Source organism: Plecotus auritus, assembly GCF_963455305.1.
Source record: "Plecotus auritus genome assembly, chromosome: 9".
Taxonomy (NCBI): Eukaryota; Metazoa; Chordata; class Mammalia; order Chiroptera; family Vespertilionidae; genus Plecotus; species Plecotus auritus.
In genome coordinates, this window is record NC_137783.1 from 6,139,043 (window position 1) to 6,274,809 (window position 135,767).

At 58.4% G+C, this 135,767-nt stretch overlaps 9 protein-coding genes across 14 annotated transcripts; 5 read left to right on the plus strand and 4 right to left on the minus strand.

The window, feature by feature from the left end:
* The first annotated feature begins 214 nt into the window (after window positions 1-214).
* ADGRA1 (adhesion G protein-coupled receptor A1) lies at window positions 215-21,978 on the plus strand. The gene is made up of 7 exons (XM_080688423.1): window positions 215-488; window positions 1,157-1,364; window positions 6,345-6,472; window positions 7,449-7,572; window positions 12,619-12,764; window positions 18,152-18,250; window positions 19,307-21,978. Exons 2-7 carry the CDS (start codon window positions 1,362-1,364, stop codon window positions 20,526-20,528), a joined length of 1,722 nt encoding a protein of 573 aa, XP_080544549.1. The 5' UTR covers window positions 215-488; window positions 1,157-1,361; the 3' UTR covers window positions 20,529-21,978.
* Window positions 21,979-27,236: 5,258 nt separating this feature from the next.
* KNDC1 (kinase non-catalytic C-lobe domain containing 1) lies at window positions 27,237-58,717 on the plus strand. 4 transcript variants are annotated; one of them, XM_080641111.1, is made up of 31 exons: window positions 27,237-27,635; window positions 33,730-33,928; window positions 34,443-34,501; window positions 36,635-36,781; window positions 37,231-37,348; window positions 38,477-39,138; window positions 40,011-40,125; window positions 40,828-40,899; window positions 41,005-41,066; window positions 41,449-41,607; window positions 42,994-43,071; window positions 43,568-43,661; window positions 44,194-44,356; window positions 44,428-45,080; window positions 45,351-45,495; window positions 45,907-46,004; window positions 46,532-46,938; window positions 48,780-48,809; window positions 49,258-49,351; window positions 49,441-49,538; window positions 49,748-49,968; window positions 51,352-51,465; window positions 52,187-52,334; window positions 52,413-52,592; window positions 53,123-53,329; window positions 53,946-54,028; window positions 54,254-54,404; window positions 54,841-54,963; window positions 55,069-55,128; window positions 55,882-56,039; window positions 56,865-58,717. In XM_080641111.1, exons 1-31 carry the CDS (start codon window positions 27,534-27,536, stop codon window positions 57,094-57,096), a joined length of 5,232 nt encoding a protein of 1,743 aa, XP_080497237.1. In that variant the 5' UTR covers window positions 27,237-27,533; the 3' UTR covers window positions 57,097-58,717. The 4 variants fall into 4 exon arrangements, with proteins under 4 accessions (XP_080497237.1, XP_080497238.1, XP_080497239.1 ...); XM_080641112.1 differs by having other exon boundaries at window positions 44,443-45,080; XM_080641113.1 differs by lacking the exons at window positions 51,352-51,465; window positions 52,187-52,334; window positions 52,413-52,592; ... (5 more) ...; window positions 55,882-56,039; window positions 56,865-58,717 and adding an exon at window positions 50,781-51,334.
* A 4,420-nt stretch (window positions 58,718-63,137) lies between these two features.
* Window positions 63,138-64,295, plus strand: UTF1 (undifferentiated embryonic cell transcription factor 1; the record flags this gene model as incomplete). Its single annotated transcript, XM_080688445.1, has 2 exons — window positions 63,138-63,693; window positions 63,817-64,295. 2 exons carry the CDS (start codon window positions 63,138-63,140, stop codon window positions 64,293-64,295), a joined length of 1,035 nt encoding a protein of 344 aa, XP_080544571.1.
* Window positions 64,296-69,602: 5,307 nt separating this feature from the next.
* Window positions 69,603-72,299, plus strand: VENTX (VENT homeobox; the record flags this gene model as incomplete). Its single annotated transcript, XM_080687857.1, has 3 exons — window positions 69,603-69,840; window positions 71,663-71,823; window positions 71,919-72,299. The coding sequence occupies 3 exons, from the start codon at window positions 69,603-69,605 to the stop codon at window positions 72,297-72,299; spliced, it is 780 nt and encodes a 259-aa protein (XP_080543983.1).
* Window positions 72,300-85,257: 12,958 nt separating this feature from the next.
* On the minus strand, window positions 85,258-90,868 carry LOC308234182 (sperm flagellar protein 1-like; the record flags this gene model as incomplete). Its single annotated transcript, XM_080641573.1, has 7 exons — window positions 85,258-85,477; window positions 87,623-87,725; window positions 87,817-87,904; window positions 88,326-88,392; window positions 88,704-88,854; window positions 90,099-90,210; window positions 90,730-90,868. The coding sequence occupies 7 exons, from the start codon at window positions 90,866-90,868 to the stop codon at window positions 85,382-85,384; spliced, it is 756 nt and encodes a 251-aa protein (XP_080497699.1). The 3' UTR covers window positions 85,258-85,381.
* A 250-nt stretch (window positions 90,869-91,118) lies between these two features.
* ADAM8 (ADAM metallopeptidase domain 8) lies at window positions 91,119-103,254 on the minus strand. Its single transcript, XM_080640560.1, has 24 exons — window positions 102,942-103,254; window positions 101,995-102,098; window positions 100,894-100,970; window positions 100,700-100,778; window positions 100,542-100,618; window positions 100,043-100,226; window positions 99,724-99,786; window positions 99,581-99,649; window positions 99,167-99,336; window positions 98,973-99,054; window positions 98,130-98,278; window positions 97,843-98,020; window positions 97,491-97,580; window positions 97,161-97,350; window positions 96,996-97,077; window positions 96,583-96,742; window positions 96,052-96,129; window positions 95,615-95,699; window positions 94,982-95,096; window positions 94,300-94,495; window positions 93,793-93,858; window positions 93,549-93,599; window positions 92,157-92,234; window positions 91,119-91,761 (listed from the first exon to the last, which is right to left on the minus strand). Exons 1-24 carry the CDS (start codon window positions 102,985-102,987, stop codon window positions 91,714-91,716), a joined length of 2,517 nt encoding a protein of 838 aa, XP_080496686.1. The 5' UTR covers window positions 102,988-103,254; the 3' UTR covers window positions 91,119-91,713.
* Window positions 103,255-105,474: 2,220 nt separating this feature from the next.
* Window positions 105,475-123,925, minus strand: TUBGCP2 (tubulin gamma complex component 2). Of its 3 annotated transcripts, XM_080688377.1 has the most exons (19): window positions 123,817-123,837; window positions 123,681-123,737; window positions 120,244-120,426; window positions 119,111-119,239; window positions 118,231-118,407; window positions 116,969-117,128; window positions 115,925-116,132; window positions 115,521-115,720; window positions 114,980-115,169; window positions 113,925-114,070; window positions 112,291-112,471; window positions 111,632-111,812; window positions 110,030-110,202; window positions 109,689-109,817; window positions 109,174-109,294; window positions 108,426-108,569; window positions 107,680-107,808; window positions 106,244-106,407; window positions 105,475-105,718 (listed from the first exon to the last, which is right to left on the minus strand). In XM_080688377.1, exons 3-19 carry the CDS (start codon window positions 120,391-120,393, stop codon window positions 105,583-105,585), a joined length of 2,718 nt encoding a protein of 905 aa, XP_080544503.1. In that variant the 5' UTR covers window positions 120,394-120,426; window positions 123,681-123,737; window positions 123,817-123,837; the 3' UTR covers window positions 105,475-105,582. The 3 variants fall into 3 exon arrangements, with proteins under 3 accessions (XP_080544503.1, XP_080544502.1, XP_080544504.1); XM_080688376.1 differs by lacking the exon at window positions 123,681-123,737 and having other exon boundaries at window positions 123,800-123,925; XM_080688378.1 differs by lacking the exon at window positions 123,681-123,737 and having other exon boundaries at window positions 119,111-119,208; window positions 123,800-123,849.
* Window positions 123,368-126,880, plus strand: LOC308258119 (zinc finger protein 511-like). Its single transcript, XM_080688379.1, has 6 exons — window positions 123,368-124,097; window positions 124,297-124,370; window positions 124,878-125,079; window positions 125,227-125,351; window positions 125,771-125,902; window positions 126,611-126,880. The coding sequence occupies exons 1-6, from the start codon at window positions 123,945-123,947 to the stop codon at window positions 126,687-126,689; spliced, it is 765 nt and encodes a 254-aa protein (XP_080544505.1). The 5' UTR covers window positions 123,368-123,944; the 3' UTR covers window positions 126,690-126,880.
* A 2,803-nt stretch (window positions 126,881-129,683) lies between these two features.
* LOC308233923 (homeobox protein MSX-3-like) lies at window positions 129,684-131,386 on the minus strand. The gene is made up of 2 exons (XM_080640913.1): window positions 131,077-131,386; window positions 129,684-130,451 (listed from the first exon to the last, which is right to left on the minus strand). The coding sequence occupies exons 1-2, from the start codon at window positions 131,288-131,290 to the stop codon at window positions 130,039-130,041; spliced, it is 627 nt and encodes a 208-aa protein (XP_080497039.1). The 5' UTR covers window positions 131,291-131,386; the 3' UTR covers window positions 129,684-130,038.
* Between the last annotated feature and the right edge of the window lie 4,381 nt (window positions 131,387-135,767).

Here is a 135,767-nt window from a genome sequence, read left to right on the forward strand (position 1 = left end):
TTCAGGAAGGCGTTTTCAGGTGAGTTGTCCGACTCCGCTGGGAGCGAAGGCAAAGCCTGGCCGGTTGTCTCTTTAAATCGGCTCTGCAGTGTGATGGGCATGGGAAGAACCATTCCCAGCCTGCGGCAGGGAGCTGGCCACAGCGCCGCCATCCGCCTCCCCCATCCCCATGGTTACGGCTCCTGCTTCCCGCCGGTCCTCTTCCCTGGCTGTCGCCCGCGGAAGCAAGCGAAGCAAGCGCAGAGGCGGCTGGCGTTCCTCACCCGAGTTCTGGAAGCTGCGTGCTGAGAATCGCACTGCATGTCTGCCGTCCTGGCTCTGACTCACGTCCCCGGCTGCAGTCCTGCAATCTGTTGATAACTCTGCTCGCGAGCCGGGGTGCACGGGCCCTGGGAATGGAGACCTGCTCCCCAGCACAGCGAGCTCTCGGTGGCTCCCCGGCAACAGGCACAGCGCTGTTGCCCCTCCAGCTGTTTTTGCCAAAATAGGTGAGAAGTTGGGTATGGTGTCTCAGGGTCTGAGCAGCGGGTGGACCTGGGGGCCGGGAAGCGGCAGGAAGTGGGGGAGGCAAGGTGGGAGCCCGCTGCCCACAGAGCCCATTCTTGACTGTTTCTCGGGCATCAGTGCCAACCCGGGGAGGCGATTCCTGCTCCTGGAAATGCAGATTCCCGATAACTTTGGGTTAAGCTGAGGGCACAGAGCCACAGCCAAGATCTGTGTCTGTGTGGGGAGAGAACAGCCAGCCCCTGCGTCCGGCGACATCCACCTGCCAGGGGCTGGCTGTTCTTTAGGAGATTAATTCAAGGTTTACTGGATTCTCTTGACTTAAGCTGACAGACGTGTTATTCAGCTCGGTGAGTTTAGTTTCCTGTGCTGGGTGGCGAGCATGGGTTGATTTTTAAATGTGCAGAAGGAAGTGCTCCCCGGAGGGCAGTCTGACTGCCAGTGCGTTTGGCCAGGCCCCCTAAGGCTCCCAAGCCCAGGTGGTCCCCAGACCCTCTGCGTGCCCCTGACAGATGGAGGCCGGAGTCAGAGTCCATAGGCTGGTGGGGCTGAGAGCAGCCGGGATGGGGCACTTCTGGGAGGTGCTGGGGCTATGGGGGGAGAGGACAGCAGGGGGACCCTCCCCTGCCCTGACCAGGCCCTGTCTTCACAGGTGGGTGCAGCCTCTCCACCCTTACCTGCCCTACCAGAGTCGCCCTGAGGCCCATAGCCTGGGGCTTGACCCTGTGGCCGCTGTTTCGGGACCTTGACCTTCTGGACGGCCATGGAGGCTGGCGGGGAGAAAGGCGCGACATAGTTGGCTGACCGGGACACCATCTGCATCCGGGGCGTCCACCCTTCAGTAACTTCACGTGCTCATGGTGAGTCCACATGCTCAGGGGCCGGGGCGGGGGGGCCACGTCGAGGGCGGCCACCCCGTGCACAGAGGCCCCAGCCAGGAAAGTGAGTTGTCAGGTGGTCAGCTAGCCCGCAGCCAGGCGTACGCTGTGCCTGTGCCCGAGAGTCCTGGGGGCGGGGGAGGGGGCTGAGGGCCGGGGGAGGGCCGTTTGTTTCCAGGCCGCCTGCCTGGCTGCTCGGGAGGCTCATACTAATTAGTTGATGGCATGCCGCAATGTTGAATCATTTCATCAGTGGAGGAGACGTCCGCCCCTCGCCCCCACCCCGGGCGGCTCCAGGGCCTGTGAGCACCTTCCCTGGCCTCAGGCCCGGGCCCCTCCCACTGCAGCTCTGCCCTCCTCTTGCCTGCAGAAAGTTGGCAGGACCACTGGGGGACGTGGGTGGGCTTCAGCGGCACGTACAGCAAACACGGGGGTGTTTCTCTCACCAGCAAAGGGGGGCGGCTGCCGTGAGCAGCCTGGGGCTGTGAGGGGCTCAGCCTGCGGGCTCGTGTGTGCCTCGCTGTGGCGGCTGCCGGTTCGGACTCCGGAAGGTTGATGCTGAGTGAATAATGCAGCGTGTGTGTGTGTGTGTGTGTGTGTGTGTGTGAGAGAGAGAGAGAGAGAGAGAGAGAGGAAGAGAGAGAGAGAGAGAGAGAGAGACAGACGGCAGAGCACGTGCGGGGAATGCTGATGACCAGAGGACAGTGCAGCCAGCGGCGGCCGTGGCACTGACCCCAACAGTGAGTCCCAAATGCAGACCTGGTGGTCTGCTTCCTAAGGAGTGGTCAGTCTGAGTCACCTGTTCATTTTCTCTTCGTTAGAAAGGTCCAAACGAGAGAGATGCTTTTCTCCAGAATTCAGCATCACTCCCAGGCTGCCCCGTGCCTCGGAAGCTGGACGGATGCCAGGCACTCGCCTTTCAGACAGCTGAGAGGTTGCGTGTTTTGGGCACAGGCTGCTCCTCAGAGAAGCAGGCTGCCTGGCCCGGCCCCCAGCTTCCTAACAGCTCACTTGTTGCCCGAAGGTGCCACACCCAACATGGCTGTGGCCTCCCGGGGGGCAGCATCCCTTCCTCAAATGTAGATCCCCATGTGCCATGGAACCTGTGACCGGTGGGGACAGAGGAGCTGGCAGGCACCCAGCACTGCCCTTCAGGGCCGCCACAGGTGACCTCTGCCTGTCTTTGCTGAGCTCATCTCTGGTCCTTCGACCCTTCCACGCACTCGCTCTCCATTTCAGGGGCGGGGTCTGCACACGGTGCCTTGGTCTCAGCCAGAACGCCGGCCCATCCAACCCTGAGAACCGCCCGGTTGGCCTTGCCCACAGAGATTGGATTTCAGCACTTTGTTGGGGTTTTGTCTTAATAAATAGCATTTACACTGGAGAGAGTTTCTGAAAGGAGAACGCCCAGCCTCATATGCAGGGTCACAGTTCAGGTGAGAGGACTTTTCTGTGTGTGTCTGAGTCTGTGGTGCAGACGCCAGGGCAGGCCCATCCCGTGGCTCGGAGCATCGGAGGGAAGCCTAAAGGCCCAGCAGCAGGGTGGCCTGTCCCTGTCTGCCCCAAGCTGCCGCTCTCTGGCCACACGTGCAGCTCCTGCGGGGCCCGGGCCTCCCTGACACCTGCGGTCAGCAAGCTGCCTCCTGGATCCCACGTTGCCTCGGCCACACACTGAAGTTCAATGGCACTGAGTTCCAGGCGTCTCTGGGCAGGCCCCCGGGGCCACGCGTCCTTTCAGAACGTGCTGCTGTCTGTCCAGCGCTCAGACAGGGTCCAAATACCTGGGTGCTGCCCCTGGGAGGCCTGTGTCTGGCACCTGAAGCCCAGGCCGCCGCCGCCCTACATCTTCATCACGACTGTTAGTACACGAAGCCGGCGTGGGCTGGCCTGTCCCTGGCTGCTGCAGTTGGGATTCAAATGCAAGCAGGTTCCATGTGCTCATTACTTTGTGACCTATAATCTTCCGTGACCTTCACCCTGAGCTAGGGGACCGCCTCTCCTCAGGGAACAAAGTGGCCGGCTTTGGAAGTAGCGTAAAAGGTTGTCCAAACCTTTGCACTGTCTCTGTCTCCTTCCAGAGGAGCCACAGGAGGAGCAGGGTCGGTGGCCCGGCTGAGGGCTCTGTGGTCTCAGCCCCTGCGCTCTGGGCGGGAGTGGCTGCTGGGAGAGGCCTGGAGTGGGTGGTACAGCCGCCTGCTAGTTCCTCCAGTCACAGTAGCATCAGGTGGCCCTGAGGGTGAGCTCCCTGTCACCACTGACCTGCAGGTCCCAGTGGCATAAAGGCCACTCGGTCATTCGGGATGGTCCTGGTGCCACAACAGGAGGGCTGGGGCTCTCATGCAGACCCCAGCAGAGCCCCCACATGCTCTGAACTCAGGGCTGGAATCAGTGTCATCGGAGCATGCTTGGGGACGTCCCGAAAAGCCCTGAAGCCAGGACAGGGCGAGAGACCAGTCCCGCCCCGGCAGTGCTTGGAGTTGAGACACACGGCACGCTCAGGGTGCCCTTTTCCCCCACAGCTGTACCCCACATTCAAACAAGGGAATTAAAACCCCCAAAGAGATCAGGCTAGACACCAGGCAGGGTGCTCGGGAGGCCAACAGGGAGGGAACCGCCGGTTGTCTGAGCCGAGGACCTGGGCCCAGTGCCGCTCGGGACGCTCCCAGTGCTCAGTCGCCCAGTCGCCCAGTCGGTCTGTCAGGGGGTCGCTCCCACTCCAAACACATTCTCCAGGCCAAGCCTGGAACCCCCCCCCCCCCGCCCCCCGCCCACAGGCCGGCACCTCCAGCCTCGCCTAGAAGAGCGGCCTGGATGCTGCAGACACTTGACTTCAGTGAGTGCTCTCCATTTGTGCTTTCAGTTCTGTCCGATATTTACACTTCTAAACACTCATGAAACAACTTTCAGTCTACAACTGGAGAGTGTCACCCCCGCCCCCCCATCGCGTCCCCTTAAGCAAGTGACGCCGAGTCAGAAGGAGCTTTTCTCTGTTCTCTCCGAAGCTCTCCGAAGCCGACCAGCCCACACGCCTCCAAAAGGAAACGTAACAAACATGTAAATGCAACGTCCAATTAGGGTAATTTGTGCTCCGAATGAATAAATTACTTATCTTTTTCCTCTGCCTTTCCCCCGGGAACACTTTGATGAAAGGTTGACAGATCAATAAGATGCAATTATCATTAAAAAGGCGACAAGGGACAGCAGGCGCTAATGAAATCAGCCTCGGTTGGAACAGATCCGCGAGGAAGGACGTCCCGCCTGTCCCCAGCCTGCGGACGCCTCGCCGTGAGGACGGGGTGCACACACGGTCTGCACGCACACACGTCTGGCAGACAGAGGCCCCTTGGCCACGTGTCACTCTCACCTAAAGGGTGATGTTTTGAGCAGACAAATGGCACGTGACCTGACCGACTCCCTCCTCCTTTCCTCTTGCTCTTAATGTCCTGATTTACTTGGTTCGCAGGACATACTTGGTTCGCAGGACACATACAAGGCGGACGATAATATAATGTAAAAGGAACGTACGCCTCAAGAAGTGGGAACCGCAAACAAACCCGCAGCCCAGGCCTGAGCGCCACGGAGAAAAGAGGCCACCTGGGAGGATGCAAGCCAGTGTCGCAGGAGGAGACAGCTCCTGGTCCTGCAGGCCCAGAAGTGACCAGGAGTCACAGCTCCCACTCCCATGGGGGTGAGAGGGTGGGGGCCCTCATCCTCCCCTCCCGGCTCCTTAGCCTTTCTGCTGTGAGGTCGGGGCTCCACCCACGGTGGCTGGTCCAAAGGGCACCGCTGGGGCCATGGCCTAGGGGGACTTGTCCAGGGACGTCAGTCCAGCTCTGTTGACCACATACCAACAACCATCAGGATCTGCTTGTGGAACGCTTGCCAAGTAGATTCCTCCAGGAGGAACTTTAAAATATAAAGTATGTCTCCGTTTTGCATTGCCTACTTTGAATTTTAAATGTCACCTCTAAAAATGTAGAAAGGCACTGTGGAGAACTCTGATTTGGAGAAAGGAAGAAAAGAGGAGGCCAAAGGGAACTGATTGTTTCTTATAAACACCCACGGTGGCTGCCACTGCTCGGCGTCGGAGTCCTCAGCGCCAGGGGAGCCTCAAACCTGGGCCCTCAGAGGAGGAGGAAGTGCCTGAGGGCGGGGTGACCTCCGGCCTGTGACCCCAGCCTGGGCGCGCACCCTCACGACATGTCTCTGCATCTTGAATAGTGCAGGTGCTGCAGCCGGGGTGTCCCTGTCACCTTGAGGCTGGCACGTCCTGGCCGTCTTTCCCCTGCGCTCACGGTTTCGTGGGGGATTTGGACTAGGGCACAGCATGTGTCCTGCTGGAGCCCATGCCAGGCTGATGGGAGTCATTGCTGTTCTGTGCATGCGCACGCCTGCCCTTCAGACGTCCCAGTGCATGGACAGTGCAGACCAAAGCGTGGGTGCCTCCGTGGTGTCTGGCCCGCGGTCCGTGGGGTGTCACAGCACCCTCCCTATGTCACGTCTGGTCATCTTCTTATCCTGGGCCAGGGTGCTATTTCTGGCCTCAATCGCCAACCAGGTCCCTTAATGGTCAGACCATGAAGAGTGCCCCTGGCATCCACTGGCTTTTAAGTGAGGTCTCTCTGCTGTGGAGGCAGCAGCTGATGGGATCCAATCACGGGGGAAATCCACCAAGGGCTGTCAGAGCACCATAAAGATGGCCAGCTGGGCCACCCCTACAGGGTGAAGCCACTCGTGGGCAGCCCGCGAGGCGTGGCTCCACCTGCTGAGCACTCACCTGAGCAGGGTCTTCCCTGGCAGGGTGCCTGCTTCTGCTGAGACCTGGCAAGTGTCCCCTGATTCCGAAAATGCCTCCAGGGACTTGCAGGGAGGGGCTGGGCTCAGGGAGAGCCCTGTGGCTCTGCCACACGCACAGGTTCTCAGCCACGTCGCTCACATGGGTCTGCTCTGTGTTCCTTCCAGGATTTGAAGAGTGTCCTCTCCCTGCCCCAGCACCCAGGGGAGTTCCTGCACCCCGTGGTGTACGCCTGCACGGCCGTCATGCTGCTCTGCCTCCTCGCCTCCGTCATCACCTACCTCATGCACCAGAGGTGAGGCCCCACTCTGCCCTGAGACGCCCCACTTCCCCGTCTAGTGCAAACCCCAAAGTGAGACCTCCTACCCTCATGGAGCAGGAAGTCCCTGGAAGGCACTTCACAGATGGCCAGCCAGCTTGAGCCTGCCCAGCCTGGGTGGCCTTGGGGGTGACTGAGTGTTGGGGACAGCCAAGCCCCTCCATCCCCGGTGTCCATGTTCTTATCAAATCAGGTGAAGTAAGTTCTTCCTCCAACAGCACAGCGTCTGCTCAGGTGCCCGAGGGCCCGTGTCCTTGGGAAGTTGAAGCAGCCAGCAGACCCTCAGGCACGTCTGCATTTTTTTTTTTTTCTAGAAAGGGGAGTCTAATCAGGTCTCTTATGAGCTGGTTTCCTCTGCCTGGGAGTGAGGAGAGACCTGGCTGTGTCCCCATCACCTGAGGATGCCCTGGGGAATGTGAGGAGGAGCCTCGGCCATGGTCAGGGTCTAGCCCACAATGCAAGTCATGGGCAAAGCCTGGGCCGTGGCATTACCACAGAACCACCTTCATGGGAAGAGACTTGGGGTGGGCACACGGCCATGGAGGGCTGTGGCCAGGCACAGCTGTCAGCACAGGCTAGGTAATCTCAGTAGTGGCCATAGCCAGGGGGGAGGTGTGGTCACAGCCATAGGCAGCGCCCAAGTCCAGTGCCGGCGTGGCGATAGGGGTCGCCGTGTAGTTGGTCACTGTCACGGCCTCCTCTCAAGGTTGTAAGAGATTTCTCAAAAACCCTTCCAGTCCTCGTGCTCCAGGGGGATTTCACACCGAACCCACCAGCCACACACTGAGGGTGGACTCCGCCCGGTCTGTCCGTCTTTCCCTTGATTTGGTCCTTGGGGTGTGTCTCTCTGCCCAGAGGTCTTCCCGGTTCCCACATGGACAGATGCAGGTGAAGGGCTCACGCCCACTCTGCTGAGGGGCGGGTTCCTGACGACACACCTGTGTTTCCCCAGCGCCATCCGGATCAGCCGCAAGGGCAGGCACACGCTCCTAAACTTCTGCCTGCACGCAGCCCTGACCTTCACGGTGTTCGCCGGGGGCATCAATCGCACCAAGTACCCCATCCTGTGCCAGGCGGTGAGTCTTCCTTCACCCGGGTCTTCCTTCTGCTATAGACCATCAAGGGCTCATCACCTCTCCTGCCAGAGGGGAAGTTTGTGGTCATTGTCTTGTGTATAAAATCACATTTGAGTATCTGTTCGGGTGTTTCTCATGAATGGAATGGTCCAGCGTCCAGTGTGTCCGTGTTGCAGACCCAGGTGAGTCTAGTTCAGGGGTAGGCAAACTTTTTGACTCGAGGGCCACAATGGGTTCTTAAAGTGGACCGGAGGGCCGGAACAAAAGCATGGATGGAGTGTTTGTGTGAACTAATATAAATTCAAAGTAAACATCATTACATAAAAGGGTACGGTCTTTTTTTTTTTTATTTCAATAGTTTTATTCATTTCAAACATTTTAACAAGAAGAATGTAAACACTAATTATTATAATTTGAAACTTCAAAAAATGGAGGAATCATAGCACAATAACATACCTTATATTAAAATGGCAAAGGCAAAATAAAATTGCCTAACAAAGGAAAGGTATAAAAGCCTTTCAAATTAAACTTAAATATAATAAAATAATTTAAAACTAAAACAAATAGAAAAGAACAAAATGTGTAAACAGTAAATTAAACATTTTCTTTAGTGCAACTTCCAAATTATGCCCGGGACGTAGATGTAGATGGCAATGTAGACTGGGTTGAAAGGTTTTTGGTCTTTAAAACATCAACTTCAGTGGGAACAGTGTTGTTGGTCTTCTTTTTAGCTAATGCTCTGATACTGTGCTCTCCAGGGGCGTGTCTCCCTACATCACTACGATAACGTGTCTCCGCATTCCCAGGGTGACATCGGGGGGACGCGTCCGCGGGCATTCCAAGGAGCCTCTGGAAGATTGAGAGGTTGTTCCTTCTACTGAATGGGCGGATATAAATCCGCCCACTCAGAAGAAGGAGCTGCGGCCGTGTTTCCCGACGTTGCCATGTTAACACTGCTGCTGGTGAAGGAGCGGAGGGGAGAGCAAGAGAACCCTCCACTCTTTCGGCTCCGCGGGCCGGATAGAACAGCCGAACGGGCCGGATCCGGCCCGCGGGCCGTAGTTTGCCCACGGCTGGTCTAGTTATTTAGCTCAGCATTCCATCATATAAATAACTAGAGGCCCAATGCACGAAATTCATGTGGGGGGGTGGCCCCTCAGCCCGGCCTGACCCTCTCACGGTCTGGGAGCCCTTGCTCCTTACCGCTCGCTACTCCTTACCGCTCGCTACTCCTTACCACTCGCTACTCCTTACCACTCGGCTGGCTGCTCCTTAGCGCTGCCGCGGAGGCAGGAAAGGCTCCTGTCACCACCGCTGCGCTCGCCAGCTGCTGGCTCAGCAGCACTCCCCCTGTGGGAGTGCACTGACCACCAGAGGGCAGCTCCTGCATTGAGCATCCGCCCCCTGGTGGTCAGTGAGCGTCATAGCGACCAGTCCTTCTGCCGTTTGGTCGATTTGCATATTAGGCTTTCATTATGTAGGCCGTATTTTTCACTTGGACCAACTCGCTCCAAGGCCTGAAGTGGCCACAGGCTGACGAGAAGTCCACTGTCCCACAAACAGGGCTCATCCGGGAACAGGGACCTGCCCTGCAGAGGCTGGTGGGGCAGGAGCAGGGGACGAGCCACCTGCTCCCCGTCTAGGTAAGAGTCCCAGGATGCTAATGCTGAGACTCATAATCAGGCAGTAGAAACTGTCACCAGTGGACTGCCACGGAGTCCAGGCCACAGAGACACGTGTGGAGGCCACAGAAGAGTCCGCCCTGCCCCCTCTCGGGTGAAAAGGGAGAAACGTAAACGACCCTTCGGCTCCTGACAGGGCTCAGAAGAGGCCCTTCCACCACCCACAGATCATCCCCCCAAGGACCACCCTTGGGTTTCTGTCACTTGTGGGCACGCCCGCCCGGGCCACGTAGACGGAGCTCTGGCAGCGACACCCACGGGGATGTCCCGCTGCTCTCCTTACAGCCTTGGTTGCTGTGAAGCCGTCATCGATGACTGTGCTGCCACAGCCTCACCACCTGGGACCTGGTGTACCGGCGCTGACCCCGGTGGCTGTCTGTCCACACGAGGTGACCTGTCCACCTGCACAGACTCACCCTGGGGACCGGTCGGTGAGGTGCTGCTCCCACAGGGGTACCTCAGGGAATAATCAGGCTGTTAGCTCTCGTTCTCCACACCCACCTGCCCGCAAGGGAGCATCAGGCTCATGAGACAGCACCTGCTCCAGAGCCCTGGCACCCGGGGCCCTGCCCCTAGGCTCCCGTGAAAGAGACGCCACTTTTCTGCGACTCGGTGTCAAGATGAGCCATCCAGCACAAACCTGAACAGCACAATGAGGGGCAGACCTGCCTCCTCTCGCCTTTCCACAGGCATGGCAACCACTGAGGCGAGCGCCCCGGGAAATCCGATTTACACTCCGCCTGCAATGCTCCCGGGGAGCGGAGCCATCCAGAGGCGTGGCATGGATTGTTACCTTTATGTCCGCACGTCTCCACGTGAGTGCCACGAGCCAGGCCCGGTGAGGAGGAGCCGCCAGAATCACGGTGGTACAGCCACTCCCACCCCCTCAGAGGCCCAGTAACCATGGCACTGGGGAGCCCTTGCCCTCCAAAAACCTGGGAGCCATCTGTGTCTGCTCGCCATCCGCATGGCACCCAGGGCCTGGCTGGGGTGCACGGTAGGTGGGGGCAGATGAGACCTAGAAACATCCACAGAGGTAAGACCTGTAGAAATCATGTTCGTGTGAGAAACGCTCGATTCTCTCATAGTGACAACCATAGGACCCCAGCAGAGGTAGCCAGCCCTGAGCTCCACAGCAGATGCTGTCCTGATCTCCCGTCTACCCTGCCAGAAGGTATCAAGGCATCGTTCATTCATTCACTCATTCATTCAAAAAATGCATTGGGGGCCTGTGGGTGCTGTGGGAGCAGCTGAGATCAAACCCACCAGTTCCCCCGCTGTGTGGACCTGCATTCCAGTGATGTGTAGACAGCAGTAACCTGCCCGGTGTGTCAGGGAAAACGAGATGCGGAGCAGAGGCGAGGCCAGGCTCACCTAGCTGGGGTCCCTCCTCCACTCGCCGCAGAAGGAGACCAGGAGGCACAGGGAGGGGTGATGGCTACTTCATGTGTCCCTTCGATGGATTCCTGGGCACCCAGGCATGTCAAACATGATTCCGGGCGTGTCTGGGACAGTGTTTGGGATGAGGCGAGTGGAGTGGAGGGCCGTCCGTGTTATCAGTGGCCTCGTCCAATTTGCTGGGGTCTGAATAGAATGGAAGTCTGAATGAGAAAGACCTCTGTCTCGGGCTGCAACATCCATCTCCAGCCTTTGGATGCAGACACAGACTGAGTTACATCGCCATTCTCCTGGGTCTCTGGCTTGCCGACTGCAGATCTGGGGCTTCCTCGGGCTCCCTAATTACATGAGCCAATTCATTATAGGCAGCCAGGCTGTCCCCCACCTTGACCAGTGACACCTACACACGACCCTGGTGCCCGACACAGGACCCTCTGGCCAGCCTTCCCTGTCCAGTGTCGCTCTGGGTGACAGTGAGTGATGTATGAGAAGTGGTCCAAGCTCCGAATGGCAGGGAGAACAGCCGGTTGTCATGGCAACAGAAAATGACCGTGCGCCTCATTAAAGTACAAAGTGACATCATGAACACAGACAGACGGCCAGTGTTGTCCTCACATAATAGATGTGCGTCAGGGCTGCCCTGGGCCCAGAAGCGTGGGGTGGCGCTAGGGTGCTGTCTGGAAGCCAGGGCGGGGTCCCTGTGACCTCTCCTTGTGTCCAGCCTGAGGGGGTCAGGATGTGGTTCAGCCCCACCTCCTCCTCCGCACTCTCCTCCCAGCTCTGGGTGCTCCCTGCCCTCCTCACGTCTGAGGACGTGTCTCCATTTCTTCCTGAAAAGAAAGTCAGGCCGTCCTTCAATCGAGGGCCAGGTGATGTGAGTCCCCATCCTGCATGTCCTGGTGCCGAGCTGGCCCCCTGGATTCCCAGCGTCTCCCCCGTCAGCCAGGTGGGCAAGGCCACGTGCACAGGATGCAGCTGACGCCCGATGGAGGTCAGGCCGAGGAAAAGGCTGGATTCACCCACGTGCAGGAGCTTATCCAAAACCGGAAATACAGTTCCGGTGTTTACCCTCCTCCTCGATGTTCTCATCAATTATTATGGAGTTTTCTCCTAAGTAAAACTGAACTGTGCACTTGATAAATCATTGCACTTGATGGTGCAATGCTAGCTTTACTCAGAGAATCTCTGTTCCTTAAACATTTATGTCCTTCCCAATTATAGCCATATTTTACTTGTCATTGTGAAGTGTCAGGTTATTACTTCAAAGGTAACCTCATTCTCTAGAACTGGGTGGAGACAGCGTGGATTGCGTGGTTAGCTAATGCAGTAAGTGCTGGCGATGGGAGGAACCTGGCGCTGTTTCCATAGTAACAAGCAACTCCGACTTACAGGGAGGGGACTTGGGCGTCTGATCCAGAAGGTGCTGATCTCACAGGCAGTGCCAAAAACACCGGCACCTGGGAGACCACTGCTGCACACCACACCACCTCACCTGGTGTGCGGAGGGCCCAGCACCTGGAGCTCTCCGAGTCCCTGCCTGAGCCACACGCACCACAGGGACCCGTGCATACAGGCCCCATTGCAGGATGGTGTGTGTGCTGCTCAGAGATGCCCACGTAGCCGGCCCCCAGGTGGACCACACCCAGACGCGCCAGGCGCACAGGCCCACGGGCTCCCAGCCGGTCCCTCTGCAGGAGAGCCAAGCTGCTTTGAGCTAACACACCTGCAAAGCTTCTTTGCAGCCCAGGCGTCTCCCTTGAGCTCAGAGACCCCTGTGAAGTGCAGTGTTGCTGGAACCAGGGACCCTGGTGCCTCCGGCAGCCTCGTTTCTTGTCACTGCTGAGCTACCTCCTGAGGACGCAGGGGAGCGGGAGGGCTGGACGGCTCTGGGACGTGCAGTGGGGAGGAGGTCAGGGAGGTCAGTGTACTGGTGGGCAGCTACTGACCTGTCTCCCCCGCCCCCCAGGTCGGCATCGTGCTGCATTACTGCACGCTCTGCACCATGCTGTGGATCGCCGTGACCGCCAGGAACATCTACAAGCAGGTGACCAAGAAGGTCCCACCCTGCCCAGGCCCAGACCAGCCACCGTACTCCCAGCAGCCCCTGCTCAGGTACCCGAGTACATTTATGTCCCTCCCATCCCCCAGGCTCCGGGAGTCCTACACCTGATGCTGGGATCTAGGCAAAGTGGCTCACAAGGAAACTTGTGGCCCTAGGATGATGTGGCCGGGGTTTGGGGGTGCTCAGATGGGGAGGGGGTCCGGGGCAGGCAGTGAGCTGGGGCTAGAGCCTGGCCAGCAGGTCTGGGCCAGTGTGTCCGTCCAGTGTTGCTGAGCTCCACGCCATGGGTGGGCCGTGGTGCACACGGCTCCAATGAGGGTCAGTAGTGGCCTCAGTTAGTCACGGGTCTCTGAGTTAATATACCTGCTCATTAGCTGGGGAAACCAAGGCAGCTCAGTTGCTGAAATGGCTGGTTTCAAGGTGACTGCGCCCCGGCCCTTCATCTGGGGCCCACAGTGGCTTTGGACACGCAGCTTTCTCCACGAAGACTTCTCACCAGTCTAGGCAGGTACCATCACCATGAGCCATGGCGGGAAGCTGAGGGAACGTGCGGTGAAGATGTCAGAGTGAGACCGCGGTGGCAGGATAGCGTCGAAGTCCAGGGTGAAAGGCTTGTCTCCGGGTGTCCACAGACTGCCGGGGACAGCGGTGCTCACAGCAGGGACCGACTCCGCGTTCTCACACGGGAATGTCACCTCACCCCACTACTGATCAGACCCCCTCCCCCACGTCCTGAGACCAAGAGTCCCTGTGCCCAGGGCCAGCCCTGGCTCCTGTGCCGCCCCGCGGTGACCCCATGGCCAGTCAGCAAGTACCCCATGCTCTCTCTTCCTCCCAAGTGGCTGCACGTCCTCACCCGGTGTGTGTCCAAGAACACTGTCGGGGCAGTAGTTGGAATTTCATCAAGATGCAGATTCACTGATTCTTTCTAAAAACTGTCCCCTGACAGAAGGAGGCTGCCCGACCCTACGGTCAGGGGAGCTCCTGGCTGGGTTGTACGGAGACACGGGAGTGCATGAAGCCCGTGGTCCTAACGCGTCTGGGCTCTGCTAGGAGCTGTGTCAGCGGGAGCAAAACAGAAACCCCACCAAGATCCAAATGGGATCCAACATCCTATGAGCACAAGAGAGGGGCTGTGACCTGGGGGCCCCCAAGGCGGGTGCAGACCTCACTGCAGAGGACGTGGCTGGAGCCAAGGGGCACTTGAGGCTGGTGCAGAGGGGCCACCTCCACCAGGAAGCCATCACCGGCCGGGGCAGCGGGCTCCACACCTCTGACCACCCAGCGGCTGCAGCAAGAATAGCGGCCCAGACCTCCAGCGCCCTCTGCTGTCTGAGCCTGGGCTGCGCCCAGGAGCTGTGCTCCTGTTCCCGAGGGCTCGGCTCCAGGGCTCGGAGTGACTTGAGCTGGAACACTCAGGGAAAGGCGGGAAAGAGGCAAGAGAGGGCCTGGCTGGAGGTGATGGAGGGCCCTGAGCACTTCACCCCGCAGGACACACGGCCAGGAAGGCTTGGGCCGCAGGGCATGTCAGCACCTCTCCAGCACCCATGGGCCACACTGCCCGAGACAGGAGGGACTGAACCTGCCCAGGGCCTGGCAGCCTCTATAACTCCACTCGCTGGAGAACCTGTTGGTCCCACAGGGACAGTCTGCAGCCATCAGGAAGGGAGAGCATTCGACAGCATTGAATGGGCCAGGGCACACTGTCCCCCAGCTGGCCACAGCTTAGCCATGTGGCCCCCTCGACCCCCACCTGGCTGCCAGGGGGACATCTGTGGGCTGGCCTGGGCCACGGGGCCAATGGGGATCACAGGCTTGAGCAGAGGAGCCAGCACCCTCTTATTTTATCCTTTCCTGAAGCCTACGTGTCATTCGCTAATTTACTGTCAGAGATGTGGTATGGGGGAGAATGTGAGGGGATTTACATTTTTAATGTCCTTGTCTGGTTTGGATACCAATCTCAAACTGCATCGGGGGTACCCCACCCCCCTTGTTTCTGGAGGAGCCTAAATAAGACCCGGTCGTCCCTTCCTGAGACGTGACCCACGGGACCTGAGTCTCTCAGTTAGATGCCTGTGGATCTTGAAGTCGATCTTCTATTAGACACAGAGTATTCAGACCTTCTACTTCTTGTTTCAATTTTGGTGATTTGTTGGGTGTTGTTGTTTTTTTCCCCAAGAATTTATCCATTTCATCTAAGTTGCTGAATCATTCACATACACTTGTGTATAATATACAGATGCTCCTCTATTTACGATGGAGTTTCATCCTGGTAAACCCATCATACGTTGAAAATATTGTTAAATCAAAAATGCATTTAGCACACCTAATCTATGAACATCATAGCTTCGCTTAGCCCACCTTACAGAAGCTCAGAACACAATACCCCAAAACGCTGGCAACACAGCACACTGCCGATAATGGGCTGGTACCTTCGTAATCACGTGGCTAAGGCAGCCTCCGCTCACCCTGCCCTCAACATCACGAGAGAGCCTCATACCACATATCACCAGCCAGGGAAAAATCAGAAATTCAAATTTCAAAGCGCGGTTCCTACTGAATGCGTTTCACTTTCACGCCATCATAAAGTTGGGAAATCCTAAGTCGGGACCGTCCGCTCTCTGACTCTTTTGCTGCCTGTGGGAAGGGTGAGGGGAAACCACCTCCTTGATGCTACAAGTTGTTCTCTTTTCTTGACCAGCCGACTCAGGCTATGTAGTTTTGTTCATGGTTTCAAGGAAATCAACTTCTTCGTCGGTAATTTTCACTACTTTTGTCTTTTTTTAAATTTTTTTAATATATTTTATTGATATTTTACAGAGAGGAAGGGAGAGGGATAGAGAGCTAGAAACATCGATGAGAGAGAAACATCGATCAGCTGCCTCCTGCACACCTCCTACTGGGGATGTGCCCGCAACCAAGGTACATGCCCTTGACCGGAATCGAACTTGGGACCCTTCAGTCCGCAGGCCGACGCTCTATCCACTGAGCCAAACCGGCTTCAGCTGTCTTTTTTTTTTTTAATGGAGGTGTAACTGACATAAAATTATTAGTTTCAGATGTAGGACATAATGTTCGTGTATATTGTGATCACCACAATAGGTCTAATTAACATCCATCACCCACATAGTTATTACTTTTTTCTTGTGATGAGAACATTTAAGATCCACTCTCTTAGCAACTTTCAGAGATACAGCATAGTATTACTATTGTCGCCATGCTGTACATTACATGCAGGACTTTTTTTTTCTTTATCTCTGCTCCTATCTTTATTCTTTCCTTCTTCCTGCTCCTTTCCATTTACTTTGATTTTTTATTTTTCTGCCTTGCTGAGGTGGAATCTTATGTCAGTGAACTTTAGACCTTCCTTTTTTCTCACAGATGCAGTCATAGCTATGAATGTTCCTCTGAATCCTGCTTTAGCTGCACCCCAGAAATCTTATATTGTATTTTCTTCCTCATTCTGTTTAAAATCGTTTCTAAATTCCCTTTTGATTTCTCCTTTGATCCATGAATTATTTAGAAGTGCATCATTTCATTTCCAGATAGTTGTGATTTTCCTAGTTATCTTACTGTCATTAATTTGCAACTTAATTTCATTGTGATCAGAGAATATACTCTGTATCTTACAATCCTTTTAAATTTATTGAGATGTGTTTCTTGATGTCATCTGTCATGATGAACAGACTATGTGCACTTAAAAGAACAAATGTTATGCATTTATTGGTTGTGATGTTCTGGAAAGAATAATTAGGGCAAAGTGATTAATACTGTTGTTCAGCTTTTGTTTCTTTACTGATTTTTTTTTCTACTTGTTCTCTCAATTGCTAAGGAAGGGGAGTTAAAAATTACCAACTATGATTTTGGAGTTGTCTGTTTCTTCCTTTAATTTTGTCCATTTTGCTTCATGTAGTTTAAATCTTTTCCTAGGTACCCACACATTCATGGTTGCCAGGACTTCTAGTAAACTAAGACTAACATCATTACAAAATGTCCCTCTTTATCCTTTTCTCTTAAACTCTGCTTTATCTGCTCTTAATGTAGCCACTCCAGCCTTCTGGGGTCATGGTTTGTGTGGACTGCTTTTTCTATCCATTAACTTTCCACCTCTCTGTGCCTTTGTATTTTAAATGCTTCTATTGTAGACAGTAAATAGCTTGCTTTTTTGTTGCTATTAATCAGTTCTGGTGATCTCTGCCTTTGGAGTTTTCAGTCCATTAAAATTTAATGAAATTTTCATGTGGTTGGATTTAGATCTCCATTTCACTATTTGTTTTCTGTTTTGCTTTTTGTTGTTAATCCTCACCAGATGATATCTTTTCCATTTATTTTTAGACAGAGTGGGAGGGAGGGGGAGAGACAGAGAGAGAGAAACATCAATATGAGAGAGAGGCATTGATTGGTTGCATCCCACATGGGGATCGAGCCTGCAACCAAGGTGCATGCCCCTGATCAAATAGAACCCAGGACCCTTCAGTCCATGGGCCGAAACTCCAACCACTGAGCAAAACCAGCTAGAGCGTTACTTCCTTTTTTTTTCTTCTGTCCTTCCTTTCCTCTTCTATTTCCTTCTCTTGGATTATTTTAACATTTTAAATTCTTAATTTTATCTCCTAGTGTTTTCCCTACTAATTTTTTGTGGTCGCTTCAGGGATTTAAATCCACGGCCTCTTCACAGCCTGTTCAGTGTGAAAATTCTATTATTTCATGTAAACTACATTAGAAACCTTGCAACTGAATAGGGACCCTCTCCCCTCCCACCATCCTTAGGCTGGAGACACCATATATATTACCCCACGTGTGTCATAAATGCCACAGGCAGAGGTAACATTCTTTCTTTAAACAGTCATATGTATTTTATAGAAGTTAAGAGGAAACAAAGTCTTTTCTATTTACCCTACTATTTAGCATTTTTATGTTCTTGCTTCCTCCAAGTATCCTTTGGGTACAAGAACCCTTCAGCCTGAAGGCCTTCATTTAGCATTTCTTGAAGTCAGCTGGACACTTTGTTTTATTTTTATTACAATCTGTCTTTACTCCTCCTGCATTCTGAAGGGTGTGTTTCTGGGTATAGAATTCTGGGAGGCAAAGTCCCCAGGGGTCACCCCAAGTGACCAGAGGCAGGGTCATCTTGCTCCCACCCAAGGACCTAGGACCCGTGTCAGTCTCCTCATTGGGGCCTGGCACTGGGGCCTGGCCAGGGCCATCTCTGCAGGGGCGCAGCAGCCAGCGAGCTGGGAGCGCGGGGAGGGGGGAGAGGCGAGGCCAGGCCCTGGCGGTGGCCCCCTGGTCAGTGGGGCTGGTGCTGCCCCTGCCTGACAGCTGCTTGGCCAGGACCCCTGGGCCACACTCCCTCCCTTTGCCCTGAAGGTGGTGCTGTCCTTGGGGGACCCAGTTGGGTTCAAAGGTCAGTGAGCGACCTCCTGCTCTCTGGCAGGTTCTACCTCTTCAGTGGAGGGGTTCCTTTCATCATCTGTGGAGTCACGGCGGCCACGAACATCAGGAATTACGGGACGGAGGGCGAGGACTCGGCATAGTGAGTATTGAGGGGCTGAGGGTGGCCCTTGGCGAGGCTCCAGTCGCCCTGGCTGCAGGTGCCCAGCGGCAGCCAGCACCTCCTCTGATCACAGACACTCACAGACGACAGATTGCAGCAGCCTGGAAATGCACGCAGCCTTGCTAAGACCAGGCAGGGCAGGGGTCCCGGGCTGCCCAGTCCAGTGGTCGGCAAACTCATTCGTCCACAGAGCCAAATATCAACAGGACAACGATTGAAATTTCTTTTAAGAGCCAAATGTTTTAAACTTAAACTTCTTCTAACGCCACTTCTTCAAAATAGACTCGCCCAGGCCGTGGTATTTTGTGGAAGAACCACACTCAAGGGGCCAAAGAGCCGCATGTGGCTCACGAGCCAGTTTGCCGACCACTGGCCCAGACTATCACCAGGTGCCCATGAGGTGACAGCACAAGGCCTGGTCGCCCAAAGCTGTCCTCCTCCCCAACGGACCCAGTTTCCCCCTGGGGACCGAAGGCCGGTTCGTGGAGATGGGAGAGGCCTGGGGGACCAATAACACCTGGGCAGCAGGCCGAGGCCAGCAGAGTGGACCCAGCTGTGCATAGGAGCCGAGCCAGACTCTGCAGGCCCTCCCTACGCTGTCCAGGCCAGGGGACCTCGCTGACCCTCCCAACTCGCATTCCCCTCAGGACGCCCACCCCCCGCCCCACAGGTTCCAGGGCCCCGAGACACCCCCGACCTTGGCCCTCCAAAGCAGCCTGAGTGCACCAGGCTGGCCCTGGTGGGCGGGATGGGATCCCTGCCCATCACCTGACCCTGAGGCCACCAGTTGGCCATGCCCAGTAATGGCTTCCACGGGCACCTCAGGTGCAGGCAGCACAGTTGGCACTGGGCTCTCTCCCCACAGCCAACCCCTCTTGCCCCCGGGAAGGCCATTCTCTCTCCCACGTTCACAACAGTGCCACGCTGGGCTCGGGTCACGGCACAGCCCTCTGCAGACCCTCGGGGTCCTGGAGCTCTCTCCCCCCGCCCCCCACACCCTCACCAGCTCCTCTTCCTCCTGCTCTCCTCCCGCAGCTGCTGGATGGCCTGGGAGCCCAGCCTGGGCGCGTTCTACGGGCCGGCGGCCTTCATCACCCTGGTCACCTGCGTGTACTTCCTGGGCACCTACGTCCAGCTGCGGCGTCACCCGGAGCGCCGGTATGAGCTCCGGGAGCGGACGGACGAGCAGCATCGGTTGACGGGGCTGGAGGCCGGCCACAGCACCAGGGCCCCCCCAGGCATGGCGCCCGCCTGTGCCACCCTGGCCGCCTCGCTGCTGCAGAACGAGCACTCGCTCAAGGCCCAGCTGCGGGCCACCGCCTTCACGCTCTTCCTGTTCACGGCCACGTGGACCTTCGGGGCCCTGGCCGTGTCACAGGGCCACTTCCTGGACATGGTCTTCAGCTGCCTGTACGGCGCCTTCTGCGTGACGCTGGGGCTCTTCGTGCTCATCCACCACTGCGCCAAGCGGGACGACGTGTGGCACTGCTGGTGGTCATGCTGCCCTTCCCGCAGGGACGCCCAGGCCTCGAAGCTCAGTGCCCACCACGCGCTCGACGCCAATGGGGACGCACTGGGGCACGCCACCTGCCTGCGGGACTCGCCTTGTGTTGGCAAGCCACGGGGTTTTGGGCACCCGCCGGCCAGCCACTGCAAGATGACCAACCTGGAGGCCTCTCAGAGCCACGTCAGCTGCCTGTCGCCGGCCACCCCCTGCTGTGCTAAAATGCACTGTGAGCAGCTGATGGAGGACATGGCCCATGTCCACCTGCACGAGGAGGACGCGTTTGGGCACGACCTGCACCTGCACAGGTGCCTCCAGGGCAGAACTAAGCCTCACTACTTCAGCCGGCACAGGGCGGCCGTGGCCGAGCACGAGTACGCCTATCACATCCCGTCCAGCCTGGACGGCAGCCCCCATAGCTCACGCACAGACAGCCCCGCCAGCTCGCTCGAGGGCCCAGCGGGGATGCACACACTGGCCTGCTGTGCCCAGGGCGACCCCTTCCCCTTGGTCAGCCAGCCCGAGAGTGGCAACGTCAGTCCCACACTCTACGGCTGCACCCCACGGCCCGGCAGGGAGGTAGGCCGTGGCCCAGCCCACTTTGAGATGCTCCAGAGGACACAGTCCCTGCCCTTTGGGGGCCCTGGCCAGAACGGGTTGCTCAAGGGCGACGTGTGCGAAGCCGTGCCTTATGGTGCTGACAGCACAGGCAACATCCGGACGGGGCCCTGGAAGAATGAGACGACTGTGTAGCTGCCGTGCCACCCACCCCGGGCGAGCGTCCGAGCAGAGCAGGGACCCTCTCCCACGTCAGGTCGGCAGGGTCACCAAGTGACAGAGCCTCTCAGGAGCGACTGGCACCCCCACTGGCCTCTGGTTATGAAGGACTCAAGTGGGAAGACGCTTTGGGCCACGTTGCCTCCCCTAACCCCGAGGTCAGACAGCCGTCGTGCCCACAGTCACCCCTTGTGGACCTGAAGCACCAGTCCCCGGCAGCCCAGCCACGCAGCAGGCAGAGGAACCGGCCTCCGCGTGGGGGCCTGCCCGCCTGTGATGGCCACGGCGGGAGGCACACTGATGTTTCTCGTGTTCAATGTGTGTGTTAAGTCTTGTTCCAGGGGCGGCAGCCTGCTGGTCAGCCCAGTGTGCTCTGGACCTGGGCCCCACATCTGAGCTGACCCCCGTGCCATCTCCACCTCCGCCCCTACCCTGGATGCAGCCCCAGCCCCGCAGGCCGAGGGCCCCACAGACGCGGGGCGCCCAGCTGTGCGCTGGGAGCACGTGGCCTTCAGGGGCGTAGAGGGGGTCCCACGGCTCTGTAAATGCCCAACTGTCCTTTAACAAATACTCCATTTCCAAAGCCAGCCGCTGTCAGGACTGGATCCAACCCAACATGGGAATTTGGGGAAAATAAAGTTCCCTGCCCCAAAAAGAGAAGGAGCTGGCATTTCCATGAACATCTGGCACAAAGCCCTGACTCAGAGGACAGACGTGCCCCATCCCATGGCTGGGGTCAGTGGGTCCTCACAGAGGCAGAAGCCTGGACACCCAGAGGATGTGACGTGTGTGTGAAACCAGGCACAAACACCCCTCCCTTCCTCCCCTTGGAACTGTGACACGTGTGCAGGCAGACATACACACACATGCACACATGCACATGTGTGCATGCACCACGTATGTGCACGTGCCACGTGTGTGCATCACATGTTCACCCACCCAAGCACAGTACACCATGCCTGTGCTCACATCACCACCAACATGCACATGGCCTATCATGCACAGGCAGGGTAGCCAGGTGGTCCGTGCTCTGCACGGCTGTCAGGGTGCGACTTGCCTGCGTGCTCTGCCGTCTAGGCGGGAGGATGTGCCCCGGAGCAGCTCCTTCCCTCACACACACTGGGAGAGGCGAGGCCTGTCAGGTGCCCCAGGTCCCACACTCAGTATCTGAGCATGCGGAGCCTCGCTTCCTGGGATTCCTGACGGTGAAGTTGTAGCTTACCACCGTGTCCGTACCTGCCACCAACCCCGTGTGTCTCACAGGCCCACCGGACAGGCAACCAGATGACCGCTGGGCAGTTCCTGTCTCCATCACTGTCTGCCTGTTCACCTGCTTCTGTTGCTGATATGAACCGAGACCCGACGCTGTGCTGTGTACACACTGTAGATGCAGAACTGTCAGGCAAAATACAGTGTTTCACATTGTTCGCCTTTTGTGAGGCTGGTTACTGGCATCCATGTGCGTCTCTCACCCTTGAGGGCGGCCCACCTCCCTGCAAGGCCCTGTCTGTGCCCTGGTGCTTGGGGCAGGGCCGTTCTTCCCTGGCACACCCCCACGGGTATCCAGCATCCCTCCCACCTCAGCAGCCCTGGCAGAACAGAGAGCGCACCTCATCATGCACACCACAGACGCTCAGCACTAAATAAACCTCGAGGGCTTCAGTATTGACACGGCCTCCTGAGCCCAGCTGGGAGCCGTGTTGTGACACGTCCCACTGGCATGTGATATTTCCAGAGCACAGGAGTGCACCACACGGCTGCAGTCCGGCGCTCCGTGTGGAGTGAACTTCCACAAGGGTGGGGAGCGGGATAGAGTCCAGGCTGCCGGTGGCCTTACATTTTGTGTCCCTTCCTCGCTCTGTGCACATGTGTCTGCATGTATGCACATGAATGGGTGGTGAGGGGTAAGAGTTATGTGTGAGTGTGAGCATGCAGTGTATAAAAACGAATGTACATGTGTGAATGTGCTTACATATATGCTGTAGGTTTGTACATTGAATAGCTGTGCATATGTGTGAGTTCATGCATGTGTGTGTGCATTAGTGAGTGGGTGGGTGGGTGTGGTGTCTGAGTTGTATTGTGTGTATGCAGTAAGAGTGCATGTGTGTGCATGCTACATGAGAGTGTGCATGTGTGTATATGAGTGTGTGTGCTTGTGTACATGAGATGAGTGTGCATGCATGTGTGTGCTCTTCAGAGAGTTAAAAAGTCAAAGCTGAGTGCTCTGGCCATTCAGGGGCAGGTGGAGCAGGAAGGGGCATAAGAGGTGCCTCCCTCAGCCATGACCCACACTGCTGGGTCCATCTCACAGAGAGACTCAGGCTGCAGGGTGGGGCTTGGTGACAGGGTGAGTGCTCCACCCCAAGCTTCACCGTGCCGGCTCCTGTGGGTGGGAGGGGGGGTGCTGGATGGGACTGTGGGCATGAGACACGTGTGACAGAAATAACCACCTGACGGAGAGCCCTCCAAGGGCGCCAGGCAGCAGCCCTGCCAGGCTGTGGATCCAAAGGCGTTGCCTGATGTCACAGAGGTTACCACAGCAGTTCGAGGACCAGAAACCCCTGCGCACGGACAGGGAAGGTGACAGGGAAGGTGCAGCAAGGGGGGCCTGTCCAGAGCCCCTCTGCGTAATGGCACCCACCGTCCTCCGCCGTCCCTGCTGCCTTCACAGCCACCCGCTGGCAGGTGTCAGCCTTGTGGTGTCCTGCCCACGGCTTCCCTCACCCGGGGTGTCCCAGGGAACCGCCGGCTGCTGCCATGTCCCCACTGTCCCCAGGGTGGAATGCAACCAGGGTAACATCGTAAATTAATTCCATCTCAACTGCATAAATGTCAACACTGTCTCTGCACGAGCAGCAGATGACTCCGCTCACAGCTCCAGCCACACCCACGTGGTGCCTTTGGGGGCCAGCCCTGGCTACCAGAGGGTCCCCACTTCCTGTGGTCAGGGGTTCTGGCATCAACTGCACTGGGGACCCACGTCCACGGTGACCCCACCCCTGCAGGAACCCCAGAGTCCTGCAGAAGCACCAGGGGTCCCCAGGAAGGCCACATGCGCCCGGCCGGAGCTCTGGCTCCCGGGCAGCAGCAGGTCAGTGGGCTCTGTCCTGTGTTCCCACCTCTAACTGACTGTACCCAGGACCTTGATCATGTAAAATGAGTCGAATGGTCATTAGAAACCAAAAAAAAAAATTAGTTTTAAAAAGTTATTTATTAAATATTCTTCTTATTAAAACGTACGTGTGTATTTGTTTCCAAAAAGTGTGATGGGGACCCTGGCCGGGTGGCTCAGCTGGCTGCAGCATCGTCCCATATACCAAAAGGTTGCAGGTTCAATCCTGGTCAGGGTGCATACCTAGGTAGTGGATTCGACCCCCAGTCAGAGCAAATACGGGAGGCAAAGGATAATGTTCCTCTCACATTGATCTTTCTCTTCCTCCCTCCCTCTCTCTCTCTTCCACTCTCCCCATCTCTCTTTCTCTCTCCCCTATCCTCTCTCTCTAAAATCGATTTAAACAAACAAACTAACAGGGAATAAGGACACATATGTAAAACCTTAATCAATAAAGAAATTTTTTTAAAAAACCACAATATTCTCAAGTAAGGATTTTTTTTAAGTATGATGGGGGATCTATAGAAACTTTCAAGCATAAAAATAGGTTCCAATAGAATAGAATTCTGGGCAAAATTGGATGATTATAATGAGTTTAATGAAAAAAACGTCATGATGAGGATTTCTGACTATTAAAGAAAAATGTGTTTATATGTTTTCTGTAAATGGTTGATGGTGGGTACCAAAACCACTTTGGTATTTAGCTTCTTGGATACATTTAGGAGAGTGACTAACAGCTTTATTTCAAAGTGTCAATATTTACACCACACCAGATATGACATTCATTGCAATTATTTACATTTTTTAAAATCTGGATGTTGACTTCAAAATGTGCACAGGTTTTGACAGCTCTTCAAATTGTTTTAGGGAAAATGAGAGCCGAGGCATTGAAGACCCCGCTCCACTGGCCTCACATCACCCGGCCAAGCTGAGCACCAAGTGCGTACCCCGAGACAGGAGGGAGCCCCCATCTGCGGAGAGACGGGGCTGGACGGAGAACAAGACCAAGTCCTGACAGTGTCCGGGTGTGGCAAGAGGCAGAGACCAGCATGGAGCAGCCTTAGGAGACCCATCTGTGGGGGGCTCCTGTCCTGGGCACCGACCAGGAGGGAGGTCAGTGGGAAAGCAGGGCAGGCCAGGCACTGCCGCGGAGGCAGAAGTGGCCACGCAGAGGGTGGGTCCTACAGGAGAGGGGGTGGGGCAGAGAGTGACTAGACTGGTCAGCGAAAACCAGTAAGAAGACTGGGCACCACCTGTCATGGCCTGGCAGCCCTGCAGGATTCAGGCAGCACCTGAGAGAAGCGTCAGGAAGAAGGTGTGCTGCTGGCGTGTCCTGGACGCCCAGGCACGGTGCAGAGGTGGGTGCAGAGGCCAGGAGGCCATTCCAGTGGTCTGCGCCTGAGGCTGTGTGGCCCTGGTTGGAACTGAGCTTGCAGTGAACTTTCAGTGGACATCAGGGCCTGCCTTGTGGTGTCCCATCGGCTCTGGGAAGATGTGAGTGCCTCATCTACATGCCTCTGACCTCAAGAATCAGGCCCTCGTTCAACATTAATCGCCCATCTACTACGTTAGAGGCACCAGGATCCAGGGCCCCGCCCCTGGAGAGAAGCTTGCTATACAAGCAGGCAGGCGTGCAAACACTCAGAAAGACGAACTAACTTCCAGAAGTTTCACGTCACTCCACAAACAGGAAGACCGTGACCACAAACTCTGAAACGAAAGCAGGCGGGTAGGCAGAAGGAGCTGCAGTGCGCCCTGCCCCGGGCCCCTCCCCGCGGCCCATGTGCCCTGGTCCCTGGCCAACGAGTCGCAGTCCCCTAAGTGCTTCCATGCCACTATGGCCAGAGCTGACTCAGCGGATGTCAGCAGCCCATTCGTTCCGTATTTTACCCAAAGTGGATGCATCTTTTCCCAGGAGCATATGTGATGTCACTGCTCCCATTTGCCCTGTCCCATTCAGCCCTCACCCTAAGCCCTGGGCCAGCTGCATGATTTAAGAACCAGGGGACAAAGCCCATGCCCCCCTCCGGGAGGGCCCTGCAGCACCCCCTTTGTGCCTGACGTCCCCCCACAGGGCCACATCCATGCTCCACCAGCTCTCCACAGAGTAAGGTGGCAGCCCAGCCCCTGAGCCCTGCGGCAGAGGGACCCTGCAGCCAGGGCACTCAGCTCTGTAGACCCAGGGTCCAAGGATGGGGGTGCGGCTGGAGCCCCAGAGTCCTGCAGCGGAGGCTGCCTGCCACTGTCAGCCTCCTTCTGAGACCCTCTGTGGTGTCCACAGAGAGCTCAGGGACAGGAGGCCCAAGTCACACGTCTGTGAGATGCTTTTTCTCCAATTCCTGCTGCCTCTTCTACCCCATTCCACTCACCCTGGCTGCTGCTCTGAGCTTCCAAACATCCCAGGGTGGAGGAGACTGCCCCTGATTTCTGCTCCAATTGAGCTGGGTGGGCCTAAGGATCAGCGCTTGGCACAAGGTAAGGCTGCCCGGCACCCATCTCGGCCACCAGCCTCGGGCTTCACTGCCCACCTATTTCTCCCGTGATTGGGGAGCCCCTCACATCCTTGGGTGTCATGTCCCAGGGCCCGGGACCACAGCGATCTGATCCAAAGACAGGACATTAGGAATTAATGTCCCTGCCCATTGTACCCTCCGCCTTTGGAAAACCTGTCACAAGCCCTGCCTCATTCACACAAGGAGCATTTATGCAGCGCCTGCTGTGTGGGGACAGGGCTGGCCACATGGGGGAGCTCTCCTGCGGGAGACCTCCCCACAGCTCTGCTCTCTAAGGGGTTGGGGTAGGAGGCACCCATGTCAACCCAGGATGGTGAGATTACCATCCACCCTTCTGTGCAAAATGTGGGTGGGGTGTATCCTGGCTCTTTGTCAGGCTGGGGAGGGGGGCGGGCTCGCTCTTTGCCCAACTACAGCCCCAGCTTGGGGCAAGGCTCACCTTGGTGGACCCTAATGTGCAGTGAAGGGCTGAATCGCGAGCCGGCAGGACTGCCAAAAGGGGAGGGGCTGTCTGGCCTTTGGGCTTCTGTTCCACTGGCTGGCAAGGTGCGGGTAAAGCTGTAACTGCTGGTCCCCACATGGCGTCCGTGGGACCCTAATTCGAGCGAGGGGGATTGGCCACCCTCCAGCCGCTCGGCCAGGTCCCTGCCAACCCGTCCCGCCGGCCTGCGCACCTCTGCGGCCGCCACCCCAGCTGAGACTGCGGCAGCCCCGTCCCGGGCCAGCGGGGACAGGAGCAGGGATCCGATGGAGGGTCGACGGAAGGTCGACGACCCACACAGCGCTGTCCCTTGGGTGCGCCGCGGCCCTCGCCCCGCCTATGCTCCGGTGGGCGCGGACCCCGGTGGCAGCCTGCGGCGCCTCTGGGAACAAATCACCGGCCGCAGGCTTGGCCCCGCCCCTAAACGTCCCCGGTCCCTCCCCCGCCGGCAGCCCCCTCCCCGCCGTGCATCCACACACACACACACACACACACACCCCAAAAAAAATCGGCCAACGTACGTAAGCCGGAGAGCCTAGCGCCCGGCAAAGTGAGCGCGGCGTTACGAGTGCCGGGACCCCTGGTGCTGCCCCCCCCAACCTCTCCCCGGTTCGGGCGACACTGCGGCAGAACCGGGGGCGGGGCGCACCGAGGGCCGGGCGGGCAGGGGCCGCGAGGCTGGGCGGGGCGGTGCAGGGCGCGTTGCCATGGCTCCGGGGCGCGCCTAGCGGGACCCGCTCTCGGAGCCAACCCGGCAGATCTGGGCCCAGAGGCCGGGGGAGGGCCGAGGCGAGGCGGGCCAGGGGCGCCTGTCAGGCGCGGAACGCGGAGGCCAGCAGTGGCCGAGGCCGCAGCGTCGCCGGCGCGCTCGCAAGATGCAGGCCATGGACCCGGCCGCGGCGGATTTTTACGAAGTGGACGGCAAGGATCTAGACTTCTACGACTTCGAACCGCTCCCCACGCTGCCGGAGGACGAGGTGAGACCCCAGCCCCACGATGGGACCCCCACCTTTCCTGGCGGAGGGTTCCGCGGAGTGTCTCCAGGGAAGGTACCTCCCACTCCCCAGGCCCCTGCGCTAGGTCTTGGGGCTAGGTTAGGGGGATCCCCAGCTGGTCTCAATGCCTCCCACCACCCCTAAACATTTTCTCCCGGAGGGGGCAGGACCCCCGGAATGCCGCATGGGACAGCCCTATGGGGGCTGTCGCTGGAGTTGATGCTCTGTGGGAGGTGGGCTCTGATTGTCAGGGTTGGGCAGGGGCGTGTGGGGGCACGTGGGGGGGTTAGAGCGCTGTTTCCTCTTTGCAGCCGACCTGGGAGGTCAGCGGGAGGTGCCGGCAGAGCTCAGTCTGGCCGGACTGTTGAGGAGCTGGGGGGCGTGGGGGGAGGGAGTGGTCACGACTGAGGGCTGCTTCCTGCTCACAGAGGACAGGGCCCTCACTCAGGTCCCTAGTGTCCCACAGGCTCTGGGTCAAACGAATGAACGACTAAACAAGCAGGCCCCTCCGCATGAGAGGGAATCCCAGAGGACGCAGCTGCTCCCAGAGAGACCTTCTTGTCTCCCAAGGCTGTGGGGCCTGGCACAGGGCCTTCCAAGCCTCCAGCAGGCAAATGCCCGGATCCCTGGGCGTCCCTGCTCACTGTTGAGGGCCGGGGCCATGCAGCCCAGAGTCACATGCCGTCCCTCCACATGGCTGGTGCTGACCGAGACCCTCCACATGCCTGTCGGGGTGAATCAGGCTGGCTGGTGCCTCCAGGAGGAGAGAAAGGATTTGTCCCATTCCCTGGGGCCTTCCCCACTTGGCCCACCCCCAGCCCCAGCCCCTGCCCCTGGAGCTCAGGTTGAAGAAGCTCAGTCCTTCTTTCTGGGTAGCAGTCTGTCTCAGGAAGCCACTGCTGCTCAGGAGGGGCCGCTGAGCCAGTGCCTGGGGGTGGGTGCTGCCCCCCCGCTCAGCCTCCCCGTGGTGACCTGGATTTGGTGAGAGAAGCTGCAGAGAAGAGAGGCAGGTAATAATTAAACCTTTGGACATCTCCGTGGCTTTGATGGAAGAAGAAAGGGTGCCTCCTGCCCCAGCCTTCACAGAGGACGCATTCAAGTGCATCTGTGAGAAGACTCACCCCCTAAACCATCACGGAAGACAGAACAAGCCGCCCACACTCCACCCACACTCGGCCCGCCTCCTCCGTGGCTGGGCACCAAGCAGGACTGGGGCCAAGTAAACAGGACAGGAGCCAGGACTGGACCCAAAGCCACCACCCTGCCACAGTCCGTCCTCCCACCGAGTCCTGACACCTTCTCTTGGGAGGTGTCCGTGGCGCCCCTCTGGGCACAGTGCATGGGGTCGGGCGTCCCCACCATCCTGAGACCAAGGCTTCCAGGTGACCGGGGATGCACAGTGGTCCCACTGCTGAGCATCCAGCAGGAATGTTCGGGGGCTCTTCTGACTTCTCACCCCTCTGAAGAGGCAGGTGCCGCCTTCAGGGGTGCCCCACAGAGCAGGAGGCCGGGCCCAGAGCAGGCCTCACCTGTGCCTGGAACACACCAGGTCCAGACTGCACGCCACACACACTCAGCTTGGTCGGTGTTGAAGGTCTTAAATCTACATCAGGGACATGTGACACTGCCTGCTACAGCGATACCTAGTCAGGTGGCATCCGGAGAGCCATCTTGTGCAAGGTGAGGGAGGAGCCAGGCTGAGTGTCACCTGGGCAGGCTTGCTGAAGGAGCCTGGAGATCCAGACAAGGACGTGGGCCTCCCCAGGGAGCGACAGCAGCCACCAGACCCAGGTCACCAACAAACCTCAGGAGACACAGGACTTGGCCACTTACAATAACTGACTGTACAGGGCGGTCAAGAACTAGAACCCCATGGAGCCCCAGGAGCCCCTGGAATGTCCCCCCCCCCCCCGCCCCGGTGTCACCTGAGAAAATCCAAATAGCCCATGAACACGTGAAAAGATATTTGACTTTATTATGAAAGGGGATAGAAAATACTCCCACTGTGAATACCCATCCAGGTTGGCAAGGCCCAAAACTCCGGACGGCGGCCCTCCCTCCCTGCTGGGGGAGCAGAGGAGAAGGGTCTTTGCAAAGCAGCTTGGCATTCTGTGTGAAGCGGAGATGCCACAGCCTGTGTCCAGCAGTTTCACTCTGGCATGTGCCCCGAGGGTGCCAACGGGTAGGAGAACTCTACTGGAAACCCCCGAGGCACATGGTGAGGGGCTGGCACCACCAGCAATGCCCTGGAGGTTGCAGCCCCTCTGGTCCCTGGCCTCCTGCAGGCAGCACCCCGTACAAGCAAAGGACAGGGTTTTGGGATCAGGCAGAGCAGCCAGTCAGGCAGGTCAGTGGCTGCAGGAGAGGCAGACGCCAGCCATCGAGAGGCAGGTGGTACCACTGCCTGCCAGGGGCCTTGGACGGCAAGAATGAGAGCAGGCTTGGACAGGAAGATGGCGCACCAATTTAGGCATTGGGGGAGGGGGCAGGGTGTCTCCTGGTCCCGAGACCCCCTTGAGGAGTAAGGAGCATTCTTATCCCTGCCTAGTTCAGCAGAACCTCCCAGCATCTGTGGACTGAGTACTGGGCTTGGGGATTTGAAGCCAGATGGGGACCTTGTCGCTGCCCAGAGGTGCACACAGCTGGGGGTGCCCTAGAAAGGAGTGACATTCCCACCGTGCCCTAGGGGGTCCATGTGACATCTGTAAGGAAGTGAGCTCAGAGCAGCAGGCAGCTGGAGAACCATGGAGAGCTTCCAGGGAGGTAAGAGTTACGAGTGGGGGTCTCTAGGGCAAATAGGCAGACCCCCAGCAGGGCACGGTGCAGAGCTCCCCACGCCTGGGGGTCTGGCAGCTGAAGGGACTTCAGCAGGCCTGGGGGTTGGTGACACAACTCCGAAGTGACTGGGCTTTGTGTTGGCAGGCCCCATTCCAAGGTTAAAAAATTAATTGGTTATAAGAGTGCATCTGGGTCCCCATGGAACCCTGGCTCACAGTCTGTGACTGGGTCGGTGGCCTCTTTAAGACACGGAAGCCTCTGAATGGGCACTTTGCTGCAACCAGACAGTGGCCCTGGGTGGGAAGCCAGCCCTGCCCAGGGTCCCAGGGACTAGCCGAAGAAGGGCTGCCCTGGGGACAGCCTGCCCTGGGGGCTCTCCTGCACCTGCCTCCTGCACCCCTCCTCCCAGCCGGGACGGGTTGACTTTGTGTCTGCACGTCACAGGGTGGAGACCTCTCTTGCCTGCCCTGCATGGAACAGGACTTAAGTGGTCCTGCCCTCACACCTACCCCATGGCCCACTCAAGCACTGCCTTGCCGAGGGATGGTGAGGGGTGAGGCGCGAGGCCCAGTGGGGCCCACGGATCAGGACCCCTCAGCATGTGGGAGACCTCCACTTAGGGGCCAGCCACGTCCCTGGGCTCTGTCCTGGCCTGTGCCTCACCCGTCCCCCCTTCCTGTTGCAACCGCAGGGCTTCAGGGGGGCTCAGCCATGTGGAATCAGTGACTCAGTCCCATGGATGTCCCTTCATAAAATCACGCAGAGAAGCCCCCGATTAGCTGCTCCTGCTGTGAATAGGGGCAGGGGCCACAGGGCAGGGGGTGGGCAGGCAGGGCCTGGACCTGAGTAGGAGCCCCTGTGGGCACAACTCATCCAGGTTGTCAAGGCCCAAAAATCCGGACGGCGGCCCTCCCTCCCTGCTGGGGGAGCAAAGGAGAAGGGTCTTTGTAAAGCAGCTTGGCATTCTGTGTAAAGTGGAGATGCCACAGCCTGTGTCCAGCAGTTTCACTCTGGCATGTGCCCCGAGGGTGCCGATGGGTGGGAGAACTCTACTGGAATCCCCCGAGGCACATGGTGAAGGACCTGGGATCCCCCCTCTTGGCAGCACACCCAGTCACCAGCTGTGTGAGCAGTTGGACCTGCTGGCCACATGGGCACACCAGTGGGTGTGCACAGGGCCCTGTGCTGGGCTGGCACAGACTCACACCATGGGCTGGCCTCATTCTCCTAAAGCACAAACCCACGTGGCCTTTGGGTAGTGTATTAGTGTGTGCATCATGTGTACACATGTATGCGAGTGTGTGCACATGTATGGGGAGTGCTCTGTGTATTTGTATGTGATGGCATACACGTGTGTGTGTGCATGTGTGTGTGTTTTGTGTGTGTGCTTTGTGGGTGTGTTTGCATGTGTGCTGTATGTATATGTGTGCATATACATTTGTGTTGTGTGTATGGATATGTGGGTATGCAGGTGTGTGTGTGCATGTGTGTGTTTGCACGTGTGTTCTGTGTAGTGTGGTATCATGTATGAGCACTATGTGGTTTTTGTGTGTGCAAGTGTACATATACGTTGTGCACTGTGTATACATGTGCACGTATATGTGGAGAGTGCAGGTATGAGTGCGTGTGTTGAGCCAAACCAGAAAGACCTGTTGGCAGTGAACCTCAGGGACACAGCAGGTAGAGGTGGAAGCTGGGTTTGGGGGCTCCCCCTCCATGTCCCACTCTAACCGCTCTGCCTTTTGTCCTGGTTTCTCCTTTTAAAACACCCGGTCACCTTCGCACACGGATACTTTTCTGGAACCCGGCTGGGGTTCTTGGCTCTTGGAGCGCTAGGTCCCTGTGGCCACTTCTTGAACCAGCTCCCATAAGTCTCCCTTCCCTCATCCACCCCCCACCCCAGCCCCATAGAAAGAGCCGGAAGTTCCTGGGGAGTGGTGCAATCGGGCCCCTCACCGAGCCCAGAGGAGGAAGCAGATGGTGGCAAATCCCAGCCCTGGTCCCCACTCCCACCACCCTCACTGCCAAACCCAAAGGCTTAGCCATGATGCATGCGAGTCGCTGCCTGGTTTTCTGCCCTCCTTTCTCTGGGTAAGCCCTTGGTCCTCTTGCCCTGGTCTGGGTCCTTGCAATGCAGGAGGGGAAATTCAAGGACAGTGTGTGAGATACTTTCTAGGGCCTGACAGCTTGTCTGTGCTTGAAGAACAGCCCTATGAGGTCCCCAGGGCTGGGAGGGGGGCGGTTTGCACTGAGTTTGTGGATAGACTTGGCCTCTCTTCTGCACCGTCCCCCAGCCCACTCCCCTCCATCCCCCAGCTCAACGCCCCCTCCTTCCTCCTCAGAGGCCCGTGCCCAGACCCTTTCTGGCCCCACCACCCGGTTCCCAGCCTGGTCCCTTGTCCGCCCTCCCTTCTGGAGCCCAGGTGGTGCACAGACACAGGGACACGCAGATGACCAGGATGTCAAACAGAAGAGCAGAGAAGGGCCTTGAGGTCCAAGGTGGATGTGTGTGTGAGACTGTGTGTGTGTGCATGCATGTGAGTGCACGTGTTGGTATATGTCCGTGTGAGTACACACAGAGGGGCATTGTGTGCACATGGCTGTGTGTTAGGTGTGTGTGGGCACGTGAGTGTTGGTGACACGATCATAGCTGAGCTCTACAAGGGTCAGAGGAACCCACTCGGATCTGGAGGGGGACCTGCACAGGAGGGCCCAGGGTCAGTCTCTGTCTTGCGTGTGAGCTGCTTGGAGCAAATGTCCGGCCGCTCCACGGCCAGCAGGCCATGTGCGGGCTAGTGCGTGTCCCGTGACTGTGCTGTGGGACCTCACATAATAGCCCTGTGAATGGCTTCCGGTGTGCAGCTGCAGCTCCCTAGGCATCCACTCCATTCCCTGTTCCAACGTCTCGCTCCTCTGCCCAGACTAAAACAGCCAGCGCCCGCGTGTCCCCGCGCCGTGTGTGGTGAGCTGTGGGTCAGGGATGTCTTGGCAAGTGGGTGACCCGGCTCGAGGAGCTGCAGGGACCAAGGCACAGGTGCTGGCCACGGGCGTGAACACCTGCCCCCAGCGGCACCTGAGCATCTTACTGAATGCTCCGTGCTTCAGACATCCAGGAACCGTGCGGTGGCTTCTGTTAGGTTGTGGTTATTTTAAGAATGCCTTGCCTAAAACCTCCTCCCTGACATAGAATGAACCTGCCACACGTTGTCTGCCTCCCCAGAATTAGTCGCGACGCTGGGGGCCTCCCTGGGGAGGAGGGCCTGTGCCCACACCGGTGTCAGTGAGGCTGTGTTGGCAGGAGAACGTGTCCCTGGCCGACATCCTGTCCCTGCGGGACAGCGGCCTCAGCGAGCAGGAGGCCTGGGCCGTGTGCCTGGAGTGCAGCCTGTCCATGAGGAGCGTCGCGCACTCGGCCATCTTCCAGACGCTCTGCATCACGCCCGACACCCTGGCCTTCAACACCAGCGGGAACGTGTGCTTCATGGAGCAGCTCAGCGGTAAGGCCCGGGGCTGGGGCAGGGGCCCCTCCCCGGGCGGGGGACAGTCACCCAGCCCAGGTTTCCTCGGTAACCTGATGGGATCTCTAGCCCCGTGGGCTCGGGCCCTGTTGGTGGGTGCTGGTCTCTGCAGCCCCGTCACACAGCCCTCAAAGGACCAGGGAGGGCCTGCTACGCTGACCGCAGGGAGGACAGGCCTGGCGCCTCAGCCAGCCCCTGGGGTCCCCCTGGCCCTGCAGTGAATGGGTACAGGGCCTCCTCCACCCCAGGGAGGACCCAACTGGAGGGGCCTGGTGCTTCAGCTCTCTCTGGGAAGACAGCGCCTCTTCTTCCTCTTTGGAGCCACGTTCCCAGGCTGGCAGGGAAGGATTTCGTTTCCCTCCTCTCAGGGACCAGGGCCGGGGAGGGGCAGGAGGCAGAATCGGCCCCTGGAGAGTGCAGGGCCGGGGTCCGCTCTGCGCCCAGAGCCGGCGGGCGGGTGTGTGATCACAGCATCTTCTCTTCCTTTCCCCAGATGACCCCGAGGGAGCCTTTGTCCCCCCCGAGTTCGATGTGACTGGGAACACCTTTGAGGTAAGTGGCCGCCGCTGAGCCTTGACCGGGCGGGGCCAGCGTGTGGTTAGCAGGGAAGGGCTTCAGCGTGCCTGTTCCCAGGGGTGCCCATGCGGAGCCTTTGGGCACGCCCACCCTGTCACTCCCGCAGGCATCTTGGCTCCAGTGACAGCTTGGTGTGCTTCGCACGGTTGTCATTACAATTGCATGTTCTCTAAAGTGTGACTTTTCTATATTTAACACGTTGAAAGTGCCTACAATTACCAGTGGTGGCTGGCGTGTCTCTGAGGATCCGCAGCCTCTGGATAGTAATGCACGTGTGTTAGGCAGCCACACCCACTCACTCCGGCTGCGGCCACCCAGGCCTCCGGGAGGCCCCCTCAGCTGATGGGCCCTGGAGCCCCTAAGCGCACAGGCGCAGGGCTCCCGCTGCACACGACCCTGCAGCATGATGGGGACATCCCCCGCCCGTCCACGCAGCGCTGTCTGTCCACCGTGTGCCATGCTGGGCGCTGGCCCAGGTGCAGGATGGCCACAGAAGCCACTGGCCATGGTTTCTTTCTTCATGGCACCCAGTCTCCTAAGACGATGGTGGAGGAAACTGAATCCGTCGTTAATAAAGAAACGAGAAATTACAGACTCAAGAATCTTCCCGGTAGAAGTCCATTAGCTTCGTGACATGAGTTTAAATTTTCACCCCAAATAAGAGTGTAGGATTGGCCCCTCCTGCGCTTAATTTTACTTTAAAACAAGCCAGTTTCGGGCCCCGTGCCCTGAGAGGCTGTGCGCGTCCCGGCTCTGTGGACCACAGGACCCGGGCCCATGGTCTCGGTGGGCCCCACTGTCTGGTCTTGGGGATTTTGGGACCTCACAGGTCAGAACCTTCCTCGGAACCTTTGGTGTGTACAGTTCTCATTCCTGGTCCGTGCGTGGACTGCTTTATTTTATTTTATTATTGTCAGTTCTTTTTTTTTAATTCCTTTATTGATTAAGGTATTACATATGTGTCCTCATCCCCCCATTACCTTCCAAACCACCCCCCTCCCACTCAGGCCCTCACCCCCCTGTTGTCTGTGTCCATTGGTTAGGCTTATATGCATGGATACAGGTCCTTTGGTTGACTGCTTTTTTTTTTTTTAATTATACTTTTGGGAAGGGAGCCGAGCTCCACCACGAACACCCAGAAGCAGTTCTGTCCCCACCCCCGCCCACGGTGACCAGCACCCAACACCACCCCTTCTGCCTCCTTCTGTCCTCGTCTCACAAGTATGGATTCCTGAAATCCGCGTTATTTCACCTGTGCTGTTTTTAACTTTATCAAACCTCATCACGCTGCACGGGATGGTGTGGAACTTCCTTTTATGTTTTTGCTGAGACTCATTTGCGTGGTCCTGGGCGAGGCAACACAGCGAATCCTCCGCTCTTGGGAGCCCGAGGCAGTCTTGCTGGGTCTGGGCGTGTGACCATGGACCGGAGTGGGCGCCAGTCAGGAGTAGGGGGCTGGGCTGGGGAAGGGAGCACCGGGCAGGGCGTCAGGGAGCTTGGCCTCCACTGTGTGGGGGGGTTGACTACCTCTCCAGAGCCAGCCGGCCCAGGCCCTCACCTGCCCCTCCTGCCCTGGCTGTGTGGTCCCAGGCAGGTTTCTGAACCTCTCTGGGCTCAGCCTCCCGTTGGTAAAAGGGGCATGGTAAAGCCCACATGCATTGCTGTGGGACGATGCCCAGCCGTGATGTGGCCTGTCCCAGCGTGCTCAGGCTGAAGAGCCCACGCTCTCACGTAGGCAGATAGGAAAACCCTAACTTTCAAACTAAGGGAACGCGTCTTCACTCTGGCTCATACCTGGTTTTTTAAGAATAAACCCCCAAAAGAAAAGTCTCTGCCCTTCAGAGACACAGCAGCCATCAGGGGAGGACATCTAGGTGTCTGTGCCCGGGAGGGGTCCAGGGTCGCTGGCTGTACAGCGGGGCCAATGCAGACTCCAGACCCAAGAGTCTGGGGTACATGGCTCAGTGCCAGGACAGTCCACAGTCGGGGAGGTGGCCATAAAGAGCATGTAGGGTCCCCAAAAACATGTTCCTGGGCTGGGGGAGCAGTAGCCATGGGGAAACAGGATCACACGGGCCGGTGGCACTGATGGGCTCTTTGGTGCCACAGGCTCACATCTACTCTCTGGGGGCCACGCTGAAGGCTGCCCTCGAGTATGTGGCGGAGCCAGAGCCGGAGCCCAGGCTGAGCCGTGACCTGGAGGCGCTGCTGGACCAGATGCAGGCAGAAGACCCTGGGAACCGGCCTGATCTCGAGGTAACTCTTGGGCCATCCCCCCATTTCACCCCAGAGGCTGAGCCCCAACATCCTCCATGCAGCCTGATGCCTTGAAGCCACATGCATGCACACTCACAAATACAAACATGCACACACATGCACGCTACACACACACACGGGGCCTTCCTGTCTGCCCCTGCCCTGCCCCCATCATACGGGCTCCTTTCTAGGATCGGCGGCATTGCACTTTGTTTAAATAAGAACTTGGTTTTTTGCCTTGGCCTGTATGGCTTGGTTGGAGTGTGGTCCCATACACTGAAAGGTGGTGGGTTCAATTCCTGGTCAGGGCACATACCCAGGTTGCGGGTTCTATCCCCAGCCGTGGCCTGTATGAGAGGCAACCAATCAATATTTCTCACATCGATGTCTCCCCCCCCCTCTCTCCCCCATCCTCTCTAAAATCAATTCTGACTCACACGTGTGTGCAGAGCATCATTGCGCTGTGCGAGGAGAAGATGCAGCTCATGTCCTCCTGCCGCCTGTGCCGCAACCTCTCGGCTGTAGGGAGGAGGGTGCTCTCCCTCGAGTCCTTCGGAACCTTCCAAGGTGAGCAAGCTACACTCATTCATCATGTGCCTGCATACACACATGCTCCCAGGCATGCGTATGTTCACTCTCGTGTGCACATGTGAATATGCACAAACAGTGACACTGGTCTCACACACACATTCATACCAGTGTGCACACACACCACTCACATGCTCACACACTCAGTCACACCACACATATACACATGTGCAAACTCGTACACACCCATTTATAATGCACACTCATGCACAAGCATTGCACACCCACTATGTATACAAATGTGCACACACACACACACACACACACACACACACGGGACAGACTCACGCTGTGCAGACATCACACTGTTAGAGGTGAGAACCAAGGTCGTGTGGAGAAAAGGCTGAGCTTGGAGCTGGACACCTGTCCCGGTCCCATGAGCATTTCGGTACAGGGGCAGGGTGAGACCCTTTCCAGTCCCCCCACCGCGCCATATCGGAGGCACATCACTTCCTGCCGTGCTGGCTGTTGCCGTAGGGCCAAGTTTCCACGGCTCATGTGGGATTCTGGTCTCAGGTGGCATTTTGAACAAACGCCAGCGTCAGCTCTGCCCTGTGCCTGCTGAGGAGGGGCCGTGGAGTCCTCCCGGTGACGCTGCTGGTGATGCTGCAGCACCAGGCCACGCTGTGTGGCTGTCAGAGCCGGGGAAAGAGTGCCCGCGGGAGGGGCATGTCTGGCGGTTCGCAGGGAGACAGCGTGCATGGAGGCCGCCGCCAGGGCAGGCGGGGCCGCGGCCACAACGTTTTCTTCCTGTGGAGAATCTCACTTGTGTTCTCCTAATAGAACACGATGTGCTTTTTGGATGAGATAATTAGACGGGGCTTTGCAGCCCCCTGTGGGCAGCTGGCCTGGCCCAGGGGAGCGCGCAGCCTGTTAATTAGCAAAGATTATGTGATTAACGAGGCAGCGAGGATGTTTCTGGGTTGCTGAGGGAAGAGGCGGCTGGGAGCCCCCATCCTGAGAGTCGGGTGCTCAGTCTCTGTGACGGGCGGGGCTGGGGTCCTGCAGGAGCCGGTTCCGAGGTGGCCGTGGGCAGGGGTGTTGTGAGGGTGGCTGTCCTGGGCTGGGGCCTGGCCAGGGCCAGTGATCAGCCCTGCTTTTGCCCAGATGTCAGCGAGAGCGCCTGGAGGGGGAGACTTGCTCCAAGAAGTGTGGGGCCCAAGAGGCAGCCTGGGGACCATGGCGCTGACCCGGAGGCCCCACCCGCCCCTCAGGGCTGGCCCCAGACCCCCGCCTGCGACCCCAGGACCCTCTCCTCCAAGCTTCTGCTGTCACCCCCTGCGAAAAACGGAGAAAGCCACATCGGGGAGGGACTGGCCAGCCTGGTCCTGGATGCCCAGCGCCCCACAGAGAGGGGCCGCCTGAGGAAAGTGCAGACGGTCCCCAGGCTCCTGCCCGAGGGCCCCGAGGCCAGCACCCTCTGCCCGCCGCAGACCAGCGTGACAAACCAGTTGCCCACATCGGAATTCTTCCCTTCAGACCCCAGGAAGGCCTTTCCCGAGAGGAAGAATGGCCCTCCCAGCTTCAAAGGCCAGCCCAAGTCCAGACTGCGGCCGGAGCAGGAGCCTGGGCTCCAGGGGGAAGGGGCTCGGGGTGTGGGTCCCAGTGGGGGCGGGGCGGCTGGGGTGCCTGGCCAGGGCCCTGTGGAGGAATGCCACCCACCCTGTCCTGAGGACCCTCAAGAGGCAGGTGGAGACTCAGGGATGTTGGGGGTCGATCAGCAGATTCCAGAAGGAGACGGAGAGCCGGGAAGTGCAGCCGCGGACCAGGTGGGTAAGGGCGTGTTCTGCATGGCCCGTGGCCAGGAAGGGTCTCCCGGGCCTGGTGCTGCCCCCCGTCAGCAGTGAGGGACAGGGGACTCTGTTAGAACCGTGTCCTGGGAGTTGGGGTACGCTTAGCATCCCCACAGGCACTCTGAGTGGCCCTTTGTGGCCGAGGACACTGGGCGGAGCCGGCCAAACACGCTGTCCTGCTTGGCTCCCGGCAAGTTGCTCCCTGAAGCGCTGTGTCCCCATGAGCTCCTGGGACAAAGCCACCGGGAAGGCCATGGCCCAAACCAGTGTGGCCAGGGACAGCCCGGCCCGGCACAGCGGCTGGCAGGGTGGCACCGAAACCCGCAGTTCCCACCGGGCTTTGTTGGCCCAGGGACTAGGGGGCGGGGTCTGTGTTTCCATTTTTATTCACGTCCTGACACGCACCCGAGAGTGAGAGTGATTCACGTGGAAAGTGCGGTAACCGTAAAACAAAGCCCACCCCGGACTCACTCGCCTGAGGCCCGGCTGCCCCCTGCACAGTGCCCTGCACCCACCCACGCGTGGCTCCCGCCTCTCACCGCTCGTGGAGGATGCTGCCGCGAACGTGGGGGTGCAAGCGCCCGCTCCAGACCCAGCTCTCAGATCTCTGGGGTAGATTCCCAGAAGTGGATCGCCGGGTCCTATGGCCGCTCTATTTTCGATGTTTTCAGGACCCCACGCCGTCTTCCACGCGGCTGCTCCTTCACGTCCCACCGCGGTGCGCGGGGCCCCGTCTCTCCACACCCTCCCAGCACCTGGGTGCCCATGGGGACGTTCCCCAGCTGATCTGTCAGGAGAGGTCTCGCGGGAGGTGTGTGACGCGGTTCTCGCCTTGTCGCCTCCCCCAGGGCATCTCCCTGCAGGACCTCCTGTCGAAGCTGGGCCGGCCCTTCAAGGAGTACGAGCTGTGGGCTCTGTCCCACGCGTGCCTCAGCGCTGTGGGCACCCACCCCCGGCACCCAGGTGACACTTGCGCTGCGGTTCCTTGTTCAGCCATGTGGCCCATGGACGGCAGTGTCCACACTGTGAGCCAGGGGCACCCCGGGGGCGGGGGGGCGTCTGCTCTGGGCTCAGGACCCACAGAGTCAGGGGGCAGATGCCTAACTGTGGGCCTTAGAGCAGGTGACCCAGCTGGCCCACACCCTCTCAACAGGGAGACACTGTCCCCAGGGAGGGGAAATGGCCTGCGGGATGTTAGACATTACACTGCTTTGTGGCCCCCAAATTCAACCCTGCGGGGCAGTGTGACAGGGCTGCCCTCGAGTCCCGTGGTCCACAGGCCTTTGACATCCGGTCAGGCTGGGCCTCCAGCCTCCTGCAGGACCCCTCCCCCGTCACCCTCCTCTTTCCTCAGCTCCTTTTTGTCTCCAGCTTCTTGTGTCCAGCAGCCACAGGCCAGCTCTGGGGCAGGAGGGCTGCTCAGAGGGCCCTGTGTCCTGTGCCCCAGGGCCATCTGTCCAGCGCCGGTGGGGAGGGGAGGAGGCCGAGCCAGTGCCCTGGCCCCCTTGCTGCATCCAGTGAGGGACCCAGTGTCCTCGCGTCCCCTGGGTGATCCAGGGAGCCTTGGGGTGGCAAGGGGGCTGCCCCACCCACCCATACCCCAGCAGGCCTCTGGGGGGCAGGTCTCTGCGGTGAGCCCAGCCCTGACCTCGCCTTCTGCTGCAGCCTACCTGTGTCCGGACTCCGTGCTGGTGGCCGAGGATGGGGCCGTGGTCTTCGGGCCGCCCCCTGCCAACGGTGGGTACGGGCGGGCATGGCTCACCCTCGGCTGTGTCCCCACATCGACCACCAACCTCTGAGGCGGAAAGGAGAGCTCAGCTGGGTTTGGGGTTTCTCTCTTAGGCACATCCAACTCGTTCTTCCTGGCCCCCGAGGTGGCAGAGCAGCAGCTGGTGACTGAAAAGGTGCCTGGCCCCATCCCCTTCCCGTGGCCTCCTGCCCACCCCTCCCCACCCTCAGTGATGTCACGCCCTTCTGTCCTGAGAGCCTGAGGGAGAAGGAAGGGACGGGCACTGGCTCAGGGGGGGTCCTGGCAGCCCCAGTGCAGCACGTGCGTCCATCCCCCCGGCTTTGCCTGACCTGGGCAGCCTCCCCAGCAGGTGCCTCACAGGCTCTGGTGGTGTCATCCCAAGACAGGACTCCGCATGGACAGCTCAGGACCTGTGGGCGCTTGTTAAACACGCACCTGGGGGCTGGGGGCTTCGAGGTGCCGGTGGGGTCCAGACAGGGACGGCTCTGTGGGGATGGAGACTGCTCTGCTGAGCACGCTGGCTTCTCTCGTCCCAGGCCTCAGTGTACTGTGTGGCCGCAGTGCTGTGGATGGCGGCCAAGTTCAGCGTCCCCCAAGACCACAAGCTGGCCCTGCCACGCAGGCTCAAGACCCTCCTCCTGGAAATGGCCAGGCGCAGTGCCCAGGAGCGGCCGTCTGTGGCCGAGGCCGTCAAGGTAGCCTGGCAGTTGGGCACAGCTGGCGTCCAGGGCCTGGGTGGTGCCCACAAGGAGGAGGCTTCGTATTTCCAGGAAAAGTCGGCGTTGGGCAGGGAGGGCACGGGTTTCCTTTGTGGAGGGCCCATCACCCCAGCATTGCCCCCAGGCCACCTGGTCAGAGAGTGGGCAGAGTTGTCCTGGGGCCAGCCCAGACCCCTGCCCTGAAGCCCGGCCAGAGAGGAGCAGAGCGCCCCGCTCACCTGACTTCCCCACACCTCCTCAGAGTCCTCCCACCTCCTCTCCCTGGGGTTCGGGGCCGCGGGGCTCCACGTGACAAGTGCAGGGGAGCCCCGCTGTTGTTTCCCTGATTGGGGGGCCACAGGACCTTGTAGAAGGAGAAGCTGCGTGCAGACCGGGAGGAGACAGCTTTGAAGCTGCGGCCTGGGTGCAGGGTCCTGTCTGCCTGGCCCCGATTGCTGTCAAGTGAGGCCCACACCAGCTTTCAGAAGGGGCGCGAGCTGACCCCAAATATCAGAGCGTTTGCTTGTGGAGTGAGTCGCTAGACTGAGAAGGGCAAGTCACAGATCAGGTGACAGACACCTGCTGAGAACCCCACGGGGCTCAGAGGCCATGGCTGCATTTGTGCCACAAGGGCCGCTGCCTGTTGTCAGGGTCAAGGCGGGCTCAGGGTCGCCGGGGTGAGATTACCTTCGCTGTGACTGCAGGTTTTGTCTGGGGTTGCGATCGTGGGGTGGTTTTGTGGGTGTGAAGCGAGCTGACTGGTTCTGCCCCGCCGGCTCTGTAGCATCACCCTTCCCTGTAGTTCTCAGAGGGACGGCTAGGAAGGGCATGTGCCCCCGTCTCAGCACTGGGCACCGGGCAGCCTGCCCCTCCGTGCAAGTGGCTGTCCGCAAGGCAGGGTGGGGAGAGGCCGTGGCCATTTCCGTCCAGTTATTTTGTTTTGTTTATTTCAGAGAGGAAGGGAGAGGGAGAGAGAAATAGAAATACCAATGATGAGAGAGAATCATCGATAGGCTGCCTCCTGCACACCCCATGCTGGGGATCGAGCCTGCAACCCAGGCATGTGCCCTGATGGGGAATCAAACCATGACCTCCTGGTTCATAGGTCAACGCTCAACCACGGAGCCACTTTGGCTGGGCCGTCCAGTTTTTATTCCCTACTGAGGACATCCAGGAGGACAGCCTCTAGGTGTGCGGACGCTGACATTGGTCACAGGCTGCCCGAGCCTGGCCGTCCGCGGGGTCTTCCTGCAGGGGAGCCCCGAGCCCCTCCACAGCGCCCTCGCTGACAGGCTCCTGTCCAGCCTGGCGGGAAACGGGGCTGGTGGTCAAGCCGCCCGCATCTCCGCGTGTTGGACGTGTGGCCTGTGTCCTTGCTTTCAGATATGTGGCAGTTACCTCCTTCAGCGAGGCATGGACAGCAGAAAGATTTTAGCCCACCTGAGGGCATCCATCTGTAAGGTAAGAAGAGGGCAATTTCTCAGGCTCAGGTGCGAGCCCCGGAACCTGCCCTGGGGCGCCGGGGAGATGCGGGTCCTTGTTCCCACTGTTTGTTGTACAGATGTACAGAGTAGGGGAGGGTAATTCTCGGCCTCTCCCACCGTCTTGAACAGCAGCCCCACGCCCTGATCCACTGACCCAGGACAGGGGTGGGGCTCACCCAGGTGGCCTGCACGCTGACCCTCAGGTAGCTGCATCATTTACACACGTCCCTGTCGGCTCCCCAGGCAGCTGACCAGCGCAGGCCACCTCAGGGTCCCTGGGTCAGCAGCCAGCCACCCGCCACCCACCAGGGTCTGGGACAGTGCATAGCCTTCCTGTGCCCTAGAAACCTACCAAACCTTGTGGAATCGGATGCAAGTGCCCTGTAGGCTCTGTGAGGCTGGAGCGAGGTGTAGAGAGTGAGCCCTGGGCCTCTGGTGTCACCTCACTGGGGGCCCGTGTCCTTCTGCCCCAGGTTTACCAGGAGGAAGAGACCATCAGTCTCCAAAATGTGTTCTCGGTGGTTGAACTGACCCCCAGCGCAGCGCCAGCTCCCGGGTCCAGCTCAGGTGGGTCCCCCGGGACCAGCCCATCCTGCCCCGGGGCCCCTGCTGTCCACCAGAGTGTGACACTGCACCTGGACATCACCGGGACCCCCAACTGCCCTCCCCCCGGCCTCAGTCTCTTCTAAACGCCCCATTGCTCAGGCCTCGGCTCTAAATTCTCTCCCATCTTACCAGCCGCCAGCGCAGCAGCTCCACCCGCCTCCTCTCCCACAGCCTCCTGTGTTCACATTGCCGACCCCTAGTTTTCTTGTCCTGCTCCGTCCCCGCCACCGATCCCACTGTGTCCTGTCTCCATGGCGCCTCTCCCATCCTGCCTGTGGCCGGGTCCTCGGGGTTTTCATGGCCCAGCCCTCCCTGAGGAGTGTCCCCAGCCTCCCTCCCAGCTCCAGCAGCCCTGGGCTCAGCCTCCATGAAGTCTCCCTTGCCCTTGTGCTGGGAAGTCCCAGTGTGCTTGGGGATGGTGAGAGGGGTCACAGCACCGCCTCAGAGCTGGAGGAGCCATCCCCCCACCCACACTCACCCCAAGTTTGTCCAGGCTTCGTGCAGGTCAGCGGTGACACCAGACTCATGGCTGTGCAGGGGCCTGTGCCCGATCCGCCCTCCTGCCACGAGGGAGCCTTGGAGCTGCCCGAAGCGTTCACCTCCCCAGCCACGCACTTCAAGCCCATCGTCCTCGCACCAGACGCAGGTGCGGCCAGGTGAGTGGCAGGTGTGGCCAGGAGCCGGCTGGGCCCGGGAGCCTCTCCTGAGTGCTCTCTCCTGCTCACAGGGAGGTCCTTGCCAGGTCCTCGGGGCCGGCAGAGCGGCCAGAGGAGAGGGAAGGCAGGCTGGACGGGGACGTTGATGAGAAGATGGCTCCTGAGGCCCACGCAGTGGCCACCAGCTTGGAGACACCTGACCAGAGGGCGCCTGGTCCCAGATCGTGTGGCACAGCCCCAGGCCCCCCAAGAGAGTTGGTGCTGAGAGGGTCAGCCCAGGGGTGCCCCTGCCCCCTAGCTCCCACCTCCTCAGCGATGCCCCAGGAGCAAGGGCTGGAGGAGCGGGTTCCACCTGGAGCCTCTTCCAGAGGCCTGGGGCTCCGCACCCCAGAGCCCACCGCAGCTCGCCAGGGCCTGCCTCACCCGGCCAAGCCGCCCAGGAGCAAGGCCACCAAGGGCCCCGGCCAGGAGCCCCAGGGCCCACCACCAGCCTCATTCAGCCCCTCCCTGGCCAAGGCGAGTCCAGACAGCCCCAGGGGTGCGGCGGACAGTCACCCCGAGCAACCCCGGCCAGCAGACCGCAAGCTGTGTCCGTCCAGTGTGGATGCCTCGCCCGTCCCGAAGAGCGCGGCCTGCCCGTCCCTGCAGGAGGCCACGCGCCTCATCCAGGAGGAGTTCGCCTTCGACGGCTACCTGGACAACGGGCTGGAGGCGCTGATCATGGGTACTGGGGGCCACCAGGGCCGAGAGTGGCAGGGGGACGCAGTGCACGGGCGGAGGGTCGGCATGATGGGGGCCTCAGTCACCGCAAAGAGGGGCCCCACTCCTCTGTCTGCACGAAGAGCCAGTGAGCAGAGCCAGCCCCCATGGGTCCTCTGGCAGCCAGGCGGGTCAGAGCCCAGCCCGAGACCAGCCTCATGTGCGCAGAAAGTGAGGGGACCCCCAAAATTGCTCCCCCACATTTTAACTTGCCCCTATCGATGTGCAAAACCAGGGGAGTATATTTACGCCTTGAAAGATCTCACCTACGCCACTTTCTGTGGGGCCATATCAGAGAAGTTCTGTGACCTCTACTGGGGCGAGAAGCTGCTGCAGAATCTTTTCAAAGTGGTGAACGAGAGGACGTCGCCCCCCAGGAAGTGAGTCCTCGGGCCCCAGGCTCCCCCTCCCGGGTCCCTGAGGCAGACCCTGTGTTCACTGGCCGCTTCCTCCTCCTGCCCCTCCTCACCCCAGCATTCAGCTCCACACCCTCCCTACAAGGGCTGCTCACTGAGGGCCCCTCTCGTGGCCCCAAGCCCACCCTGTTCCCCAGCTTTCGGTTCTAGCACCTGATCCCTTAGGGAGGGAGCAGGGGTCCATGGGGTCACAGGGGGCCAGGAGGCACATCTCCCTACTCAGGGACCAGCTGGAGGAGGCAAATAACCCGGAGCCCCACAGGCAAGTTCCCCTGGGAAGGTGGTGCAGAGGGAACCTGTGGTGGTGTCTGGAGCGGGGAACCCAGGAGGGGGGGGGGGTCACGGAGGCTCCAGTGTCCTCCATTCTGATGGCAGCACCTCGGAGGAGGCTGGATCACAGCCCGAGGGTGGCCAGGCCAGTGCACGAAGCAGTTGCTCACCATCCAGCAAACGGCCCTTGCTGCACGGAGCAGGTAAGTGATGTGGGCTGGGGGAGGGAACACTTTCTGGGGCAGGTTCATCTCCACCCTCCCTATGTGGCTGGACCATTACAGGAAGGGCTTCCTTTGTTCCCCTCCCATGGGGGGTCTGTACTGTGCCAGGGGATGGGTGAGGTGACAAGTGGTGCCCGGGTGGCCTTGGGCCCCTCACCCCCTTTCACCCCCCTTTCACCCCCCTTTCACCCCCCTTTCACCGCATGCGCCTAAGGATGACGCATTACCTGTCCTGACCCTCCCACTGCAGACAGACTCACTTTATTGTGTCCGTCTATTTGCATGCCGTTGAGGGTTCCCTCAAATCTCCACTGTCAAGTTCGCCCCCATGTGACAGCTGGGTTTTTGAGGACCCTTGTGGCCCCTCTTGAGAAGTGGGGGTGCCTGGACACCCTAAAGGGCCTCACGTCCCCGACCGGGTGCAAGTAGCCTCTCTGGAAACAGTCCATGGCAGACCCTCTGCATGACCTGCAGCTGCTGCCCCCAACCCTCTGTCCTCTGTCCAGGGAAGGACACGCCGGCCGCTCACAGCAACAGAGCCCCCTGCCCACCCCCCTCGCTGTCCGACATGGACTCAGATGAGCTATCCCGAGGCAACTTGGAGGTGGGATTTCGGCCTCAGAAGTCGGTAAAAGCCGAGAAGGAGCAGTCACCTGGGACCCAAGCGGACCAGCCGCAGGCAAGGGGCCCCGAGCCAGCCAGAGGGACCCCGGACGTGGAGGCAGTGGCCCAGCTGGCCAGGCCCAAGGAGGGTGGCCCAGTTGTGAACCCAGGCCCAGCCGAGTTCCAGAGCTGCAGCCCCGGCTGGAGCAGCGCCTTCTACGAGGCCGACTGCTTTGGCACCGACATCCACAACTACGTGAAGGAGCTGGAGGGGCAGAAGGCCGGTGGGGCCCCCGACACCTCAAGCCCCGTGAGTGCGGGGCCTCCGTCCACTACTGGGTTGGGGGAGGGGGCTGAGTCCAAGCAAGAGTTCTTCTCTCAGGTGACAAAGGGCCCCCCCGCCCCGTGTCTCCCATTCCCAGTGCCCCACTCACCCCCGGCTAGAGCGCCGGGCCCTCCCCGTGCTCATCTGCATGTGTCCTCCACATTTTGGGAGAGGGAATGGCCTTTCTGTCCTTGTTAGCAGAGCACCTGGTCACCAGGCGACAGTTGGCAGGAAGTCACCTAGTCCTGGCAAGCCCGGTCAGTGGCTCTGGCTGTGGCCAGATGCAGCTCCTCGGCCGATCAGCCCTCCAGGCTCTAGTCCCCTCGGCAGCATCCCTTTGAGAAACGCCTGCCGTGGCAGTCAGCTCAGCCCGGGCCCCGGCAGTTCGCCTGGCCTGGCTTCCATGGTGCCCAGGGTGGTGGACGGGAGGGAACCCATCCATGGGCAGGCTTCCTGCCCCTCAGCCCAGGTCACTTCTGGTCTCCAAGCCACAAGTCACCAGAAGGTGTGTCTCCCAGCTCTTCAGCGCCGGCTAAGCTTTCCCAGTGTGTTTCCGGTCCTCCTCCTGCCACAGTCTGAACTTCGCTTATTACTAAGTCCCAGCCAGAAAGAGACCAGCCCTGCCTCAGTCCTGGCATGGATATAGGCGGCCGAGTTAAAACGGAAGAGATGGCCCTGTGACATTTTTTACAGAAAGAGAAAAACCCATCCCAGAATTCTTAGGGATCTCAAGGGGCCCTGAATGACCAAAGCAATCGTGGAAAAGAACAAAGCTGGAGGACTCACCGATTTCAGCGTTTACTGCAAGGCTGCTGTAACCAGCTCAGGGCGGTGCTGGTGTGGGGACAGACAGGGACCCTGGAACAGAACAGAGCGCCCAGAAACGATCTCACATCTGTAGTCCAATGACTCTGACAAGGCGGCCAAGACCACCCACTGGGGAAAGGATGGCCTTCAACGAGTGGTGCTGGGAAAACGATGTCCACATGCAAAAGGATGAAGCTGGGCCTGACCTCACACCATAGACAGGAATTAGCTAAAAACGCAGAGACCTAAACCTAAGAGCTAAAACTCTTAGAAGGAAATATAGGGGGAAAGCTTCCACAACCTGGATTTGGCCATGATTTCTTGGAGACGACACCAAAAGCACAAGCAACACAAGAAAAAATAAACTGACTTCATTAAAATTAAAGCTTTTGTACATCAAATGACTCCATCAACAGAGTGAAAGGGCTCCACCAATGGGTGCAAACATTTGCAAGTCATCTATCTGATAAGAATTTAATACAGACTATGCTAACAATTCCTAAACTCCACAACATAACAGAACACCCAGTTACAAAATGAGGAAAAGGCCCTAGCCAGTGTGGCTCAGTGGATAGAGCACTGGCCCACGGACTGAAGGGTCTCGGGTTCAATTCCGGGTCAAGGGCATGTACCTCCATTGCAGCTTGCTCCCCAGCATGCAGGAGGCAACCACTCGATCTTTCTCTCTCTCTCTCTCTCTCCCCCTCCCACTCTCTCTCAAAATCAATGAAAATATATCCTCAGGTGAGGATTAACTCAAAAAATTAAAGAAAGTGGACTGAGGCCAGCTCAAAGATTCTGCTGGGGCAGCATCCATTTTTACTGAGTTGTGAGCCTATGGCTGGGACCCCTGGGCCTCCCGTCTCTGAAACGCCACCCTGGACAAGCCCCCCGGGAGCACTCTGTGGGTGGCCCCTATGGGGACGGTCTGCAGGAGGTGAGGTGGCCTGGGGGAAAGGCTGTGGGGCAGATGACCAGCAGTGACCTCGTTCTTCCCTTTTTCCTGCTCACCTGGGAAGACATCTCTCTTGGAACCCGAGTGCAGGCAGGTGAGCTTCCTGGGCCCTCTGCATCATGGGTAACGGGTTGGGGAGACCTGCCCGTAGCCACCTTTTCACCTTTCTCCTTGAGAACCCACTGCGTCGGCTTCGAAACAGGAGCCTCAGGAAAACACGAAAGTATAAAACCGCTAGTGGACACATTTCACATGCGCTGCCTCCAAACAGCGCGAGTGTAACAGGCCGGGGCGCTGCGTGAGTGGGGCACTGAGCGCACACGTGTGCTGTCCACTTGTCAGGACCCACACGGCAGTGCCTGACCCCCTCACCCCCACCCCCCAGTGAGTGCACCTGCCGTGGGCCATAGCGTGTTTTCCATGCTTGCATTTTGCGTGGGGCCAGCTGAAATGTGAATTCCAGGACAACAGAGGGAAGCGTGTCCCGCGGGTGCGGAGGCCGCACGGCCCGGCCCCGGGCCCAGCAGCTCTTTCCTCCCTAGGAGCTGGAGCAGCAGCTCATGATGGAGAAGAGAACCTACCGGAAGACCCTTAAGTTCTACCAGAAACTCTTACAGAAGGAGAAGCGGAGTAAAGGTAGGGTCATCGGTGCTCAGGGTCGCACGGGCCCCCTCCCCCCGCCCCGGGGCCAGGGCTGCTGGGTGCTGACTCTGCCCTGCCCCCAGGCTCCGAGGTGAAGACGATGCTGTCCAAGCTAAAGGGGCAGCTGGAAGAAATGAAGTCCAAGGTGCAGTTCCTCGGACTGGTCAAGAAGTACCTACAGGCGAGTCGCCCTGCATGCCTGCACCCCCTCTCGCGTGGGCTTTCTGCAGTTACAACCTTGGAAATCCATTGTAGAAACAAACGCTGACTTTTGAGGGGCCACAGCTGGGCCGCCGCCTGGGGTCAGCAGCAGGGTGACCGGGGACCAGTGTCCCGCACACACCTGGTGGCGCAGCTCAGCTGGACCACACTGACCTGCTCTCCCCTCAGGTCATGTACGCGGAGCGGTGGGGCCTGGAGCCCTGTGCCCTGCCCGTGATCGTGAACATCTCCTCGGCCCCCTGCGACACGCTGGACTTCAGCCCCCTGGACGAGTCCTCGTCCCTCATCTTCTACAACGTCAGCAAGCACCCGCGCAGCGGCCGGCAGCGGAAGGCCCGCGTCCTGCAGGCCGGCACGCCGCTGGGGCTCATGGCCTACCTCTACTCCAGGTGCAGCCGCCGTGGCCCCGGCGGGGGGAGCGGGGGCATGGTTCCCCCATCACCTGTCAGGCCTTAGAGAGCGGAAGGGAGACAAAAACAGAAACGAGCCCCTAGGAGAGGGAGGAGGTGGGGGAAGTCTTGCCTCCCCTCATCTGAGAAGGGTCTGCACGATTTTCATTTAGAACGAATGTCACCTGGGCTCGTTGACATGTGGTCGCTGCCACATGCTCCTTTGTTGGGCTCCTGGCTTGAGTGGCCTCAGAGCCACAGGCCCGCCAGGCAGCAGGTCTGGGTCTGGGTCAGGGCCTGGGTCTCGGGGGCCCCAGCAGGTGCTTTGGAGGAAAGTGTGTGATTAACTGCCCAGCAGGCTTCTCAGGTTAAATGCACACAGGCTCCTCGGAGACACACCTGAATCCCACCCACTTTACTAAGTCAAAACACCCCTCACCTACCCACCTGGCTCCCCAGGGACTGCGGTGGGGCTGGGCTCAGCGGCTCATTGGGGTGTGTGTGCAGCCGCCACCTGTGGGCATGAGCACTGCTTAGCTCATCGCACACCCGGTTAATAAGCTCGCCCTGCAGCAGGAACATCTGCCCACGCACACCAGGGTCACCTGTCAGCCCCAGTGCCCCTCCACCCCTCTGCCCACCTTGTCCATAGATGCACCCGTGTCCTGCGTGGGCCCCTCGGCCCCACCTGGCCCCGGGCACGGCCCTCTCGGCAGGCTCTCTTAACCCGATGGCCTGGCCCACACCCAGGGGTGGCCGAGGCCCGCCCAGGCTTGGTTTTTAGAGACCCATGCGTGGACCCCTCTTTGCAGGGCAAATGGCTGGTGGCTGCCTAGTCCCTGGCCTGAGCCTTCCATCTTCCCAGCCCACGGAGGCCCTGGGCTGACCAGGTAACTGGTCACCTGCAGCTCCTCCTGCAGTGGCTAGGGAGGCAGCCTTGTCAGGACCCCACCTGTTCCTCACTCCCAGACTGGGTCACAGACACACAGGCTTTCTGGGGCACCCCTGAGGGTGGGGGCCCTCGTACACTCCCCTGCCTGGTTTCACCCTAAGGACACAGAGCTCTGGGGCACAACCTGCTCTTTCCTAATGCAGGGATGTCCGCCTTGGGGCGGTGAGTGTGCGTGCTCAGTGTGTGAATAGGTTCTAGAAGGAGACTCACAGGTGGGCCTTAAAAAGTGATGGCCACTCGCACGCAGAACTCACACTCACATCACACTTATATTCACACTCACACACAGCTATACTCACACTCGCTCACACACACATTTACCCCCGAACCATTAGCCAAGGCTGTGGGTGGAAGCGGGCGTCCCGCTCACCTGAAGCACAGGTGAGGTGCAGCGGGAGGCCCTGCCGGGTCTGACAGGCCCCTCTGCGCAGCGACGCCTTCCTGGAGGGCTACGTGCAGCAGTTCCTGTACACCTTCCGCTACTTCTGCACACCCCAGGACTTCCTGCACTTCCTCCTCGACCGCCTCAGCAGCACCCTGTCCAGGTACGCCCCCCAATGGGCCGCATACTGCAGGGTGGACACCAGGCCCATCTGCTGACCCCATGGAAGGAGGAGGGCTGGAGAAGATTGAGGGGAGGATGGAGGAGGCCAGGGGGTCACTGCCGCAGAGAAGGGAGCCAGCATGGGCAGGAGGGGACTGTGGCCTCGCCTGGAGGCCACTGGAGGGAGATGATGGGGGAAGGCAGAGGGTGGGGACAAGGACAAGTGGGAAGACCAGGCAACCCCCAAGTGGGGAGGGCCCTGCAGCTCACCCATAGCCGAGGAGCTAGGGTGCTGAGGAAAGGGGTGGTGGGTGGTGGGTGGATGCACTCTGGCTGTTCTCTGAGCTGGCTCCCCACACCTCTGTGCACCCTCACCAGGCTGGAAGCCCTGGCAGTCTCAACCCATCCTTGTGGGGGAGGGGCTCACAGGAGACACCCCCTCCCCATTCCCTCCACACCTGGAGCCAGGCTCCCCCCGGCCTGTTGGGAAGCGAGCTCTCTCCCGTGGCTTCCTGCCCCCTGGCGTCCCAGGCGCTGGCTCTGGGGGTGGCAGGAGGGCCAGTCCTGCCCTGTGACGCTGAGCCCTGGGCCCCTGTTGTGTGGCGGCTGCTGCCTCTCTCCTGTCCCCAGGCGGGCAGGGTAGGAGCTAAAATACCCCCTTGAAGACAGAGCTGCATTCAGACTCCACACACACACACCCTTGTCTGGCCATCTGCCTCTAGGGCCCATGAGGACCCCACCTCGACCTTCACCAAGATCTACAAGCGCAGCCTCTGCCTGCTGCAGGCCTGGGTGGAAGACTGCTACACCGTGGACTTCACCAGGAACGCCGGGCTGCTGGGGCGGCTGGAGGACTTCATCTCCTCCAAGGTGACCGCCAGGCAGCACTCAGTAGTGGTAGCCAGCATCCGCCCAGGACACAGCCTTGACCCCTCTGCTTCTGTCCAGATCCTGCCCCTGGACGGCTCCGTGGAGCACCTGCTGGGCCTCCTGGAGGTGGGCACAGACCGGCGGACCGAGGGCACCCCACACAGCACAGACCTGGAGGACCCCAAGGAGACCGAGGAGGCCACCAGACCCCTCAACGCCCTCTGTAAGAGGCTCTCGGAAGACAGCATCTCCCGCAAGGTGGGGGCCTCTCCCAGGGCCGGGCCTCCCGGGACAGGTGCTGCTCCCAGCCCGGACGACCCAGTGTGCTTGCGCACCCACACACAGACATGCACACATACACATGCCCATATGCATACATGTGCACACGGGCACATAAGCACACATACTCCATGCTGCCAATCCTACCAGCCCTGTGGAGCTGGCACTTCCTGTTCCTTCTCATCCTGGGCAAGGACAGCAGAGGGGCCAGGCCAGGCGCTAAGATGACCTCACTTCCTGCCCTTGGACCAGAGATCCAGGTGGAAGGAGGCATTGTCAGGAAATGTCCTGGGACAAGCACGGGGACTGAGGGAACCTTTCCACAGTGTGTGGGGACAGCCCCAGGCTTCACTGGTCTGTCTATGGGAGACCCCCTGAATTAGCCAGGGAAGGAAGGGGTCCTCGAGCCCACACAGCCGCAGGTGGGAGGGATGTGTGCTCTGGCTCTAGCTGAGCCAGGCTGAAGGGTCCTGGGCCTGGGTCCTCTCACCACCACCACCCCCCCGCAGACCTTCCCCTGGAGGCTGCCCCGGGGCAACGGGCTGGCACTGCCACACCACAAGGAGCGCCAGTACACCATCGCGTCCGCCCTGCCCAAGCCCTGCTTCTTCGAGGACTTCTGCGGCCCCTACGCCAAGGCCAGTGAGAAGGGGCCCTACTTCCTGACTGAGTACAGCACCCACCAGCTCTTCACCCAGCTGACGCTGCTGCAGCAGGTGAGGGGCCAGCAGTTGGACGCAGGCAGGTCCCACAAGGCTCACGGGTGGGGCATCGGCAGGGGTGCTCGGGTGCCCGCGGGCCCCGCAGATGTCTGCTGGAGGGGCACACTGACACACAGTGAAGGGAGCCTGGCTGACAGGTGCACAGGCCGGGGGCGGGGGGTGCCCCTAAAAAGGATCCAGGAAGGACTCTGGCTCTGGGCACACAAGGCACACAGGGCCTGCGCCCACCCTCCTGCGCCCCTGACACTCCCACCTCTCAGACACCAGAGGGTGCCCTTTGGATTGCCAAGAGTACCACCTTGGGTATCACGTCTTCCCTCCTGGATCTGCTCCAGCACCCAGGAGTTCAGGCACCTCCAGGTCCTTTGCTCCCCTGGGCCCAGCCCCCCACTTCCCGGCCCCTCACCATCCTGGTACCCCATGTCACTCGACAGGTGACAGCAGTGACAGAGACCCAGCACGATCACAACAGGGCAGGGGCCGAGCCCTACAGCACACAGGGCAGGCAATGCAGAGATGACAACCCCCCCCCCCCCGCCCCCAGGACGCTGCCTTGAGCGTGAGGTCCCCCGGAAAGGTGCCCTGACCGTCTGTGTCCTTGTCTCCACAGGACTTGTTCCAAAGGTGCCATCCCGTCCACTTCTTAAACTCACGGGCCCTGGGTGTCATGGACAAAAGTGCTGCCATCCCGAAGTGAGTGTCCACCCGCAGGTGTCCACCCAGAGGCCTGGGATGGATGGTGGCGGGAGGGTCTCAGCAGCTCGACCTAAGTGTCTCGTGGACACTCTTGTCTGAAGAGAGATGCTGGTGTCAGGGTCGGCCTCGGAGCCAGACCCTCCACAGTCACACAGCCCGGCCTTGCCCAGACCAGGCCCCCCGTGCCGGCCTTGCTGTGATGCGCACCCATGTCTCTTCCAGAGCCAGCTCCTCTGAGTCTCTGTCGGCCAAAACCTGCAGCCTATTTCTGCCCAATTACGTCCAGGACAAGTACCTGTTACAGCTTTTAAGAAGTGCAGATGACGTCAGCAACTGGGTGGCCGCCGAGATCGTGACCAGCCACACCTCCAAGGTTGGCGCCTCCGCAGCTCTGAGCTCAGAGCAGGGCCTAGGGTCCGACTGCATGGCGAGCGGCCCTCCTGTGGGGCCCCGTCATCCATCTCCCAGGGTGAAGCCAAGATCATGTCCGCTCCTGGCATTGACAGCTTCTGCAATTTCTTCTTTCCTTCTCTGATACTCCTTCGTGTCCCTCACCCCAAGGCCCTCGGGGCAACCCCAAGGCCCCTTAATAAATGCAGTTTTCTATTTCTTTCCCCTTTGGGAACTTAAGAGTTTATTAGTTGACGGATTGACCCACCTTCTCTTCTGCCCGGATGTAGGAACAGGGAACCTGAGCTCACCTGGTTTGTCCTAATTCACGATGTTATAAATATCACAGCTTCAAAGGGAGCTTCCCCTACCCATCCGTGATAACTGGAAGCCGCTGAGTGCGCCGTGTCCCGTGTCAGTTGCAGGTCAACCTGCTGTCCAAATTTTTGCTGATTGCAAAATCGTGCTACGAGCAGAGGAACTTCGCGACTGCCATGCAGATCCTGGGTGGCCTGGAGCACCTCGCCGTGAGACAGTGCCCAGTGAGTCCACCAGGGCTGCGGCCGGCTGCTGCTGACCTCGGCCGTGTGTGCCGGGGGCTGGGGGTGCCAGCCCGCTGCAGGGTCTCACCTGTGCTCTCACTCTAGGCCTGGAGAATTTTACCTGCGAAGATAGCAGAGGTCATGGAGGAGCTGAAAGCCGTCGAGGTACTCCTGCGTGAGCTTCAGGCAACTGCGCCCACCTGGGGATGCGATCGGCACAGCTGGGGGGTGGCACCCCTCAGAGCCAGCATCAGGGCCCCAAAGCACATGGCCCCTCAGAGTCGAGGTGCCCATGTCCCCATGGGGCCTCTGCCGCTCACCTGGGCAAAGCCGGCTGGGAGCTCAGGGGCTCCAGAAGCCAACCTGCTGGGCCAGCGGCACAGGGTACAGGTGCCAGAGAACCTGAGCTTGGCTGACTGGCTGCCTCCTCACCGCCTGACAAAGTGAGATCGTGAGGGAGGAAACAGCGTTTGGAACAATGGGCATTTCCCCCAACTGCCAGGAGCAGGCCCCAGCCCAGACACAGCTCTCTGCGGGCGGGAGGGCTGTGTGCCCTCGGTTAACGCCAGACATGGCCCCTGCAGCTGGCCTTGGTCTTACCTCGGGAGTTGGGTCACCCGGCTCTTTTCTGGAGCCCATGGGAGAATGAGTTAGGGAAGGAATCTGCCATTACAGTAGTAGGAGGTATGCAGCTTTCTGAGGGGGGTCAGTGTTGCCTTTGCGGTATCCAAGCTGAAGACACTGGACTTTTGATCCCCAATCCAATAATCCAAGGTGCGTTTGGACAGGTTGTAAGTCCGAAGGCTGCGGGACTATGGGCGCCAACCAGGGTGGCCTGGGCTGAGCCAGGACTGGCTGACCACCCAGCACTGACCTCTGGCCTGTCTCCCTCGCCCACGCCCCTGGCTGGGCCACCAGGTGTTCCTGAAGAGCGACAGCCTGTGTCTGATGGAAGGGCGACGCTTCCGGGCCCAGCCCACCCTGCCCTCAGCCCGCCTCCTGGCCATGCACATCCAGCAGCTGGAGACTGGGGGCTTCACTATGACCAACGGGGCCCACAGGTGGAGCAAACTCAGGTGAGGGGCCCTGGGGTGCAGCAAGCTCAGGTGAGGGGCCCTGGGGTGCAGCAAGCTCAGGTGAGGAGCCCAGGGGTGCAGCAAGCTCAGGTGAGGGGCCCTGGGGTGCAGCAAGCTCAGGTGAGGGGCCCTGGGGTGCAGCAAGCTCAGGTAAGGAGTCCAGGGGTGCAGCAAGCTCAGGTGAGGGGCCCTGGGGTATAGCAAGCTCAGGTGAGGAGCCCAGGGGTGAAGAAGCTCAGGTGGGTGAGGGGGCCACAGGTCAAGAAGCTCAGGTGAGAGCCTCCCTATCCCTCCTGCTCCCCTGAGGGCTGGGCCCCCTAATCCTCACTCAAGCCTCACCCCAGCCTAGGGCAACCCCTACCCCTGGGACCTGCAGCCACCTCCTGCTCTAAACTTAGTGCCCACATGTCCCATGCTGCCATCCTCTGTCACTGAACCCGGTGCTGGGAGATGTGTACCCAGACACCGCTAACAACGCCCCTTAAACGCCCCACATCTACCGCATCCACCTCCTCCATCCGCCCAACGGCGACAGTGGGTTTCATTCATGTTGGAATCCTTAGCACCAACCAGGGCGACATAGATTTTCAGTAAATATTGGTGAAATGCAAAGCGGATGGAGGGATGGATGGATGGATGGATGGATGGATGGATGGATGGACAGACCACCGGCCTGAGTAATGAAATGGGGTCTGGCCTCGTCGATACAGACAAGGCAAAGTTTGTGCTTTGAAGAGCTTCGGTTCCATCCGTTGGGAGCGCGTCGGGAATTCATGAGCTCCTGAGACTCGTGCAGACTGACATCTCGTTCCTTCCCCAACACAGAAACATAGCCAAGGTGGCCAGCCAGGTGCACGCGTTCCAGGAGAACCCCTACACCTTCGCCCCCGACCCCAAGCTGCAGGCCTGCCTCAAGCAACGAATCGCGCGGTTCAGTGGGGCTGACGTATCCATCTTAGCCGCAGACAGCAGGGCCAGCTACCACCAGATCGCCAGTGAAAAGCACTCTCGGAAGATTCAGGACAAGTTACGGAAGATGAAAGCCACGTTCCAGTGACGGAGGATGGTGGGTGGACGTCAGATTCCACACCAAGGACAGAGCTGGGGAGAAAGGAGCCCGCCCGCTCGCTGCTCCAGGCCACATGGCCCCGCGGGCGCAGCACCCGCCACCTTAGACTAGGGACCCCCAACACAGGCCCAGCCTGGGCCTCTGGGCACCAGAATGGGAGAGCAAGGGGCTCCGACCACGGTTCGGAAGGGACAGGCACCAGTGCAAGTCAGGAGGTTTCTGCTAGAAATTTTAAAAATGCAATCTTAACATTTTAAATGAAAACAGACTAAGTAAATGCCCAGGATCAGAGAGATATGGCCCTCCCCACTTCTCCAGGGATCCAGCCCACCCCCAAGCCCCACCCCACTTCCCAGCCTCAGATTTTCACTGGGTTGCCCAATGAGCAGTGTTTTCATGGGCCTGGCCTCCATGTGCCCAGCAACGAAGGACCAAGACTGACCTCTGACCCCCACACCCACCACAAGTTCCAAGAGGTTCCGAACCCTTCCATGGTGGTCCTGAGGCCTCCCAGTAGCCCAAGCCCCAACCTGGTTCACACTCCCTCCCCCGAGACCTTCCCCCTCCCAGACTTACCCTGGCTCACCCCGTCCCAGCCAAGTGGGGGTCCCAGACCCTGCAGCCCTTCCTGACACCCATTCCAACGGAGCCTCCTGTTGCTGGCAAGCACCTCGCAGCTTCACACTGGCAGCCCCCCAAGTACCCTCTGGCCCCACACGCCCACCACCCCGACTTAGAACAGCTTCTGGTGGGACAGGTGCACCCTGGCCAAGGTTCTGCTTCCTAGCAAAGCACACAGGACACAAGAGCTCCCTGACTGGTCCCTAGCCCGTCTGGGGGCCCCTGGGCTGTGGCTGCTGCCCACCTGCCTCCAGCAGCCGTGCATGCCACGCACACTCCCACGCCTGGGCTCCCGCCGCTTGCCGTCACCAGCGCTTCATCAGAACCAACCAGGAAATGGAAGTTTGCTGCCTCAATGGCGCCAAGCTCTTCAGGGCTGTTCCCACGTGGCTGGTGCTGAGCCCAGCTCGGTGGGTGAGGGACACCCTCGTAAGGGGCCTGCTGTCACACCCACCATGGGGCCTCTTCCCTGCCGTGGGAGGCCACACCCCCTGGCACCATCCCAGGCACCCTCGTTCTTCTACTCAAACCATTGCGAGACCCACGACCGCTCTTCTGAGTTTTAGAATTAGTAATTCTTTCGAGCGACCAGCTGTATTTCTAGGAAAACTGTTACTAGTGATAAAACGCTGCTCTTTCAATATCAAGATGTGTTTTCCCACATACATTCACTTTTCAGGTCCTGCTTACATGGCATACAGGGGCCTCGGCACTCCTGGCCACACCAATGTGGCTTTATTATTTTTTTTTTTTAGGCTTTTATATGAGGATTGTGTTCTGCCAATCAACCCTTACATTTTCAGATTCTGAATGTAACAAGATAGTGTCACAAAGCCTGAAGCAAAATTAGTGTCCAGCACAAATAAACATTCCAATCTTAACAACTTATTCAGGGGAACTGACGGGGCTTTTGGCTTAAGCACGATGTTTGCATGGCGCCCTCCTGTCCTGTAGCACAGGTTTCTAAATAAAATCGTTTCTACCAGGACAGCTTCCCTGTGGCTCAGTTTGTTTCTCCCTACAATGACACCTGCTCTGTGGTCAGAGTGGGGGCTCCTTCGTGACCAGACAAAGACAATCAGGGTGCTCACAAAGGTATGAGGATCCAGGGGGGCTCGGGCTACAGCCTAGTCCTGGGGTGGCGCAGGGAAGGGCAGGTCAGCCAACGCCTTTCGCACGCAGGCCCCACCGAACGCGCAGGCCTGTGATCAGCAAACATCCTGCAGGAAATACTTGCCTCTGGAGAAGACTGCAAACCACCAAAATGGCTGAGTCCCCAAGCCTCCCAGCGCCACCACCCAAGGCTGCTCTGCCACAAACTGCCCAGCCCCGGCCGCTCCCCTCGCAAGCCCATGCGCACTCTGGCACCCAGACCTCAGTACCCAGACCTCACCGCAGCCTGCGGGCAGGAGCGGTGGGTCGCTCCCGGGCACTACCTCGCCAGGACCTGGCTGGGCAGGGTCCTCATGGATGGGTTTGGGATTGGTGGACACCACAAAGGGAGAGGTGGAAGGCCAAGAGCTGAGAGTTTAGGGCGTAAAGTGCCTGTATGAATGATAAAGCCCTTTGGGCGTGCAGGAGGCAGCCAATCAATGATTCTCCCTCATCATTGATGTTTCTATCTCTCTTCCTTCCTCTGAAATCAATAAAAATATATTTAAAAAAAAAAAAAAAAGGTATCCCTTCACCACAGGGATCTAACCAAAGCAATGAGAACTGAAGGCCCACGACCCCTCAGGTCCTCCAATGAGCCACGCTCCCCAGCTCCCTGTAGGTCCCCTCCTGCACTGGATGGAGCCCAGCCAGTGCACTGATGCTCTAGGACCATGGTCGGCAAACTGCGGCTTGCGAGCCACATGCAGCTCTTTGGCCCCTTGAGTGTGGCTCTTCCACAAAATACCACGGCCTGGGCGAGTCTATTTTGAATAAGTGGCGTTAGAAGAAGTTTAAGTTTAAAGAATTTGGCTCTCAAAAGAAATTTCAATCGTTGTACTATTGATATTTGGCTCTGTTGACTAATGAGTTTGCCGACCACTGCTCTAGGAAAAAGCCCCACTGCGCAGGCAGTCTGCCCCAAGAGGGACCAGCAAGCGGGGCGCTGCCCAAGGTAGCCCTGGGAAGGCTGCATGGAGGTGCAGACACCCGACTGCTCAGCCAGCCCAGGAGCCACCCAGGGCACTGGCACACGCCACCTGGAGAAGACCTATGGGAGGGACTCCAAACAGCTAGGCCATTGCCCAGGAAACAGCCCAGGCCTGTCGGGCAGAGGCCACCCCTGCCTGCCCAGTCACAAGCGAATGAAGAAGAGCCCCCCGATCCTCATCCCAGCTCTGACCACAGAATCACCAGCATAATCAATGGGTGTGGCCCTTGCCACTGCGTGGAGTGGCCTGCCTGCCACCCAGTGAGTGACTAAAGTTCGAGCTGTGGGGAGCCGACCGGCCCCCAGACACACGGTTCCGCTGGGAACGCAGGACTCCAGCCGCAGGTCCGCCAGCTTCCTGTGCAGACCGGGGTGTTTCCTGCCTCGTCCTGCTGCTGTTTGAGTCCAGCTGCAAAGACAGTGGGAGTCCTTGTGGGACGTGGGACTCTGGGCCTGGAGCTGCCACTTTCCCCAGCCCCTGTCTTCATCTGCCTCTCTCACCCTGCCCATAGCCCCAGTCTAACCACAGGACACCAAAGACCTGCAGGCACTGATCTAAATAACCACGGGGAAAGGCGTTGGCAAAGGCATCAGGCCAACGCCAAAGAGGTGCTGGTGAAGGCTGAACTCAGCCTGTGGACGGGGGCTCGCAGGGGCCGAGCTCAGCGGTCCTGAAGCTCCTCTCCACGCGCATGAGGGCTGGCCATTAACGAGCTGTAGACAAGGGAGTCCGGACGCCCTCTGTCAGAGAAAGAAGCTACAGGAAAACCCGTGGGGAGGCGAGGACAAACCCTGCAGTGCGGGGACGGGGGTCGGGCACCGGAATACTACCTGGATGCGTGGACACGGGCGAGTGTACATTCCTTGGCTGCGGTGGGGCTTCTCAGTCACTGGCTCCCGACCTTAGGGTGGATCATTCTTTGCTGTGGGGCTGCCCAGTGCACTGTGGGAGGTGTTACAGCATCTCCCGTCTCTACCCACTACATGCCAGCAGCACCCCTCAAGTTGTGACAACCAACAATGTCTCAGACATCACCAACTATCCCCTGGGGGTGGGGAGTGATACCCTAGAAACACTGGCTTAGAAGCAGTGACAACCCTGTATCCATATCTTGGCTTGCAGATCCCATTCTAAGGAAGGGAGGGAGGGAGGGAGGGAGGGAGGGAAGGAAGGAAGGAAGGAAGGGAGGGAGGGAGGGAGGGAGGGAAGGAAGGGGAAGGGAAGGGAAGGGAGGGAAGGAAGGAAGGAAGGAAGGAAGGAAGGAAGGAAGGAAGGAAGGAAGGGAGGGAGGGAGGGAGGGAAGGAAGGGGAAGGGAAGGGAAGGGAGGGAGGGAAGGAAGGAAGGAAGGAAGGAAGGAAGGAAGGAAGGGAAAGAAAGAGAGAGAGAGAGAAAGAAAGAAAGAAAGAAAGAAAGAAAGAAAGAAAGAAAGAAAGAAAGAGAAAAGAAAAGAAAGAGAGAGAAAGAAGGAAAGGGAAAAAAAAGTTTTTGGAGAAATGGTTGAATAGCTGACTGGTGGGGAAAGTTCCAGATGGCTAGGAGCATACTGTAGTGTCAGAAGCAAGCAAGTGCTAAAAAAAAGGGGGGGAGGGGGCAGAACATGTCAAAGGTCAGAGGACAAGAGGGAAAAAGGAAAAGAGCTGAGAAGAACTCCCCGTGGCCAAAGCTGTGCCATCTGAGCACCTAAACACCAGTGCCAGACTGCAGCCCAGGAGCGAGAAACGTCTGAGGTCCACACTGCCACCAGCTGATGGTGAATGAATAAAGAGGGGGAGCGTTACAGAAGAACCCCTAACAATACATGCAAATGCCCCTGTGTATGGGTGGGCTTGGTGACGGGCCCCCACTGCAGGGCAGAAATGGGGAGGTGGACGGAGAAAGGCACCACCTTAAGGGAAACCAGGTGAGCATCACAGTCCCACCAACGGAACACACCTGGTGTGATGCGTAAGGTGGGCACGGAACCCTGCGTGGTCTTCTTCCCAGAAACCCACAGCCCCAGTCCAACCACAAGACACCAAACAAACCCAAACTGAGGGACATCCCACAAGAGACCTGGCCAGTGGCCTCAAATTGTCAAGGATGTGGAAACAAGGCCACGGCCAGAGGAGACTGAGGAGACACCCGGACAACGCAGGTCCCTGGACAGAAAAGGACGTCGGTGGGAAACCTGGAAGGACCCACATAAAGTCTGTGGTTTACCGATGTCACTTCATGGCTCTGACAAAGGTAGCACCGTCATGTGCGATGTTCACGGGACTCGATGCTGTTTGCGGCCTGGCCGGAAATCTAAAGTTTTCCCAAGCTAAAAAGTTGTAAAAACCATTATAGCCAGTATACAGAAATAAAATTCATTTTTACTGTTCATCGTTCATTCAATGGCCTTGCTAAATGCACTTATTAATTTTAATAATGTGCTTGTGGATGATGTTGTGCTTTCCGTGTATACATACAATCTGCAAATAAAGATGGTTTTACTTCTTCCTTTCCGATCTGTATCCATCTTACTCGTTTTTCTTGTCTTATTGCTCTGGTTAAACTTCTAGAATAATGTTGAACAGAAGTGGTGATACTGGGCATCCTTGTTTTCGTCCTAATCTCAAGAGAGTAATGCTCAAAACTCTACGTGGACTGGAAGTTGCTTTCCGTGAAGTATGTGTGTGTGTGTATCTGACCCATGGTCACAGCTCTTTATCAGATCCAGCCCTAAGCTGCCTGCACGTTTAGTGAACGCCACCTTCTGTGCAAGTTATAAAACTACCAGGAGGTGGGAGCACTGCCAGCGGCTGGACGTGTATCTGTAAACACCACCCTGGGGCGCACCAAAGGCAACAAACAAGGAGGGGGCGCGGGGAGGGGGCCTTCCGGCTAGAACGTTCCAGATCCGCTCCGCGCAGCGGTGAGAGAGGGCACAGCACACGCGTAAACACAGTAGAACTTTGCGCATAACGCAGGTCGCGTTAGTTTGCACCTCAATCTAACACTTTAAAAAGTTCTACACCCACAATCGGTCGGCAGGTCCCCCATGGGGTAGGGGCGGGGCCTTGCTCTTTGCACTTAAGGCTTAGGGGCCCGGAAAGCAAGCCCAGAAACCAAGGCGCAAAAACAGACGGAGTAGGATTTAGCGGGGAGGGGGCGGGGCGGGGCGGGGCGGAAGGAGGGCCGCGTAGACCCGGCCCGGGGTCCGGCTCCGAAGGAGGGCGGAAGCGCACAAAGTCTTCAGAGCGCGTGTGGGCGGCCTTGCGGGCTGCGGCCCGGACCCCAGCATGCTGCTCCGACCCCGGCGGCCACCCCCGCCCGTGCCGCCCGCATCGCTGGTTCAGGACAGCCCAGACGAACTCGACGAGGCCGAGGACTCCCCAGGGACTCCGCCCAGACGGCCCGCCTCGCCAGGCACGCCGGAGGCGCACGAGCTCCCCGGGTCGCCAGTGTCCCCGGGCTCGGCGCAGCGCACGCCCTGGAGCGCCCACGAGACGGAGTTGCTGCTGGGCACGCTGCTGCAACCGGCCGTGTGGCGCGCGCTGCTGCTGGACCGCCGCCGAGCGCTGCCCACCTACCGGCGCGTGTCGGCCGAGCTGGCCCGCCAGCAGGTGCGGCGCACGCCCGCGCAATGCCGCCGCCGCTACAAGTTCCTCAAAGACAAACTCCGTGAGGCGCAAGACCAGCCGCCCGGACCCTTCGACGCGCAGATCCGCGAGCTCATGGGGCTGCTTGGCGACACCGGGAGTAAACGAGGCCGCCGCCGCTCCCCCGGACCCGGGCGCCCCCCGCGCGGCCGCCGCCCGGTCCCCAGTACGCCCGCCGGTACGCCCGCCGAGCCGGGTAGGTGGAATGGGGGAGGGGCGGGAGTGCCGGGCGGGAGAACCGGGTGGGTGGGGAGGGGACTGGAGCTGGGGGAGCGGCGGCAGCCCGGGTACCCAACCCTACACCCACTCCGCGTTGCAGACGCTCCGTCGATGCCCGCGGCCCGCGACTCCGACGTGGACCCCTCCTGGACGCTCAGATTCAGCTCGTCCCCGTCCAAGCCTTCCGAGGCTCCCTGCGACTCGGGCTCCCCGACGGCGCTCCCCTCCTTAACCCCCGCGCCCGGCCGCTCTGAGGACCGCGCGCCCCTCCACGCCCCCAGCTCCCCGCCACCCCTGGACCCCGCCTGGGAACAGCCCGACTCGCCGCCTAGCCGCCAGGAGAACCACGCGCCCCCACAGGCCGCACCCCCATCGCTGAACGCCGCCCTCATGCAGACCCTAGGGCACCTGGGCGACATCGTGGCCGTCCTGGGCCCCCTGCGCGACCAACTGCTGACCCTGAACCAGCACGTGGAGCAGCTGCGCGGCTCCTTCGACCAGACCGTGTCCCTGGCGGTGGGCTTCATCCTAGGCAGCGCCGCCGCCGAGCGGGGTGTCCTCGGGGACCCGCGCCCCTGAGGCCTGGCCCAGACCCTTCCTGTTGCCCTCCCCCCCCATATCTCTAGGTACGTTCAATAAAAAAATGTTTCTTTTCCCAACGTAACCTTGTGAGTGTGTACAGGTCCCGCCTAGGGAGGAATGGCCCCCTGCAGGTAGGGCGAGGTTAAAATGGCCTTGGGATATCCTGGGAGGGGCAGGAGGACCCGAGGGGCCTGTGCTGGCTTTGGCTGGGCAGGAGTGGTGCGATGCTAGCCGGGACCTCACCTGGGGGCCAGTCTCCAGAGGGAAGGGCTGTGGAATCTGAGGTTGGAATCCTCCAGGTCTCACCAGACTGCCCACCAGGACTTAGCACCAGCACAAACCAGCCTTGGGGGTGAGCACTACCTGCACCCTCCCTGGGAGCCCCTGAGCGGAAGGAGGGGTACGCAGCCCCCCACCACCACCACCTGTAGAATCTGGGGAATGGCGTGAGCTCTGCCCCAGCCTGTGGGGGGAGGTGGAAGAGTTGCCTGGGACACAAAGGCAGGAGACCTATGCTCACCCAAGGAAGAGGCTGGTTTGGTCTCCTGGGTGGGTCCAGGTGGCAGGGGCTGGGGAGTCTGAGACTTGACGTCGGCTGAGGCCAAGATCCCTGCAATTTTGAGAGGATTTTTATCAAAATCGCTGAGAATGTTTTCCCAGATGGTCTTAGAGAATCCTACATTCGACCAGTGGGTCTGGCTGAAAGGAGGCTGGGTGGAGCCAGAGGTGCCCCCTGCCCAGGCAGATAGGAAGTAGCCTGAGGCGCCTCACCAGCATAACAATACGGGCGCTGGAGTAGAATGGGGTGGGGAGCTTTTCACCAACTAGGGGCTCATTCACAGAGACTGCAGCGATTGCTTGGGGCCACAAAGCTAGGGACTCCCGCTGACCTTGCCGGGGATTCCGACTAGAGTTGCAGCCCCTCCCCCAGGTCATTTCAGGAGACACTGCCAGAGGAGCCACAGTTGGACCCTCCACCAGCAGGGTGTCCTGGTGAGCCAAGCAGAGCTGTGTGTTGATGGCAGGCCCTGGGGGTTCTGTGAGGGACCAGACCTGTAGGACGGACTGACTCAGGGTCACCTCGTTGAAGCTGCCTCAGCTCCAGGATGTCTGCTGCGCTCCCCAAGGATCTCCAAGTTGCTTGGAAGCCTGTTGTGTGAGGAATCCGGCTTGCAAACATACCCCCAACTCCCACTTCCGGGGCGCAGAATCCCAGCAAACCTGCCCAGCCCATGGGTGGGCAACTTGTTTGGTGTGTTCATCACTCTAGTCACTAGGGACCCTCTGCCCTGGAGAAGAACTGTTTGGGGGCAGAAGAAAATCTCCGAGTTGGAGATATTAGGGCACCAGGAAAACCCATGGGCCTTGGTGCCAAGTGGACTGTGGGCCAGGTCTGCAGCCGCCTGGGCACCTATGCTGGAGTAGTCTGCACACTCCTGCCTGGACAGCAGTATGTTTCTCCGACCTGGAGGGGAGAGATGCTGGCTGTTTGCGGTTTCATTGGCTAGTTTCTCTACCGTCTTTGCCCGGGAGATGCCCAAATGTCTTTTTTTTTTTTCTTGATTTCAGAGAGGAAGGGAGAGGGAGAGAGAGAGAGAGAAACATCAATGATGAGACTCATCAGTTGGCTGCCTCCTGCACGTCCCCTACTGGGGATTGAGCCCACAACCCTGGCATGTGCCCCTGACTGGAATCGAACCCGGGACCCTTAAGGCCGCAGGCCGATGCTCTATGCACTGAGTCAAACCTGCTAGGGTCCAAATGGCTTCTTCCTAGCCCGGCCTGTGATTCCCTTCGCCCAGGGCTCTTGTGGGTCTGTGAAGTGAGGCAGGTACCCATTTTGCTTTGTGTCTTAGGCTGAGCATCCTGGGTTTGGCTCTGGGAATGTGAGGTGAGGTGGATACACCCCAGTGGGACCAGCATCCCCAGCCCTCGGCACATCTCTCCCTGTGCTGACCCCCCGTGCTGGACAGTGTCTCCAGCAGCCTCCCAGGGCTGCTCTCCAGATTAGGCCCCCTTCCGTCTCACTAAGGGGCTTCTGGTCGCACTTTTTCTTTCAGTATAAATACACATACAAGTCACATGACCTGTTTTCGAGTGGGCAGTTCATTGGCAGCAAGGACATGACACTGTTGTGCAGCAACACCATCCATCCCCAGAACGCTTCATCTTCCCAAACGGAAACCAGGTCCCCATTAGACACTTCCCATCCCCTCCCCCAGCCCCTGGAAACCAGCATTCCAATTCGTGTGAACGCGGCTCCTCGTGTAAGTGGGATCACACGGTACTTCTGTGACTGGCTGATTGCACTGAGCATAATGTCCTCAGGTCCATCTACGTTGTGGCCTGTGTCAGAACGTCCTTTCTTTTTAGGCTGAACAGTACTCCATTGTGTGGATGCACCACGTTTTCTTTACCCACATGTGGACACCCACCACCTGGGACTCTGCCACCTCCAACCCATCCACCCACCAGGTGCCCTCTTCCCAGACTCTCACCCAGCTGGGATGGGGTCATGCCCACCTCGCCCCCACTCAGCCCTTGGTTCTTTCCACAAACAAGCAATTGGGGGCCACGAGGAAAGGCCCAAGGGGAGTATGAGGGACAGAGGGGCAAGGAGGGTAGGCTGGGGGAGGGGCACGGCAGAGTGGAGGGGGAGGAAGGACCCTGTGAGTGATGGGGTGTGAGGTGGCAGGCCAGTGAATGCAGGAGCAAGAACAGGGCGGGTCTGAGGCAGCAGGACCCCGGGCCCAGTGTGGGGTGCAGGGCTGGGGCCATGGGAATGGCGTGGGGGGCGGGGCTGCCAAGCCTCGGAGTGACAGACGGGGGGTCTGAGTGTGGGGAGCACATCTACCACTCACCTCCACGCCCAGTCACCCTTGCAGAGACCGGCAGGAGGCGACTCTGAGTCGTGCGGGCGTGGGATTGGGGCCGGAGGTCCAGAGCCGAGGCCTCGCCCGCAATCATTAGTTCTCTTAAGAGGGGCAGACACCCCAGGGTGCAGCTCCCGGAACTGGGGTGGGAGGTGGGGGAGGAAGGTCCAGACTGCCCCAAATGCTCCACCAAAGCCCAGTGAGGAAGCTGCCGCCAGGCACGCGTGGCACGGCGTCGCTGGGGTTATGGGAGGGAGCCAAACTGCGGGAGGGGAGGAAAGACCCCACTGGGCAGGAGCCAGCCAGGTGTGGGGACAGCCTGCCGGAGCCCATGGCAGTGCCGGAGGGAACAGCCCAGGCAGCAGCCAGGAAGGAGGGGTCTCTGACCTGCCGAGGCTGCGTCACCTTCAGTCCATGGAAGGGGGTTTGGGGGGGGCGGTGTGGGCAAGGGAGCGGGAAAGGGAAAGCAGGAGGGTCTGGATTAGGGAGGAAGTTGCCCAGCAGAGATGGGGGTGCTGGGGAAGGTGTGGGTATGGGGTCAGAGGCCAAAGGACCAGCCCTGAAAGATCAGAAATGAGGAGGTGCTAAAGCAGCTTGGAAAGCTGCGGGGCATGTTAATGGCTGACATTTCATAAATCAGCACTTCGGGCGCATGGCACCCAGTGTGTGATTCCCAACCAGCGTTGCTCCTCATCCGGAGGCCTGTCTGCACGTGGAGCAGTCCTGGGGGTGGGGAGACTTCCCTTTGCCGGGTTTGTGAGGCACCCCCACCCCGTCAGTCCCAGAGGATCTCTGCGCAGGCCCCCACTCGGGACGCAGGCCAGTGACCCAGATCCCTAGCCTCACCCCTCGGGGTCTGGTACCAGACACAGCCGGTGCAGGGGTTGGAGGAAGACCAGGGTCAGTGCCGCTCGGTTCCCGCTGTGCCTGTGGGGGTTCGGCTCCCACATCCCTAGACCCTTGTAGCCTGAGCGGCTGGGGAGGTGGGGCTGGGTGCTAATCCCGAGGCCAGGCCTGCGAGCCCTTTGATTCCACAGGCGGCATTGGGGGACCCCGGGGTGGCTGTCGGTGCCCAGCCCAGACTGGCGCCAGCACCCCAGGAACCCAGGCTGCTGACCTAACAGCACGGAAAACCAGCCATTGGCTCGGCAGCCGGACCAGTGCCCGCACCCAACCCGGAGCCCGAGCTCGAGGGCCCGTTGGTGGGTTTCCGCCTTGGACCTAACATGCGTCTGTCTGTCTGCCGAGTGGCGTCCAGGAAACAGGCGCAGGCCTGTCTGGGTAGGAGAGGTCCAAGTGATGTGCAGTCTCAGGTGGGCGGTTGTCAGAGGGGCTATCACCCCGCTGGGACCACCTGGCTGAGCCCTCTGCTTGCCCCAGAGCACCGGCACCCTGGAAGCGGACCAGGCCAGTTCAGGAGTGAAGTAGCATTGAGGACAAAGTGACTGTCCCTAGGGCACCCCCTGAAGCTCTTGCTGCATAACCCCACCACCACCCCGCAAAGCCACAAAGGGGGCAGCAGCTGAATCTCGACCCTCCACAGAGGACGGTGGCTGTGTTGTCCTTCCTGCTCGGTTCCTCCCGGGAGCAGAGGAGGGAGGTGCCCATGTCCTGAACCAGCAGACCCCTCCTCCTCTGAGTCACTGGAATTTGGCAGCAACTCCTAGGGCACCCTAAAGAACCCCAGCCAAGGGGCTGGGTGGGGGCTGGGAACAGCGAGACAGAAGGGTCTACTGGAGCCGGGCAGTCCCTCTCTGGACAGCCCCTCCCTGCCCCGTCTGGCCTGCTTTACATTCCTACCCAGCCAGACGCCTGGAGGCAGCAGACTCCCTCATTCTCACTGGCCGCCCACCCTGTCATGGAAGCAGGATGGATGCTGATTCCCCCAGCTTGAAGCAGCCTCCCTCAGTTGCACACCTGTCACCTCTGGCACTGTAGACCTCCGGGACAGCTTGGAGAACGAAGCAGGGGAAAGAAGGTGGTCCCAGAAGCCCACCGACAATATAGGAGCCGATATTGGTGGGGGCCAGCCTCACCTTCCCGTAGCCTCGGCCAGCGGGTGGGGGTGGGGAGATGAAAGGATCTGACAAATCCCCAGCCACACAGCCCCAACCCTCCCCCAGACATCTTGGAGCCGGGGGAGGTGTGAATGGCCTCCTTTGTGCCTCCGAATTGAAGGCAATTAGATGCTACTTATCTGGGGGGGATTTGAGCCATCCATGCAAATGCGCTTCCCACCCCCTCCTCCTCCTGAGATATAAATTCTGCCCAGCCCTGCTAAACCTGAGATAGACCCTGTGCTCCCGCCCAGTTGGCTCTGCCCCGCCCAAACGGCGCCAGCCCCCACCGTCCGTCTGTCCCGCTGAAGACCCCGAGCCCGGCCTCCACCTTCCATCCTGAGGCGGATCCAGAGCTGTCCCCGCGTCCGGCCATGCCTCCCTCCTCTGACCTGCCCGGTGGCCAAAAGCTGACCTCCAGCTTTGGTTCTGTGGACTGGCTCTCCCAGAGCAGCCACGCGGGGCCATCGCACACCTCCGAGCCCACTGACGTCTCCTGGGGCAGCCTCCCTGCCCCAGCCAGGGTGTCCAGCAGTGGGGAACCCCCGCAGTCCGTGGGCATGGAGGAGGTGAAGTCCTCAGCAGTGTCTACGCCAGGGACGTCCACGACTGGTAGGTCTGGGGGTGGGGAGAGGGATCCTTCCTTCCCAGACTGGGCCAAGAGCTGGGGAGGGTACCGGCAAAGGGAGGCCAAAAACACACTGAGGCATCCTGTGTGCTCAGGTGGGAGGAGGGGCCGGGGGCTGGGGTTCCGCCCGATCATCCTGGCAAGTGAAGGCTTTACTTCTGAAGCAAAAGACACACGGCAGCTTTTCCCTCCTCAAGCCCCTTGGGGCTCCTCTTCCGCACCCTCCTCCAGTGGAGGGACTGGCCCTGGCCCTCTCGCCCAGGCCCGGCTGCCCACGGACTGTGTCCAGGAGCCTCCACCCTCGCCCAGGTCTTCTCTGGGACATTACCCCGACGTTAGCACCTTTGTGCCTGTGGTTTTCTAGTCATAGTCCTGGACCCATTTCTACAAGAGGCGCAGGGTCGAGGATAAGTATGTCTTAAAGCTTGCAACACCTGCCCAGGTCAGAAGGTGGTTGTGCCCGCGCCCCCCCCCCCCCCCCAAAGCTGGGCGCCCAGTTTGGCATCTAGACTGTCACTCCGGTTTCCCTGGCATCCTGCAGGCTTGATTTAGGGGCAGCCACAACCCCGATTCCTGAGTACACAGCCTCTGCTTTTCCGTACTTGCGAATTGTATCTGTGACTTCCCTGCCTTCAGCCCATTCAGGACTCTCGGTGACTCCTGAGCCTTACCCAACCCTTTGTCGTTTACTGACCACACTTTCTCAGTTTGCCTTTTACTCGATGTGACTTGGTCATTGCTTTTAGGTAGAAAGTGGGCATTTATGTTATCTGTTAGCTTTTATTTTTTAAAAAGTTTAATTCTTATGGAGTAGTTTCATATTTTAATGAGGTAGCATTTTAAATGTATTCAATGCAACCAGTAGCCACCCCCCCCCCAAAAAAAAAAAAAACCACACCAACCAATGGCCCTGCATCAGAATCCTTCGTGCTTGCCAGTCACCCCTCCACCCCCACTGCCCATCCAGAGTGTGCACTCCTCTGGTGGACACTTCAGGAAAGTGTTCAAACCAATTTTGTAAAATCTGCTCCTCCCGAAGCAAAGGATTGGTGTATTTCATTGGTCAGACTTCAGTTCAATAAAGAGCATGTGAAGGACCTACACCACACTGGCTGACCATACCTTGTGGCGGCGGGGGGGGGGGGGGGGGGGGGGTTGGGGGGTGCTGAGTGCCATCCAGCCTGGTGCCAACAGCCTGGTTCCTGGTGATGAAGGCTGCTTTCCCAGTCAGTCCCTTTAGGCCTTGCCTAGAATGGACTCCACCCGCCTCACCCCTACCAGCCCCTCTCACCTCCTCTGGCTTGGTGAACAGGAGTTCCCTGTCTGCAGGCAACAGAAACCTGGTGACCAGGAGGAGTTCCTTGTCTGCAGGCAAAAGGAACCGCTTTCTGGAAGGAGGTGGGGTGGGTGGAAGTCATTCTTTTGGAAGGAATGGAATGCCCTGGGGTGGCAGGTGAGGGTCTGTGTCGGAATCACTGCTCCATCCTCAGTGACCTTTCTGCGGTGTCCACACCCCCGTGCTGTCCTGGGCCACAGCCTCTGGACCCTATTGCACACGTGGCTGGGCGGAGGAGCTGCTGCCAACTCTGAGCGGGACAGCAGAACAACACTGGAGGGCTGTTACAAAAAGTGAGGCTAGGGAGGGCGGTGTGCCCTTCTTCAGGCCGCAGGCATACGGATTGCTGTGTCTGTCATCTTCAGCCACAGAGCTTGTGGCACCCACTGAGCAAGGGGAGTGTGTCTCTTGTGAGCCCATGTCCCTGGTAGCCAAATGGATTCAGTGCCCTCCCTCCCTCCCTCCCCCAGGTTTGAGCAAGGAGGCAGACAGCCCTCGGCCTCCTCGCGTCCGTACAGCCTTCACGGAGGAGCAGGTCAGCACCTTGGAGAGCTCCTTCCAGCACCACCGCTACCTGGGCCCCCAGGAGCGCCGGAGGCTGGCCCAGACCATGGGGCTCTCGGAGGTGCAGGTGAGGCCCCTGGGCTCAGCAAGCCAAGTGGGGCTGGGGCGGCGGGGGGGGGGGGGGTAGCCTGTTTGCCCGCTCTGATCTTGTTTTCCCCACAGATCAAAACCTGGTTTCAGAATCGCCGAATGAAACATAAACGCCAACTGCAGGACTCACAGCTGAACGGCTCCCTCTCGGGAGCTGTCTACTCACCCCTGGCTTTCTGCCCACCACTTCCTACCCTGGGCAGCACCCTGCGGTTGCTGCAGCCATGGGCATCCTTGCCTGGGCCCTGGGCCCTAGCACAGCCCCCTGGCTCCTTCTGGGACCCCTGCCAAGGGGAACAAGCCTCCCTGGCCTCGGCATGGGCCTCAAGCAGCAGACAGCCTCTGATGTGCTGCCTGCCAGATCCTGGGAGCCAGGCACACACTGTGGGCCCGGCCTTGTCCAGGAAAACCTGGCGCCTATGTGTTCCGCCGGAGACCGGAGATGTCTTTTGAGGAAGCAGGGTAGCCCAGTAGCCCGCAGTTGGGGTGGGTCCGAAGCCAAGCCATCCCACACACGCACTGGGTGTGTGCAGAGCATGCCCGGCATCTCCCTGGAGAGACAGTCCACATGTCAGTTTACGCCTCCGTAACACCCTGGTGTGGGCCTTGTGCTGATGCATAGAGGGGACCTGGAACCCTGACCCGCCAGAAGATTCTGGACAGTTTACAGTTGGAGACATTTTACAGCTGCCCCTTTACTGAAAGCTATTAAAGGATTTGTGATGGCGCAGTGAACAGAATGGAAAGCGAGTAGATTTGTTCTGTGCTGGGCTGTTCGCACCTGATGGAAGGTAATCTATTCAATCTAAGGTGTCGAAAACATGTTTTTTCAGTTGGAAAAAATAAAGGTGGACGCTTTCTCTACCAGGGCCAGACACATGTCCCTATCCCAAGCCTCCCAGTCTTTGTCGCTCAGGCCATGATCTGGGGGGAGGGCAGGGAAAGTTGCTCAGACCCTTCCCTCCCCCATAAACCCCACAAGGAAAGTGGGCATGGTTGGTTTCCCGAACAGATGCAGCCCCTTAGAGCACTGGGGTGACCCTGCGCACCCCCGGCTACACTGACCTTTTACATCGGGCTCTCTGGGACACGAATGCTCTCCCTGACCTCCTGGTTGGGACTCTGGTGCCTTTCTTCCTGCCCAGGAAGCTGTGGACAAGAGCCGCCCCCGCCCCCCGGGGCTGGGGTGCAGCATGTGACTCACAAGCCAGTTAGGGACCCAGGGGAGTGCTGCCTCTCCCTGGGCCCGGAAGCCATGCTGCAGCCGCTGTCAGGGTAAAATGGAGAGCGAGGCAGAGCCTTTGGCATCCTGGATTCAGCCATGCCTACAGCCAGCCCACAGCTGTCCCCACACAGGCAACAGTGCAGCTGTTCCACTCCTCCACCCGTCCAAACGGGTCCAGACCGTCGTGGGGTCTGTGTCAAGAGGGCCTGGGTGTGTTCATGGGACATGGATGGTAACACCCTCACCTGCATTGGGGTACTCCCATACCTGCTTCCCTCTTACTCAAGAGTCCCACCAGAGCCTCATGAGGCTCAGCAGCATAGCCGACCCCGCCCCATCGAGGAAGGATGGGAAGGGCCTATTCTGAGGCCTGGCGTCCCTGCGGCGCTGACCCCTCCCCCCCCAGAGGCTGTGGTCTTTTGAGGGAGGAGCCGATTCCTATCAGGGAGATTAGGGGAGAGGCCGTCTGGGCAGGACCCTGGCTGATAGAGCTAATCGCTCCATTTGCTGCCTGTAGGCGGACAATTGTTTAAGCTCTCAATTCCCAGGCCTCTGTCCTTTTCTTCACCTGGAAGTTAAGACAGGGGCTGGGGGCTGGTGGGCGCTGTGCCCTGGGGGTCTGGCCCCAGCATTCCTGGTCTGCCCATCCCCACCTTCTGCCAGCAGGCGCCCTCGGAGTGTCCCGCTTCCAGCCCTGGTTATCAGAAGGTCATCAGGAACCACCCCACCATGTGGGTGGGAGTCCTTTCTTTCCCCTGATGTGTGTGTTTTTCATTCCTTCCTCCATAAGACCACTCTTCCCAGCGTGACCCCCCCCCTCCCCCGACCCACAGAGACGAGAGGAAGCCAGCACACAGCAGCCGCAACTTTGTTTTAAACTGATTGTCAAAACAACACCACACTTCCCGTGGAATTCGCTTTATTGACATTTCTGGTCAGAACATCAACTCCTGCTGGTGATTACAAAAGTATAATGAAGGTGCAAGAAGCAGAAATCGCTTGTTGATGTTCACGCCATTCTCACCTCCACAGGAGACCCAGTCAGTCGCCCCGTGTGGCCCCTTAACCCCCAGGAGAGTCAGGGAAGGGTCTCGGCTGCCCCACCCGGTTCCTGGGGGCAAAGATCAGGCAGGGTTGGGGCATGCACCGTCCTCCCCACCCCTCCAGGGCACACACACAAACAAATGTTTCCTGATTTCTCATCCTGGGATACTGACCACCCCCGCCCGCCCGCCGGAGGAGGAGGAAGGCAAGGAAGCGCTCTGGGTCCCACAGCCCCGATTCGAGGGAAGTGGAGGCAGGTCAGGATGCCAGTGCAGCGGAAGGAGAACCTCGTCGCCCCATTTTCCCATGCCTTACACCTCTTTAGGCCAGACCCTCAAAGAAGTATATGCATAGGAAAAAGGAACCACGAGAGACTGTGGGTGGCTGCTGGGCACCAGGGAGACCGTCCTGGCGAGGGTCCTGCGGGGCCAGCGGAGAAGCTGCAGCTCGGCGCGTCCCGTGGGTGTGAGCTGTGCCAGGCAAGGAGGCAGGGAGGCCTCGAGCCTCCACCTTACCTCGTCCGGCCTCCCATCTCAGGTCCTGGGCAGCCGCTGAGGAGCGCGGCCTGCTGAGTGCGGCGCTCTGCAGCTGCCTGCCGGCTGCGCGCCCCATTTATGCCAGACGGAGACCTTGGCGGCCGGGCTCATGGGGCAGCGGCCGTCACGTGTGGTTCAGGCCGTGCCGGCCAAGGACCTGGCCACCCCCGCACCTGCGAGACCGGGGCACAAAGCCCTGCTCTGAGCAAAGTGCTGAGTTGCGCCTTTCGCCAGGCAAGCGGAAGGGCGGGTGGGGAGGCCCACGAATCCTGGGGGCTGCTGGCGGGGGTCTGGGACGGGGCCAGCCCTGGCCGGCCGCCCTCCTCCGGCACTTATCTCCCGACTTGCGACTGCTTGCGTCAGGGCCGGAAAATGCACACTGGCGTCGCTCCCATCCTTTCCCCTCCCTGCGCCCAGCCCGGGGACAGCAGCACCCCTGCCCAGGGCACTGAGCCCCAGGACCACCGCTCCCCCCCAGTCTGCCCAGAGGACCAGGGGGGAGTTTATCCCCCATCACCTGCCATGTCTTCCTCATTCTGCTCCCAGGGCCCCTGGGGGTGTCTGCAGTCTCAGGGTGAGAACGCAGGAACAGGCTAGCAGCCTTGGGCAAACTACGGCCCCCGGGCCGGATCCGGCTGTTCTATCCGGTTCTCTTGCTCTCCCCTCCGCTCCTTTACTTTGAATTTATATTAGTTCACACAAACACTCCATCCATGCTTTTGTTCTGGCCCTCCGGTCCAGTTTAAGAACCCATTGTGGCCCTCGAGTCAAAAAGTTTGCCCACCCCTGGGCTAGGGAGACAGCGCAGAGGGGAGAGCTACAGCCCAAGGCTGCCGACAGAGAGCCCAGACAGACACACACACGACACCCCCCTGCCAGGCAGGTGTCCCACGCAGGCAGCTCAGCTCCTGTTGTGTGTGGAAGTATGTGTGTGCGTGTCCACGTGCCTCTCTGTGTACAGCAGCAGCCTCTCAGGCTCTTACCCTATTTGGGGGTTGGGGGCTCATTGGGCTGTTGCATCCATATCTCTGATGGAGCCGTGGGCTTCTGGGTGGACAAAGGCAGGCCCCTCAGGTGGAGGGACAAGTGGACAGGTGGGGGAAGTCAGGCGAGGGTGTTACCATCCATGTCCCATGAACACACCCAGGCCCTCTTGACACAGACCCCACGATGCTCTGGACCTCTGGGCGGGTGGAGGAGTGTGACTGAGAAACTGCAGGGCTGAGCGGGACTGCAGGTGACTACCCTGCCGCGCAAGTGCAAGGGGCTTGTGTGCGTCCTCTGGGTGGGACTGGCCTCCCCAGACGCAGACTGGGACTTCAGGCCACTGCTCTGTGGGTGATGCGGGCAGAGACTGATGGTCAGTGGGTCAGGAGCCTCCTGGGCCAGGCAGGACCTCTGGGCTGGACGCCCCCTGAGGCTTGGAGGTGGGAGACAAAGAGGGGTGTCCCACTCCACTGTGGGTGATGGGGGGAGAGCGGGGCCTCTCTCCAAGAGCTCAGACATGCTCACACTCGCTCACACTCACGCTTGCACACTCACCTCTTGACATTCACAGACACTCCCACACTCATTGAGGCCTTAGAGGGGAACCTTCTAATGAGTCTTGGGCTGATAGTGAAGCCCCATGGGGAGAGGGGTGAGGTGAGTGGTCCTCCCCCTCACAGCTGTCTCCAGGGCGCCTGGGAAAGCACTGCTGTTCTTGACCTTGGGGCTCCTGGGGCCCAGGGTCTGCAGGAGGGAAGGAGGCCAGAGGCAGACAAACAGGGAGACAGAGATATGGAGACAGAGAGACAGAGGGTGGGGGAGGAGGCCCTGGATTGCCCTAAGGCCTAGTTCTTCACTTAGTTTTCTTAGACTTTTCCTGATTATAAAATTAATGTGGCTGGTTATAAAGCACTTTTAAAATCCAGAGAGGTGTAAAGACAAAGACGGGGCAATCAGCCAGCCCTCTGGGGTGTCGCCCCACACTCACTGTCCTCTGCCCCTGCCTTTCCCTTTGAAATTCAGGAGCCAAGGACTGTCCTGTGGAGAGGGGGGTGGGCAGGAGGGGTGAACAACTCCCCACCCACTGGGAGGAGGGGACCGAACCCACTGTCTTGTTTCCCCGAAGGCCAGGCGATGACAGGGAGATTCTGTGTCCAGGTCCCTCCCGCTGGTGCCCTGTGGAGCTGGTCAGATGGAGGAGGTGGCTGGGGGGACCCAGTGCAGGGTTCCAATCCCAGCAGCCACTGGCTGTGGACCCTGGAGAGGCCTCATCCTCAGGCTCTGAGCCCCTCACATGTCTGTTCTGCGGATCTGGGAGGTGAAGGATGGACTCAGGGACCGCTTCAGCCCAGAGAGCTGAGGTCAGGAGGCCCAGCGGGTGTGCCTGCACGCCTGCCCTACTCCAAGCTCAGTGCTTTGAGTGAAACCCAACGCTGGGCCACACAGCCTGGCTGCACCTGTCCAGGGACCCAGGTCAGACTTCCCAGGAGCGGTGTGGATCAGGAACACTGGGCAGAGCCCCTCCCCAAACAACGAGGATGGTCCTGCTGGGCAGGCGTAGAGGCCAGATTCCAGAGGCCAGATGGGGGACAGGGCTTCAGTTCACATGGGGCCCTGCCCACCACTCATGGGGCCTCCAGAGAGACCCCCTACCCCCAGGAAGCCTGGCCTCTGTGTCCTGGTCCAGAGAGATATGGAGACAGAGACAGAGGGGGTGGAGAGGAGGGGGCCCTGGATTGCCCCAAGGCCTAGTTCTTCACTTTGTTTTCTTAAACTTCTTTTCCTGATTTTAAAATGAATATGGCTGGGGCAGGACTCCCTGCTGGGTCCAGCCAAATCCTGGCCCTGTGGACCCCAAGAGTGGCCCCTGCAACATCAAACATGCCAGGCCTGGCCCTCCCTTTGCCCATGAGACAGAGTATCCTTGTGGGCTCTGGGAAGACGTGCTTGGCACGGAGCTGCGGTGGACGGGCGATAAGGGGTGGCCTTCAGGACTCGGCACTCCCTCTCTGCTCCATTCCTGGCGGGAGGGTTCCCACAACTATCTGCTTAGCTCAGGCCTCAGCTGCCAGCCCCCCGCAGGTACCCTGCCATTAATCCTTGGTGGATTCTCCAGGCCCTTTCCCAGCGGGTGGCCCACCAACCTGTGAGACACGGAGACCTCGGTCTCTGCACCGGCTCCCAGGCTGCCCTGCACCCCCTGGAGTTCACTACACCCCAGGTTACTGTCCACTGTGCTCTCCACCCGAGGGACAGGCCAGGCAGGGTCAGTGGCCCCTCTACAGAGCAGCAGCTGAGGCCTGGATCGGGACTCACCCGGCTATGCCGTGCAGACCTCCTCTCCTGACCTCAGTTTCCCCACCTGTCAAAGCGGACGTTGAAAATGGCTACCCCCTTTGGAGCCAGAAGACTAAGCATGGGGCTCTGTGACTGTGACTTGGCAATTCCACGCCCAGGTGTCTCCCCCAGAGAAACAGAAGCATTGGCCCCAATGGACCGGACAGGAATGTCCTCCCACCAGACGGCCCCCAGGCCCACTCTCAGCGGGGTGAGGCCCACCCACCTGACCCGCAGGCCCACGGTGAAGCACACACAGCTCAGCGACAAAGAAGACATATTCATAATAAATTATCGCTTATCTGGAATTGGAATTTAACTGGGTATCCTGGACGTCTGTTTGTTAAATCTGGAGAGGACTGTGCTCAAAGAGGTAAAGTGACAGGAAACAAGGTCTGGACCTCAGGCCTCAGCATGTGGAAAGGGACCTGTGGGCTGGGAGAAGTCAGAGATGCCTGTGGCTCCTGGGCACCTGGGCACCAGGCTTCCTGAGCAGCCGCCTGACTGGGTAGCAGGGGCCTGAGCTCAAGGGGCAGGGGCCTGAGCTGGGGGAGCAGGGGCCTGAGCTGGAGGAGCAGAGGCCTGAGCTGGGGGGGCAGGGGCCTGAGCTGGGGGAGCAGGGGCCTGCCTGGGGTGCAGGGGCTTGAGCTGGGGGTGCAGGGGCCTGAGCTGGGGGGGCAGGGGCCTGAGCTGGGGGGGGTGGGGGGGGCAGGGGCCTGAGCTGGGGGGGCAGGGGCCTGAGCTAGGGGAGCAGGGGCCTGAGCTGGGGGAGCAGGGGCCTGAGCTGGGGGGGCAGGGGCCTGAGTTGGGGCTATCTCCGGAAGGCAGTACAGCCAGCGTGACCAGGGTCAGAGGGTCCTGTGGCCCTGGGTACCCATGGGAAGCCACGTGGGTGCTGGGTCCCCGAGACCTGTGCTCCAGGTGGGCAGTTCGGGGTATTGGCCGGGTGGGGGCCGTGCCCCGTGGCTCCTGGGTGGGACAGGCTGGGCCCGTGGGAGGGGTGGGAGAGGAGGACAAAGAGTTAAGCCTGAGCCCTGGGAGGCCCTGCCTCTGCGTCAGGGCTTCAAGGCTGGTCTGCGTGACTCCCTCTGGGGAGATAACATTGGCTTCTTGATATTTTCTTTCTCTCTCCCTGGCCGTATCAGGAACACTCACCCACCCGGCCCTGGGAACTTTCCTCTACCCACCAAGGCCATCGTGCAGGCGGCCCTTCCCAGGGCACCCTTGGCCTTTCCGGGAGCCCCCACCCTCTGGAAGAACCAGAGCCACTTTGCCTGGACTGCTGACCTGGCAGCCCCGGCCTGGACCTCAGGGGGAACCATCTGAGCACCTGGCCAGAACCTGGGCCACTGGCTTGCCACACGCCTGCACACACCCCCATACATGCTCACTCACACACGTACACGCACACTCACACATGTATACGCATGCTGAGTCTGCCCCTCTCCTAGCCACTCCCTCTGGGGCCCAGCCACCAGGCTTAGCCCAGGTCCTCAGCTGGCTGCCCCCAGGGTTTCCACAGCTGCCGCAGGACCCCTGCAGTGGCCTGGGGCGTTGATTAGGAATTGAGAATGCTGGAGTGGGGCTCAGCCGGAGACCAGCCAACCTCTGCCCACATGGGCACTGGCTGGGCCTGTGGGGCCCTGGTCCGGGCTCCCCTACTTTGCTGAAGGGGACCCAGGTGAGCAGGCTGATCTCCATTCCCGGGGGTAAGGGCCAGCCAGGGTCAGAACCGACATCCTCCAGGGTCAAGGTGCCTCTGAGCAGACCCTTTCTCCTGTCCTAGTGGACAGAGAAGCCACCTGGCTTGCCTAGGCTGGGGGACTGTGGGGTGCCATCTCCCCGGGAAGCAAGCCCCAGCCCGTGGCCCACATGGGCTCACTACCTCTGAGTTGGGTGGGGGCTGGGAAGGCTCAGTGGACCCGGGATCTGGGGAAGGCGCTGGGCTTGGGCTGCCATCCCGGCTGCCAGGGCTGAGGACAGCGCTGGTCACAGGAAGAGGACAGGCAGGGCCACTGCGTGGCCAGGCTGGAGGGCAGAGTGGGGCCTACGGGCCGTGGGGAAGCGTGTGAGCACGCATGTGTGGGTGAGGACCCTAGTGGGGAAGAGTGTGAGCACGCATGTGTGGGTGAGCACCCTAGTGGGGAAGAGTGTGAGCACGCATGCGTGGGTGAGCACTCTAGTGGGGAAGAGTGTGAGCACGCATGCGTGGGTGAGGACCCTGGGTGTGGAAGGTGGACTGGGATGGTAGAGAGCGGGCAGGGGCTGTGAGGACAGACGCTGAGAGGCCACTGGGCCTGGGCCCTGGGGGAGCAGAACCTCTCCCCGCCTCTCTCCCTCCCCACGGGAGATTGGGTCAAATCGGGGCAACGCTGACAGTTGTCAAGTCTGGAGAGGGGGCTCAGGAGCAGACGGAGGGCCTGGCCTGAGTGTGGCTGGGGACATGGGGGCAGAGGGGCAGGGTGTGGGGAGGGTCAAACCCTCCCTGAGGGCTGGGCTTTCCTCCGGAGACCAGAGAGGGGTCAGCACCCACTGGCCACCTGCCTTGCTTGGGCTGCACACAGGGGCAGGGTGGGCAGGCTGACAGTGCCACCTGGGGCCGGGGCTCTGGGGTGAGGTCAGCATGTCCAGGTGACTGCCACTGTGGGTGCCCACGGGTGCCACAGCCCCTGTCCACCCCGCAGTCCTCAGCCTCACCGCCACCCCAGCCGTGCAGCCCCCCTCTGACCTGCAGTCCGCTGCCCACCGTCCTTGGCCTCCAGCCCTGCCGTCTGCCTAGGCGGCCACTTGATCAGGGTGAGGGATGGAGTGGGGTCATGGAGAGCAGGTACCACTTTACCCACCATGTGGTCTGGGACACTGTGGGGTAGGGGCGGAGACAAAGATACCTGAGGACGTGGGGTGCGGTGGGGCAGAGGGGTCTGGGCCGGGGGTCCTCAGTCTCCCCTGGGCCTGACTCAGGGCTCTTTGGTTCTGTTTCCTGGGGTGGAGGGGGGGTGAAGATGCTCTGAGGTGTTTGTCCACTGGCCACTTGGCTCAATGGGACCTGAGGAGAGTGTTTTGACACGAGTGCCCTCAGCTGAGCCGGATTCCAGAGACTGGCGGGAGGCAGTGGCTCTCCCACACGCTTGAAGGAGCACGAGGATTCCTATTTTCCCCAATTACAGAGCACGTGTTGCTCTTACGGAAATTGAAAGCAATGCAGAGAAGAAATCACCGTTTTGCCACCAAGAGAACCCTGTTAACCATTTGGTTTTCCGTCAGCCTGCTTTCCCGCATCATTTCACCGACATCACGCAGGCGTGCACCCGCCGCCCCCTCCTGTGACAGTGGCATCCTCTCTGGGCGCCCACAGGGCAGGATGTGGGTCTGCGGCAGCGGTGGGTTTCACAGAGGTGCTCCTTCCTGGCCTTGTCTACCGGGTGTCTGTCTCCCTGCGTCCAGGCCACCTCCACACGGTGGCCACAATGGCCCTGCCAAGCCTGTCGCTTGCCAGGCCTCCTCCAAGGCTCCCACCCTCCTCAGGGCAAAGTCCCCCCCCCCCCCACCGTGTCCACAGCCCACACACCACCCCGTGAACCCCCTGACCTCTGGCTCTCTGCCCCAGGCCCTTTGCACCTGTTGCTCATTCAGTCAGTCTTGGTGGGCACCCTGGCCACCCACTTTTAAGTGTCAGGCTCCATTTTATTCCCCTCCTCCACCCGCCACGCCCCACAAGGCCGCGCTTTCCACGTCTCCATCCCGCCCTTTGCGCTCTCTGCCACTGGAGGGCGTGCACCTAGAACTCACGCCGTCATTCAGGTTTCCTGAGCACGGAGCCCAGCAATCAGCAGGGAGAGGGTCGTTTCCACACACTGGGCCACATGGCCTGCTTGAAATCACTTTTCTGCCTGGCACGCTTAGATTCCCGGTCAGGCACATGCCCGGGTTGCAGGCTCAATCCCCAGTAGGGGGCGTGCAGGACCGATGATTCTCTCTCATCATTGATGTTTCTTCCTCTCCCTCCCTTCCTTCCTGTCTCTGAAATCAATAAAAACACTTTAAAAGCTGACTTTTCTGCCATCCCTGAAGCCATTAGGGAGTCCTGGGGCCCGCCTGGCCTGGAGCCCCTCAAGGTGTGTCCCCAGCAGCGTGTGTCCGGCCCGGACTGGCTCGGCGCTTCCCCAGCCCCTGCTCTCTCAAGGACACACCTGGCAATGAAAACTCGGGTGCACGAGTATTAACAAGCTGAATCAGGTGTTTCAAAATTCAGGAGCTGGAGCATCAGGTGGGGCCCCACGGAGCAGAGACCACCAGGGGCCCCGTGTGTGTGCCCACACTGGGGCCACCACCCACCCTCACTCAGGGTTTTGGGCTGAAGTGGGATTCTCAGTCCTTTCCTGCCCAGCTGAGGGGGAGGTCAGGCTGCTGGTCTTTAAAGCTCCAGGTGTTGCCAATTTTAAAAGGATCAAGAAGGCGAGATTTACACACCGGCCACATGGGGTCACCCTTGGGCCAGCCCGTCTGGGCTCCTAGGGCGGTGTGGGTGTGGCCAGGCTCACCCCAGCCAGACATTATCGGCCACTCTAAGGCATTTTTGTTCCCCATTTCTCAAATGAGGAAGTGGGTTCCAGATACCCAGGCTCCCCGGGTTGGGGGTTGGGGGGAAGCCAATGGCCTGCCAGCTGGGCTTGGGGCGGAAGTGGGTTTCTGATCACCATGCACATTCACACCTGTGTGCATCCTAACATTCCCCTCATAATTGTTCCATTATGAAATGTCTAACACGTCCAAAAAGAAGAAACACCTATACTCTCAGCTGTCCAGACTGGGGTGTGGGGTGGGGAGCTGGCTCTCACTTCTCAGTTCCTCTCTGCGGGGTTTACAGCAAAAGGAAGCGGAGTGAGTGACCTGAATCTGTACACGCAAGGACTCGGCTGAGCCCGAGGGCAGCAGCTGTGTGGTCGGAGTGGAGGAGGAGGGACGAGCACTGGCCCTCGGCCGCTCCAGGGCCTGTCCACCCGACCCTTCCCGAGGATCCGCCCTGGGGAAGACTCGCGGCTCCTGCGCGCGGAGCACCTACGCCAGCTTTGAGCTGCCTTCATCTTTGGAACAGGGACGAAGGTTTTTGTCGCCGGGCATCGCTTTTGCCGACAGTCACTAGGTTCTAGTATTTTCCATGGTACCTATGTCACCGAGGGGCAACAGTCGAGGGGTCGGCCCTCATGGCCACTCCCTCCTAAGCCTGGGCACTTCTCTGAAGTAATCGCTGAACCAAAGTCCAAGCGCAGAACGTGCGGCACCGGCGCCTTCACCCCCCCGGGACAGGAAGGGAAGGGACTGACTTCCGATTTTGTCCCGTTTGCCCTCGAGGCTAGGTTCTTGCTAGGGTGAAACTGCACTGGCCGGCGTGACTCACAGCTGCTTCCTAACTTGGGAGTCAGCTTCTTGGACCTCCACTGAAGCAGGACGTCTCCTTCTGGGGGGGCTGGAGACCCAGGCCCAAGCCCCACCTCCAGCCCCAGGCCAAGCCCCCTTGAAGCTGGCCTGGAGCGGGCTGGGACTCACAGAGGCCGCCTATGGGCTTGTCTGCAGCCAGCAAGCCCGGGCCTGCATTTGGGGTGTGTTTGGGGTGCAGTGCTCCTAGTCCCTGGCCTCCAGGCACCTCATGCTCAGCACCTGCTCCCAGGTCCCTGCCAGGGACTTTCATCACCCAAGGCTGATTCCCCAAACTCTAGCTTATGTCTCCACCCAAACCCCAGCCCTTGGGGAATGGCAGGCAGGCCCTGGATGGAGGAGGGGGCCTGTGAGTCCTCCTCGGGCTTCCCACCCTCCCCACCTCCTTCCTGCAGCCTCTGGGCCCTCCCCACCCCTGGAGGCCACCCCCCTGGAGAGCACACGGGGGCTGCTCAGCATGAGGCCCGGTGTGGGCCCTCCTGCTTCCACAGTGTGCACGTGTGTCCGTGCCTGTCTGGGCCCTGGAGCCGAGGGCAGCCCCTGGCAGTACCATGGAGGCTGCAGGGAGGGCACAAGCCACCCCACCACCTCCTGGCTCCTGGGCTTCTCTCAGGGAGGCAGCCTGGTCTGGGGCGTGAAGCTGCCTGGGCCTGTCCTGACTCAAGCTCTGGGCCAAGCCCTCCCCAGCTATTTCCTGCCCCTCCCCCAGCTGCCACGCCACTGGGAGCTGGGAGCTGTGGGAGCCCCCTCCATCATCTCTGGGTGGATTTTCCCTCTCCCAACACAGGGACCAACGGGTGCTGTTTGTAGCCCAGGTCCCCACAACCAGAGGGTCTGAGCCCCCAACCAAGGCTTACACACCCACCACCCACCATGGAAACCTGGTCCCGGCACTGAGGCCATTGGAGCCTTCCTAACCCTTGAGTCTCAAGGCTGATCCTCTATCCCCAATCCTCCTAACAAGGCCCTGGGACCCAGCCTGGGAGCCCTGCAGCTCTTCTGACTAAGTGTGTACGTGGGCTGTGTGACTCAGGCTGAAACCCTGCCGGAGGCTTGTGGTTCTGAGTCTGATGCTGCTTCTGCGCCATTGGGAGTGGGGGTGGGCAATGAGACAGTGGAATCCAGGAACTGAACCAAGACTGGGGTGGCCCCTAGCCCCCGACTCTGGGTGTGGAAGAAGCAGGGAAGCCTGGATGCCAGGACAGAGAAGCCCTTGCCCGTCCCCCAGCCAACCTCAGGGCCTGGGAGCATCCTGGCCACACGGACGCACTGCCCTGGAGCCCCCATCTCAGGGCCAGAGGCTGCTTGCCTGGCACCTCCCTCCTCATCCTCCAGGCAGGGCCCGGGGCAAACTCCTTCCAGTGACCACAGACTCCATGAGGACTGGTGGGGCACATCCTGCAGGCCCAGCTCCTCCTTGATCCCCAACACCTTGAGCAAAGCAGGGTGACCCGTCCATCTCAAGGGATTGCAGCAAGGCATCTAGGACCACCCACTTACGGTGGCCAGCACAGCCCCCTGCCGGCCCTTCCCCACCCTCGTGGCCCCCAGGCAGATTGGACCAGCCGGGGGACACAAGTTCCTGTGAGCAGGGTCTCCCACAGGACTTCAGGTCAGTGGACACAGGACACCGCCAGCCAGCCCGGGAGAGGGGGAACCCGTCCATGCTCACAGACACAATGACGACAAAACCCCTCAAGGCTCAAGGCAACCAGACCCAAGTCTTCACTTCCAAACTGAGCTGGGGGTGGGGCAAACCTCAGACAACACAGCCAGGAGCCAGCGTGCAGCCCGAGTCCCTGGCCTCCAGGCTCGTGAATTCCGCACACCGCTGCCCACTCCCGGCTCTTTGTACAAGATGTTCCTCAGCCTGCTGGACAGTGTGCGGCCACATCTGGTCTGGGGGAGGTCCGTGTGAGTTCAAGTTCCAGGTCTAGTTGACTTGGAAGCCTTTCCCTGAGGCCTCTTGCTCACTGGGGCTCAATCCCACGTCTGGTCAGCTCACTAATCCGCTGGTCCTTCAGCTTCACCAGCTGCTCCAGCCTGACCACCTTCATCTGCAAAACCTTCAAGGAGACACACATCTCTTGCCCCGCCCACCTGCCAGCGCCGGGCCGTTTCAGCCCGAGCTGAGTGTCCAGCCGGCCATGCTGCAAGGCCACACAGCCCACAGTCAGACCCGAGGCCATTAAGGGGGACCCCCGGAAAGGCCCTGCGGAAGTCACGGGAGGGGTGGCCCTCCTCCCACCTTGCCGCCGAGCGCAGGCCCGTTGCTAGTGCTGTGCAGTCACTGCAGATGGACGGTGTGCCAGGTTCACTTCTAAGAGTTAACAGTCAAGAGCATGTCAGTGTGCAGAGGATGTGTTGCAGAATTGTACACTTGAACCCTATATGATTTTACTGACCAATGTAACCCAATAGTCATTTTTTTAAAAACCTGCCAGTAAGTCTTGTTTTATCAGGAAAAACGATTTCATGAAGAACGAGGAACCACCCCAGCCTCCTCCATCAGGGACGGCCACGTCCCCAGCCTCCCCTTCTTGGAAGCGCAGACCCACCACACGCACAGGCAAGTGGAAGAGGGGGATCTGAAAAAGCTCATCTGCCCCCAACACCATGTGCAGAGTGAAGTCAGCAGCGGCCGGCCCACACTCGGGCTGAGCACAGACTGCTCCCTTGGGCCCAGGGTGGCGTGGGCCACCCAGTGGCTGTCCACACTACCGTATCCTGGCCACACCCCTCCCCCAGTGCCCACTCCCCAGCAACATGCAGTGAAGGGCAGGGGCGGCCCAAGCCTGCCCGCTGTGCAGACTTCCTCCTTGGGCCAACACAGAAGGTGCCTGCCTGCCCCCCATGCCCAAGCCCTCAGCTGCTGCCCCCATGGCTCCTGGGCACCTGTCACCCCACCTGAAATATCCTCTGAAATAGCCATTCTGAATGGCACGTAGAGCTGCTTCCCCCTCCGGGGTTACAATCCACTTTGTCAGCACACGGGCCAGAGCCCTGGGCTATGTCAGACCTCCTGAGGCAGTTGCTTCACATCTCATCACTTCCTCTCTGCTGTCCCTCAGCAAAGGCAGACCACACAGCAACGTCACGTCCTGCATTCTCAAGAATACAGCTCACCAAGACCAGGACACGGACGGGGGAACCACCCTGTCATCACAGTTCCTGCCAGCCCCTGGGACTCTGAGCAGACTGGTGTGGCCTGCACTGCCCCCCCTCCCCCACTCCCCTCCCACCCCCACTGTCTCAGGCCGGAAGCTGCAACCTGTGCTCTCACAGGGTGGTCATTGTCTGGCAGCGAGGGGCCTGAGCACTTCCTGCACTCAGGACCACTGCAGACCCTTGGTGCTCTCAGAACAGGCGTGCACCCTCGGAATGAGGCCTGCCCCTTGAGGACTATCTTCTGCTCCCTGACTTGGTCCTGGGCCTGCTGTCCATCACATCTGGGTGGCGATGCCTGTAATTGTCTGCAGCCCCTGGAATGTGGGCCCTGGGGCTTGGTAACTGGGGAGGCTAGATGGTGAGTTCTTGGGGAGGGGGCACTAGACTCTTCTCTCTGCTTCTGGATGTGTTTTGAATATTCCATAGTTAAAAATAATCAAGCCCTGGCCAGTGTTGCTCAGTGGGTTGGAACCTCTCCCTGTACACCAAAAGGTGGTGAGTTCGATTCTTGGTCAAGGCACATACCCCGGTCTGGGTGTGCAGCAGGCAACCATCAATGTTTCTCTCATATCAATGTTTCTCTTTCCCATCCTCTCTCTAAAATCAGTTGAAATTTTTTAAATATATATTTTCATTGATATTTTACAGAGAGGAAGGGAGAGGGACAGAGTCAGAAACATCGATGAGAGAGAAACATCGATCAGCCGCCTCCTGCACACTCCCCACCGGGGATGTGCCCGCAACCAAGGCACATGCCCCTGACCAGAATCGAACCCGGGACCCTTCAGTCCGCAGGTCGACGCTCTATTCACTGAGCCAAACCGGTTAGGGCAGTTGAAATTTTTTAAATAAAAAAATAATATAATTAAATGTGGGTTCTCCCTGGTTAGAGACCCTGCTTGCCCCACCCATCGCCATACCCGCCCCCCCCAACTATGGGTCTGAGCTGCATAGAAGGGAAAGCAGTGCCTCCCCATAATGCCCACAACCAATTCCTCTACTTCCTGGGGGGTGGGCATGGAGGGGCACCCCGGTCACCATACCTTGACGGTCTCCTGCAGAATGGCCAGCGCCTGCTCCTTTTCCTCCAGCAGCTGCTGCACCCCAGTGTCCAGGTGCTCCCAGGGCCCACCGGCTGGGTCCCCACTGAAAGGCAAACACCTGGCCTTTAACCGGGCAGCTGGCAGGAAAGGGTGGTTGGGGTGCAATGGCAGAGGGTTCAAGAGACGGGGCCCACCCTCTGCACGCACAGTGTCCCGTCTTCTCCCAAGCCCTCTGACTCTGAAGGGTCTTCACGCCGGAAGGCATTGGGGAGCTCGGCAGGCCTTGGAGACAAGTAGACATGACTCAGCAGCACACGGGCTGAGGCAGAGCCCACACAGAGAGTGCCATGCGGGCCCGGCCTGGCCTAAAGCCGTCCCGAGGCGCAGCCTGGATGCCTCCAAAAGGCTTCCGTTTGCACATGTGCCCATTGAACAACAGCCGCCCTGCGTGGCCCCTGGACAGAAGCCGGGGGCTCCCACTCAGGAGGCTGCAGCCCAGGAGGCAATGGCATCAGGGCCCCCCTCAGGCCCCTCAGAGCGAGGAGCTGCCCTCCTGGAGGCCACCAGCCCCACTGGGCCCTGTGTCACCTGAGGACACCTGCCCTCCCTTGCAGGTGTGTGAACTCGAGGGCACCACACGCCTGTCTCTATGGTGCTGCCCCTTTCAGGAGGCTGTTTCCCGCATCAGGGGTCTGGGTACTACCAGCGTGGGGGGTGGTCGCGAGCCCCACCCACAGTCCATCAGCGTCCGCACTGGAGACTCCTGGGTCCTGCAACGATTTCAGAGGTTGGACCGTGAGATGCAGCCCAGCAGGGCTCACACCAGACCTCGTAGCCAACTTGCCTCCCTGCATTTCCCAGCCACAGAGGGAGGGGCATGGGGGGGGGTATGGCCTGTGCTGGCCTGGGGACGAGCATTGTGAAAAGTGAGTTTTCACTGTCCCAGGTCGGCCAGGGCACCAGGGGCTTCATCACCGCTTATTTCTCGCTTTTAGTTTCTCACTGGCAGATCATGAGACCACGTCCAAGCGTGGCCGACGGCAGGTTCAAAGGCGGTACGTACAAATGCACCGACAAGCACGCCTGCGCTGGGTGGGTCCTCGCGGACAGCGCCGTCCACCACCTTTTCCCTCAGCGTGCACAAGATGGGCTCGATGGCCCCGGGCGTGTTGGCCACCACCTTTCGGATATCCCCCTCTGAGACACAGAAACGCAGCTTGTGAAGGACTTTCCTGTGAAGGAAGGGGGGTGTGGCCCTCAGGGCAGTGCGCCCCGGCTCTCCTCGGAGGGGACGCTGGGTCTAGGGCTCCTCCTTGCCCTGCACCTGCAGAGGCCCTGTGGCCACCTCGTTCCCAGCCACCCCACAGCATACTGGGTGCCCTGTGCGGTCAGGCCTGGGGTTTCCAGCCTGGGCCACCATCTCCCTGGTAAGCGTCCCCGGGACACTGCACGGTAGAAGTCACCTTCCTGCTTGAGTCACCCTTTGCTCTGAGGAGTCTGAGGTTCACCTCCAATGCCCAGAACCTGGTTTCTCCCCACCACGACAGCACACACCTGCCTGCAGCTGCCACCTCCCCGCGCAGCCTCCAAAATAGACCTCAACCCTGCAGTGCCTCTCAGCCCCCGGCGAGGAGCAGGGCCCGCAGCACAGTCTCCAAGGACCCCTGGCGGCTCTGAATGCAAGTACCCTCCCCATCCAGCTCCAACCCCTCGGGTCACCACCGGGACTCTGCCCCCGGCCCCCACTGCAACCCCCTTTGCACCCATAGGGCACCTCACATCACTGTTCTGTCACTTGCTCAGGGGCCCTGCCTCATCCTCCATTGCACTCATCACACCTGACACATCTCCTTTATGTGTCTTCCCTCTCCAGCCGTGGGCAAACTACGGCCCGCGGGCCGGATCCGGCCCGTTCGGCTGTTCTATCCGGCCCGCGGAGCCGAAAGAGCGGAGGGTTCTCTTGCTCTCCCCTCGCTCCTTTACTTTGAATTTATATTAGTTCACACAAACACTCCATCCATGCTTTTGTTCCGGCCCTCCGGTCCAGTTTAAGAACCCATTGTGGCCCTTGAGTCAAAAAGTTTGCCCACCCCTGTAGACTCAGCCCCATGAAGGCAGAGGCCATGTCTGCTGTGCCTGGAGCAGAGCCCTGCACCCTGAATTATTGTTGAGTGAGAGGTGTGGTCGGCATAGGCTGGACACACGGTCAGAGGGCAGGACCAATACCCTAGTGAGTGAGTCTCAAGCTGACCAGTGCTGTCCTCTTGGTGGGGAACCCCCAGGAGCCCCAGGTTGATGGTGAAATTCTGACAGACAGGAACACGGATACTGGCATGGTGTCAGGGAAACCCATAGCAAGGAAACAGCCTGAGAACTTGTCCTGGAGACCAGGAAGGGTGGGGGAGAGGGAGTCCCCCACCCCCTGAGCGCGGACTGGGGGCTCCAACAAGAAAAGGCAGGGAGGCGGAGAGCCTGCCTGTTGAGAGTGCTCCAGTTGCTGAGCTTCTGGTCCGTGTTGCAGGTGGGCACGTAGTTGTGCAGGTCCACGAGCCGCGGGTGGTAATGCTTCACAATCTCCGCCAGCATCACTGGGGGTGGGCGTGGGGGTGGAGGGCGCAAGGTGAGCCTGGCCCGCCCAGCTAGGAACCCCTATTTACTTCCATCCTCAGTGTCCATGGCCCCGAGGTGGATGAGGACAGAGAGGGGAGTCCTGGAGGAGCGATCACTGGGACCAAGGTGTGGGTGCTCCAGAGGCAGGTGTGTGGAAACCGGGCTGAGTTCAGAGGTGCTGGAGGAAACCCCGAGTTTGCACCACCCGCCACAGGGAATGCCGGAGGGAGGAGGGGAACTGCCGAGTAACGGGGCTGAATGCTCAACGCGGCCTCTCTCCGCTGCCACCTTCCTCCTCCTCCCGGGGCGTCAATACCCCCATCTTGCCCGCGTCCTGCGCATCCCTTTAGGGGCGCCCCTCACACCCTGTTCTGGGGTCTTCAGCACTTTGCAGGGAGCCCGGGGAGCTGGGACACTTCGCGAGACACCGGCCCTGGCCTGGCCATGGCGTCTGGCCGGCCACATCCCGCTCCGCCTCGAGCCCGTGCCTCCCTCACCGCCGTCGCTGAAGTCCCGGGCCAGGTGGCGCTTGGGACGGCTGAGCGGGAGTCGGTCCAGCCAGGCGTAAAGGCCGCGGAGCGCGTGGGGAGACAGCGGCGGCGGGGCCGGGGGGCTCGGTCTGGCGGCGCCCAGCATGGCTGCGGGATTGTTGGCCGTTGCTAGGAGACGGCGCCGGAAGGGGCGGGTTGTTGGGCCGTTGCGGGGAGACAGGGGGCGAAGCCGGAAGGGCGGGAGTTTTGTAGGTGAGGGTGGAGTTCAGTGGTTGGGTTGGGGCCTAGGCACCTGCCCGCAAGTCCCTGCATCAGTGCACCCAGGCGGCTCAGTTTGAGGGTGAGGGGGTGTCTTATGATAACGTCACAGAGCAAAGAAGGTGAGAAGTCGCCGTCCTTGTACAGTGTACATTTTATTTTAACAAGCGTTGGAACCTTAACTATTACAAATTGAAGTCCACATTGTTTGGCTACCTTCAAATTCCACTCAATAAAATCTCCAGTCATTTAAAAGTTAATCAATAATTTAATTGTAAAAACATACTTTTTCTTAAATAGCAGGGAAACAGGCTCTGAAAATTGAGGGGCTTGCAGTCTGGGGGTGCCGGACCAGCAGGGGAGGTCTTCCTGGGAAGCACAGCACATGGGCCTTCCACTTGGAGGGCCCTGGAGGGCCCAGCAGTACAGTCCAGAGACACCCATACGCAGGCCACACAGCAGCTGCCCCCAGCCTGGCAGAGCTGGGGTGGCCAACGTGGGTGAGAGGTCAGGAACCCAGCAGAGTCCTGACCGAGAGGCCCTTGGCTGTGACCCTGGGATGCTGAAGCAAAGACCTTGGCCACAAGGAGGTAGCTCTTCTGCTGGGTCTTTCCATAGTGGGACCAGCCCGGAACGGCCCCAAGGGCTTGGGCAGAGGCACTGCAGGGGCTGGCACAGGGTTCTTTCAACATGAACAACTTGCAGACAGGTGCGCAGGTGCCCCAAGGGGCATCATCTCCTTAGGACGGGGGGCTTCAGAGCAACCTTTGGGCCAACTCCCTTGAAGGAGGAAAAAAGAAACAATAAAACCACCTGCTACAGAGTACAAGTGAATCTTATTTCCTTTTACACTTTTAAAAATTTAATTCTTAGTTCAGCCAACAACACGATGGCCCCCTGCACACAGCAGTAACAGTGACGGCCGCCGTGCTCACAGCTAACACTGGATAAAGGACAGACTTTCGTACATAGACTAGTAGGTGAAGACAAATGATCAGCCAGTGGGGCAGCCATCCCTGAAAAGTCCTCTGGCAGAGTATGCAGCAGAGGTTAGAATATACCTACAGCTAACATTTATTTCTCCTTTCAGCGACAGTGTAACCCTTGGGGCAGTGCCCTGGCCAGCCTGCTCCACTGCCCCTGCAGGTGGACACTGCTCTGGGGGGGAGGCTCACCTCAGTGGTTCCAGGGTTGGCCTCTCCAGCCTTGGGCTTGACTGGTGGTACTGGGGGCACGGAGGTTGGCTTGATCACCTGGGAGGAAGCAGACACAGTGACAGTGGATGACACCTACCTGTCCCGGCCTGGGCACAGCACTGTCTTCCCAGGTGCTCTGCTCTGCTCCAGACCGGCCCGCAGGCTTCTCTGCTGAGCTCTCTACAGAAAAGTCCCACCCAACACCCTCCCTCCACTGAGGCCACCTGCAGAATGAAACCCAAACCAGCAGGACATGGCCGCCCTCTCCCCTACACCACCTCAACTTTATCAATAAAAAGCTTTAAAAACTGCTGGAATGTGGGTCTTGGAAGTTCAAAACCAAGAAATAACAATTAAAATTGGCATTTTTTTTTTTTCATTTTAGTTTTCCCAGGGTGACAGGGGGTGGGACTCGGGAGGGAGATGGAAGGCTGACCAGGCCTGGCCCAGCCCTGCTCAGCCCTGGCCACACGCTAGCATCCAGGAGGCCTGGGTGCGGCCCAGCATTTGTAGTTTTTGATAACCCGGGAGGACCGTAGTGAGCAGCCAGTTCCTCATAGCCTCTGCCTGGCTATCTCTGCTTCCTGGGCCAGAAATCTCTGCCTACCCCCATCTGGCTGGTCAAAACCCCTCCTTAGACCATCTTTGTAACTTTCTGTAAAATTAGTTCTAAATAAAAAGTTTTAAAAGAAAGCAATAGAGAATATCTATTAAGCAAGCACCATAGTGAAGGTTGTTGTAGGGAGATCCATGTGGGTCAGTTTAAAAATTAATAGAGCCCTGGCCAGTGTGGTAAGTGGTTAGAGTGTTGGCCCACACACATAAGGGTCACAGGTTCAAATCCCAGCCCGGGTTGTGGAGCGTGGGGGAGGTAACCAATAGATGTGTCTCTCTCACATCAATGTTTCTCTCTCACCCTTCCTCCCTCCCTTCCACTCTCTCTAAAAATCCCTCTGGTGAAGGTTAACAACAAAAAAGTTATACGAATTGCATCTCTCAAAGTACCTCCAAGATATCGAGGCCACAGGGAGAAACCTGTATGAGTCAACATCCTGGATAACAGACAGACCTGGTGGGTGGAGCCTATCCCAGGAGCGGGTGGTGACTGGTCGAGAAAGCCTGGCCGTTCCTGCCACCCCCACTTTGTCAGAAGCACAGGCTGGTATTGGTCCAGGGCCAAAGTGGGTGGTGAGAGAGACTCTGGGGTAAGCCTAAAGGTGGTCAGGCTGGCAGGGGGCACTCCAGAGGAGAGCACCCCACACTCTCCTGTGGGGTTTGGGTTGTCGGGAGGTTGGGGTTCTGGCCAGAGGGGAAGGGAACAAGCATAGCCAAGGGAGTCTACTGAGTGGCCAAGGGGCCAGGTCCTCTCACCTGTCTGGGCTTCTGCTCTGGGAGGGGCTTGGTGGGAGGAGCAGGTCTGAGCTGGAGGGAGGAAGAGTCAGGAGCCAGGCCCCGGGTTAATGTCTTCACTGGGCCCAGGTGATCAGCCTTCTGAAAGTGGGGCGGCCGCACCCTGGCGTCCCAGCCTCCCAAATCCATCCCTTGGACCCCCCACCTCCTGGGACCCCATTTTCGCCACCTAGACTGCCTGGTTGGGGGCCCCACCACCACTCACCTGGGCTGGGGCCTGCTGGGTGTACATGGGAACTGGGAAGGGTGGGCTGGGCATGGTGGCTGGAGGCTGCAGGGAATAGGGCCGTGAGCCTGGATCGCCCCTCGCCGTCACCCCAGCCCCCCAGCTCAGGACCTGAGGTTTCTGCCCCTCCCAGAGGGAGACTAAAGCTCCAGGTGTGCGTATGGCGGCTCTGCCCCACCACCAGCAGGGCCCACAGCCCGAAGTGACCCGCACGTTCCCTTTGCTCAACCGTGTGAACGCTCTGAGGTGCTGGGTTGCAACAGAGGGAGACTGGCCCTCAAAACTGTCCTCAGGCCCTGCAGAGCCCTCGAACCTGATTCAAGTTCAATGGCCAATTCTGTCATCAGTTCGTGTGGGTCCTCAGACCCTCCATCCTCAAGCCTCCTTCCTGCCTTCCAACAGGGTGACCATGGCTGCTGCTCTAAGGCCCTGGTGGAGCGCCCTGGTCCAGGGATTAGGTGGCCTGGGGAGCCGACTGGTGCTTACAGCAGGGGGTGGCCGTTTAGGGGTCACTGCGGAAGCTGTGGGCCGGGGGAGCGGGCTGGAGTGGATGGCATGCATGGTAGGGACCGGCTCTGGGGAGCGCATGGTGGGGGCTGGAGCCGTGCCCTTCGCTGGCCCAAAGCCCCCCTTTTGGAACAGGGGGTTGGAGAGCCCCATGGCGGTCTTGGGTGCCACATTCCTGCCAAGAAAGTAAAATGAGTCAGTGCATCCTGGCCTCAGGGTCCTATCCAGGGATGTGGGGTCCCCCGAGCATGAGGTCCCCTGGCCTGGCCAGGGTACCTCACAGCTGCCTCAGTACCTGCCACCCCCCACATGGTGCACCAGTCACAGCCACTCGAAAAGAAGAGGCAGCCTCGTATGTTTTTCTGTGGCCAGCACGGGGTCCAGGTCCCGATAGGGTGGGCGGCTGTTAAGCCCAAGGTATCCCCAAAGTGCCAACACCTACCAGGGTCAGGTGTGCGTGGGGGTCCGGAACCATCTCTCTGGGCTTACCATATCCCCAATCTGTCACCAAAACTTGTCACCTGTTCCCACCCCACGAGAGGCCCTCGGGGACCCGCTGTGGGTTCTCTTCTTCCTCCAGCAGCAGCAGGGCCGTTTCCCAACAGCGAGGAGGGGACGTGCTTGTTGCACAGGGATGTTGTGCAACCCAGGGCACCCTCACCTTCCTCGGATGTGGCTCCCAGCCTTGCGGTAGATGACGACGCCCACCACAGTGAGTGCCAGGGCCACCAGGACCAACACAGGCACCAGCACACTCATCAGGAGGCCCCCAGATGCTGTGGGGAACATGAAACCAGGTGTCAAGGGGGCAGTGGGGGTTGAGAGGGCAGACAGGGGCCACATACCCATCTGAAGATCCTTCTCCTGTGGGGCTGAGGTGGGGTTACTGGCTCTAGGCCAGCCGTGGGCAAACTACGGCCCGCGGGCCGGATCCGGCCCGTTCGGCTGTTCTATCCGGCCCGCGGAGCCGAAAGAGCGGAGGGTTCTCTTGCTCTCCCCTCCACTCCTTTACTTTGAATTTATATTAGTTCACACAAACACTCCATCCATGCTTTTGTTCTGGCCCTCCGGTCCAGTTTAAGAACCCATTGTGGCCCTCGAGTCAAAAAGTTTGCCCACCCCTGCTCTAGGCCCTACCTTAGACCCGTGAGGTCAGGATGCCCAGGCCTGCAAGTCTGCTTTAACAACGCACCAATGGTTTGGGGGCACGCAGCTTCCTGCTCACTGCCCAGTGGTCCCGCTGCCCCATCGGGCTGTGTGGGTGTGAAGGCCCAGGGGGCCGTCGGGCTCTTACCTACGTGCAACTCGGCCAGCAGCTCTGTGCAGTGGGGTGGGGCCCAGCCCGGCTGGCAGTGGCACTTCCCTTTGTGGTTGCACACCTGCGGGACAGCCAGGCGTCAGGAATGGGCCCCGGCCCCTGCCTGTGCTACATCGCCCATTGCCCACACAGGAGTCGCCAGGCCCAGCGGAGGCGTGTGAGGGCTCTGCCATGACTGATGGGGACAGGCTGGGCTTGTCCATGGACCTGGCTCCTATGTCCAGGTGTCCTTGGCCGTCACACACGCTGACAGCGGCAGCCCCAGCCCATGTGTCCACAGGCGCCACCACCGCCAGAACTCAGGGTCCACACGGGGCCCACAGATCCTTGCCAGCTCCAGGCCTCTGCCCTCTGTCCACCCAGGCTCGCCCTGAGCGTGGCCTACAGCCTCCTTCACCCAAAGGCCCACGCACCCCATGGCCATTGCACTGGGCGGAGCAGTTTCTGGACCGGTAAATGTGGAAGTCCTGGCACAGTCCTTTCCAACACACCTGGAAGGCAAGGGGGTGTCTCATTAGGCAGTCGGTCTCAACCCCTGACCCCCGCTCTCCCCCAGCTGCGGAAGCCCACCCAGAACCTGCAGGTGAGCTTTAAGGGGCAGGCCGCGGCCACCACGCCACCACAGCCAGGCAGGCCTTGTCTGCAGCCCTTCTGCTGGCAGGCGGACCACGAGGGGCACAGAGGCCTGCCCCCCAACCCTGGCCTCTGGGGGGACTTGCAGACGGGAAGGTCTTCAGACCACACTAGCCAGAATGGCTCTTCTGGCGTCGCCCCCTGTGCTAAGTTTCTACTGAGAACAGAGGGCCCATCCATACACACAGCCCTCCGTCGCCACCGCCTTGCTTTGGACCACCTGAGTGTGCGTGTGGGACACACGTCGGGGACATGGAGTCCAGTGGCCTGACTGCTTCAGGGGCACATCCAGGCTTGTGTCTGTCACTCACCTTCTTGTCACCGCACTTGGTGCCTTCGAGCACCCGCTCGAACTCAGAGCTACCGTCCAGGTTAAGAGCCTGGCATGTGGCTGAGTTGGAGGTGAAGGAGCAGGAGCCCCGCTCTGGAGGCTTCCGCCCGCCGTCACAGAGCAGGAACTCGCACCTGGCCCTGTGAACAGAGAGTTGTGTGGCCTCCTGCTCCGTGCACGCTGACGTGCTCAGTGGGGACCTGGGGGCTGCCAGGAGACGAGGCCCAGGACCCTAGGACGGGCTGTGGGGTTCACGGATGGGGCATCCACCCACCTCCCCCAAGGGCAGGGTGGGCCCCCAGCCCCCTGACTCAGGGCCCTCCTCCTTTGTGCAGAGGACTTTCTTGGGAGACCCCTCCTGGAGCCAGGAGGAGGGCTTGGCTGGATGCTCACCTGTCGGCACCAAGGCGGACCCTGCCCTTGCAGCCTGGTGAGATGCTGAGGGAGTAGCACATCTCCGAGGCAACCTGTGCACCTGCAGGCCAGGAGCAGGTGAGTCCTCCAGCACGGGACCCGAAGCCACCCCCAGGCCTGTGGGTCACCGGCCGCCCGCCTCACCTGGCCCCCACAGGTCCTGGCACCTCTGGGCCCGCGTGGGGCAGGCCCCGTTGTAGCAGTAGCCCCCCAGGCACGGCGTGCCGTTCTCCTGGAAGGCGTCCTCCGGGCAAGAGGGCCGCTGGCCATCGCAGTACTCCTCCAGGTCACAGGTGTCCTTGCTGGGGCGGCACAGCTTGCCGGCCGGCTTCACCTGGCCCAGCAGAGGGAAGCTCACCATGGGGAACAGCAGGCCCCAGGCTGCTCTCCATCACCACCATCCCTGGGGCCCCTTCCCACCCGCTGACCTCGGGGCACAGCCGGGCTGGGGTCAGGAAGGGGCCCCGTGCGCACCTTACACTCATGGCAGCAGGCGCCATGGGCACACTCAGCCCCCTCGGCCAGCCGGCAGGTGGTGGTGTTGCAGCAGTGGTTCTGACAGTCCTGGGGGACGGACGGGGCAATGCCGAGGGTCTGAGCACTGGCTCCAGTGGCCCTGGGGCCCACCTCCCTCCATGACCCCCCATCAGGGCTGGGGCCTTCCCACAGATCCCCTGCAGGTGGATGTGGGTGTCAGAAGGCAGGGGTGTGTTCTGACGGGCCGTAGGCACGCAGGGCGCTGGGCGGGTCAGGAAGGACGCCCTAACCTGCGGGATTGAGACCCGGGGCTGGTGCGGGGCAGAGGGTGGCAGTGCCGGGCCTGTACCTGGGGGTAGCCGCAGTCACACTGCTCCCCTTGCTCCACAAACCCGTTCCCGCACACGGGGCCGCCCACCAGGCGGTCGGGGTCCGGAGCATTCTCGATGCAGGTTATATGGGGCTTCTCCACGAACGTCTCCAGGTCGGCCTGGCTGCACTGGCTGAACATTCTGGGGAACGTGGAACTGTGGGGAGAGGTGTCTTTCAGGGGGAGGGTGGGCAGTGGGCAGGCCACTGCACCTCAGGAGAGCCTGCTCTGCAGGGGCCCTCAGACAGGACTGGGGGGGGCCTCACCCGATGCTGCCTGCCATGACGCAGCCGCCGCTGGTGCGAGGCACGGAGCAGTAGCAGCCCTGGACGTTCTCATCGTGGTCCATGCCCAGGTTGTGACCCATCTCGTGGGCCAGGGTGCACGCCACACCGATTGGGTTTGGGCTGTGGTCCTGCAGAGAGAGGCTGTGCTGAATGGTGCCCACTCGGCCCAGACACCTTCCTGCCGGCCCTGCTGTCCCAAGCAAGGTCGGCATCACTTCCTGCTAACAGTTCTTCTTCTTCTTCTTTTTTTTTTTTTTAATATATTTTATTGATATTTTACAGAGAGGAAGGCAGAGGGATAGAGAGTTAGAAACATCTATGAGAGAGAAACATCGATCAGCTGCCTCCTGCTCACCCCCTACTGGGGATGTGCCCGCAACCAAGGTACCTGCCCTTGACCGGAATCGAACCTGGGACCTTTCAGTCCGCAGGCCGACGCTCTATCCACTGCCTGCTAACACTTCTTAAAACATAAAGCATCGCCCAGTGGCTCCGCTGGCTGGAGCATTATCCCGTACACTGAAGGGCTGTGGGTTTGTTTCCCAGTCAGAGCACACACCCAGGCTTTGGGTTCGATCCTCAGTCGGGGTGCTTGGGATCAATGTTTCTCTCTCTCCCTTCCTCCCTCTCTAAATATTAATGAAAAACATATCGTGGGGTGAGGATTTAAAAAAACACAAAGCATCAATACACCCTCCTGAAGAGGCAGCCAGTCAGGTGTTCATGGGGACAGACTGTGGACCAGCAGGTGGACCTGAGCCCTGAGGTCTCCCCCGCATGCATTTCAGGTCCCCACCCCACCCCGCCTGGACCCCTCCGCACCTGGTTCACAGCCCCTGAGTGCTGGGAGCACATGGCAGACACCCTGGCCAGTCCCACAGTGGTCCCGGCGAAGTCGATCCCACTGCAAGCGAGAGAAGTGTCTGCAGGTGGAGTCCCCCGAGTACCCGCCTCAATCCCACAGCCCTTTGCTGGTGATGGCTGTTCTTACTGCCCGTCGCCTGCTGCCCACTCACGTGATGAGCTGGACGTTGTCGTGAGGGTGCCGCCCCACCAGGTTCTGTGTCCGCCAGGCCAGGAAGTTCTCCAGTGTGATGCTGGCGTCGGAGCTGACCTGAATCTTGTCCCCGTGGTTCCAGATATCCAGGCCCACCAGGACCACGCGGAACTTGAGTTCCCGATAAAGCTGCAGGAAGACAGGATTCCACGGGTCAGGGGCCAGTTGCCTCCTCACCGGCTCTGCCACCCACACCTCCCTCCAGGTGCCTCCTCCTCTTTGACCACCAGGGTTCTGTCAGGCTGGGTGACATCTGGTCCAGAATGGGCCTGTGTTGCTTTGGGTCCTGGAAGCCCCTGCTGGGGGAGGAGCCCCTGGGAGACCACCCCCTGCCCTCCCCCTCACCCTCCCCCCTGGTAGAAACAGCCAGCACCTTGTCCACGTGGTTCACCACCTCCAGCACCCGCCTGCGCACAGCCTCTCTGCTCCCCAGCTTCTGGAACTGATGACACAGACCCTCAGTCAGCAGCCCATGGATGGCCCGCCCCCTCCTGCCCACCCCCCTGCCCATGGCACCTCGCGGCTGTCCACGACCACATAGAGCTCCACATAGCGGGTCTTTCGGGATAGTGGCCAGTTCTGCAAAACAGCAATGAGAAGCTGGTCAGCGACCCCAGCATAGCTCCCCTTACCTCGGCCCAGTCTTCACACAGACCATGTCCAGGGCCCCCTGCTCAGTGTTGGGGGACCTGTCTAGGAGGTGCCAGCACAGACTAAGGAGCCGTCTCCCCAGCTGCTGGGCAGTCAGGCAGCACCCTCATTCGCTGAGTGCACAGGAGTCTGGGAGACACGTAGGCCCAAGTGGCAGGGATGAAGCTGGGCAGGGCCTCCTCACCCGGGGCCTGAAGGCTGCCAAGGTCCGAGGGCCCAGGATGCTCTCCAGGCTGGTGTTGCTGACCCCGCAGGTCCCCGCCTTCTGCTGCAGGTGCTGTGCCTTGTAGAGCGCGTGCTGCCCCTCTTCTCCGCCTCCACCCAGGGGCTCAATCAGGTGCACAGCCGAGCCTGCCTGGAAGAAGCCCCTGTGGGCAGAGGGGAGCAGGTGGCTCGAGTCAGTGCCCCGCCCCTGCATGCTGCCCAGGGAGGGACAGAAGCCTGGAAGGATAGGAGGCCCCCACTCGGCCCTGGGACATGCAGGCGGACAGTGTCCAGGGCCCAGTGGGAGCCTTGCAGGTCGGGAGCCTGTCATTGTAAATAGAGCCCAGACACCCAGGTGCACAAAGGTGTCCCCAAGTCTGACCCCTCTATTCTCAGCCTCAGTTCACTTCCCTGGAAGGCGAGGCGCGTGCTGGGGCCCTGACATTCTGACCCACTTTGCCCAGGTCTGGAGCACCCACCTGAGGCCATCACAGGTGCTGAGGCTGGCAGCGGAGAGAGGGTGCCCTTCCACGTGGCCCTGGTAGAAGCAGTGGTCCTGCGGGAGGCGGGCATGAGGGCTCTGCAGGACTCCCTCCCAGAGCCCCCAGCCACCTTGGGGAGGGCCACCAGGCCGTACCTGCCTCTGCAGCTGCTCGGTCACCTGGGAGCCATTGGCAGCCGTGTAGGTCTCCGTGTAGCCCGAGCCCACCAGGTCCCTAGGAAAGAACCACTTCAGCTCACTGGGCCCCACCTGCCTCCATGGAGGAGCAACTGCCAGGGAGGATGCCCGGGACACAGGTGTGCTGGGGGCAGGCCCGGGCCCCTGCTCACCTGTTCTTCCGAAGGTGCAGGGTGAAGGTGTTCCCTGGGGCACCAAGCACATAACTCACACTCTCTGGGTACAGGCCCTGAGCCAGGAAAACAGGAGGGGTCTAAGGTGAGGGGCCTTGTCTCAGGCTGCGCCCATCTCAAACCTGGGGTGGAGCTCAACTCACAGGGATGCAGCCCAAGGCCAAGGACCCCCCAGCCCGTAAGCCCTTCAGAGGACCCTAGAGGTCGCTCAGCATCAGGCTAGTGAAGGGTACTGGGCCAGGCTGGGCTGTAATGAAGGGGTCCTGGCGGGCCTCGGGCCTCAGTTTCCCCATCTGTCCACACAAGGTCAATGACAATAATGCCCCTCCCCCAGGGAGCAAGGGGAGGGGAGATATAGCCCTATAGGCAGCAAAGGAGCTGTGGGTGAGATAGCCCCTCCAACCCCACCCCCCCGCCCCGTACTCTCCCCTCAGGAGACGAAGCCCCTCTGCCCCTTGTCAGGGACAACATGCACCTTGCCCTCAGGGTGGGGTGAGGGTCCAGGGGGCTTAGTGTCCTTCCCAGACACCAAAGACAGGACAGGGCTACCCCCAATACACAGGCAGGCACATCCAATTCACACACACACACACACACACACACTGCACACCCGACATGGGTTCGAGGAATGACCCCCGGCGGCTCTGGGTATCTCAGCCCAGGCCAAAGCCCCTAGGAAAGGGTGTCCCTGCAACCACACAATGCAACAGGCTCTGGGGAGCCAGCCACCCCTCTAGTCTGAGGAGGAATTTGACTTGTCACTGCTGAGCGAAACTGGGGAGTGCCCGCAGGGAGAGGCAGGGTGCCGGAAGGTGAGGCCTGGAGGACAGCCAAGCAGCACCAAGTCACTCACACTTTCTGGGTACAGGTCCTGAGCCAAGAAAACAGGGGGGTCCAGGATGCCGAGCTCAGGTGGGCAGGGAGCCCCCTCAGGGGTCTGCCCAAAAGCCCTCAGCCCACCTGGCCCTCAGCCCCAAGGCTGGCCCCTCACAACCGGCTGGGACACACAGGAGCTATAATCTAATTGGGCACTGTGGGGCCAGAGCCCCCCCCCCAGGCTATTTTCCAGCCAAGACTCACCACGCCTGAGGGCAGGGCTCTGCGGGCACGAGGACCTGGCAGGCGCTGGGGCGTCACCACCTCGTACTGCTCCACGTGGGGCAACGGGGGGCTGGGGGCAGCCACTGTGGGAAAGAGAGGTATCAGCAGGTGTGCAGGGCACCCATCCTCCTGCCCTGGGAGGCCCCTTCCTAGGTGAGACAGTGTGGGGACCAGACCTGGACCTGGCATTAGGAAGACAACAGGACCCCCAGCAGGTGGGGCCAGGCAGACCCTGTCCCGAGGCAGCCCTTCCAGGAGCCTACAAGTAACTGAGTGATTGGCATCTAACTGGGGAGCTGACCGGCCTCCCTGGCACTAGAAGCTCCCATATAGCCAACAACAGGCAGCAGGGCAGGCTGAGTTAGGTGCTGGAGACCAGCCACCCAAGACCCTGTCCTTCCCCTTTTAAGGTATTAACAGGTGTCTTGTGACCATTATCTTGCAAACCTCCAGGCTCAAGAGGCCCTGGGGCGCCCAATTCAGTCCTGTGGCCCCAGCCACTCTCTTGGTTGCCTCCAGGGTGGGGATGGGACACCACAGAATCCAGACAGGAGGTTCCGGGAGCCAGTTGGGGGCCAGAGCCAGCAGCATGCTTGGTCCTCCCCAAGCGGGGGGTGGGGGGGCTGGTCCCCATGTGGCTAAACCTCCCCCCTCTCAGCTCCAGGCCACTGCTCCTCAGTCCTCCCTTCCTTCCTGGGGTGGGGGTCCGGGTAGGGAAGGGCAATCACTGCTCTATCCCAGGCCCCCGTTCCCACTAGGAGCCCAGCAATGAACCCAGGCACGGGTTTCCCTCAGTTCCCTTTTGAAGGTCAGTCTGTCCCCTCCCAGCGGGACCAGCACAGAGCACAGTGCGGGTACAGGCCAGGCGACCAGCCCTGGCGGGAGCAGCTCCCCCCACCTGGCCAGAGCCCACACCCAGCACTCACCCTGCAGCCACCACGCGCTGAGCAGCCAGAGCCCGAGGTGGAGCATGGCCAGGGGTGTCAGAACTCAGGGTCCGGGAGTACGGGGGAGGTCTGGGATCCAGATGAGGGGAGGGTGGTGGAGTGTGGATGAGGATCCGGTGGCCTGAATGGAGATCCGAGGGTCTGGGGTCCAAGGGCACAGACGGGGGATCCAGGGGCCAGCAGCGCAAACAGGATGTGGGGATCCAGGGTCCAAAGTCAGCGGTGTGTGCAGGATGTGGCTCTGCGATCAATGGAACACGGCTGGTCCCAACGCTGGGCCCTGAGGCTCTCCTAGGAGGCCCGCCCCAGACCAGCCTTTACCCACTAGGACCCGCCCTCCGGATGCTGGGAGGGGCGGGGTCTGGGGCACCTTGGTGAGGGTGCCCCGCCCCTCCCTTTCATCCTTCCTGCCCCATGCTCTTTGGTGTTCTTGTGGCTACTGCTGGTCCCTGGGGGCTCCTGGATGGTGCCCGCTGTCCAGCACATGGAAAAGCTTCATAAATGTGGAGCGAATTAAGGGAGAGGGAGGCAAGCAGACTACTCTGAGCCCCTCCCTGCAAGGCTGGGCCTTGGTGGGGAAAGTGGCGTGTGAAAGGCTGTCTCTGGTGGGTGAGTCTGAAGGTGGGGGATACCCTGACTTCCTGGGGAACAGAAAGCTTCTGGGGCAGCATGAAATCCACCCAGGCTCCAGAGGCCTCACTGGGGAGGGGAGCACCTGGGGTGCCATCCACTTCACCTTCAGACCCTGTTCTGTGCAGAGGCCACTTCCGGGTGGGTCTGTCCATGGGGGTCACCCAGCCTTGCTCTGGGGGTCCCCAAATAGCAGTGGAGGCAGCCTGCCCGTTGGGACCTCCCCCTGGTTTCTGCCCTCCCTGTCCTGCTGGATGGGGCCACCCCACTCTGGCCTGACACAGAGGCGGGGGGTCCAGGCCTCCTGCAGCTGAGCCAAGTGCGTTTGCCCACATCCCAGACATGCTCCCTGGGATGCTGGGGTGAGAGTATGACAGGAACTCAAGAGGTGGTGGTGTCCACAGGTGGTTCCAGGTCAGAGGTTAAAGTTCAATGGACCATTATTTCCCCCAGAGGGAATGGCATAAAAGGGAAAGGCGGAGGGGCTGGCACAGACTTTGGGGGCATCTTGGACAGAGGTGACAGGGAAGCCCTGGCCACAGCAGCAGTGTGGGCACAGCGACCAGGCCTGGACCGAGTGGGCCCCTGCGGAAGCCCGTGGGGACTGTCCCTGAGCTTACTCATGACTGTAAATGCCATGTGAACCGCAAGCCCCCCAGCAGTTTTACTTCTGTTCCTTCGTCACATATTCCAAGTTGTTTCACAGAAAAAGTTTCAAAGCAGCGCGTCCGCCGTGACCATGAGGCTTTACAGAGAGCTGACCAGACGCCTGTGCGCAGCTCAGCGGCAGGGACTTCATGGTAGCAGCCAGGACCCATGAGGACCCAGAGGCTCCTGTCTGTCACACAGGACCCTCCACCCACCCACAGGACGCATCGAACTGGTCCCCTCAATCAGTGGCAGGTGCTGCTGGGTGTGCCACCACCTGCAGCCTGGAGGTGCAGCCCAGGACAGGGACAGAGGACCTGGGCTTCAGGGCCAGGCAGGAGGTCCCTCACCGAGAGCCAGGGGGTTCCTCTGCTCAGTCCCCAAGTTGCATAACACGACGACTGGCAGACTGGCAACGGGGTTGGCAGATAAGCTTGTTTGCTCACAGATTGCATCTACACAACCTGCAAAGAGGAACCGTTTGTGGCTTGCCTAGCCCTGCAGGAAAGCAGCCCAGGCCAAGAGCCACTCCCACCTTCACCCCAGGGGACCTTGTTGTGTGCCCAGGCTGCTTCTAGGCTCACTCCTCCTCAGTTGCCAAGGAGGCCACCTGGAGCAGGTGGTTCAAACTGAATTTCAATAATGACATGCATGAGAGCCAGCAGAGTGGCCCAGAGGTGTTCGTGGCAGCATCATTCTCAGGGCCGGTGTGCCATCTATTGCCAAACTGGGGAGGTGGAACAGCAAGGGCAGGTACTGCCAGATGGGGAAGCCAGGTCTGTGGAATGGGCTGGGGCGGGCATGTCCCCACCTCAGGGCTGTCCTATGGGGGCAGTCCTAAGGGACAGAGGCCTCAGCCACAGCCCCAGGCTGCGTATCAGTGGACGCAGATCACAACTCAGCTACAGCACAAGGAGCTGCTGCCCCCTAGTGCCAGGAGCGAACCCCAGCCCATGGGTTTGAGGGGCTCTGGCAGACTCCAGGGAGCCCAGCCCGTCTCGCCCCCACAAGGCACCTTGGCGATTATCCTAATGTTGCTCAAATGCCTTTTTCTTTGAGGCCAAAAAACAAAATCCCCTAAAGTGCCCCTGCTCTACGTAGGCAGCTCACAGGTAAGCACCCCACCGGAGACGCCGCTCTGGTCGGGGAGGCTGCTCTGCCCCGAGAAAGACAAGCTGAGCAGAGGTAACATTCACACTTTACACTTAAATGGTAACAGCGCACGCAACACATGTACTGCAGGAATAGTTTATTAGAAACCCCGAACCCATCTATCCGCAACAGCACCCACCAGCCCATCCGTCCCTCCTTCAGTTGTGGTGGGTGCAGGGCTCCGAGGGCCTCACTGGGCGGTGACGGCGACCCTGGGCGCTGGTGCTGGCGGCCCCCGTGGAATGGGCACTTGGGGGGCTGCCTTCTGGCTCCTCTCTGCAGACAAGCGCTCCAGGCGCTCTGTGTAGAAGCCGTTGAAGTCGAGCCTGAAGGGTGAGGGCAGGGCCGGAGTGTGTGGGCACCCACGCTGCGGTGGCTCCAAGACCCCTGCATTAGGTGGCAGGGACACCCTTCCATCCCCATGCTCCCACGGCCCCCGTCTCACTGCTCATCTGACTCGGGGTGACACTGTTGCTGGGGGAAGGTAGAGGGCTGAAGGGGGTCCTCCTTGGGTCCTGGCTCCGGGAGCACCACGGAGAGTGAGGCTGACCTAGGCCCGTGGACACGGACCGATGGTGGGGGCGTTGCCGGGCGGCTTGCCATGTACTGGGGAAGCACACCAGGGAACAGATGCATGCTGTCACCTCAGGGAGTGACGGGGGACCAGCAGCAACGTAAGGAGGCCAAGGACAGACAGCCTCAGGCCTGAGCAGAACTGGCCTCACGTTGTCCATGGTGACCCGAGCAGGTGAAGGTGAGAGAAGACAGCAGGGAGCCAGCGAGGGAACCTGGGCCTCGCAGTCACGCAGGGCAGGGACAGTGCCCATGACAGGAAAGGTGCCCGCACCCACCTGGAGATGACGCTGGCCATGCCGTGCTCGCAGTCGCTGGTGCTGTAGATGCTCAGCCGGGCCAGGAGGTCAAGAAGATGGGCTGAAAAATTCTTATCAAACTTATTGATGGTGGCCTCGAAGCTGGAGGCCAGCTGCGGCGTGTCCACATGCTCGGCCAGGTGCTGGAAGACAGGAGCCCAGCTTGCCTTTACCTTCCTTTTAGTTCTTCCAATAGAATGGACTTCAGGAAGTTTCCAAGTGATAAAAGGTATTGGTAGGGCATCATAAAAGTTCCTGAGATCACCCTAGCTCAGTGGTCGGCAAACTGCAGCTTGCGAGCCACATGCAGCTCTTTGGCCCCTTGAGTTTTTATCAAAGGCCAGCTTAGGAGTACCCTAATTAAGTTAATAACAATGTACCTACCTATATAGTTTAAGTTTAAAAAATTTGGCTCTGTTGACTAATGAGTTTGCCGACCACTGCCCTAGCTGATTTGGCTCAGTGGATAGAGTATCGGCCTATGGACTGAAGGGTCCCAGGTTCGATTCCAGTCAAGGGCACATGCCAAGGTTGTGGGCTCAATCTCCACTAGGGGGCGTGCAGGAAGCAGCCGATCAATGATTCTCTCCCATCATTGATGTTTCTCTCTCTCTCTCCCTCTCTCAAATCAATAAAAATTAAAAAAAAAAAAAAAAAAAAAAGTTCCTGAGACCACAGGACGGAGCCGCCCTGGGCAGCTGGGCCTCTCCTCCTGCCCACAGGGCACCAGGGTTTTCTTTGTGCAGCTCAGACTTCAGCACAGTCCGTGTCCTCTCCTGCCCTGAGGGGGATGAAACAGGGACCACGGGAGCTGGCGCCTGAACCCGTGACCCCGCCCACACACACACACAGACCGGCATCCTGGCATCTGAGAGCGGCCTGACCTTCAGGTCAGTAAACCCTAACTTACGCTTGCTGAGTGCCACGTTCTACAGGGCAGCCCAACAGCCTGTTGTGCAGATAAGCTGGCCTCACCCTGGCGCTCAGCTGGGCTGGGGTTCGAGGGTGAGGGGATTTCTGTGGCTTGTGTTTGGAACCTAATTTTTTTAAAAATATATTTTATTGATTTTTTACAGAGAGGAAGGGAGAGGGATAGAGAGTTAGAAACATCGATGAGAGAGAAACATCGATCAGCCGCCTCCTGCACACCTCCCACTGGGGATGTGCCCACAACCAAGGTACATGCCCTTGACTGGAATCGAACCTGGGACCCTTGAGTCCGCAGGCCGACGCTCTATCCACTGAGCCAAACCAGTTAGGGCTGGAACCTAATTTTAAGATGGTTGTCTTTTAATCAAACAAAAGCCAGAAATGAAAGGGTGGTAGCGTTTCGTTTTTAAGTGTTAAAATCCTAACACTGTCAAATCTCTCAGGAAAATGGAGGACCCGCTGGACTAACCCCCGAGGCCACGCACCTTCCTGGCGAGCTCTTTCCGGGTACGCTCCTCCGCCCGCTCAGCCTCGGTGGGCGGCCCCTGCATCGTGCCGTGTTCCAGAGTCAGGCGGCCCAGCTCGTCGTCCAATTTCATGCTCTGTGTAAACCTCTTGGGGGCCCGAAAAAAACCTTTCATTACAACCTATTTGCTCCCACTGAAACACCCCCCTGCACAACGGACATCTGCAGACTCAAGGACCGAGGGTGGGCCCTCTGGGAGGCTGCAGACGGGCCAACACCATTTCCAGTCTGCCCGTCACAGGCTTATGGACCTATTTTTCTGAAAACACCTGCTTTTCATGGTGTTCTCCAGTTTGCAATTCAATACGGCTCCTACATGTCTGCGGAATCGAGTTCACATACTCCTGACCCCTTTGTCATCAGCCATCACATCCCAGGCTCTGACTCCACCTTCCCACTGGTTCAGATGTCCCAGTAGCTTCAGCCCTGGTGAACCCCCACGTCACCCCTTCTGCCTCCTGACACTGTTTTCGGTACCACTGCTTTTGAGCCACTGCTTATGACAGGCGCCCAATAAAAATGGAATAAAGTTTAAGTTCTGACAAAAGGAATGCAAGGGATTCAGAAACAGGCCAGGACAGAGAACCTGCAGCCGAGGTTCCTGCCCACGGGCCAGGTGGGCTCAGGAAGGACACTCAGGAGCACCTGCTGCCTGACGGATAGACAGACAGAGAGGGAGCAGGTGGGCAGGGCTGCGGCACGCACCTGCATGCAGTTCGTGAACATGACACACACGGACATGAGCTTGGAGAAGACCTTGAGCAGCTCGGGGTTGGTGAGCATGCAGTCCTTCAGGCAGTTGTCCAGGAAGCTTGTGTGGTGCCCCAGCACGTCGTCGATGTTGGAGGCCTGCAGGAGCAGGAGCACACGCAGATTGACGTGTGCCCCGGGGCTTCAGCCCTGGCTTTGCACACGTCCGTGTTATTTCCATTTAAAAACTGACCCTGTGGTCTTTTGGGGGAAACTCCTACACCACTAAAAGGAAATAATACTGAACATGCCCTCAAAGTCCAAGCTTTTGATTCCTAAAGACAGGAAGCAAGAAGGAAACACTGCCACTTGCCACTTCCTGCTTCTGGAATTTGGTGACAATTGGGTCTTCTGGCTGAGAAGCCCCAGAGGGCCCAGAATGTGCTGGGGGGAGTGCAGGGCCCCAGTTCTGAGGCTCTCAGAGCTCCCAGAAGACAAGGCACCCGCGATGTTCAGGAGCTTGGTCCTGGGGCTATGGGGCATGTGGGAGCAGATCTCACACACCACACAAACCACCCTTGTCACGTGAGGAAGGACAGCGTGTGTACAGAGGCGCGGCTTCTCCCGATGAGGCTCTGAGTGAGGCCTCGCTGGTGGCATCCCCCTGACACCCACCCTAGCACTTTCCTCTCTGAGGACCTTGAATGTGAGGGCCCTGGTTGCTGCAGAGCCTAAGAGTTACAGTAGTTAAGTCAGAACTCACGGACTTCAGGTTTTTCTCGAGGATGTGCCAGGTGGGCTCCATGACCTCGAACATCATGTAGTACTGAATGTTCTGGACAAAGTTCAGCATCCGCTGTCGCAGCGTGAAGGCGCCGGCAAACCTGGGTGAACAGAGACATCCAAGAGACGCTGGAGCTGGCACCTGTACAAGACCCTCCTGCTTCCCACCCCTCCCCAGCCCCAGCTGCTCTGAGCACAACCCATGATGGGCTCCTGAGGCTCAGACACAGGTACAGCAACATCTGGGGCCACAGACCAGCAAGCAGAGTGCCTCAGGCTTAAATAGGTGAAGTGCTGACACCACAAGGGTCCCACCCTGGGAGGCTCACGGTCCTTTGAGGGCTCCCACCCAGACAGGGGGTGGCAGGCCCACAGGTCTGTGCAGGCGGCTGGGGGACAGGGCCGGTGCACCTGGGCACCTGGTGGTCAGCAATAGCCCTGCACTGCATGGGTGTGCATCCTAGGACCGCTTCCCCGTGTGGACAGAGAACGCACCACTTGGCGGAGTGCAATGCGTGCTGCTTGGCAGCCTTGTTGCTGATCCAGACGCTGCAGAGCTGCCGCTCCACATGCTTGCAGTAGAACATGTGCCGGAACAGCATCTGGTAACGTGTCAGGGCCTTCCTGCGGAGTAGAGGGCATGGGATCCCACCGACACCCGACATCATAAACGAGGCTCCGGCTGTCAGACACACAGTTCTGCATCCGGGCCACCAGGCTGCCAGGTAACCCCCACAGGACACAAATGGCTACAAAACAATGCAGTGGGCAGGCACATCTGATCCTTCTCCCTGAAAACTATTCACTGAAGCTGGTGCCCGGGGACCCACACTCACCTGTTAATGATCAGCGACAGGGGCCACTTGACCACGTAGTCGAAAGAGAAGGCCTCCAGGCCGCTCAGAGAGAGTTCCGTGGGGTCGGCCTGCACCATTGCCTTCTCCTGCTTGGTCTCAATGGCCAGAACCCGCAGAAGCTGAGTGATGAGGTCATGAGGCATCAGGTCAATCTTGGGGGAGAGAAATAGAAGAACATGGAGTACGACCCCTTCGTAAAGTGTGCAGATGTCTAATCGCTGTGCTCTCACCTGGAGGCAGTGCAGTCATGTACGGTAACTGTAACTGAAAAAAAGTGTTCTTTTTTTAAAAAAAATATGGAACGCTTCACGAATGTGTGTGTTATCCTTGCGCAGGGGCCATGCTAATCTTCTCTGTGTCGTTCCAATTTTAGTATATGTGCTGCCGAAGCAAGCACAAAAATTTTCATTTTTTAAAATTTAAAATAACTTATTAAAAAAAAGCATTAAGTCGTGACCCCTACCCCACCCATGCATATCAGCTAGAAAAGCAAACCCTGGACTGAGGTAAGTTCCTCTGAAGACGGGTTCTAAATCTTGGAGGCTGGCTTAAAAATACCAACCATTCAATACTGCTTCAAAAATAAAACCACTTTCACTCTGGCTGGGTAGTTCAGTGATTAGAGCATCATCCTGATTAACCAAGGCCATAGGTTCCATCCCTAGTCAGGGCACATACAAGAATCGGCCAATGAGTGCATGAATAAGTGGAACAACAAATCCATGCTTCTCTCTCTCTCTAAAAAGAAAAACAAGCAAAACAAGAATCCAGAGAAACTGAAACCAAAAATTGGTTCTTCGAAAGATCAATAAAATTAACAAACTTGTAGCCACATTAACTAAAAAAGGGGGAGAGAAGACTCAAATGAGAAACTGAGAAATGAAAGCAGGGACATTACAGAAATGTCAACCTTACAGAAATGAAAAGGATCATGAACGGTAATTCTAGCACCAATTCTAGGTACACAAACGACCAAACTGACTTGAGAAGCAACAGACACTCTGCACAGACCTGCAGCCAGCAAGGAGACTGAGACGTCCTCAATGGAAAATTCTACCGAACGTTTAAAGAACACCAATCCTCCTGAAACTTCCAAACACTGAAGAAGAGGGAACACTTCCCAGCTCCATCTATGAGGCCAGTGTTACCTGGGAACCAAGCCACAGACACCACAGGAACACTACAGGCCAATGACCCTGAAGAACAGGGATGCCAATATCCTTAACACTGCCAACTGAATTCAGCTGCACAGTAAGATGGTTACACACCATGACCAAGTGGAACTTAAAATGCAAGGATGGTTCAACCCACAAAAATCAGTTTAATACACAATGAAGGGGGAAAAAGAGGATCATCTCAGATGAGGGAGAGAGGAATAGAAACATCATTGATGAGAGAGAATCATCGATCAGCTTTCTCCTGCACGCCCCCTACTGGGGATCAAGCCCACAACCCGGGCATGTGTCCTGACCGGGAATGGAACCATGACCTCCTGGTTCATGGGTCGACACTCAACCACGGAGCCACACTGGCCAGGCTCCTGTGCTTTATTTCAACCATCTTTCTCAGGTAAAGGCCCACCTTGAGGTCGTCCTTGAAGGGGTCTGTGTTGGCGGTGCTCATGCGCAGGGCCAGCTCCAGCAGCGCCTCCAGGCGCGTGGGCGTGATGTCGTCCACTGGCTTCTTCAGCTCTTCCTCTGTGAGGTCCATGAAGTGCACAAAGAAGTCCCCCTGGTCCATCAGGAAGTAGCGCTTGATGGACCTTGGAGAGGTGACAGGCAGACAACAGTGAGACCACCGGGCATGCAGACCAGCCCAAACACTGGAGAAACGGTGGCAGGTGACTGGCAAGAAAAAGCCACATGCACACAAAGGGCTCCGGCCACATGCACACAAAGCGACATGACTGTGGTAACTTATGATGAGCTGCAATGAGCAGCTTTCTCGGGCAGGGGCACAAGACCATTGTGCCAGGACCTGCAGGGACAGCTGCCAGAAAGGGGTCACTATAGGCCAACGAGGGGGGTGCAGAGGGGTCACTGTGGGAGCCAAGGAGGAACCTGGGAACCCCAGGCAGGGAGCAGGCTGGGGAGGACGTGTCCACAGGTGTCAGGCAGTAAGACTGGAGATGACCTGGCCGTGTGCCCATTTGTGAAACGACAGATGGAACTGCTGGGAGCTCCGTGTCTTAGCCAAACCTTCTGCACGTTTGCCTGCACGAACAAGGCGGAAGCACACACCTCAGGTGCGCCACGAGGTCCTGCTCCTCCATCAGGAAGTCCAGCAGGACTTTGCTGGCGTAGTTAAACGCCTTCTCAATCTGCTCCACATACGCTCGCTCCTTCAATGTATAGATGACCTCTTTGGCCACTGGGCAGGTGACATCATGACCACACTCTCTGACCACATTTAGATACTTTCCTGAAAAGAGATGGAGGTAAGCTTAAAAATTCTGTTGTACATGCAAGTCGTGGCCACACACAAGCTAGAGGACTGGACACAGAACAGACTGTGAGAACAACTCTGGAGCCTGCTCTAGCCATAGTGGAGACACCAGGTCACCAGCTGAGGTCAGAAGCAGTGGTTTGCCGTGACTGTTTACATCTGACTTCTCTAATCGAGAGCATGGAAGCAATCTCAAGAAGCCCTGAGAACCAGCTTCTAAATCATCTTCCAACCCGTCCCAGACAGCCCCGCGCTCACCAAATGCCCAGACCCTGCTGCCAGCCCGTCTTCAGTCACTCCCCATTCACGTCTCTAAATCAGGCTCCTGCCCCAGTGGGGTGACTAAGAACCCAGTGGGCCTGTAATGTGTGCAATATTGTGATATAACCACCAATACTTTGCTTTCGTCCGTTTCCAGCACTGAGTTCCTAAAACCCTTGTAATCTTGTTATTCAGAAGCCCCTCCACCCATACCTGAGTTTAGGCTAATGAGGTGACTCTTGGCAGGCCCCAGAGAGCTGAAGGTGAGGCTGGTGGCCAGAGGAACCAGCCAGGTGATGAGAAGGCTGGAACTTTCAGCCTCGCCCTTATGTCTGCGGAGGGGCCAGGGGCTGGGATTGAGCTAATCACCAGTGGCCACTGATTTACCCAATTGTGCCCATAGGATGGAACCTTCATAACAACCCTAAGCAAAGGGGTTTGAAGAGCTTCCGGGTTGGTGAACATGTCCACTTGCCAGAAGGTGGTGCGCCCCAGCTCTCTGGGGACAGATGCTCCTGTACCGAGGATCCTTCTAGATTTCACCCCACAAATCTCCTCACCTGGCTGTTCATCTGAACCCTTTCTCAAACCCTTTATAATGAACCAGAAACTTAGTTGCTAAATTGTTGCCCTCAGTTCTAGAAGCCGCTCTATCAAATTATCAAACGTGAGGAGGGGTCATGGGAATCCCCAATTTGTAGTCAACTTGGTGGCCTGGGACTCATGGCTGGTCTCTGAAGTGGGACAGTCTTGAGGGACTGAGCCCTTAACCTATGGGGCCTGCATTGCATCGGGTAGTGTCAGGACTGAGTCAGATTGCAGGACACCCAGCTGCTGCCCACAGAGAACTGGGGACCTGGGTGTTGGTATGCAAATCTGGTGTCAGTGTTGTGAGAAAGTTTTCCTTTAATAGCAACAGAGTTCTAAAAATGCCATAGTTATGAGGAAGGAGAGGCACCTATTGAGACAACCTCTTAGGCTCAGGGAACAAATGCAGTCAATCAGACCACAGGAGCCAGACACAGCCTGCACAGCTCGGCGCCTGCCTGTCTAACCCTGCCCACCCCACCCACCCCCGGGACACAATCACAGAGGACACTGGGCATGTCTAGGAGGATGGGGCCCCTCTTGAGGCCTGCTATTTCCCCTCCCCCACCCCAGGCATCACCTGTGCTGAGCACCTTGCCCGCCATCTTCTGTAGGAAGGACGGGATCTGTCGCTGCACCACAGTGTACCGCTGGTCCCAATACCTGTCGTTGTAGTCCTCCTGGATCTTCTCTTTCCGCAGCTCGTGCTCCTCGACCATGAACTCGCTGAAATCAGGAAGGCATCTTGGGTCACGACCATGGAGGCCAACCACAGAGACCAAGCACAGTCTCACTACCGTTAATTCTCAACTGTGAATTAATCAAACCTGCCAACCTCACTTGGGGTAGCGAGGTGACCTGGGGCCAGAGAGAGCTGGGGTCACAGGGCAGGATGGGAGGCTGGTTCGCCTCTCAACGGAACCAGCCCTTCCTTCCACCATGCATGTGGGTAACGGAACATGTTGGGGATGCTTTCCTGTCCACCAGAGCCCAGACACCTCACACCCCGTCTCAAATATCATCTACACACCAGGACCTCAAAATCGCATTCCTTACTCAGCCCATCGCACCAGCTTTTATTTGGGTCATTAGTAGAGAGACTATTCTTAGACCACAAGTCTATTGTTAAGATATTTTGACAAGCCCTGGACCATCAGGCTCAGTGCTCAGAGCGTCGGTCCATGGGCCAAAGGGTCTTAGATTCGATTCCAAGCCAAAGGCATGTACCTCGGTTGCAGGTTTTCCCAGGCCCCTGTTCAGACACATGTGGGAGGCAACCAATTGATGGTTTTCTCTCATGCCAATGTTTCTCTCTCTCTCTCACTCCCCCCTCCTCTCTCTCTAAAAAAATCAATGGAAAAAATATCCTTGGGTGAGGATTAAAAAAAAGAAGATATTTTGACAAATACACTTCTCAGCCTTTTGGCTGAAATCAAGAGTAAAATCTTCTGACAAATAAATCTCAACCTAACAGAACTCTCTGTGAGCTGACGTATTTCATCGTATGCATTTACATCTGTCACACTGAGGAGCCACACAAAGGCAGCTAAGAGGCCAATCTGGGTCCTTCACGTCCACCACACAACAGAATAAGCTGAAGAGCGGCCTGCCCGCCCTCCACGTCCCCAGCCCCACCTGTACGGGTCATTGATGATCCCCCTGTAGATCCACTTCTCCAGAATCTCAAAATAGGGCACGCTGGCAGCCTTGGTGAGGTACAGGCACAGCTCCTGCGCCTGGCTGTCGCCCGTGTAGTTGAAGCTCCGGTCGTGGAGGAGGCTCAGGGTGGACCCCCCCACACACTCACCTTTATCCACCGAGGTGGCTGCAAGGGAAAGAGGTGCTCAGTGCAGAGAAAGGGGAGGCCACGCAGAGCCTCGCCTCCAAACTCCTCATGGGACAGGCGCCTCTTTATGGGATGTACCCAAAGTTGTCGTTGCAAATAAAGTTTACCAGAGCTTCCAGTTTCCTCCCGCAAATTAGTAAAACACGAAGCTCCACAGCTTTGGCCTCACAACCACGGTGACAAAAGCAAAACACGAATGACTAGCAAGCTGGCCCAGGGGTCCCTCCTGCGACACTGCCCACCTCATCTTCACATCTCAGCGTTCCATCACGGGATCTGCCTGCATGCGCCCCGCCCCCTACAGGCTCTCCTGGCCTGGGGGAGACGTACCGAGGGAGGCCAGGATGTCCACGGTGCGCATGGCTGGCTGCACATAGAACCAGAGCTTCTGCAGCGACAAGAGGCCTTGCCTCTGCAGCTGCTCCAGCTGTGTCACCAGGATCAGGTACTCCTTCACCAGGGTCCTCATGGCAGCTGCCAACGCGTGGTTCACCTGCCCGTATTCGAAGGAAGACTTCTCCTCGATGAACCTACGAGGAAAGGAAGTATCCAGCACCCCTGAGAAGCTGCGAGCTACGTTTTCAGATGAGGTTAGTCATTCTGTGTTTGCTCTCAGGCCCAGACTGGGCTCCCTGCACCTGTCCCCAGGCCCTTCACATCGTGCCAGGAGTGAAGCTGGTTGGCACATTCTCCGGGGCCAAGTGTGCCCGAGAAGGCCGGTGTCCAGCACCTACCTGGTCACAGTGGAGTAGCTGGCAGCCACTGGGAGGATCCTGTTCACCAGCTCCCTGATGGACAGGTCCAGGTTGGGGTCCACGAGGAAGGTCCGGCTCTGTCTCCCGGTGAGGGGCTGGGCGTAGATGTACCTGCCATCCACACCTACCAGCACGTAGAGCAGGTCCTCCACAACGGCCGACTCCTGGGCGGCCAGGGGCAGGGAGCCTGTGGGTTGCAAACACCAGCTGGGGCCACACGCCTGGACTCAGAGCTCCCCGTCCCCACTGCCTCTCTCCTGACCTAATCTACCTGCTGGAAGTCACGCTCTCACTCATTCTCCTCTGTGTAATTTCCTCAAATAACTACGGATATAAGAACTAGCTGTTCATTTGGCTTCAACTGATCCCATCGGGGCACCAAAGGCTGAGATTCCAAACCACCAGGAGGAACAGCGCTGGCCGTCCGGCAGGCTGGGAGCCCATCGGAGCCTGAAAGCACTAGGCAGGCAGAAACCTCTACACGCAAGGACCTGCCTGCACCTGAAAGGCCCGTCCAGTGGGGTCTGCGCAGTGTTTACTACAACTCCGTAAGTCTGGTTGCTCTGGGATAAAAGGGAGGGCTTCCTCAGAGGCCTTAAAACACAATTCCCATCATAAACTCACAATGAGATACCACCCAGCGGGCCTGAGGTCAGTCCCAGGCCACTGAGTAGGGCTGCCACCAAATGCCTCAGGGCCCAGGCAGCTCCCAGCCCTAGAGCGACCCTCAGTGTCCTCCCGGACAGCTGTTGGGACAGATGGGGAGCTAGAGGCAGCACCAGGAGAAGGGTGTCTCTGAGAATCACCCCTGCTGCCCACACACAAGATACCCTGGGGTCCCTGAGAGAGACCACAGCCCAGCAGCACGGTCACACGGCAACACATCTGTGGGTTCTAAACACTGCTGGCAGCACACACACCACACCACTTGTCTACCTGTGGGCACAGGATGGGCTCTGAGCACAGTGGCCACCTGTCCATGGAGTCACCACACAGGCAGTGAGAAGTAAGTGCTTCACATACCTATAGGCACAGCTGTGTCCGTGCTTAGGCCGGAGCCAGTCAGAAAATCCCCGACCAGCGTGGGCCTCTCGTACACCCAGGCAGGGAAGACGGGGAGGCGCTGGCCTGAATTTTTTTTGTTCTGCTTGTCTCGAAGCATCTTTCTTGTAAGTTCCAGAGACTGGTGAGAAATTTTTTAAAAGCGAAAAACAAAGATACACTTTTAGTACAAACAGTTAAAGCGAACATCACTGAGCACGAGGGTTCGATCAGTAGGTGTATAAATGAAATGACACCCAGCCCGTCACCATGCAAGGAGCTGGGGGCAAAAGAGATGGAGACCCAGGCCCTTGACAGGGTGTCGGCCTGTGCAGGGCCCACATATTAAGGAGCACTGGCAGTGAGGGCACCTCACCAGGGCAGGCTGACCCTCAGAACACCTGTGCTTTCTCCTGGAAGTTCAAAGTCTAGACATGAGCTGCTGGGTGAAGACATGGCCCCAGCAAGAGATGGTTGGAGAAGGGGTGCCCCATCTGAGCCCCTTGGGTACAAGGGACGGATGGAGAGGGCCACACTAGGAAAGGCTGGCTCCAGGCACATGCATGGAGCAGTGTCCTCCTGAGGGACTGGCCGCCAGAAGATGACCAGGGCCACGGAGGTGGCTTTCAGAAGCACTGGCTTAGGAGTAGTGAGAAAGGGAGGTGCAAACCCCGTTTCTTCATCTGTCACACGGGGTGTCGGTGTGAGGGCTTTGTGAGGTGCTGGACCAGCACATGCCCACCAGTGCTGGCCATGGTCCCTTTCACAGCTGCTGTGCTCAACAAGCACATACTAAGCTCAGACCCTCATGGGGACACAGCTCTGTGGGGCTTGAAGACCTGAGGCAATGCTGTGAACAGACGACATACATCAAAAGAAGAGGGCAGTACATAAACTCAGAAGCAAAGAGCAGTAAGTATAGAAGAAAACGATCTAGAGAAAACTGTCTATAAAGTATAAATTTAAAAAGAACAAATGGTTAAAAATTAACAGAGGGAAATGGAAATTGCATTGGCTGAACCCACACAACTGCCTTGCAGCAGGCGAAGTCAACTGCCTGGGTGGGACAGAACCTTCCTGGCCCTGTTCACCATGCCCAGGATCCTGTCCACACACAGCTAGTCCCGATCAGTCTCCACGTTCAGATTCATCTTTAACAGATGACAGTGAGACGTGCACCCCCTGCTGGCGCTCCCTGCTCCCGCTGCAGTGAGTGTGGGCGTGTGGACAGCGGGTCACAGTACCTGCTGCAACGTGGAGCCCGTGGCCACGCTGCCAAGCTGCTTCCTCAGCTCCTCGAGCTCCTGCATGGAGATCCTGGAGGCCGTGGCAGGGGCGCTGAAGCTGGTGGTGCTGCTGGCAGTCACCGTGGCTGCCAGCTCGGCTCTTTCTCTCGCATTCTGCTGTAAATACTGCAGAGTCTGCACACACAGAACCCTGAATGACAAGGGGCCGCACACGTCTGCACTCTGCCTGGCACCGACACCCCACCCCTTTCTTTCCCAGCCCCAGTGACCACATGAAGGGTGAGAGCAGGGGCTCCCGTCAGTCCTCAAGCTGCAGTCTGGTCTCCCGATGCTTCCTGCCACTAGGTTCAAGTCTTCTACTCACAAGGAGGGACACTACAGCTGCTTTAACAGCCAATTCCCAAACTCCATTCCCAGGGGCACTGCCTTTTCTCTACACAGGACTGGCCCCCTACCTGTCCTTGGCACTGGAGGGTACGCCTGTACCCCTGAATAGACCCTGAGCTTGGGAAGCAGGAGGAAGGACCTAATGCATTCCTGAGCGCTCCCATGTGCCATGGCTCCCCCAGCTCGATATGTGCTTTTCTCAGCATCAAGTACACAACTTTAAACTAACAAAAAACATGACAACAACAGAAAAGCTCCCCCCCGAAGTAACTACTGTCAGTACTTCCCGTGTTTCTGTCTACCACTCTGAACTACTTTCATTCTGACAGGCGGGCAGAGCAACAGGAGGGGCGCCCGCGATAGCAGGCTCATGAGGCGTTATCCCTACTGTGCAAACCCGTGTGCTTACAACACTCGCCAGAACTGCCCCACAAGGCAAGCTCCCCACGCGCTTTCCCTGAATGCCTGACCCTGAGCATGACAGAGTTACCTCTTTGTCCTCCGTGAGCTTTGACAACAGGTACACCAGTGGGTCAAGGTTCCTTGTGTTTTTCGATTTCAGTTCGTCATATTTCTTCAGAAAGTCTTCTGGAGTACGAGAAAATTCTGCTATTTTAACCTCAAAAGAACAAACACAAGTGATTTAGTGACAATAACTAAGAACTGCCAGAAAATTAAACACAAAAAAACAAATGGAGTAAAATTAGGTAGGCTAAATAATAATCATATATTGCTGAAATAAAACTAAGAAGACTCCTCAATAATTTGTGAAACCATTTTCCTCCAAGGTTTCCCTTCCAAGCCTTATGTCACAGAATAACCATGAATTTTTCCCCTCGTAGCTTATACCTTAATTTTTCTCTGTTCCCTCTTGAATTTATTATCATGTACTGGTTCAGGGGTTAAGTTTTCTCACTGGTTTTTAATGCTCCCTTTGTAATAGAATAAACGTAATGTGTGTTCCTAAATTAATGTGCTCAGTGAATCTTTCTTTTTTCTTTTCTTTGTTAATCCTCACCAAGTATATTTTTTCCATGGATTTTTAGAGAGTGGAAAGACGGGAAGGAGGGAGGGGGAGAGGGAAAGAGAGAAATATCAATGTGAGAGACACATTGATTGGTTGCTTCCTGCATATTCCCAACCAGGGCCGGGGATCAAACCTGCAACCCGGGTATGTCCCGTCCCCTTGACCAGGAATCAAACCCACGACCCTTTGGTGTCTGGCTGACGTTCTAACCATTGAGCTACACTGGCCAGGACTCAGTGAATTTTTCTAATTATTCTTGTGCCAGTATTAAGCTGGCTAAATAACTGAAGCTTCTTAATGTGTTTTTAAAAATATTTCAAAGTTACCTTTTACTGCAGATCTGTACTTTGAATCATATATTTTTTGAATAAAGAAAAACAATACACTTTAAAGAGATTTCAGTGTGACCACGGGGTCAGCAGAAGCACTCAGCTGAGCAGACACCTGGTCCATGGAAAGCACTTGCCATGTTGTCTGACATCATCACTGGCACTGCTAGGGCCACCCAGTCAGGAGCCAGGAAGGTGAACTCTGTGCACAGCACAGGGACGGGCTGTCTTCACCAGTGACAGAGCAGCGCAGGGATGGGCACTCACCTTGGCACTGTGTGCAGACACAGTGGTTGTGACGTATGGGGTCCTGTTCTTCTGCAGGAGATCAATGTAAACCTCGGCCCCATCCCCTCCATGTACACGCAGCAAGCTGAGCAGCTCATTGACATCGTGGTGAATCCGAAATTCACTCATAGTTTTGGCCCTGAGACATCACAGTATGTTCTCCTAAAGATAAGAGGAAAGCTATTTATAAAACAAAACCCTATTAATAAGAAATTTTTAAAGCAACCAATTTTGGCCAATGTCAGGTCTATGAGAAACAAAATCACCATGTGGGCCACACGATGCCCCTCGTGGACCACCATAACCACCTACTGCCGGCTGTCTACTCCCCGTAGGTCTCACTGGAGTGAGTTCTCCTCTCCCTGCAGGTGGCGCTCCCTGGTCGGGTTTGTCATTTCTTACAGGCACAGTCTCCAGTGGACATGCTCCCTTTGGCAATCCACACTCCAGCCAGATTCTAGGCCCACTCCTCAGCTCCGAGCCTGCAGGTGCAGACAGTGTAGACCCCAAGGCCTGAGCCCTCCTTCACCCTGGGTGACATCACCACGCAGGGCTGTGGGCCAGTGGCTGGCAGACAATTTTCTTGTCTTGGCTGGGCAGACCCAGTGGACCTGGATCTACACGGGCCTAAGCTACTGCCCCCTGTCCCAGCTTGGGTATTCAAACTGTTCCAGTCCACGAGGCCCACACCTGGTTCTCAGATCCTGCGCTGTTTCAGGTTTGCTCTCTGCACTCTGGTACCTAGGACATTTCCTTCTCTTGCCCAAGCTTGGCTATATATGCAGCAGCTTTGGGGAAAATTGCTACACATTTCCTGTGCATTTGAGTTGGGTGGGATTCCACTTCAACTCAGTCTACCCTGTCAACCAGATGTCCGAGGGTCTCACCATTAGATACAGAACCGTGTGGCATCAAAGTCATAACTGAGATACCCCCAGGGGACAGTAGTGGCCTGCATGGCGGCTTGTTCTCCCACTAATGACTGGCCCAGTTAGCCATCACCATCAACAGTGCTGATAAAATGAAGTGAATAAACACACAGCAGTAATTAACTATACGTTAAAAAAATAAAAATGAGCAAATTTACACGCTTCACATAAACATTTCAGTCTACCTACGAAAAGTTCTTAACTTCAGATCCATGAACAAAACTGTTATCAAGGACAGTCATGTCTCTCTGAATTTCCTGAGAGGGTTTTTCAATAGATCCTCAAAGGCTCTGTGACCCAAAAGAGGTTAGGAGCCACTGTGCTGACAGCTGCAGTGAAGACACCATAAGTCAAACACCAAGCAGAGACGACCCAGCCCACACTCCACAGCTAATCACCAATGAATGTTAATTGTAACTGTGATCTTGGGGGGTGGGAAACAAGTTCTCCGGATGTAATTACAGTTCGAAGTGTATAAGCACCAAACACTGGCCAGGTGCAGATGTCTCCAAACATGAGGGCAGAAGAGTCAGCACGAGCTGGAACCCAGGTTGCCAGCCCAGGAGCTGCTACAAGAGGCGCTGACAGTAACTACAGCTGCAGCATGAAGGGAGCAATTAGCAGCGGGGCGCAGGCTGCGGGGCCTGGCTGAGCCTGTCCTAACCCAGCTCCCTCCAAGCGGGGGTAAGCGCTATACTCTCCCTGAGCTACTGCAGAGATGAAATGCAGCAGTTCCTGTAAAGCCGGCACACAGTAAGTTATTAAAAAAGCAGGTTAAATGTCACTGTTACTGCAAAAGGCCAACCAACTGCAAATGTGCATTTTACCTGATAAATGGCTGGTTTTACAGTAGGGAAACTGGATCTGACTCCCTGGCGCCCTAAGCCACTGCTACCTCATTACTCCCAGAGGGCCATGAACGAGGCGCTGCAAACCCAGCAAACAGAGAAGACAACAGGACTTCCCCGTGGCGACCTCAAGTTCAAGGGAACTAGTTTCCCCACATCCCATGTGGTTTCTGCAGGTTGTCCTTGGAAGTGCGGGACGCAGGATCCTTTGGCCATGTAAATGGCAAGGACACTGTGTTTAGCACGGCAAGCACACACATCTCCCCCAGACACAGCAGGTGGAGGGAGCTCTTCTGAAGATCATGATTAAGTGTTTATTTAAAAACTATCTTCCTATCCCCATGTCTGAGGTGCCCACTGTTCTCTGTGGATTTGGGAACAATTCCTGCAAGAATGGGGGCTCTCACCTGCAGGCAGGGCCCCTGAGGGACCCCTGGTTGTCATGGTGATGGGAAGGCGCAAGAGGCCAGGATGCTAAACATCAGCAGCATCCACACTAAATGCAACTCTGAAGACCATTTAATTGCAATGGCTCTGTGACACTCCAGAGTTCTCTCCATCAGTCAGAACAAATGGACAGACTTCTGTGCGGGAACAAAATCTACCTCCTCCACACGCGTGAGCCGCCGCCTTAGTGGGCTAAGACGCCTACTTCACGCACACTGGTGAACACAGAGGAAAGTGACTCTCTGTTGAGACTTCAAAGCTAATTTCTCAAATTGGCTTGAAAGACATTTTTCAATATGTTTTTTTGTTGTGTTTTTTTTTTTAGAGAGAGAGAGATAAACAACGACTGGCTCCTGCATGCCCCATACTGGGGGGTAAGCCAGAACCGGGGTATATGCCCTGACCCGCAATCAACCAATGACCTCTGGGTGCATGGAACAACGCTCAACCAACTGAGCCACAGGAGTAGGGCCTGAAAACACTTCAAAGCTTGTGAAAAACGTCAACAACCCTAATGCTTTTTCAGAGACAGAAAAAGTATTAAGTGATGAAAAGTCTGGGTTTGTCCAGTGCTCTTCCTGGGTACGTGAATGACCAGCTGGCGATGTAGCCACAACCTTCACTTCCAGAATGAAATGACCAAATTTTATTACATATTTTCAACTGCTTAAAGAAAAGCACCCCCGCTTGCCTTTGCACGTATACATGCGCACGTTGTGCTCGATGCTGGAACATTCTGAGCCAGAGTCTGTGAGCACCTGGTCCACCCTCCACAGTAAGTCTCATGCACACTTGCGTCCCTCATGTGTCTATCTATCACGTTTTAATCAGGTAACTGCTTGACCTCCTTCGATTTCTGCGCCGTGAGCTCCTGGCACCGCGTCCTGTGCAGCTCAGGAGCTGAGCGGCTGCAGGAGACGGAAAGGCAGGCGGAGCGTGCAGGGCCAGACCAGCCGCGAGGACACAGGACCAAGGTAATGGAAGCCACTGAAGGCCTTTAGACAAAGAAGTCTCCCCATAAAGCCTGAGTCTCCTGGGGACCTCTTTGGTGACTGATTTGGAGACAATGACCCAGAGGCCGCCAAAGCCAGAGACAAAGCCGTGCGGGCGAGAGTACCGGCAGCGGCCCGGGAGGGACCGGGGTGTGAGCCTCTGCAAAAGGAACCCTGCACCACTAGGATCTGGGAAGGACCGCGGCGTTCGCTTCGGGACTGAGCTGCCCCAAAGCATGGCTTCTGCTCCGCACGGGCTGGGGTCGGGTCCGAGGGCAGCCCCGCCGCGCACGGCCCCTCGGCGCCCGTCCGCACTCACCGCCAGCGCCGCGCCACTGCCCACACCCGCCGAAATCCGCCGCGCAGCCTGAGCCGGAAGCGGAAGTGGTGCTCAACGTCACGTCCGGCCCCGGCAAGCTCGTGGACGGTGGCCGACAGGTTGTGGCTACGCCGCAAACTGGACGATGCAGCTGCCGCCCGCGGTGCACGCCCGCCTGGTGGCGGGGCCTGGGGCGGCTGAGCCGCTGCCCGTAGAGCGAGACCCCGCGGCCGGGGCCGCGCCTTTCCGCTTTGCGGCGCACCTGGTACGCTTCCCGCGGGAGCATGAGTTCTTTGAGGTGCGTGAGTCGAGAGAAAGGGGAGTTATCTAGGGGCAGGGCTTACAACTATGGGGTCGGGGCCTGGGCGGGGTCTGGGCGGGGCGTATAGCTCCGCGGGGTGGGGCCTACAGCTGTCGGGCGGGGGCGGGGCTAAGGCGGGACGGGTCGTAGCCCGGGTGGGCGGGACCTTCAGTTGTGCACCCACCGTGTTCTGCAGGAAGGGGACGTGCAGCGGCACCTCTACCTCCAGGACGTGCTTACGGGGGTGGCCGGGGTTCCCGAGAGGCCCAGGTGAGCTGCTCTGCGCCCAGCGCCGCCTCTCCTCGCCCCCCACTTTGTCCCCTCCCGATCCCGCAGTCCTGCCCCTCCCTGGTGACCTGTCACAGCGCTCTCTGCTTGAACCACCGTCCTAGCCCCGCTTTGTTGAGCTCTCCACTACCTGGCTGGTCTTTGAAAATTAACTTCTCAACCAGGAAAGATTTGGGCCCTGGCTGGGTAGCTCAGTTGGTTAGGGCATCGTCCCTATGGGCCAAGGTTTCAGGGAACCTGGTCAGGACACCTACAAGAATCAACCAATGAATGCATAAGTAAGTGTAACAACAAACGATGTTTCTTTCTCTCTTTCTCTCTCTCTAAAAATCAATAAATAATTTTTTTAAAAAGAAAATAAAAGAAAAGCTACAAAAAAGAAAGCAAGATTTGGAATTGAGAAAGAAACATTCAGAGCTTTATCAGACCACTTAAAGGGAAGTTGTCAGTAGCCTAATGTTTTCAGCCAGCAGTGGTTTCCTTTGCCAGGGTGCCTGAGTTCACCTGTCAGGTGGCGGGCTGCTGCCAAGTATTCGACACCCTGGAGGATTATGAGCATCACTACCACACTCTGCACAGAAACGTGTGCTCCTTTTGCAAGCGGGCCTTCCCCTCGGGACATCTGCTGGACATCCACATCCTGGAGTGGCACGATTCCCTGTTCCAGATCCTGTCTGAGCGGCAGGACATGGTGGGTGATGCAGTCATATCGGGGGCTTGGACTGGAGCTGGCTGCCTGAGGGTCAGAGCTCTCAGCTCTTGGGTGGGGCAGGACCAGGGGTACCTTCCCTCTCCAGCCCCCATCCCTGTGGATGGCGGGACACCATTTCTATTTTAGTATCAGTGCTTGGTGGAAGGCTGTACACAGAAGTTCAAGACCAGCAAAGACAGGAAGGACCACCTGGTGAGACATCACCTCTACCCTGGGGACTTCCGGTTTGATAAACCAAAGAAAACCAAAGGGTATGTGTGGCCACCCCTGGAATTCAGAGAAGCCTTTTGAGCCTCTACACACATAATTGATATATGTCTCCCACATCGATGTTTCTCTCTCTGTCTCTCCCCCTCCCCTCCACGCTCTCTAAAAACCAATGGGAAAATAGCCTCTGGTGAGGATTAACAAAAAAACAAATAAAAAAAATTTAAAGGCAAAGTGAAATTGTTATACCTAAATTTATAAAAAGTGGCATCCTAACGTTCACTTTTGACCTTGCCATAATCCTTCTCCTTATTCTGGTAGCCTAAAAATTGCCCAATGCCAAAATAGTTATAAAATGTCTGCAGGAAAAGAAATAGTCTCTTTCTGGTGAATTCATTTCTGCGGCAGACGGGGCTGCATCCATCACCATGGCGAGCCCTGCAAGCCCCTCTGCTTTCCACAGCCCAGCCACTCCCGTGGCTGCCATGCAAGTGACAGAAGCCACGGGGGATGATGGGGACCCCATGGAAGTCTGCTCTGACCACGTGACGCCACCCCCAGAACCCGTGGGTGAGAAGCGGACCTACCGCCACAGGTCAGTCGCTGGCATTTCTGAGGTTGTGAACGTGCTGGGAGAAAAAGATGCTGGCTCCTCTGTGAGCTTCTATGGGAGCTGGGAGTCTGGCTGTTTCGGCTTTCGGCTCTCGAGGATAACTTAGTGTCCCTGGCTTACTGCTTTCGGAAGCCCCGCAGCGCAGGAATGCGGAGCACTGCCCCCTTTCCTTCTGGATAGAGAGAAGCTCAGTTGTAATTGCTTAGGTTACAACTGTGAGTTCCTCTTTCTAGTATAACTGCACTTTTATTGGGTTAAACTGGAGTTCAAATCTAATTTGGGGGAAATGTTGGACAAATGAAAAAAAATCGCCAAGGAATCTAGACTGATATGAAAAGGACTCGTGTCCTTTCGCTGCCTTCGCACAGCTGCCTGGACTTTGGCCAGCGAGTGAGTCCAGATACCAGTGGGCAGTTAGGGTTTCAGTGCAGGGAGGGTGACAGGAAGTCAGCTCTGGAGAGCTTGGTGGGAGCCGGTCCCCATAGGAAGCAGGTCAGAGGCACTGGCCAGCTACAGTAAGGAGCTGCCCCAGGGCCCCAGAGCAGAGTGTGCAGGAAGGAAGAGCCGCCATTAGGAATGTTCCATGAGTGAAAGAGCATTCTGAGAGAAGAGGAAAAGACTGCTCTAGGAATTGGGCTGTTAGTTGGTAGAAGGTATGATTCTTTAGTCTGAAGATTTTTTCCATTTCAGAATACCTTCCACCGTCTGTTTTGGTCAAGGTGCATCGCGAGGATTTAAAAGTACCAAGAACAGAAATAAGCACCAGTGACGACTGAGCCAGAGAGCGAGCCTTTTCCACCCTTCATGCCTCAGTCCTTTGGGGAATGGCGGGATGACACCAGTAGCCAGTATCAGCAGAGAGACCACAGATTTTGGCAGTGACTTTGCTCCCATCCCTCTTCCTCTGTAGGGACCACCCTACAAATGTTCTTTATAAAGCATATTTTTTTATTTATGGACTCTAGTCGTCATTTCTATATTGTTGAACTAAGCAGGGAAATGAGCAGTAATTACGTTTGAGCATTTTGCTTTCAGCATTCAGCTTTCAGAAAGACTTATTTATTATAATTATTTTTTACCCTCATCTGAGGATATGTTTCTTGGTTATTTTGTTTCGTTTTTTTAGTGAGAGAGAGAGAGAGAAACATTGACCAGAGATTGAACCTGCAACCTTTTGGAGTGTGGGATAACGCTTCAACCAACTGAGCCACCTGGCCAGAGCAGTTCTCAGATTTATGAAGTCTTGGCACCTCTGGAGGGGTGAGTGGGCAGGGTGCCATCAGTGCGAACTTGCGCCTCTTTGAGAGATCCTGGGTCATCCTCTACTGAGCTCTGAGCAAACCTGTTTAGGGGGCAGTGACAGAGAAGACTGACAGGTGGCGCCTGGGGCAGGGCGGTCAGCCTCCAGGACAGCCACAGGCAGAGGGAAGGGGCTGGCACCAGAGCTTGAGTGCCTGGCTGGTGTCTTCCTGGCAGGAACAGAGTAGATGAGAGTCTGCAGTCCTCTCATCAACGATCACCAGGTGGCTAAGGAGAGAGCACACCGCAGGGGCACGTGGAGCCACAGCAGGGAGAAGCAGGTTTGGGCAGGCATGTGGAACCCAGACCTATGCTGAAGGTAGCCCGTGGACAGAAACAATGGGTCAGCTCTCTTTGGATCAAATACGAGCTATAGGGGTAGGCCTGGCAGAGTGGGGACCACCTGCAGGGCCTCCCTCCAGAGGCCTCCTCTATAGTAGGCTGGGTGCTTTTAAGAACCTCAAATGTGCTCTAGCTGGTTTGGCTCAGTGGCTAGAGCAGGGGTGGGCAAACTTTTTGACTCGAGGGCCACAATGGGTTCTTAAACTGGACCGGAGGGCCGGAACAAAAGCATGGATGGAGTGTTTGTGTGAACTAATATAAATTCAAAGTAAAGGAGCGGAGGGGAGAGCAAGAGAACCCTCCACTCTCGGCTCCGCGGGCCGGATAGAACAGCCGAACGGGCCGGATCCGGCCCGCGGGCCGTAGTTTGCCCACGGCTGGGCTAGAGCATCGACCTGCAGACTGAAGGGTCCCAGGTTGGACTCCAGTCAAGGGCACATGCCCAGGTTGCGGGCTGGATCCCCAGTGTGCAGGAGGCAGCTGATCAATGATTCTCATCACTGATGTCTCTCTCTCTCTCTCTCTCTCTCTCCTTCTCCCTTTCTGAAATCAATACAAGTATACTTACAAAAAAACCCAAAAAACCTCAGATGTGAGAAGAGGATCAAGGTTCTGAGTGGCCTTAAAGAGCAACGACTATGCTCTGTGAGGCAGAAGGCACAGGGTCAGGTCGGGTCATGGGTCATGGCTCTCAGGCCCTTTAGCCCCCTCAAGCTCCCTTTGTGCCACGGCCCACCGCCTTCTCTGGTGTATTTACAGGGTGGGTCTGTCCTTGAAGACCCTGACTGGAGTTGGGCTCTGAGTTTAAACAGCTCAGCCCCATGGGCACAGGCCTGGGAGGGATGGCAGTGTGGAATGTGAGGATGCCTCTCTCATTATCAGCCTTCATTTCCAGCAGCGTCTACTTCAAGAATTGGGTTAGTTTCCATTTAAAATCCATCGTGAATTATCATTTTCCAGAAACACGGGGAGAATAATGGCCAGTAATAGGCAGTTTAGTGCACTATCATCACTACTTCTGGAACTTCTCCACGGCTGTTCCCTATGGGGCAGCAGCTCAGCAGCCCCCTGAGTGAGTAAAACTGAGCGGGCAGACCCAGGGAGAGCCAGCACCAGCAACCTAGGGCAGTGGTCGGCAAACTGCGGCTCGCAAGCCACATGCGGCTCTTTGGCCCCTTGAGTGTGGCTCTTCCACAAAATACCACGGCCTGGGCGAGTCTATTTTGAAGAAGTGGCATTAGAAGAAGTTTAAGTTTAAAAAATTTGCCTCTCAAAAGAAATGTTAGTCGTTGTACTGTTGATATTTGGCTCTGTTGACTAATGAGTTTGCCGACCACTAGGGAAAGGGGCCCGGTGTCCCCACCCTATGGTCACCTCCAGGTCCTGGCTACAGCTGGGAGGCAGGGTGAAGGCGGGGAGGGGGCTGCCCACAGCGAGGATCAGGCTGAATGGTCCAGGGGCCTTCCACCCGCCCCCAGGCACCTTGACAGTCTCAGTACAGAGTCTAGTAGGAGAGCTGAGGCAGCTGGGAGAAGCCTCAGGAAGGGTCAGACTGGCACCTTCCTCCCTCGGGCCATGGAGACCTGAATTGACAGCGTGTTGCAAAGAAGCAGAGCAGGATGACCAGCAGGTCCCTCGCCATCCTGGCCGAGTTAGCCAATGCCCTTTGTATGGACCCTGAGCCTTAGCAACTCCTCCTCCCCAGCCTAGCACCAGTCTAGGATCCCTGGGGAGCCCAGCGGGCAGGGCGTGCGGTGCACACGGCCCGCCGTGCTTTCCATGCCCATCTGCAGCTCCGTGGCCATCCTGCCTCTGCGTGGACACACCCCTACACACACCCACATCCCCACACATACACAGACACACAGTCCACAGACAGCACCTTACCCCAGGCTCTAATAAAAAATGAATACGGAAAAAATCCCCTAAACTATGAGTGAAAGTTTCCATTCTGCCACGATGGTAACGCACCTAGTTAGTAATCAGTGCGCTGCATTTCAGCAGTCCTGGCACCAAACTTTTCATTTCTTTTGCGGGAATCCGTTTCTTGCTGCCCCAAGACAGTCTGGCGAAGCTTTCTGAGAGGAGCCGGTTATCGAAGCAGGGAGGTCGGAGGGAGGTCTCACAGAGTAAACTTCAGAATACTTTATTGGCTGCCTTGTACAAAATAGGAAGCTCGACCCGGCCCATTTCGAGGACACCGTATGAAACTATGTTCACTGTCTTTCAGGAAAGTGTCTAGAACGAACATGATTTTTTTTAAGTTCTTAAATATCTGTAAGATACCCACAAATAGGCTTGAGGCATCAATTATAACATTGTATCAACAACCACAAAAACCTGAAAAGCAAAACAAAAAAAGACCGACGGGACGCAGGGGGTTTTCCTGGAGGACTGGGGTGCGCAGCTCGCCCTGTCCTGCGCCCTCCCCTGCGGCCCCCCAGGCCACCACCTGGCAAGGCGAGTGCCCAATTTCCCTAGGAGAGGTAATACACGCCGTAAGCGGTGATAGGCGCTGCGAAGAGTCCTGGCACCTGAGGCAGGGTGCCCGCAGCACCGCCATAAGCACCCGGGGAGCCTTGAAGGTGGGTGCCCAGGGGGAAGGGCAGGGCGAACGCGGGCAGCAGCGGCTTGGCCTCCAGTTTCAGCTTCTCCAGCTCGGCCTCCTGCAGCCGCTTGGCCTTGGCCCGGCGGTTCTGAAACCAGATCTTCACCTGTGTCTCGGTGAGGCTCAGGCTGCTGGAGAACTCGGCTCGCTCAGCGATGGACAGGTACTGCTTCTGGCGGAACTTGCGCTCCAGCGCCAGCAGCTGGGCGGTGGTGAAGGGCGTCCGTGGCTTGCGGTTGTTCTTGTGTTTTCGGAGGGTGCAGGGCGGAGGACTGGGGGCGCCTGGGAGGAAAGAGAAGCACACGTTGGGTACTCAAACGCCGGCAGTGCGCTCCCCTTTCCGACGCTCTTGGATCCCCTCCCCGGCTCTGTGATCGCGCCCACAGAGGAGACGAGACCCCAAATGCCACAGGGGTAAGATAAGCAAGGCACCGGGGAGACGGTGCGGTGCGTGTAGGGGCGGGCCACTGTGGACTCGGGCTCTGCTTCCCAAATCCACGGCCCCGCACCCCAGGGAGGAGGGGAACTCTGCCCACTTGGAGAGGCGAGAAGCTTGTGCTGGAGGCCGCCTCAATAACGGCGAGGAGCGCAGAGATGAGGGCTTGGCAAAGCGGAAGTTCACCGTCCTGGGGACTGCCGGGGCTCCAAGAAGCCTCAGGACTTTGGGGTGCCCACTCCGCTCCCAGGTAGAGCGAGAGCCTACTTGTGTGGGGCGCGGGAACGGCTGCGGGGCGTGCGCGCGCCCGAGGGCTCGGGTGGGTCGGCCTCTCTCTTGGTACTAAGGCAAGGCGGTTAGTGGCTGGTTACTTTCCCAAGTTAGAAGCGACAGCGCCCCTCCCGCCCTGGTCCTTCGAGCTGCCCCAGACGGGCTCTCTCGCGGCCTGGGACCGTGCGACAGGACACTTACGTGGGGAGGACGAGCGGGCGGCCGGCGGGAACCTGGCCCGGGACTCCGCAGCGCCCCGCGGCCTCTCCTCCCGGGGCTCCGCGGTCTCCGGGCCCAGCCGGTGCTGCGCCTCCAGCAGCGACTCGACACTGAAGGGCAGCGGGCCGGGCCCCGCGCGGTCCCCGCCACACGTCAGGAGCCCAGAGGAGTTCATGACGAGCGACGCCGGGGCCATGCGCAAGCCAGCGGGCGCGGGGCTTGCGGGGCCCGGCAGGCGCGTCGCGGGGGCAGCACGTCGTGCGACTGCCTGGGACTCGGAGGCGACCCCGCCCTCCGTACCCTATAAAAAGGCGGTGTCCTTTTCATGAGCCGCTGTCCAATCGCCTTGGCCGCTGTCGCATGGCCCAGGCGTCCATTGGCTTTGCTGACCCCGGGGGCGGAAAGGATAGGGAGGGGCGGGGCCGCCGCCTGGCACCCGTGCGTCCATCCCGGCCGGAGCCCTCCTGGCGCGCCCCGGCGCTCTCCCTGTGCCCGCCGCCTTCTCCCGGAGCGCTGCGTGCCCGGCCCACGCTCCTCCTGTCCAGGAGGCTGCTGAGACTCCCCGGGAGCACCCGGAGCTGACCCCAGCCTCCCCACTCCGAAGAGTGGACAGCGGGCGCGACGGGGCGATGTCGTGGTCCGAGCACCCGCCCTTGACCGCGGGCAGATCCTGCGCAGCGAAGAGCTTGGCGCCAGGCGCCTCCCGCTTCGTCGTCTCTCTGTCGCTCGCCGGCTGTTCTTCCCGCTGCACCCCAACCCCAAGCTGGAACCCTCGGCACGTGCCTACTTTGGCCCAGGAGCTCTCTCCTCACCCTGGGGGCCCATTTGACGGACCCCGCACGCAGACTGGAAACGGGGCTTCCTCCACTCCACCGCCTTGAAGTAGGGCCGAGGTGCCCTTGCCTCTGAGTGCTTTTCACGCACCTGTAGCGGCAGAGCCTCCTCTGGGTCAGGGGCCGCCCCTCCCACTGCCTGGGCGTCCCGTCCCGCGGCCGGGTTCTAGGAGCAGCCGGTTGGGACCTCGGGGGAGGTGACAGGGCCCAACCTCCTACCCTACCCACCTCCGACGCCGGGCTGGGGACCCTGGAGGGGCGCCTGGTCAGGAACGCGGAGTCTGCCTCTGGGAGTTAGGTTCACCTTCAGACTCTTTCGCCCCGCACTTGCTCGGAAAATCGTCGTGAGACCCGGGATCTGGCTGGGAAGAGAAGCGGAGGCCCGACAGAAACCTGTGCTTACTCGGATTCTTTTTCCAAAACTGGACCAATCTTTGGTTTAAAACCTTCTGGAGCGCTACAGAGGAGGCGCCACTCCGCAATCTCTCCTTGAGTTTTAGAATAAATCATGAGATTGGTTTGCGGGTAACGACTTACTATCTTGTTAATATCCCAGAACACAGAAACAGCGACCTAAATCGATTTATATTTATTTTTGAGAAACTAAAGTTGCTTTAATGAAATCCAGCTTTTGGGGACAGTGTAACCTCTAGCTCAGCCAGAAAAATTCAATTAGAAAGTTTTTTTTCTCCATGCAAATTTAGAAGCAAGGCTGAAAGGGGCCCTCAGACCCGCTCCAGGGCCAGGCCTGGTGTCTGCTGCAGGATCAGCTCTTTCTATATTCCAAGATGGATTGCCCCTTACTAATGTAATAAAGATGTTCTGAGTTGATTGAAGATAATTGCATCATTAAAGCATTTTCTTTGAAGGTCTCTCTCCTGGTAGTTTATCTTTAGCAGGCCACTCACGGGAGTGTTTGAAGAAGAATTTTAATAAGGATGACAGCCAGCTGCCCCAGCCTGCCCCACATCCGCTCAGGACTCTGGGAAGGTGGTGTCTGGGTGCCTGAGCTGTGGCCTGGCTGGCAAAAGGGAAGGATGGGGTGTCAGGGCCAGGCATGGGTGCCAACCTTCATCAGTCTTGCCCTTCCTTGTGGGTGTCTGAGTTAATGTCTGACCCTCCTGAAGAGAGCAAGGCTGGGCCGGTGCTGACCAAGCCCCTATCTGGCATGGCACCACAGGGAAGTAGAGGAGGGAGGAAGGATGCAGGTGGGGCAGAGCCCCTGGGGGGAAAAGGGTGGGTTGGCCATGAGAACACAGACCCAATGCTCAGCACAAACAGCCTCCAGCACACCAATATCTCCAGCCCCTGGGGATGGGGGACTGGTCAGAAGAGGCCCTGGGATGGGAGGTGGGGCATAGGGTGGTAGGGGTGAGAAGGGACCCCCACTTCTGTCATATGGTGGCTTTGGGCTCAAAAACCCATGTCCCATGTGTAAAGGGAGCCTAGACACTGTCCCCGGCTACCAGGTGGGACAAAGAGCAGGGCCCAGGAGCAGGCCAGCCAGGTGTGTTGTGTGGACAGGAGGCTGGGCACAGCTGGTCCTTCTTGAGGCTTGTAGATGCTCAGGCTGGTGCCCATCCCCATCCCAGGTGTGCCCCTGAAATGATAACATTCTTTTCTAATATAACATTCAGTACTATGAATTTCCCCCTAAGTACTGCTTTAGTGGCATCCCACAGTTTTGGTATGTTTTCATTTTAACTCAATTCCAAATATGAATTTCCCTTTTGATTTCCTCTTTGACCCTGGATTAAAGTGTATTTACTTGGGAATTTTCCAGAGATGTTTCTGTATTGATTTTCAGTTTACTTCCATGTCAGAGAACACACTTTGTCTCACATAAGTTCTTTTACATTTATTGAAACTTGTGTTATGGCCCCAAATATAGCCTGTATTAGTCAATGTTCTGTTGTCCTGCTGAGGGGCGGGGTCAGTAAGTGTCACTTGGGTCAAGTTGGTAGATATGCACCTGTCACTGTATCATTGCTGATTTTCTGCCTACTTGTTCCATCAATTATTGAGAGAGGGGTATTGAAATCTTTAATAGTAACTGTGAGTTTGTCTATTTCTCTTTATGGTTCTATTTGTTTTTACTTCATTTATTATGAGGTTCATAAATGTTTGAGAATTTTATGCCCTCTTGACAAACTGACTCCTTTATTAACATGAAGTAGTCTTTATTTCTTGGTTCTGAAGTCAACTTTGTCTAACATTAGAATAGAGACTCCAGTTTCCTTTGACCATTTTAGCATGGTTTCTCTTTTTAGTATTTTTACTTTAAACATAGTTGTGTCTTTATCTTTAAAGAGCTCTTCATGCCCTGGCTAGTGTGGCTCAGTTGGTTGAGGGCCATCCCTTGCACCAAAAGGTCACTGGTTCAATTCCTAGTCAAAGCACATGCCCAGGTAATGGGTTCTTTTCTGGGTCGGAGCTCATGTGGGAGGCAACCAACCAATGGATATTTCTCTCTCACATCGATGTTTCTCTCTCTCTCTCCCTCTCCCCTCCTCTCTCTCTAAAAATTGGGTATTTAGACTATTTACATTTGTGTACTTATTGATATGGTTAGGTTTAAATCTGTGACCTTACTAATTATTTTATAATTAATTCTCTGTTCAGTCTTTTCTTTTTTTGATCAATTGAATATTTTTTTATTCCAACATATCTCCTTTGTTGACTTATTTAGCTTTAGTTCTTTTATTAATATTTTAGTGGCTGCTTTAGGGTTGATAGTATACATCTTCAGGTTATCATAACATACCTGCCAGTGATATCACCCCACTTTGTATATAGTCCAAGAACTTTACAGTAATATCTGGGATCTTCATTTCTCCTTCCAGGGCCTGATGCTATTGTCAGACTTTTTACTTCTATGTGTTATAAATCCCACACTGACTGATGTCATTTGTTTAAATGGTCAGTTATCTGTTTAAAGAGATTTTTTAAAAAGTCTTTTCTGTTTCTCCATGTAGTTACAATTTTTGGTGCATTTGCATCACTCGGAGCAGAAACCATAGGGGGGCCAGGAAGGCAGTGCTAAGGGTCCATTCTGGGGGCAAGCCTTGTACCGGCCTTGACTTGGGAGAAGGAAAGGGAAAGCTGGAACAAAGAGAGGTGTTGAGGGCAGAGGCCAGGGCCATGGTACTCAGAGGAGGGGCCACAGGACTCCAGGGAGGGTCCTCAGTGCTCAAAGAAGAGAAGCCAGGGTGCTCAGAGCGAGCCAGGTGGAAGCCTGAGAAGCTGTCAGTGTCTCTCCATCAGCCTCCTCCCAGGAGTTAAAACAGCCCACCCAATAAGAGCATGCGTTACTCTGGCCATTTTCGGAAAAAGCAATGCACATGGAGGTCTCTCTGGGGAAGAGCCCTTGTCAGGACCCTCTGGCTGAGGAGGGACTCGTAGGAGCAGCAGGGAAAGATGAAGATGCAGGGCAGCAGGAGGCCCTATGTCGGAGTGTAGGCATGTGGGAACTGGGGCGAGAGGGTGGGTCCTGGGCTGTGAGTCAGGGTTTTAGTCTGGAAGCACGTGGAGGGACTGGGGTGCCCTGGGTCCCCTCTTACCTCCAAGTCACCTGCAAGCCTACTATGAGGACTCTGGGAAGTTCATGGACGTATGTCGATGGCACTTGGGCAGAGGGATGATGTGGCCACGTGGAGAAAGTGACAGCCTGGAGCTTGGTGTCCCAGCCAGGAGTCCTGAGGCAGCCTCCACCTTTGGGAAGAGGGAAGGCAGAAGGCAGACCTCCATAGTTCAAGGCCTTACTGCTTTTCTTGGCGCTGCAGGAAGAAGTGGCCCAAACTGGTTGCTGCCAGGTACCAGGCTTACCCCTACCCCCAGCCA

What these genes read in the sequence shown, in the direction of transcription:
- ADGRA1 (XM_080688423.1), top strand. An exon ending in TCCCAGCAGCCCCTGCTCAG is followed by an intron (nt 12,765 to 18,151) that starts GTACCCGAGTAC and finishes GCTCTCTGGCAG; the next exon opens with GTTCTACCTCTTCAGTGGAG. An exon ending in GAGGGCGAGGACTCGGCATA is followed by an intron (nt 18,251 to 19,306) that starts GTGAGTATTGAG and finishes CTCCTCCCGCAG; the next exon opens with CTGCTGGATGGCCTGGGAGC.
- KNDC1 (XM_080641111.1), top strand. Translation starts at nt 27,534, where the DNA reads ATGCAGGCCATGGACCCGGCCGCGGCGGATTTTTACGAAGTGGACGGC. An exon ending in GAAGTGCAGCCGCGGACCAG is followed by an intron (nt 39,139 to 40,010) that starts GTGGGTAAGGGC and finishes CGCCTCCCCCAG; the next exon opens with GGCATCTCCCTGCAGGACCT. An exon ending in AGCAGCTGGTGACTGAAAAG is followed by an intron (nt 41,067 to 41,448) that starts GTGCCTGGCCCC and finishes CTCTCGTCCCAG; the next exon opens with GCCTCAGTGTACTGTGTGGC.
- ADAM8 (XM_080640560.1), bottom strand. Translation starts at nt 102,987, where the DNA reads ATGCTCCACCTCGGGCTCTGGCTGCTCAGCGCGTGGTGGCTGCAGG. An exon ending in TGGCAGCCTTCAGGCCCCGG is followed by an intron (nt 99,787 to 100,042) that starts GTGAGGAGGCCC and finishes GCTGTTTTGCAG; the next exon opens with AACTGGCCACTATCCCGAAA. An exon ending in CCAACCCTGGAACCACTGAG is followed by an intron (nt 91,762 to 92,156) that starts GTGAGCCTCCCC and finishes TCCTCCTTCAAG; the next exon opens with GGAGTTGGCCCAAAGGTTGC.
- TUBGCP2 (XM_080688376.1), bottom strand. Translation starts at nt 120,393, where the DNA reads ATGAGTGAATTTCGGATTCACCACGATGTCAATGAGCTGCTCAGCTTG. An exon ending in TCGAGAAAAACCTGAAGTCC is followed by an intron (nt 108,570 to 109,173) that starts GTGAGTTCTGAC and finishes CTGCTCCTGCAG; the next exon opens with GCCTCCAACATCGACGACGT. An exon ending in TGTTCACGAACTGCATGCAG is followed by an intron (nt 107,809 to 108,425) that starts GTGCGTGCCGCA and finishes CGGGCCCCCAAG; the next exon opens with AGGTTTACACAGAGCATGAA.
- LOC308258119 (XM_080688379.1), top strand. Translation starts at nt 123,945, where the DNA reads ATGCAGCTGCCGCCCGCGGTGCACGCCCGCCTGGTGGCGGGGCCTGGG. An exon ending in GGGAGCATGAGTTCTTTGAG is followed by an intron (nt 124,098 to 124,296) that starts GTGCGTGAGTCG and finishes CGTGTTCTGCAG; the next exon opens with GAAGGGGACGTGCAGCGGCA. An exon ending in AAGCGGACCTACCGCCACAG is followed by an intron (nt 125,903 to 126,610) that starts GTCAGTCGCTGG and finishes TTTCCATTTCAG; the next exon opens with AATACCTTCCACCGTCTGTT.
- LOC308233923 (XM_080640913.1), bottom strand. Translation starts at nt 131,290, where the DNA reads ATGGCCCCGGCGTCGCTCGTCATGAACTCCTCTGGGCTCCTGACGTGT. An exon ending in CGCCCGCTCGTCCTCCCCAC is followed by an intron (nt 130,452 to 131,076) that starts GTAAGTGTCCTG and finishes CTTTCCTCCCAG; the next exon opens with GCGCCCCCAGTCCTCCGCCC.